At 43.0% G+C, this 144179-nt stretch overlaps 1 protein-coding gene across 2 annotated transcripts; it reads left to right on the top strand.

Annotated features, from left to right (window-relative positions):
- Window positions 1-85364: 85364 nt before the first annotated feature.
- csnk2a1 (casein kinase 2 alpha 1) lies at window positions 85365-141602 on the top strand. Of its 2 annotated transcripts, none has more exons than XM_033041790.1 (12): window positions 85365-85597; window positions 102995-103106; window positions 104208-104309; window positions 113502-113552; window positions 117467-117523; window positions 122750-122833; window positions 127850-127960; window positions 133475-133576; window positions 136280-136380; window positions 136525-136673; window positions 137268-137357; window positions 137494-141602. In XM_033041790.1, exons 1-12 carry the CDS (start codon window positions 85497-85499, stop codon window positions 137607-137609), a joined length of 1176 nt encoding a protein of 391 aa, XP_032897681.1. In that variant the 5' UTR covers window positions 85365-85496; the 3' UTR covers window positions 137610-141602. The 2 variants fall into 2 exon arrangements, with proteins under 2 accessions (XP_032897681.1, XP_032897680.1); XM_033041789.1 differs by having other exon boundaries at window positions 117464-117523.
- The last annotated feature ends 2577 nt before the right edge of the window (window positions 141603-144179 follow it).

The raw sequence follows: 144179 nt of genomic DNA, 5'->3' as shown, positions 1-144179 counted from the left end.
TTAGACATGGTAAGAAGCATGAAACACATCCTGAACTGGGAGATTGTGCAGCTGTGCAGGGGCTGAGGGTGTAAATCTACAACCACAGTTCAGTGGGGGCAGACAGCCGACCCGCCCTCAGAAAAGGAATATTCACTGGAGAGGTCCCGTCAGACACGATTCATTCATATGAGGCTGCTCACTGCTTCAAGATCGAGTTAGATTCACACTCTGAGTCAACACAACAACTTCTACAATGCTGCATGTTTTGCCCAAGTTTTTTTCTTAAACCTCTAAGTTGTTTAAAAGCCAGCTGTTCCCTTAAGTAGTTAAATATGGTTTGGTTTGAGACTTTATTTCCCTCCACCCTCAACTTAATGATGTTCTATCACCCAATTCTCAGCAGTCAGCTGTAACAATATGACATTGCCATTTCCTACGGTGGGGTTCCATCAGCGCTTAAACCAAGTACCATTTGTTCCTGCAGTGCCCTTGGGATTATCAGAGTTTCGTTTAGAGATACAGGATAGAAACAGACCCTTCGGCCCACAGAATCCATACTGACCATCGAACATTCATTCACAATAGTTCTACGTTCACAATAGTTCACCTGTTCACAATAGTTCTCTGTTTATTTTAGAAATGCAGCACGGAAATAAGCCCTTCGGCCCACCGAGTCCACGCCGACCATTGATCACACAGTCACGATAGTCTGTTTAGTTTAGAAATGCAGCATGGAAACAGGCCCTTTGGCCCACCAAGTTTATGTCGACCATCGATCACCCATTCACATTAGTTCAATGCTATCCCACTTTCTCATCCACTCCCTACACACTGGGGGAATTTACAGAGGAGCCAATTAACCTGCAAACCTGCACATCATTGGAATGTGGGAGGAAACCAGAGCACCTGGAGGAAACCTACGTGGTTCAGTTCATGTTTAGTTCAGTTTCAGTTCAGTTTATTGTTACGTGTACTGAGGTACAGTGAAAAGCTTTTGTGGCATGCTAACCAAATAGCAGAAAGACAATACATGATTACAATAAATCCATTTACAGTGTATAGATACATGATAAGGGAATAATGTTTAGTGCAAGGTAAAGCCAGCAAAGTTCAATCAAGGATAGTTAGAGCATCAACAAAGAGGTAGATAGTAGTTCTGGACTGCTTTCTGGTTGTGGTTGTGGTAGGATTATTCGGTTGCCTGTCACAGGGAGAACATGCAAACTCCACACAGACAACACCTGAGATCTGGATCGAACCCGGGTCTCTGGCGCTGTGAGGAAGCAGCTCTACCAGCTGTGTTGGTGTGCCGCCCTAATGTGCCGATGGAGTAATTTGCCCTTTTATCTGTAATATTTTCCTCCCCTCCACCATAAACCATTCTTAAATAGGATCGTGCCCATGGCAACCGGACGCAGAGAACGCCTGGTAGTTTCAGCATCGTGTAAACATATGATGACCGTTCGATGGCACTGGGACTAGACTCGCTGGACTTTAGAAGGATGAAACTTATTGAATAGTGAAACACTGAATAGTGAAAGGCCTGGATAGAGTGGATGTGGAGAGGATGTTTCCACTAGTGGGAGAGTCGAGGACCAGAGGCCATAGCCTCAGAATAAAATGAAAGGAGACGGGGAGGAATTTCTTTAGTTACAGGGTGGTAAATTGTGAAATTCATTGCCACACACGGCTGTGGAGGCCAGGTCATTGGATATTTTTAAGGCTGACATTGATAGATTCTTGATTAGTAAGGGTGTCAGGGGTTATGAGGCAAAGGCAGGAGAATGGGGTTTTAGAGGGAAAGACAGATCAACCATGATTGAATGGCCGAATAGACTTGATGGGCCAAATGGCCTAATTCTGCTCCATGAAGTTATGAACATGAACCTCTCCTCATAGTTTAACCGGGTGAACACTGGTAATTGGATGTAGCATCCTGACGGTGGTGGAGGGTGAAGATGGAAATACAGCGGCAGTGAACGGTTCGCAAACTCACCTCCTGCTCTCTCGGGAAGTGCACAACGCCTGCTGCAGCTACACGGAACGGGCAATACATTTCAGCCCCGCCATTCTTTGGGAACCCCGTGTGGAGGAAGGTGGGTCGGTCAGGGATCTCTTGGTCAGTTTGCTGCTGGGTCTGGCCAAACTGGCTATTCGTGGGTCAGTGGCCAGCCGAGGGCTCCGCGCAGGCCGACTACCCGCTCCACTGCCAGGACTACGTCCATGCCTGGGGGTCCCTGGAGAGGGAGCACGCGGTGCCCACGGGTGCCTTGGCCACTTGCCGGGATCGCTGGGCACGGCATGGGCTTGAATGCTTCTTAGATGAAAGTAACATCCATTTTACAGGGATAGGGTTTAGAGGGATATGGGCCAAATGCAGGCTGGTGGGACTAGTGTAGATGGGACATGTAGGTTGGTGTGGGCAAGTTAGGCCAAAGGGCTTGCTTCCACACAGCATAACTTTATAACTCTATAACAACATATTGGATTGATATTTAAATGTGGCACAGTGCTGTCTTACAGCGCCAGAGACCCTTGTTCAAACCTGACTACGGGTGCTGTCAGTACGGAGTTTGTACGTTCTCCCTGTGACCGCATGGTCTTTCTCCGGGTGCTCTGTTTTTCTCCCACATTCCAAAGACGTGCAGGTTTGTAGGTTAATTGGCTTCTGTAAATTGTCCTGAGTGAGTAGGATAGAACTAGTGTGGGTGTGATCGCTGGTACCTGTACACCAGTTCTATGCTATCCCATCCTACACCCTGGGGTTAATTTACAGAAGCCAATTAACCTACAAACCTGCACGGTTTTGGAATGTGGGAGGAAACCAGAGCACCCATAGGAAATACACGCGGTCACAGGGAGAACGTGCAAACCCCACACACGGGCAGTACCCCAGGTACACAAAAATGCTGGAGAAACTCAGCGGGTGCAGCAGCATCTATGGAGCGAAGGAAATAGTGTATGAAATAGTCTATTTCCTTCGCTCCATAGATGCTGCTGCACCCGCTGAGTTTCTCCAGCATTTTTGTGTACCTTCGATTTTCCAGCATCTGCAGTTCCTTCTTAAACACGGCAGTACCCCAGATCTGGGTTGAATCCGGGTCTCTGATGATGTGAGGCAGCAGCTCTACCCTTATTGATTCCCTCCGCACCCGACCCTCCCCTTCCTATGACAATGGAGTCTATTCTCTCTCTCTATCCTCTCCAGACTTCAGTGGCTGTAAAGTATTCGAGGGTCCCCTCCGATTGTGTGAGCTCAGTAGAAAGGTTGCAATGCTTTTCATACGTTACATTCCCATTGACAAATGATACTGCTTATCACACATAATTTCCTCCTGTTTATTCCTTACTGTCCGGGCAGGAAGCAAAGCCTCTGTGAGCTCAGTGTCTTCCTGACACCACTGAAATGAGCAGTGACCCTATTGTCCTGTTGTTCCCCTCTACTCCAACAAATTTGTCACCTGCTGTGAGCTACCAGCACAAACAGCAGAGGCCCTCTAATCTCACTTCTCGCTGCCATGGCAAAGCCACCAGCATTATCTCTCCCCGATCACTCCCTCTTCTCCCCTCTCACAAGTTCACAAGTTATAGGAGTAGAATTAGGGCATTCGGACCATCGAGTCTACTCTGCCATTCAATCAATGCTGATATCTGCCTCCTAGTCCCATTTTCCTGCCTTCTCCCCATAACCCTTGACATAAATTCTAATCAAGAATTTGTCTATCTGCCATAAAAATATCCACTGACTTGGCCTGCACAGCCCTCTGTGGCAATGAGTTCCTTGGATTAACTACCCTCTCACTAAAGAAGTTGCTCCTCACCTCCTGTCTAAAAGACCACCCTTTAATGACCTCTGGTCCTAGACTCTCCCACCTGTGGAAACATCCTTTCCACATCCACTCTATGCCTTTCATTATTCTGTAAGTTTCAATAAGGTCCCCCCTTCAACCTTCTAAACTCCAGCGAATAGAGGCCCAGTGCTGTCAAACGCTCATCATACGCTATTTCCCATCAGTATGAAAACGCACACCTCCAGATTCAAGGACAGTTTCTTCCCAGTATACTGCAAGATAAAGTCCCTAGCTATTTACAAACCCGGGTTTGGCCGCTGTCTGTGTGGAGTTTGTACATTCTCCCTTTGACCGTGTGGGTTTGCTCCAGGTGCATCAGTTTCCTCACACATCCTAAAGATCTGCATGTTTGTAGGTTAATTGCCTTCCGTAAATTGATCCTTGTGTGCAGGATGCGAAAGTGGAATAACATAGAACTAGTGTACGTGGTCATTGATAGTCAGTGTGGACTTGGTGGGATGAAGGACCTGTTTCCATGCTGAGTCTTTGGAGAAAATGGTTGTGAAGTTTCGGGTCGGGGCCCTTCGTCAGAGTGATGGTAGTGGGGGGAGGGGGGGAACTGGAATCAAGAAAAGACCAGGACAAATCAGAGCCAGCAAGCGATGACTTCAGGCAAGGTTCCCTGATAGGTTCATTGTTTAGTTTTAGTTTAGTGTAGAGATGTAGCGCTGGTACAGGCCCTTCGGCCCACCCAGCCTGTGCCGACCAGCGATCACCGTTGCACTAGCACTATCCTACACACTAGGGACAATTTACAATGTTTAGCAAAGCCAAGTTAACCTATAAACCTGTACGCCTTTGAAGTGTGGGAGAAAGCTGGAGCACCTGGGGAAAACCCACCCGGTCATGGGGAGAATGTGCAAACTCTATACAGACAGCCCTCATAGTCAGGATCAAACCCGGGTCTCTGGCACTGTAAGGCAGCAACTCTACCGCTGAGCTATCATGTGCTGGCCATGTGTTGGCTGGGGATGGAGTGATCCCAAGACGAATACTTCGTTGTCAACACTAAACTCTAAATTATTTGCTTGGAGATAACAAGAAATAGTAAAATTAGGTCAATGGAGCCTTCCATATACTAATCCTTTACCCAGAGTCTACTTTCTTTAATCCAAATGACTCATTGACTCAAAGTACTCATCGACTACATATCCACCGTCTCCAGGCGGGAGGTTGAGGAGATGGCCTGCATTCTGCTGTAAATCCTATGGAATTCTGGCTTTGGCAGCTTGACTCACTTGGCAAAAGTTCCCATCACTGAGTCAATTAGCACAATAGGTCAGAGCCACACGTTAAGGTCTGAAGCCATTTCAAGCCACCACTTCAAGAGTCAAGAGTGTTTTATTGTCATATGTCCCAGACAGTACAATGAAATTCTTACTTGCAGCAGCACCACAGAATATGTAAACATAGTACTCTGTAAACAATATAATAAATGAAAAAAAGTTCAGTGAGTATATACACACATACACACACACACATATATATAGATATACATACTGTACATACACATAAAAACAAACATACACTAATAGTGCAAAAAATAGTTTAATAGCCTGATGGTTGTAGGGAAGAAGCTGCTCCTGAACCTGGATGTTACAGTTTTCATGCTCCAATATCTTCTTCCCAATGGCAGGAGTGAAATGAGAGCGTGGCCAGGATGATGTGGGTCTCTGACGATGCTGGTTGCATTTTTGAGGCAGCGTCTCTGTAATTTCCCTTCGAAGGTGGGGAGGTCAGTACCCGTGATGGCCTGGGCAGTGTTCACCATAAGGCGACACCTTAGGATAGCCTTCACGTGGGACCTCTTGTGTTGCCTTCAATGTCCACAGAAACAGCGTCGCTAGGTAGCTCCCTTGTTCGCTTGGGACAAAACAGTAGCATCACCTTAACGTGACGTGTTAAAGTCATAGATTCATACAGCGTGGAAACAGGCCCTTCGGCCCAATATTGCCCACGCCGACCAACATGCCCCATCTACACTAGTCCCACCAGTCTGCATTTGGCCCATATCCATTTAAACCTTTCCTATTGATGTACCTGTCAAAATGTTTTTGAAACGTTGTGATACTCCCTGCTTCAACTACCTCATCCAGCAGCTCGTTCCACACATCCACCACTCTGTGTAAAAAAAGTTCCCACAGGTTCCTATTAAATATCCCCCCACCCCCTCCTCAGCCTAAACCTCTGTCCTCTACTTCTTGATTCCCCTACTCTGCGTAAAAGATTGTGCATTCACCTATCTGTTCCTCTCATAATAATAATAATAATAATAATAAATTTTATTTTCGGGCGCCTTTCAAATCTCAAGGACACCTTACAAAGATTAACAGAAGAGAAAAAAACATATAGTCGGAGAAAAATAAATAATAAGGACATCATCAATATACAAATTAAAGATAGAAATCGCTCCAAAGACACAAAATCAAAAAACACAATGTGAAGAGAGAGCAGCGGCAGCTAAAGTGCGCCAGCGCCACTCTCCCTTCCGACAGCCATCTTGGACACAGACTAACATAGTAACTACATACAAAAAAATCATCCCCCCACAGTGGATACCACTGTGGGGGAAGGCACAGAGTCCAGTCCCCAACCCCAGTTCTCCCAGAAGTCAGGCCTATTGAGGCCACCGCTATTGCCTCTACGGAGGCCCGATGTTCCTGGCCGTTCTGGCCGGGTGGTGTTTCCCCGGCGTCGGGAGAGTCCTCACAGTGGCTGGGCCACCTGGAACGGCCGCTTCCTAGCAGGGGATTGTCGGCTTCCGAAGCCGACAGGGACGCACCGGGTTGGAGCTCCCAGGCTCCCGATGTTAAAGTCGGCGTCGCCCGCTCCGCTCCGCCGACCCGTAGCCCGGAGGTGTTGAACACGGCGGTCACAGCTCACCGGAGCTCCAGCGCGTCGATCCAGCGCGGCGACCCAGGCAAGGCATAGCCCGCTCCGCTCCACGACAGCGCTCCAGCGCTGTGCCGCCAACGAAGCCGAGGTTCTGGGCGGTCCCCGCCAGGAAACGGCGCTCCAAGCCCGCTGGTAGGCCACGAGGACGGGTCGACGGGCAGCCCGGAGAAAAAGCTGCCTCACCGACCAGGTAGGGACCTAGAAGTAAGATTACCTCCTTCCCCCCACATTAAGAAGTCCATTTCTCCTACAAACGAAAAACAAGACCACATCCTCCTGTGCCCCAAGGAATAAATTCCTATCCTGTTTAACCTCTCCCTATAGCTCAGGGTTTGTGGGAACATTGCTTGAAGATGTGTGAATCTGTTATATTATAATATTTTTCTGATTGGCAAACCTACGGGAAGGACCTTTGATTAGAAAGTTTAAAAAGTCACCTTTTTGAAGATTTTGTTTCCCGATGCTCCTCAGCCTTGCGCTATTATTAAAAACATTTTGTCATTGTCCGTGCAAATCAGACAATGAGTCACACAACCACAACCCTGCACATGTACTGTTGTCTCTCCTGCAGCCCAGTGTCTGTCTATGTTACTGTAACACAGCTGATCAAAGTTTGCCTGGAAAATGCGAGTTGTCTAGAATTTTCCATTCTGTGACTTCACAAATTCCTGTTCCGCTGAGTGCCCAACACGAACCGTATAAGCTACTGTCCTTTAAACCCTTTGCTTCCCTCTCTCCCTATCACAGTCACACAGCATGGAAACAGGCCCTTCTGCCCAACTTGTCCATTCCGACCAAGATGGTTCTTCTCACCCGCCTGGTTTTGGTCTATATCCTTCCAAACCACTCCTATCCATGTAACTGTCCAATTGTCATTTAAATTTTGATATAATACCAGTCTCAGCTACCTCCTCCAGCAGCTTGTTCCATATACCCACCACCCTTTGAGTGAAAAAAATGTCCCTTAGGTTTCTATTAAATCTTTCCCCTCTCACCTTAAACCTATGTCCTCTGGTTCCTGATTCCCCTACTCTGGGTAAAAGACTCTGCATTTACCCTGGCTACCTGTCTCATTTCCCTCATGATTGTATACACCTCTATAAGATCGCACCTCAGCCTCCTAAGCTCCAAGGAATAAAGACCTAGCCTGCCCAACCTCTCCCCATAGCTCAGCCCTTGAGTCCTGGCAACATCCCTGTATTCACGTCCCCACTGATTGTTCTTGTATCTGTACCTGTGTATTCAGAGGATAATGTGTAGGAAAGAACCGCAGATGCTGGTTTAAATTGAAGATAGACACAAAATGCTGGAGTAACTCCGTGGGCCAGGCAGCATCTCTGGAGAGAAGGAATGGGTGACGTTTCGGGTTGGGGCTCGACCCGAAACTTCACCCATTCCTTCTCTCCAGAGATGCTGCCTGGCCCGCTGAGTTACTCCAGCATTTTGTGTCTATGTTCAGAGAATAAATTAAGCCTAACTCCCTGAGCAAGAAGCCCCCTGGATCAGATTTCCACTTCACCCAATATTAGAATCACAGAGACAAACAGCACAGATGACCATTCAGCCCATCTACACAATGCCAGCCATCAAGTATCCGTCAATACAAATCCCATTGGCCAGCTCTTCCTCCATAGCCTTCAATGCCTTGGTGTCAAGTGCTCGGCTTGACACTTCTAAAGTGTTGAAAGACTATCTGCCCCCACTGCTCTCTCAGGCAATACATTCCTAATTGCAATCCCCTCTGGGTGAAAAAAAAATCTTCCTTTTAGAACATAGAACATAGAAAAGTACAGCACAGGAAAAGGCCCTTCAGTCCACAATGTCTGTGCCAAACATGACACCGAGCTAAACTAATCTCATCCGCCTGCACATGATCCATACTCTTCCATTCCCTGCATATCCTTGTGCCTTTCCAAAAGCCCCTATTGTATCTGCCTCCACCATCACCCCAGCAGCATGTTTCAGGCACCCATTGCTTTCTATGTAAAAAAACACACCCCTCACCATAAACGTTGCCGCATGAAAGCCTCTTAAATGCCACTAGCTTATCTACCTCACCACCACCCCAGGCAGCTTATTTCATGAATCCAGCATCCACTGCGTAAAAACAACTGCCCCATACATCACCTTTGAACTTTGCCTCTCTCACCTTAAAGCAATGCTCACTAGTCTTTAACATTTCCACCCAGGAAAAAAAGGTTCTGACTGTCTACTCTATCTCTGCCTCTCATCATTTAAAATCGTTTAGTTTAGTTACGAGATACAGTGCAGAAACAGGCCCTTCGGCCCACTGAGTCCGTGCCGACCAGCGATCCCTGCACACGAACACTATCCTACCACACTAGGGACAATTTACAATTTTACCAAAGCCATTTAACCTACAAACCTGTATGTCATTGGCTATATTTAAGAGGGAGTTAGATACGGCCCTTGTGGCTAAAGGGATCAGAGGGTATGGAGAGAAGGCAGGTACAGGATACTGAGTTGGATGATCAGCCATGATCATATTGAATGGCGGTGCAGACTCGAAGGGCCGAATGGCCTACTCCTGCACCTATTTTCTATGTTTCTATGTCAGCTGAGTTGCCCTCCCTGTGCCTCCAGGTTTATCTCCTTCAATCACCGGTTTCACTGCCTCTAACATTGCCTGTCGCTGTGCGCCTGCCTGTCTTTATCTCTGTAACATTAATCCCCATCGCTACAGGAGCAACTGCATAAAATGATTGTCCCAGTGGGGAGCTTTGTAAGCTGGGAACACATTTTCCAAATTCAAGCATGCACTCCCTGCAATGTTTGTCCTTTAAATGGAATATTATCATGGGAAGCAAGTGGTTGCATTCCTGATGTGTGGTCCCATTACCAAGGGCTTCCACTGGCTTGGGACACATTGCAACAAATGGTGACCCCATCTATAGTGCCAATTTGCCTTCATTTTTTCCATTTTTTAAATCTTGATTTCTCCCACTGTCTATCTCTCCATTTCTGCTTCATCTCTCTCTCTACCTCAGCCGCAAGTTAAGGGTCTGAGCCATAGGTTGAGGTTGGGCAGTCTGGGACTTTATTCCTTGGAGTGCAGGAGGGTGATGAGTGATCTTCTAGAGGTGATTAAGATCACGAGGGCAAATAGAGGTGAATGCACAGTCTTTTTCCCAGTGGGCAGGGTAGGTGGAATCAAGAACTCGAGGACATAGGTTTAAGGTGAGAGGGTAAAGATTCTATAGAAACCCAAGGGTTATAAGAGGCATAGAAAGGGGAGATAGTCAGATCCTGGGAATGTCAAAGACTAGAGGGCATAATTTTAAGGGGAGAGGGGCAAAGTTTCAAGGGGATATGCAGGGAAAGTTTTTTACACAGAGAGTGGTGGGCGCTTGGAATGCCAAGGGGAGGCAGATATGATAGTGGCATTTGAGGGACATTTTGAGTCCCGGCCAGTAAGCATCACCTATCCTTTTTCTCCAGAGATGCTTACTGACCCGCTGAGTTACTCCAGCACTTTGTGCCTATTTTTAGTGTAAACCAGCATTTGTAGTTGTTTGTTTCTACTGTGAAAATCATTTTTGTTGCGTGCTATTCAGTCAGCAGAAAGACTGTGCATGATTACAAACAAGCCATCCACAGTGTACAGATACAGGATAAAGGGGATAAATTCATGTTATTGGAGCGGAATAAGGCCCGTTGCCCCATCAAGTCAATTCATTCATGGCTGATCCACTGTAGCAGCTGGGAGGAAGTGTTCTCCCATGCAACTGGGGGAGGTGCCCACTCAACGACAAAGCGACACACCCCAACACAAAGCTTTCTGCTTTAGAATGGAAGGAGCATGTGAGAGAGCAAAGAAGGCTCGAAAATAAAAGGAAAGTGAAAGGGATTTGGTAAACTCCGAAACAAGAGGAAAGATTAATAACACTGCTGTTTCCTGAGGCTTAAGTTACAACGTGGCCTTAAAGATCTTCTCCTTCTCTGGTAGTTATCATTTTTCATGCAGTGAGATGTTTGATGGAGCAGGATCAGATTTCAAACGTGCAAACTTTGTTTTCATTCCCTATTTTTATGCAGCATCAAAGGTCTGAATTTAATATACAAGGGACTGTAAGGAAATGCAACTTAACACACCGTGACGACCCACATTTAAACCTGATCTCCCCGACGTAACAACTGCACCACAGCTATTTCCACTCAAGGTATGAAGCCATGTTGAATTAATACTCCACAGGTGTTGCCTGTCTTGTGCTCCATTTACCCAATTAACCATCCTTCATGAGTGATCACAAAACCAAGGTCCAAGTGTCTACTTGACCCAGGAAAGCAACACAAATGAGACCATCTGTCATCAACACTCATGTATTTTCTATCATGCGGCAATGGTCAGGGAGTGGACAGTGCACGATGTGAGAGATTTCTTTCACTCTGATACATAAGCGTGGCACAAGTACTATAATGATTCAATTCAATGATACTTTACTGTCACATGTACCTAGGTACAGAGACATTCTTTTATTTGCATAAAATATACCGGGTCCCCCTTAGTTCTCAGCAACCCCACCACGCCAGGCCCCTCTCAGTCTCCCCCCCCCCCCCCCACACTGGGCCTATGGACCTTGGCCCAACCGAGTTTACTCCCATATCCCAAAGATGTGCTCGTGTGGGTTTATAGGTTAACTGGCCTCTGTAAATTCTCCCTAGTGCATTGGGAGTAGATGAGAAAGTGGGGTAACAGAACAAATGTGAGCGGCTGAGCGATGGATGGCGTAGACTCGGTAGGCCGAAGACCTGTTTGCACGCTGTATCTTTTAATTAAACAATGATGGCAAATTTGATTTCCTGACAGATGTTAACACCTACAGCTGTCATCGATCTAAAGATTCCAAAAACGTTGATTCAATCTGACTATGGGTGCTGTCTGTATGAGTTTGTACACTATCCCTGGGACTACATGGGTTTCTTCTGGGTGTTCCTGTTTCCTCCCACACTCCAAAGAGGTGCAGGTTTGTACGTTAATTGGCTTCTGTAAAATTGTAAATTACCCCTAGTGTGTAGGATAATGCTAGTGATCACTGGTCGGCGCGGATTCAGTGGGCCGAAGAGCCTGTTTCCACATCCTATCTCTAGAGTCTAAAGGATGGTGTGGTTTTATTTAGTTTCTTTGCAGAAAATCAGATCCATGAAGTTACATCGGTCTGAAGAGATTGAGGAGCTGTGTTTCCTTTCTCCAGGAGTGAAGACTGAAGAGAGAGCTGATAAAGATCTTTAAGATTATAAAGTAGTGTGACAGGGGAGACCGATATTGCAGGAAGAAAAGTGGGCAAATGGGACAGAGGAGAGTCATAGAGTCACATAGAACAGAAACAGACCCTTTACTTTAGACTTTAACTTTAGAGATACAGCGTGGAAACAGGTCCTTCGGCCCACCTAGTCCCCACCCACCAGCTATCACCTCATAAACTATCCTACGCACCAGGGACAATTTTTTTTATCGAACAATTAACTTACAAACCTGTACGCCTTTGAAGTATGGGAATTCAACTGGAGCACCTGGAGATGAGTTATTGGCTAATATTCTTCAAAACCATTCCTACCCATGTCTCTGTCTAAATGTCCTTCACAGAGTCCCAGGGACCATAGTGACTGATATAATTCAGTGGAGAATTGAGGAGCAACCTTCTTACCTGAGAAAGTGGGATTAAAACCTGTCCCCCTGGTTAAGGTGAATAGCTGAAATATGCAGATGCCGGAGGTGGTAGTGGAGGCAAGTACTATTGCAACGTTAAAGAAACATTTAGACAGGTGCATGGATAGGAGAGGTTTAGAGCGATAAGGGGCCAAACGCAGGCAGGTGGGACTTGTGTAGATGGAGCATGTTGGTCGGTGTGGGTAAGGTGGGCCGAAGGGCCTGATTCCATGCCGTGTGACTATGATTCTGGAGCAAGAAACAAACTGCAGGAGGAACTCAGTGGACTAGGGAATCAGTTAAACATGCGTGATGGGAAGGAATAGATTATATTGGTAGGGCTGGATGAAGAGAGATGTGCGTTTGTGTGAAGGTTAAATAGGAATCGGCCCTTTGTGTTTGTGATATTTTGTCGGAAGATTAATTCAACTTCCCTGTACCATCTCCATCATCCTGTGTATATTTTTCTTCTTCTTAAATAGTTAATTCCATTTTAAAAGTTATTTTTTAATCTGCATCCACTTACAAGGGGAGTGCTCTCCAGATCACAGAAACTTATGAGTTAAAACTAACATACACTAAAGTGAGACACAAAGTGCTGGAGGGTCAGCCAGCATCTCTAGAGGAAAAGGATGGGTAACATTACTGCTCGGGACCCAAAGAAGGGTCCCAATCTGAAACATTACCCATCCTTTTTCTCCAGGGGTGTTGCCTGACCTGCTGAGTTACCCCAGCACTTCGTGCCTATCTTTGATATAAACCATAATCTGCAGTTCTTCATTTCTACACACTAAAGTGACATTTGTTACAGCTTAACATTGTTTGCAACAGCATATTCCCCAAAGTACCAGGTATGTTATTGCAACATGAATGTGCAATGTAGAAAGTCACTCATCCCCTCACTGCAGGCAAAAATTAAATCCCCAAATCCTATTATCACCTTTGATTAATGTTTAGAGACCTACATTCATATACACTGATACATGTAGCCGTTGGGATCCACAATACATCTTTTGCAAAGCTGGCGTGTATGAGAGAGAATGGGGTAATAACAAGGAACAGCAGATGCTGGTTTATACCGAAGATAGACACAAAATGGTCTTTATCAGACTCTATCTTGCACCAAATGATGTACCCTTTATCCTGTATCCGTAGAATGTGGGCAGCTTGATTGTAAGCATATATAGTCATTTCATTGTCTGGATAGTACGCAAATAAAAAGCTTTTCACTCCACCTTGGTGCACGTGACAATAATAAACTAAACTAAACTATAAATTGTTAGTAACTCAGCGGGTCATGCAGGATTTCTGGAGAAAATAGATAGGGAATGTTTTGGGTAGGGACCCTTCTTCAGCAGCTTGAGTATAGAGGTTGGGAGGCTATGTTGCAGTTATATAAGACGTTGGTGAGCTGCATTTAGAGTATTGTGTTTAGTTCCGGGCACCATGTTATAGGAAAGATGTTGTCAAGCTGGAAAGGGTGCAGAGAAGATTTATGAGAATGTTGCCAGCACTCGAGGGCCTGAGCTATAGGGAGGTTGAGTAGGCTAGGACTTTATTACTTGGAGTGTAGGTGGATTAGGGGTGATCTTTCAGAGGTGTACAAAATCATGGGAGGAATAGATCAGGCAGACGCACAGAGTCTCTTGCCCAGAGTAGGGTGATTGAGAACCAGAGGACAGAGGTTTAAGGTGAGGGTGAAATGATTTAATAGGAACTTGTGGGGTAACTTTTTCACACAAGGGGTGGTGAGTATGGAATGAGCTGTCGGAGGAGTTATATGAGGCAGGTACTATCGCAATGTTTAAAAAACATTTGGACAGGTACATGGATAGGACAGGATTAGAGAGATATGGGCCAAACGCAGGCAGGTAGGATTAGTGTAGTTGGAACATGTTGGTCAGTGTGGGCAAGTTGAGCCAAATGCCCCTGTCCCACTTAGGAAACCTGAACGGAAACCTCCGGAGACTTTGTGCCCCACCCAAGGTTTCCGTGTGGTTCCCGGAGGTTTTTGTCAGTCTCCCTACCTGCTTCCACTACCTGCAACCTCCGGCAACCACCTGCAACCTCCGGGAACCGCACTGAAACCTTGGATGGGGCGCAAAGTCTCCAGAGGCTTCCGTCCAGGTTTCCTAAGTGGGACAGGGGCTTAAGTGGGACAGGGGCAAAAGGGTCTATTTCCACACTATATATGACTCTATCCATGTTCTCCAGAGATGCTGCCTGACCTGCTGAGTTGCCCTAGCTTTTTGTGTCTACCACGTGTAATGGTGCATTCTGCTTTCACTCCTGTGCCGGGCGCTCTGAGGAAACAGACGATGCCAATCAATTGTCTGCTGACTGCCAGGTGGGAGAGAAGGAACCTAGCAGGGCAGGCGCATGGCTGATCTATCTTTCCCTCTCAACCCCATTCGAGGAAGAATGCCACATAATTTGCGAGGCTGTGAGGAAAGAGCTGGGAAATGGGACTGACTGCATTGCGGTGCTTAAATCCAACACTGACCTGATCAGCCAAATATCCTACTTTTTTACTCCGACAATCTATAATTCCATAATACCCATTCAAAGTATTTTGAGTCTAGGAAGAACAATATCAATAGAGGATTTTGTTTGTCTTATCTGTCACTACGACTGCGGGATAATAAATATATTTGCACGCAGAAGGACGATCACAATTTGTCTTTTTGTGAGCAACGTTGACCCATGCCAGGCTTTGATTGATGCCCTTTGTCTTTAGGGGACCATCAGTGTGCTGCTTTGGTCAGGTCACTGCCTATAAAGAATTTAGTTTAGTTTAGAGAAACAGTGTGGAAACAGGCCCTTCGGTCCACCATGTCCGCGCTGACCAGCGATCACGAAAACACTCGTTCTATGTTATACGTGTTTCGTATCCTACACACAAGGGGCAATTTACAGAAACCAACTAACCTACAAACCTGCACGTTTATCCATGTTCTGCAGAGATGCTGCCTGACCCGCTGTGTTACTCCAGTACTTTGTGTCTTTTCCTTCTAAATTAGCATCTGCGGTTTCTTGTGGCTCTAGCTATAAGGAGAGGTTGGACTGACTTGTGTAGGGAGTGAATGGGAATGTGGGATACCAAGGCACAGTGAAAAGCTTTTTTATGCAGTAAAAAAAAAAGGCTATGCATGAATACAATCAAGCCATCTACAATGCATAAAGATAAAAGGTAGAAATGAAGGATTTCTACTTGTATACTTTGTAGTCACTTTGTATCCTTTTGTGTAAACCAGCATCTGCAGTTCCTTGTTTCCAGATTAGTGAAAACATCTGCTTGATGGTCAACATGGACTTAATAGGCTGTAGGGCCTCCTTCTGCACTGCATAAGTAGATTCATAGAGTCATACACTGTGGAACTAGTGTGAATGGGTGATCGATGGTTAGTGTGTACTTGTTGGGCTGAAGGGCCTGTTTCCTTGCTTTATTTCTACACAAAACTAAACCACTGATTCAACTCTTGAAAGGAATTTGGAAATTTATTGGTCGAAATTGATACAAATCAATTTTAAGGTTGGTTGGGCATGAGATACTGTCGCACCCCAGGACATAAAATACCTCTAAACTAGCAGCATAAATACCGCTGGCACCTTGGACATAAAGGATCGTGGCACCAATGGATAGAGTATGGTTAGACCACAGACGTAACACACTACTCCATCATTCAGCATTATGTCCGCTGGTCTGCCTATTCTTTACAGGATTTGGGGCAGAGGATTTATGCCCAGTGGTATGGTAGCATTTTATGGCTACTATTATAACTGTAATTTATGCCTGTGGTGCAGACACATTGTTTCACCACTGAAATGAAGCAAAGCTACACCTACTCTACAGTCACGGAACGTTTGCTGGATAACTGCAAAGCAGCTGATTTATTTAAGTTTAGACGTACAGCATGGAAACAGGACATTTGGTCCACCAAGTCCACACTGATCAGCGATCACCTGTACACAAGTTCTACGTCATCCCACTTTCTCATTCACTCCATACACACCAGGAGCAATTTTACAGCGGCCACTTAACCTACAAACCCGAGCGTCTTTGGGATGCGGGAGGAACCCCGAGCGCCTGGAGGAAACCTACATAGTCACAGGGAGAAGGTGCAAACTCCACATAGACAGCACCCAAGGTCAGGATCAAAACTGCGTCTCTGGTGCGAGGCAGCAACTCTACCACTGCGTCACCGCGCCGTCCGTTGTTTCTCCACAGGAGGTCCCATCAGTCCATGCTTTCTCCAAGACTGAGCAAACATTCAGTCACCTTCCCCCAATTTCTTCTTACAGTCCTGCAAGTTATAGTGTCACCAGCGTTCGATCACCCGTTCACACTATTTCTATGTTATCCCACTTTCGCATTCACTCCCCACACATTTGGCGTAATTTACAGAGACAAAAACCCGCTGGAATGAACATACGCTGTTTCGGGTTCTTCAGAACGGTCTTCTTTGAAGGCGGCACAGTGGTGCAGCGCCAGAGACCCGGGTTCGATCCTGACTACGGGTGCTGTCTGCAAGGAGTTTGTATGTTCTCTCTGTGACCTTTGTGGGGTTTTTCCGGGTGCTCTGGTTTCCTCCCACACTCCAAAGATATACAGGGTTTGTAGGCTAATTGGCTTGGTATAATTATAATTGGCCCTAGTGTCTGTAGTATAGTGTTAGTGTATGTAGATCGCTGGTCGGCACAAACTCGGTGTGCCAAAGGGCCTGTTTCTATGCCTCTAAACTAAACTCTAATCCTATAAAGCGCTATGGACATCAAGAACTAACACGCCACTGTGTCATATATTGTTACCCCACTTGGCAGAAGATACCAGTGTTAAGTTTCACCCACCGGTTCAGAGCAGTGCAGAGGATGGAGTTGAGAAGTTGTTGATTGCTTCTTGTGATTCTCTGTCAAGTGCAATTAACTGTATTGCAGAATACCAAAAGGAAGAGAGCTATAACTGCTCCTAAACATGGAGACTGACGAAAGCGGTCTGGGCCTTGACCCCATATGCAACAACAATCTCCAGTGTTACAAAAACAGGTGACAGGATATATGTATGGAAGCTGTAGTCGGCTCTTAACTCATTCCCTGCTGGCGGCCATTGTGACTCACACTGCAGTGGCATCCACTTGGCACAGCTGTGATACAATAACCCATCTCCCAGAACCTGCGGAGAAGTTTGATCAAAACAGTACAGTGCAGGAACGGGCATTTCAGCCCACAATGTCTGTGCCGAACATGATACCAAGATAGACTAATCTTATCTGCCTGCTCATGATCCATCTCCCTCCATTACCTGCATATCCATGTGCCTATATAAATGCCTCTTAAACATTTTGGGTTGGGACCCTTCTTTAGACTGATTGCAGGGGTGGGGGTGGGGGGAGGTGGAGAACAAAGGCCAGAGATAAGAAAGGAAGGAATGAGACAGGTTTGAAGAGTTATGGATTATGAAGCCAGAGGGAGACATTAACAGGAGAGGGGGTGGAGGGAAGCAGTGGGTGGACGGGAGAAATAAGTGTGAGTTCTACTTCTTGACATAAACAATGCGGTGTATATGGACTTTAATAAGGCATTGCATGAATAAACCTGTCAATACATTTGAAGCCTCTGAACTGAAAGGTGCAGTGAAACGAAAGAGTGTTGGTGAATGGAAATACACAGAAATGCAGATGCTGGAATCTTGAGCAAAGTACAAAGTGCTGGAGGAACTCTACGGCTGAATGATTGCTGTTGAGATGGAGAAAGAAATATAGCAGTATTCTGAGAGGTCACTTGCATGCTCCCTGCATTTCTTGACATAAATTGATGATTTGGAAGGGTTCAGAGGTCAAGATTTAAAATTTTGTAAGTGACAAAACCTATAAATGAACTGTGAGAGGCTTCATGGTGAAGAAATATGCATGATATGGGGGGGGGGGAGTTTGCAGGTTAAACTTAACGCATAGATACCGTGGTGATATATTTTGGTCGGAAGAATAAAAAAAGGCAACTTGATGTGCACAAGTAAACATGCAAAGGGGTTTCAGAATCAGGGATATATGCAAACATTTTGAAGTTTTCACACAGGAGCTTTATAACTAGAAGAAGCAGAGAAAGTAAAAGTACGGAGGTTAGCACGGTGGCGCAGCGGTAGAGTTGCTGCCTTACAGTGCCTGAGACTCGGGTTCAATCCTGACTATGAGTGCTTTCTGTACGGAATTTGTATGTTCTCCCTGTGACTGTGTGGGTTTTCTCCGGGTTCTCCATATTCCTCCCACACTCCAAGGACTCGCAGGTTTTAGGTTAATTGGCTTCAGTAGAAATTGTCAAATTGTCCCCAGCGTGTAGAATAGTGCTAGTGTACAAGGTGATCGCTGGTCGGCGCGAACTTGGTGGGCCGTAGGGCCTGTTTTTGCACTGTATCTCTCTGTTTTCAAGAGAATAATCATATATTTTTCGGTCCATGAGTGTAGCTGAAGCCCTTCGTCCCTGGAATGGACTGCAATACACTCTTCTCATAATGGTTCAAGATAACTTTAGACTTTCGAGATACAGTGCTGTACCTCTAAATACAGTGCTGTAAACCACCCCCAAACACTAAAGGAGCAGTGCAAGGGGAATGAGGTACTGTGGAGTTGGAAGCCACAAGAGTGACTCACAAAAGGGAGTATGCAGTCGGACTTTGGGGTGATGCAAAACAAAATGGTTGTTATTGAGTTTTGCTGATGGAAATTTCATTTTTCAGTTGCATAACGCTAAAAAACAATGTTATGCAATCAGATTTCCAGGCAACAATGTATTGAGCTGCTGCCTGTGATTTTATCTCCTGTGTTGCTCCCAGCAGTATTCTTCAATTCCTGGAGACTCCCAAGTAGTCAGTGAAGGTTGGCAGACCGGGTCACGCGTGGTGCCGGAGATTGCTGATTAAATACAACCTGACCCCGAGTTCAGACTTCTCTTAATAGTTCCCTGTGGTTCCGTGGGACAGGAAGATGTCATCGAAGTAGGAAGGAAAGCACGCACAAGGCAGACCTGTAAAGGCAATCTTCAAGAGGTTTGCTCTGGGTCACAAGCAGGGTTGTTGGTGGCTGCCATTCAGGGTCCACTTCAGTTCCTAAAGCAGTGATTCCTGACTGTCAAACAAACAGCCTGCTTCCCACCTCCAACCCTTTAGAGACCAATATTATGATAACACACGGAAAGTAGGACATACCTTAGTTTAGTTTAGTTTATTATTCTCACATCTACCGAGGTACAGTGACGAGCTTTGTTGTTGCATGCTATCCAGTCAGCGAAGTGTATGCATGATAACAATGTGTAGGAAGGAACTGCAGATGCTGGTTTACACCAAAAATAGACATAATATGCTGGAGTAACTCAGCGGGTTGGGCAACATCTCTGCAGAAGAGGAATTACAATGAAGCCACCCACGGTGTACAGATACTGGATGAAGGGTACAATGTTTAGTGTAAGATAAAGTCCAGTAGAGTCCGATTAAAGATAGTCCAAGGGTTTCTAATGAGGTTGATGGGAGGTCAGGATCGCTCTCTAGTTGGTGATAGGATGGTTCAGTTGCCTGATAACAGCTGGGAAGAAACTGTCGCTGAAACTGGAGGTGTACGTTTTCACACTTCTGTACCTCTTGCCTGATGGGAGAGGGGATAAGAAGGAGTTACCGGGGTGAGACTCGTCCTTGGTTATGCTGGTGGAATGCAAAGGCAGCGTGAAGTATAGATGGAGTCAATAGAAGGGAGGTTGGTTTGCATGATGGTCTGGGCTGTGTCAACAATTTGGAACGCTAAGGTCATACAAGAATGGTGATAATGTGGTGCTGGATGAAGAGATTTCATACAATTAAATCCCCCGTCTATGGGTCACAAATCCCCAATTTATGGATATCTCGACATACTTTAGACTTTAAAGGTACAGCTTGGGAGCAGGCCCTTCAGCCCACCGAGTCTGTGCCAACAAGCAATCACCCCGTACACTAGCACTATCCTACATATTAGGGGCAATTTGCAATTTTATACAAAGCCAATTAACCTGCAAACCTGTATGTCTTTGGAATGTGGGAGCACCTGGAGAAAACCCATGCAGTCACAGGGAACAGGTCACCAGCACATAGACTTTACCAAACCTTTCAATGAAACCAGGCTCCAAAGGTTTGTTTGTTGCTGTCAAAGGTTATTATAAGCATGGATGCAGGTTTCAAATCTTTGGGGAGAACCACCACAGGGGGTAAATAGTGAGATAATATGATTTGCCGGTAAAGCAAAAAAATATTTAAAGTGCAATATGTCGCTCGCCGTGTACAAAGCAGAATATGGAGCATGATAGCTGTCACTATTAAAGTTTAGAGTTCAGCTGTCAGAGTTATACAGCACAGAAAGAGGCCCTTCAGCACAAATCTTCCTTGCTGACCAAGTCAAAGTTGTCCACATCAGCTAGTTCTGTTTCGCCCATCTCTCTAAAACTCACACCTTTCTAAGTGTCTTTCGCCACGTTTTGGCGCCAACAAAGTTATAAAAGTTCACCAAACATTCCTATCCACTGCCTGCTGCCGCACGTAGCAGCTGGTTCAACCCCTCCACCCCTGATTTCCCCCCCCCCACCCCCTGCCCCCCACCACCCCACTGGGTCACTGTGCCCAAAACTGAACACAATACTCTATATGTGGCTTCACCAGCGTCTTATATACAGTAACTGCAATATGACCTCCTATACTCAATACCCTGACTGATGAAGGCCAACATGCCAGAAAATCTTCTTGGCCACCCCATCTACCTGTGATGCCACCTTCAAGGAGCTATGTACCTGCACTCCTAGATCTGTGGCTGTAAATAGAGGTGGGGGGGGGGGGGGGGGAAGAAAGCCAGAAGAATGAAATGGTCGGACAAGGCATGGCAGATTATTGCCAGGGAGATTCTGAAGTCTAAAGGGTTAATGCTGCTGGGTTAATCTTAGTTCCTTCCTGATGACCGCTTTTCCCACCATCCCCGCTAGCTGCCCAGTGCAGCTGCAGAGTGGACATTTTTCTTCCCTTTCCCTGTGGCCCTGTGTCTGTAAATAGAATCATATGCTCGAAGGCCAAGCTAACCAGGGCATAGGGGCTTTGTAAACAAATCACGGGAGACAGCATGCCTTCTGTGCTGGGGACCCAGAAGGATCAGTGTGAACCGTGACTCAGTATGTAACACTCTCACCTCTGAGTCAGAAACAGTTATGAGTTCAAGACCCACTCCAGAGAGTTGAGCACAAGAATGCGAGTTTATGTTCCAAATGCAGTGCTGTCTTTTCAATGAGAAAGGCCTGGATAGAGTGAATGTGGAGAGGATGTTTCCGCTAGTGGGAGAGTCTAGGACCAGAGGGCACAGCCTCAGAATAAAATGACTTACCTTTAGAAAAGAGATGAGAAGAAATTTCTGTAGTCGGAGGGTGGTGAATCTATGGAATCCATTGCCACAGATGGCTGTGGAGGCCGTCAATGGATATTTTTACGATGGAGATTGACAGATTCTTGATTAGTAAGGGTGTCAGGAGTTATCGGGAGAAGGTAGGAGAATTGGGTTGAGAAGGAAAGATAGATTAGCCATATATGAATGGTGGAGTAAACTTGATGGGCTGAATGGCCTAATTATGAACATATTAAGCCGGGGCCCTGAGGCCATAAAACAGAGCAGTAGAATTAGGCCATTCGGTCAGGCAGCATTTGTGACGAAATGGACAGTTGATATTTGGGATCGAGTCTCTTCTTCAGACTTGAAGAAGGATCTCAACCTGTAGAACTTTGTTTTTTACATTCAGATTGTCTGATCTAGCAATTCCTCTCATATTGGAACTGAGTAGCAGAAAATATTATAAAATAATTAAAAAGTTGGGGGCTCGTTTTCCTAGAAAAGTTAAGACCTAGAAAAGTTAAGGTGACTCATGGAGGTCTTTAACGATACAAAAAGATCTGATGGGATGGATATAAAGATGTTTCCAACTGCAAGGGACCCTGAAACTGGGATGATAAATGTAAGGAAATCACCAATAAATCTAAAGGGAACTCTAGGGGCTCTCCTGTATTACTTATGCAATTGCAGGATATTGAACAAACCTATTTCACTCAATCCAGAAGTTTCACGCTGAGCGTTTCAAAATTCCAGGTCTAATTTAAATTGCCCAGCTGCCAAGGCAGGGTTTGAACTCACGGTTATAGATCACTTAGTTTAGTAACTTAACCAGCATGCTGGCACTCACTCTCCACATAAGGAGTGCTAAATATGCTGGACCTGCTGACAGTGGTACAAGGAATGATCTATTTAAGATGATAAACATTTGAAGGTGGAAGAAAAATAAAAAATATCCTGAGGGAGTAAGAGGGATGTCCAATGTGAAATGTCATGGATCCATTCCCTCCACAGATGTTGCCTGACACACTGAGTAACACCACCACTTTGTGTTTTGCTCAGAAATCCGAGCACTATGGTTCCAGTGGAATGTTATGAAGTTAAAAACATAAGATAAAAATAAATATGGCTGGGAGTAGACCACTCGGCCCTACAAGCCTGTTCTGCCATTTGATCAAATCTGCTTTGACCTTGGTCTGAGCTCCACTTCCTTGCTGGTTCCATGGTACAACAGTCTGTCTATTCCAGACATAGACGTACATAATACAATGGTGCAGTTTTGCTACAGGATCAGATTAACAATCCAAATTGCTTCTGAAGACCCCTCAGTGGGACATCACAGTGGAGCAGCTGGTAGAGCCGCTGCCTCACAGTGTCAGACCCCCTGTTTGGTCCTGACTTCAGGTGCTGTCTGTGTGGAGTTTGCATATTCTCCCTGTGACTGTGTGCGTTTCTTCCAGGTACTCCGGTTTCCTCCCACATCCCAAAGATGTGCGGGTTTGTAGGTCAATTGGCCTCTGTGAATTGCCTCTAGTGTGCAGGAATCGGCTGCGAAAGTGGAATAACATAGAACCTGTGCCAAGACCAGTTTTAGAGGTTTCATTGTCTTTTTATGTGGGGGAGGTGTGGAGGGTAAGGGGGAAACCGTTTCTCAGTCACTTCCTGGCGAGGATGCGACCATTCTCCGAGTCGCGTCTTCGCCCCCTCCCTCGCGGCCTACCATCTGGATTGGCGCAGCCTTTCCTGCCGGAGACCGACCAGAGCTTCAGCGGTGGTGCAGCACTGATTTGCCATCGCAGAGCGGGCGATGCCTTACCGGGGATCGCTTGTTGAAGCTCCAAAGTGTTGGGCCTGCTGCTTTATCATCGTGGAGCTGTGGTTGCGGAGCTTCCAGCCGCGGGCGGCGCTGACTTCAACATCGCGGATCCCTGGTGATCCCTTTGCCAAGTGCCGCAAGTGTTGAATCTCCACCCAGCTCGGCTTGTGGACTTCAGGAGCTGCGGTCTCCGGTGTGAAGTGGCCGATTCGGAACTCCAAACTCCAAGTTCCGACATCAGAGTTCCGATCATCCTGGCGAGAGGGCCAGAATATCGGGCCGCCGTAGCGGCAACAGTGGAGGGCTCGGGAGGCCCCGACCATGGGTGAACAACAAAGAGAAGGAAGGAAGGAAGATGACTGAACTTTGCTGCCTTCCCTCACAGTGGGAAACATTGATTCCACTGTGTGGGGATGTTTATGTTAAATTCTATCGTGTGTTGTGTTTTTTTATTCATATGGCTGTATGGTAACCCAAATTTCACTGTACCAATTGGAGCATGTAACAATAAATGTAAACTTGAACTTGAAAGTATCTGCTTGCATATAATCCAAACACCTCCATATCCATGTGCTCATCCAAAAGTCTCTTAAACCCACTATTGTATCTCGTCTCCACCACCACCCCGGCAGTGCGTCCAGGCACTCACCATCCTCTGCTTAAAAATGTGTCCTACATGTCTCCTTTAAATGTTATGCTTCTCACCTTAAAGCTATGGCCTGCTATCACACTTGTTGGCTTTTCATCTCTGATCTTTGTCCAACTATTTGCCAATCAAAATCCACCTCACCTGTATCCAGACTGTGTCCCGACCCCACCTCTCTGCTAGCTTCCCCCCCACCCCTCACCACAAATCATTCTGAAGAAGAGTCCTGACCCAAAACTTCACCTATCTGTGTTCTCCAGAGATAATGCCTGACACAATGAGTTATTCCAGCACTTTGTATCTTTTTTTGCACACCAATATCTGCATTTTTCTTGCATCTCTCTCTAGTATTTGATATTTCCATTTTGGGAAAAAGGACCTGACTATCTACCCTATCTGTGTCTCTCATAATTTTATATATTTCTATCAGGTCTCCCCTCAACCTCTAGAGTTCCAGAGAAAACAATCCAAGTCTGTCCAAGGGCGGCCCAGTGGCACAGCAGTAGCATTGGTACTTCACAGTGCCAGAGACCCGGGTTCGATCCTGACTATGGGTGTAGTCTGTGCAGAGATTGCATGTTCTCCCCGTGACTGTGTGGATTTTCTCCAGGTGCTCCGGTTTCCTCACACATCCCAAAAACATGCCGGTTTATAGGTTAATTGGGATCTGTAAATTGTCCCTAGTGTGTAGAATAGGACGAGTGTACAGGTGATCATTGGTCAGCATGAAACCGGTGGGCTGAAGGGCTTGTTTCAATGCTGTGTCTCTAAATTAAACTAAACTAAACCTATATATATGATGACTGTGGATTTGTACACAGGTCTACATGGCAATTGTGATGCATTTTACAATACAGGATCCCAGAAGCCTATAAAAGTCACCAGCCAGTATACATTCCCTCTCCCTTCTGTAAGCTAAAACAGTGGTTTTAACAGTAGTTAAAGGGTGTGTTTGGAGGGAAACGTCTGGGCTTTTTTTTTTCCAGAAACATATGTTAAACATTACTATTATAACTTATTATTATCAAAACATTTACTCAGGGAGGTTAAGGGACATAGGGCAGGTGGTTTCACATTGAAATGAGTACCTTTCACCGTTAGGGCATCAACGTCAAGTTCTCTCGAGACCAGGCTGGGGGGAAATGAATTGCTCATTTCCGAAGGTCTGCCCCGGGATGGTCTCCAAGGAGTAGGCACCTGCACTACACTCTCTTGGCTCGCTTCCAGTCACTGATAGCACTCATGGCTGGTGCCCAGTTTACAACACCAACTTATCTTGAGCCTAGGAAACTCTTAAATTAGCCAAAGTCTGCAGAAAACATGTGGGGAAATAAATAGAGACCAGGACCAAAAAAAAAGATCCTTAAAGAAGCTATGTGGAGGTCAGGTCAAAGGATTCAACTGCAATGATTTAAGCATGGGGCTGCTGGGTCCCTTTGCTTCAACACTGCAGGAACATTGGATATTTTTATTGGAGTGTGCAGTGTGGACTCAGATCCACATTCCCCTATCAAGTCTCCTTCCTGTTTAAGAGGCACCTTTCCATCTTAGCATCGAGACTTGGAGACATTGGAGCCAGAGTGGGCTATTTCTAGCTGAGTTGCCACGTGAAAAAGTAGGAACGTTTCATGGCAATGAGATTGCAGCTGGGGTACTGTGTGCATATGTGGTCTCTGCAGATAAGGAAGGATATACGGGCCTTGGAAACAGTGTAGTGTAGACACACTAGATTGGTTTCTGGAATAGTTCATAAGTTCATAACTTATAGGAGCAGAATTAGGTAATTCGGCCCAGCAAGTCTACACCACCATTCAATCATAGCTGATCTATCTTTCCCTCTCAACCCCATTCTCCTGCCTGTTCCCCATAACCTCTGATGCCTGTGCTAATCAAGAATCTGTCAATCTCCGCCGTAAAATATCCATTGGCCTCCACTGCCGTCTGTGGCAATTAATTCCACAGATTCACCGCCCTCTGATTAAATAAATTCCTCATCTCCATTCTAAAGGTACGTCCTTTTATTCTGAAGCTATGGCCTCTGTCCTAGACTCTCTCACTAGTGGAAACATCCTTCCCACATCCACTCGATCCAGGCCTTTCACTATTCGGTAAGTTTCAATGAGGTCCCCCTCATCCTTCTAAACTCCAGCGAGTACAGGCCCAGTGCTGTCCCAACGCTCATCATATGTTAACCCAATCATTCCTGGGATAATTTTTGTAAACCTCCTCTGGACCCTCTCCAAAGCCAGCATATCCTTCCTCAGAAATGGGGCCCAAATATTATCAGGAAGATATTATCAGGAGAGATTGAAGAAGATTAACCTCTACTCCACAGGAATTCTGAAGAACACGAAGAGACCCACGAGACTCTGAAAAGGATTAACTGGGTAGAAACCAAGGTTGTTTGCTTGAAAGGAGAGTCCAGATCCAGAATATAGAACTGCACAGCACAGGAACATTTAGATTTTTTTTGATCATTTTGAGTTTTGATACTGAGCCTATGTGATTGTCTAAGCATCATTACCATCCTGACTATGCTCTCATTTCACTCCCGCCATTGGGAAGAAGGTATAGGAACTTGAAAACTGTAAAGTCCAGGTTCAGGAACAACCTCTTCCCTACAACCATCAGGCTATTATACACCACAACCTCCAAATAAGCTCTGAACTACATAGACTTGGGAACATTATTTTTGACTTTGCACTACTATTGTCTATTTATTTATCTGTTTGTGTTTTTTATACATACTGAACTTTCTTTTGTTTATTACACATTTTACAGAGGGCAATGTTAACCTGTCTGTTGTGCTGCTGCAAGTAAGAAGAAGGGTTCAGACCTGTAACGTCACCTATTCCTTTTCACCTAAATGCTGCCTGACCCAATGAGTTATTCCAGCGTTTTGTATCTATCTTAAGTATGTCATTGTTCCGTTTCAGGACACATGAATTTTTTCCCTCAGCTTTGCCTTGTACACAGTCTGTATTTTAACCCCAGATAGGAACATAGGGTGTTGAAAGCCCACTCCAGGATGGAGTTCTGCAGCTGTTGTCAATAGCCAAAGCAAACACCCCGGAGCAGATTCGATGGGCTGAATGGCCTAATTATGCTCCTGTGTCTTATTAAGGTCTGCAAGAAGTATTTCTGAGTGTGTGCGAAAACAAGGGAGCGCCGACGCCGACCTAAAAGTCGAGTACATTCATTGGCTCCAGGAAGCGCCGACTGCCCCCTGACGGGAACCCGTCAGCCGCGCCAGTGCAGTTGGGGGCTATGGGTGAGTGGTGGAATATTGTGTTGGGGGAATGGGGCCCAATTGGTCCCACTTGCTCTAGTTAAAAACAAATCTTTTTCAGGTGGTGGGCTACATTGCAAAGCCACCAATTATTGCCCATTCCTAATTTATCTTGAGAAGAGATTAGCTTAACTTGACATCATGATCGGCACAGAAATTGAGGGCCGAATAGTCTGTTCCTGTGCTGTTCTACGTTGCTGTTAGCTGCCTGCTTGAACTGTTAAGTCATAGAGTCATACAGCATGGAAATAGGTCCTTCGTTCGCATTCAACCAAGCTGACTAAGATGCCCTTCTGAACTCATCCCAAATCAAGAAAGAAATGCAAGAAATTGCAGAGTTGCGGATGTGGCCCAGACCATCACTCAAACCTAGAGAGCGGTTCTGACCTCCCATCCACCCCATTGGAGACCTTCAAACTATATTTAATTGGGCTTTATCTTGCACTAAAAGTTATGCCCTTTATCATGTATCTGTACACTGTGGACGGCTTGATTGTAATCATGTGTGCTTTTCCGCTGACTGGCTAGAACGCAACTAAAAGCTTTTCACTGTACCTCGGTACATGCCATTGTCCATCTTGGTGGTGGAGGCTACTGGTTTGGTGCTTCAGTGTATTCAGGGTGAGTAATTGCAGTACATTGTACAAATAGTACAATCTGCAACCATTTTAGACTAGGAGTGGTGGGTGTGAATGTTTAAGGTGTTTGATAGGGTTGCTAATCCATCAGTCAGCATTATATTGGAAAGCAACTATCTTCTTAACAGTTAAAAAAAGACACAAACTACTGGAGTAACTCAGCAGGTCAGGCAGCATCTCTGGAGAAGATGGTGATGATTTGGACCCGGCTTAAATCCATTCTCCAGAGATGCTGCCTGACCCACTGAGTGGTTCCAGCACTTTGTGTCTTTTTTTTTGTAAACCAGCATCTGCAGTTCCTTGTGTCTCCATTTTCTTTTGAGTGTTTGGAGCTGTACTTATCTTGGTGAGTGGAGAGTGGTCCAGCACACTCTTGACTTGTGCCTTGTAGATGATACAAATGCCATGATCAGCAGTGTAATGGCAATAAATATATTTAGCTCCAGGTATAAATTTAGCACAGTAGTGAGAACTCAAACCCTTTTATAAATTTTCCAGACTTTTTGACAAAGTCCTAATATCTCGTTATGTGGCTCTGCATTAATTATTTTGGACGATGATGCCAGTGTTACCTTGAAGGTGCTATATGAAGAGCAAATGGCATTGGGCAGGCTGGGACTTAATTCCTTGGAGCATAAGAGGTGAGGGGTGATCTTATAAAATAACAAGGGGCTGAATGCACACAGTCATATTCTCAGGATTGGGAAATTAAGACCTAGAGGGCAAACGGTTATGGAAAGAGGAGAAACATTTATTAGAAACCTGAGGGGTAACCTTTATACAGAGGATGTATATGGAACTAACTGTTAAGGAAGTGGGTATAAAGTGCTGGAGAAACTCATCGGGCCAGGCAGCATCTCTGGAGAACATGGATAGGTGATGTTTTGGGTGTGGACTCTTCTTTAGACTGATTGTAGTGGGAGGGGGGAGAAGGAAGGTGGAAGAGGGGTGAGGCAGGACAAAGCGTGGCAGGCACTTTGGTGAGGGGGGATTTTTGATAGGCAGATGGTTGGAACAAAAGTAAGAGATAAAAGCAGAAGGTGTGAGATAGGATTGAAGAGGGAGTATAGGAGGGGGGAGAGGGTAGAAAAAGGTGGGAGTCCTGATGGGGCACAGGGGAGGAGATGTGGGGGAGAAAGGGGTGGTGGGGGGGGGGGGGGGGGGGGGGTGATTAGAGATTACCTAAAAATTCAATTATCATACATTCTGGGTTGTACATTCTTGTTCTCCAGAGATGCAGCCTAACATGCTGAGTTACTCCAGCGCTTTATGTTCTTTTGTGTATTAAGCAGCATCTGCAATTCCTTGTGTAGGAAGGAACTGCAGATGCTGGTTTACACTGAAGATGGACACAAATTGCTGGAGTAACTCAGCGGGGCGGGCAGCATCTAAGGAGAAAAGGAATAGGTGACGTTTTGGGTCGAAACCCTACTTCAGACAAGAGACTTAACCCCGAAAAGTCACCTTTTTCCTTTTCTTCAGAGATGCCGTCCGACCTGCTGAGTTACTCCAGCATTTTGTGTCTACTGCCTATTTGCAGTTCCTTGTTTCCCCCAGTCAATTTATTTTTGTATAGAATTACTGTAGCACCATCCAGTGGTAGAGTGTAGAACCTGCAAAGATCATTCTGTTTCTGTCACAAAGGCAGCCCCAGTGACCATGTGAAAGTACGAACTATTTCTATATCCCAACAAGACCACCCACCCATCGGTTTCTTTGGCTGCAGCCTCTGGATGAGTCCCAAGCACCCAAGCTTACAAGGAGTATGCTGCTGATCATGGGAAATATTCCTGGGTGGCACGAGAAATAGTTTTGGATAGATGTATTATCTTGGGAACTGGGACCAAATTCCAGTGTCGCGTAGAGTCGCCCCAAGTTTGGTGACCTTGACTGATGCACGAAATGGGACTAATTGCTGCCGAACAATTTTGTTTCCAATTGGATTTGTTGATCAAATGTGTACAAATGAACTGCAGATGCCGGTTTACACCCAAGATAGACACAAAATGCTGGAGTAACTCATTGGGTCAGGCATCATCTCTGGAGAAAAGGAATAGGTGACGTTTCAGGTCGAGACCATTCATCAGACAAGCGTCAGCCGAAACGTCACCTATTCCTTTTCTCCAGAGATACTGCCTGAGTCGCTGACTTACTCCAGCATTTTGTGTCCAGCTTGGGTTTGTTGATCGTTGTAAATTACCCCTTTGTGTCGTTGAGTGTCAAAAAGGAGACAAAGGGAGGAATGGATAGGCATGTAAGGGAGAATATGTTGCAGGACCCACAAGGGGGAGAATGGAACTGATGGAACTGCTCTGGTGGAAACAGGCATGGACTCATTTGTTATTTTTTGTGCCTTAAAATACAGGTTAGAGCAGTGCATGTAATGCAGTGCAGAGCAGAGCAAGTTAAATGCTAGAAGGACCACAGAGTCCAGAGAGGAAGCTCGAAACAAAGAACTGCGGACGCTGGTTTATACACAAAAGGACATAAAGTGCTGGATTAACTCAGCAGGCCAGGCAGCATCTCTGGAGAACAAGGATAAGTGATGTATCGGGTTGGGACCTTTCTTTAGACCTTGTTCAGAGAGCAAGCTAGTTTTGTTTAGAGATATAGGATGGAAAGTGGCCCCTTCAGCACACCAAATGCAAGCCGCCCACTGATCACCTGTTCACACTAGTTCTGTGTTATCCCACTTTATCATCCAATGCCTACACACTAGAGGCAATTTGCAGAGGGCCAATTAACCTACAAAGCCACCCTTCTTTGGGATGTGGGAGGAAACCGAAGCACCCGGAGTAAAGCCACAGGGCAACGCGACAGCCAGTACCCAATGCCAGGATTGAACCCGGATCTCTGACACTGTGCGGCAGTGGCTTTACCAGCTGTAGTTGAGTTGATGTCTTTATCCACCCTCCAGACATGCAGTAACATATGTGCTTCAATCTATTGGAGTGTCAAGGATGAAAAAGCACAATATTAATAAGTGGAAGGTGTAGAGAATCAAAGGGACCTTGAAGAGTCACAGATCCTGGAAGATATGGTAGACAAAAAATGCTGGAGTAACTCAACGGGAAAGGCAGCATCTCTGGAGAGAAGGAATGGGTGATGTTTCGAGGTCTCGACCTGAAGTGTCACCTTCTCTCCAGAGATGCTTCCTGTTCCGCTGAGCAACTCCAGCATTTTGTGTCTACCTTTGATTTAAACCAGCATCTGCAGTTCTACACATTTTGTCCGCTCCTGGAAGATATGTATGTGTAATAATAATAATAATAATAAATTTTATTTATGGGCGCCTTTCAAGAGTCTCAAGGACACCTTACAAAAATTTAGCAGGTAGAGGAAAAACATGTAAGGGGAATGAAATAAATAGTAGAGACATGACTAGTACACAAAGTAAAGACAGAATTCAATACAAAATGAGGCAATTAATGCACAGATGAAAAGGGAGGGGGACGTGGGGCTAAGGATAGGCAGAGGTGAAGAGATGGGTCTTGAGGCGGGACTGGAAGATGGTGAGGGACACAGAATTGCGGATCAGTTGGGGGAGGGAGTTCCAGAGCCTGGGAGCTGCCCTGGAGAAGGCTCTGTCCCCAAAACTGCGGAGGTTGGACTTGTGGATGGAGAGGAGACCGGCTGATGTGGATCTGAGGGACCGTGAGGGTTGGTAGGGGGAGAGGAGGTCAGTGAGATATGGGCTCGGAGCCAGTTTCAGAAATTATGCAGATGCGATCAAGACCTTTGTCAGTTTACAGGCGCACCACTTGCCCCTCGACTAAGAGGAGGTAGTTGAATCGTTTTGTCATACCACCCTTTTTGAATGTCGCGCTTTTGTTGCAGCCTGGACTGGACATCTGACGGTGGGACTACCTGTGGGACTAGTACCTGATTCGCCACAGGCAATGTGGCTCGGGTCTGCCTTGACAACAGACGCTGAGCAGGTGAACCCAAGATAGGGTCGCGGGAGATGTTGCGCAGGTTGAGCAGGTCCGGTACACATCTGATTTTGCTCGGTGGGATCGTTTCATTAATTGTTTGGCACTCCAGACGGCATGTTCAGCCAGCCCATTCGACTGAGGATATTCAGGGCTGCTGGTGATGTGGCGAAAGCCCCAGCGTGCAGCAAAGTCTTTGAAGTGATGGCTGGTAAATTGACTACCATTATCAGATAGTAGTTGACAAGGAGCTCCGTGGTCTGAGAAGTGGTGAGCCAGCTTAAGAACCCCATGAGAGGTGGGACTACTAAGAAGATCGATGTAAAACCAACCGGAATACGAGTCGACAAGAACCAGGTACTGCTTGCCATGCCACTCAAATATGTCAATTGCCACTGTGGACCACGGGAGGGTAGGAACTGGGTGTGAGAGCAGTGGTTGCTTTTGTTGACGAGGTGCCAAACTGTTGCACACTGCATAGGATGCCACATTCTCATGAATCCGTCATGCCAGGCCAGTAAAACATGTTATACGCTCGTAGGACAGTTGCTTCGGCGCCTGGGTGTCCCGCATGGACAGCATCAAAATACTTGCTGTGTAGAGAGGCAGGGACTGCAACCTTGTGGCCTTTTACGATAATGCCATCTTGTAGTACTAGTTCATCACGGACGGCAAAGAAGGGCCAAACTGGAAGTGGTAGATTGTATTGTTTGTCAGGCCAGCCGCGTTTAATGACTGAGGAGAGCGAACGTAAGGTATCGTCAGCAGCAGTGTGGGTAACCAGGTCCTCCAAACAGGACGAGGGAATCAAGGAAACAGTCCAAACCATCATCGCAGGTCTTTAGGGGAGCACGCGAGAGGGTGTCAGCCAGGTGCATGTCCTTGCCACGTTTGTAGGTCAAAACAATGCCATACTTTTGAAGCTGTAGTAACTTCCGTTGAAGGCGTCCTGGAGAGGCATGTACCGGTTTGTTCAAGATGCTGATCAGGGGTTGCTGGTCAGTTTCAATCGTGATCGTAGTTCCAAAGATAAAGTCATTAAACTTCTTGCAGGCAAAAACGACCGCTAGCAGCTCCTTTTCAATCTGGGCGTAGCATTGTTCCGTGTCAGTCATGGTGCGCGAAGCGTAGGCGACAGGCTTGTTGCCGTGACCATCATCTTGGAGACAGGCATCCCACTTCTGACACCATGTTGAATCCTGATCAAGCTCACACAAAGTGATTAGAATCCTTAGTATTTTATTAGCTACTCTGCAGAGGTAACTCAACGAGCTTTCATTTCAGCATGCACAACTAGTCTAAGAGAGAGTGGAAGCTCTGTAATAAGCCTGTGGGCGGAGCCACAGTATGAGTGACACTAATCTACAGTAGGTGAGAGGAACTCCCTGTCGGTTTGCTCCTGTGCTTGGCCAAGATGGCCATTCATGGGTCCAGGCAGCTGCCAGTCGAGGGTTCTGCCTGGGTTGACGGCCTGCTCTTCCTCTGGGCCTACGTCCGTGCCCGCTTGTCCCTGGAGAGGGAACACGCGGTGTCCACTGGACCTTGAAAGCCTTTCGTGAACACTGGTCACGGCGGAAACAAGAGTGACTCGTGGGTACGGCTGACAATGTTGTAATCTGATGGTCGATGTTTCCAAACTGCACGAGTAGCAGTTTCGATTAATCTAATACTTTGTAAACTGTGAATTTGTAATAAAAGCTCCTTGTTAAGGAAACCAAAAGATACTGGAGAGCAGACGCTACACAGCCAGGAAGAGATGCATCTCCAGTCCGGAATCCTAAGCAGATCCTGTTACACTCACACTGCACTCAGACAGGATAAAGTTCCCTTCAAACCGATCCCATTACGAGATCAAACAATGCAGCCGTGTTTATACCGGACATGTTTAGAAACATTATAAAATAATGAAAATTTGATATTTCTTATAACTTTTTTCACATCCTTAACAAAAATATTTTTATAGCCAATTATATACATGCAAGCAAATAAATTAAGAGCAGGTGTAGGACATATGACCCCTCAAACTTGTTCAATCTTCAATAAGATCATCGCTGATAGATTATAACTTCAATTCCGCATTCCTGTCCATCAATGGTAACCTTTCACTCCATTGCTTATCAACAATTGATCTATCTTTCCCTCAAGTGCAGCAAAACACACCAATAGTGGTAAATAATGCATGTGGTGTGCTTGCCTTCATTGGTCGGAGCATTGGGCGTAAGAGTCAGGAAGTCATGATGAAGCTTCATAGGTCTTTGGTTAGGCCACATTTGGAGTATTGCATGCAGTTCTGGTCACCCCAATTACAGGAAAGATGTGGAGGCTTCAGAGATGGTGCTGAAGAGGTTTGTGTGAAAAAGTTGCCCCTAGGGTTCCTATTACATTGCCCCTCTCACAATAAACATTTGGCATTTGGTTTTTGATTCAAACTGAAAGGCTTTAGTGAAACAAGATGAATGAGTTTAGTTAATAGATTCTCGAGGAAACAGGCCCTTTAGACCACCAAGTCCGCGCTGATCCCCGCACTCTAAAACTATCCTACGTACACAATGGACAATTTACAATTTTATCGAAGCCAATTAGCCTACAAACCTGTACGTCTTTGGAGTATGGGGGGAAAACCCACGCAGGTCATGGGGAGAACATACAAACTCTGCACAGACTACTGCTGCGCAACTGTGAATGCTTGTTCACAGAATCTGGCAATTTATCCTTGTTTTATTAGTTTGTAACGGGGCACGCTCAATGACATTCTAAAACTTTATGGACTCAATTTAATAAATATCTTCAAGGCATATACATAAGGAAACAATGTGCTGGAGTAATTCAACAGGTCAGCATCTTGTGTCCATGTTCTCCAGAGATGCCGCCTGACCTGCTGAGTTACTCCAGCACTTTGTGTCCTTTTGTGTATTAACCAACATCAGCAGTTCTTTGTTTCCTCAATGCATGCAGCCTATAGATCGTTTAGACCCTGTTCATGCGTAAGATAGTCAATATAGACCTCGACGCAATGAAAATAAAATGTGGGCGATAGAAAAGAAGGTTATAACTCACCACACTCTTGCAAAAACTCTGCATCTGTTTGCGATTTAAAATGTCGTGCTCGAAAAGACTCATTCCCTATCATTATTCTATGAAATAATGGTTAAAACCCACAAAACATGGAAATGTACCTGGATCTGGCAAATGTCTTAAGAGGAAGACTTGGGCAGGTTAAGCTTGTAATTTCTTACTACAGAGAAATGTTCCCTCACCATAATTGCTCTTCTTATTTTCTGTTGGGAGGTCTAGCCAGGGCTACTTACTCACATGAGATAGACACAAAGTTGCTGGAGTAACTCGGCGGGCCAGGCAGTATCTCTGGAGAACATGGGTAGGCGACGTTTCGGATCGGGAATTTTCTTCTATGTTCTCCAGAGATAGAAACATAGAAAATAGGTGCAGGAGTAGGCCATTCGGCCCTTTGAGCCTGCACCACCATTCAATATGATCATGGCTGATCATCCAACTCAGTATCCTGTACAGGTTCCTGCCTTCTCTCCATACCCCCTGATCCCTTTAGCCACAAGGGCCACATCTAACCCTCTTAAATATAGCCAATGAACTGGCCTCAACTACCTTCTGTGGCAGAGAATTCCACAGATTCACCACTCTCTGTGTAATGTTGCGAGACCCACTGTTACTCCAGCACTTTGAGTCTTTTTTTAAGCTTGTATCTGCAGGAGTTTAGAAGATTGAGAGGGGATTTGAACAAAACCTAAAATCTTGAGTAATATTGATAAGGCAGATGTGGAGAAGATGTTTCCTCTTGTGGGTAAACCCACTAAAGCTAATACCCCACTGTTTAAAAAAAACGAGCATCCTTCTAAAACATTTTCTTTCAGTCCTTGATGCTTGCTTTCTCAAAGGGCCTTGGATGTAGACGCTTTGATTGTTTCTGAAGGCAGACGTAGATCGGTTCTTGATAAGCATGGGAGTGAAAGGTTACTGTGAGCATTATGAGACTGAGCGTGTGTGTATAACGTAATAAGCCACAATTTTATTAAATGGTGAAGCGAGATGGAAGGACCAAGTGGACTTGCTCCTCATTCGCATCTTCACCTCTATAATATCTGACTGTTGCTTATTAATGTCGCCAGTTGGGTACTACAGAGACATGTCCATGTTCCCTCAAGAGAATTGCTCTTCTTAATTTCTGTCTGGAGGAATAGGTTTGAGGTAAAGGGAGAAAGATTTAATAGGAATCTGTGGGATAATGTTTTCACACATAGGATGGTAGGTGTATGGAACGATCTGCCAGAGGAGGAGGTTGAGGCAGGTATTATCGCAACATTTAAGAAACATTTAGACAGGTGCATGGATAGGATGGGTTGAGAGGGATATGGGCCAAACATCGGCAGATGAGACTCATGTAGGTGGGACATGTTGGTCGGTGCGGGCGTTGGGCCGAAGGGCCTGTTCCCACGTTGTATGACTATGACTATCAAAGGCTATTTACTCACTTAAGATAGACACAAAATGCAGGGGTCACTCAGCGGGTCAGGCAGCATCTCTGGAGAACATGGATAGGTGAAGTTTCAGGTCGGGACCCTTCTTCAGACTAGTTGTAATAAAGGACAGTGGGAAACAACTGGAAGCGAAAGAAACAGAACAAATCAGGGCCAGCAACTAATGACCTCAGGCAAGGAGGTTCCCTGGGAGGCCAATTGTTGACGAGATAGTTGTGAGCCCAAAAGGGATACATAGTTTTTCCACCCACTCTCTGCTACAAAATCAGTCTGAAGAAAGATCCCGTTCCAAAATGTCACCTGTCTATTTTCTTTAGAGATGCTGCTTGACCCCCTGAGTTACTCCAGTATTTTGTGTCTGTCATTGGTATAAACCAGCAACTGCTGTTTGTTTTTATTACTATTTACTCACTTCCTCTATGTTCGTGTCGTGGCACTCTTAATGCACATTCCGAATGTTCCTGGTTCATGTCCCCGTCCGAAAGCTCAGACGCAGAAGTACAACTGATCAAGTTGTTATGTTGTCACATATTCACAGCTGGACATTGGACTTTGCTGATAAGCTGAAAGCACAATATGTCAGACGACACCGGCAGCTTTAGAAAAACTGAACTTTAGTAAGGAACTAGACCAAGTGCAGACCCGTTGGGTCTGTTCCCCCAACGTGCGGTTGTGGGGGGGGGAGGCGGCATGCAGCGTCACACACACTAACTATCCCCCCCCACCCACCCCCCCCCCCCCCCCCCCCCGGCACTCACGCTAATTACCCCCCTTGATATTATATTAATATTATTAATTTGCTCCTTTTACCCCATAACCACCCTATCTACTGACGCATAGCCCCCAACTTGCAGTCACATCTAGAGAGGGGGGGGCGGGGGTAGAGAGTGAGGGCAGAGAGAGAAGGGGCAGAGACAGAGAGAGGGGAGGAAAGAGAGAGGGGGAGAGTGAGGGGGAGAGAGAGGGGGTGCTGAGAGGGGGGTGAGGGGGAGCAGGGAGGGGGGGGGAGGGTGGAGGAAAGGCGGTGTGGAGGGGAGGGAGGGTGGGGGAGGGGATGGAGGGGAGGAGGGGAGAGAGAGGGGGAGAGGAGAGGGGGAGAGGAGAGGGGGGGGAGAGGAGAGGGGGTAAGAGGAGGAAGAGGAGGGGGGGAAGAGGAGGGGGGGGAGAGGAGAGGGGGGGGAAGAGGAGGGGGGGAGAGGAGAGGGGGGGGAAGAGGAGAGGGGGGGAAGAAGAGAGGGGGGGAAGAAGAGAGGGGGGGAGAGGAGAGGGGGGAAGAGGAGAAGGGGGAAGAGGAGAAGGGGAAGAGGAGAAGGGGAAGGGAGAGGGGGAGAGGAGAGAGAGGGAGAAGAGGGGGGGAGGAGAGGGGGGGGGGGGAGAGTGGAGAGAGGAGAGGGGGGAGAGAAACATAGAAACATAGAAACATAGAAACATAGAAATTAGGTGCAGGAGTAGGCCATTCGGCCCTTCGAGCCTGCACCGCCATTCAATATGATCATGGCTGATCATCCAACTCAGTATCCCGTACCTGCCTTCTCTCCATACCCTCTGATCCCCTTAGCCACAAGGGCCACATCTAACTCCCTCTTAAATATAGCCAATGAACTGGCCTCGACTACCCTCTGTGGCAGAGAGTTCCAGAGATTCATCACTCTCTGTGTGAAAAAAGTTCTTCTCATCTCGGTTTTAAAGGATTTCCCCCTTATCCTTAAGCTGTGACCCCTTGTCCTGGACTTCCCCAACATCGGGAGCAATCTTCCTGCATCTAGCCTGTCCAACCCCTTAAGAATTTTGTAAGTTTTTATAAGATCCCCTCTCAATCTCCTAAATTCTAGAGAGTATAAACCAAGTCTATCCAGTCTTTCTTCATAAGACAGTCCTGACATCCCAGGAATCAGTCTGGTGAACCTTCTCTGCACTCCCTCTATGGCAATAATGTCCTTCCTCAGATTTGGAGACCAAAACTGTACGCAATACTCCAGGTGTGGTCTCACCAAGACCCTGTACAACTGCAGTAGAACCTCCCTGCTCCTATACTCAAATCCTTTTGCTATGAAAGCTAACATACCATTCGCTTTCTTCACTGCCTGCTGCACCTGCATGCCCACTTTCAATGACTGGTGTACCATGACACCCAGGTCTCGCTGCATCTCCCCTTATCCTAGTCGGCCACCATTTAGATAATAGACTGCTTTCCTGTTTTTGCCACCAAAATGGATAACCTCACATTTATCCACATTATACTGCATCTGCCAAACATTTGCCCACTCACCCAGCCTATCCAAGTCACCTTGCAGTCTCCTAGCATCCTCCTCACAGCTAACACTGCCCCCCAGCTTAGTGTCATCCGCAAACTTGGAGATATTGCCTTCAATTCCCTCATCCAGATCATTAATATATATTGTAAATAGCTGGGGTCCCAGCACTGAGCCTTGCGGTACCCCACTAGTCACTGCCTGCCATTGTGAAAAGGACCCGTTTACTCCTACTCTTTGCTTCCTGTTTGCCAGCCAGTTCTCTATCCACATCAATACTGAACCCCCAATGCCGTGTGCTTTAAGTTTGTAAACTAATCTCTTATGTGGGACCTTGTCGAAAGCCTTCTGGAAGTCCAGATACACCACATCCACTGGTTCTCCCCTATCCACGCTACTAGTTACATCCTCGAAAAATTCTATAAGATTCGTCAGACATGATTTACCTTTTGTAAATCCATGCTGACTTTGTCCAATGATTTCACCACTTTCCAAATGTGCAGCTATCCCATCTTTAATAACTGATTCTAGCAGTTTCCCCACTACCGATGTTAGACTAACTGGTCTGTAATTCCCCGTTTTCTCTCTCCCTCCCTTCTTAAAAAGTGGGGTTACGTTTGCTACCCGCCAATCCTCAGGAACTACTCCAGAATCTAAAGAGTTTTGAAAGATTATTACTAATGCATCCACTATTTCTGTAGCTACTTCCTTAAGTACTCTGGGATGCAGCCTATCTGGCCCTGGGGATTTATCGGCCTTTAATCCATTTAATTTACCCAACACCACTTCCCGGCTAACCTGGATTTCACTCAATTCCTCCAATTCCTTTGACCCGCGGTCCCCTGCTATTTACGGCAGATTATTTATGTCTTCCTTAGTGAAGACGGAACCAAAGTAGTTATTCAATTGGTCCGCCATATCCTTGTTCCCCATGATCAACTCACCCGTTTCTGACTGCAAGGGACCTACATTTGTTTTAACTAATCTCTTTCTTTTCACATATCTATAAAAACTTTTGCAGTCAGTTTTTATGTTCCCTGCCAGTTTTCTTTCATAATCTATTTTTCCTTTCCTAATTAAGCCCTTTGTCCTCCTCTGCTGGTCTCTGAATTTCTCCCAGTCCTCCGGTATGCTGCTTTTTCTGGCTAATATGTACGCATCATCCTTCGCTTTGATACTATCCCTGATTTCCCTTGTTATCCACGGATGCACTACCTTCCCTGATTTATTCTTTTGCCAAACTGGGATGAACAATTTTTGTAGTTCATCCATGCAGTCTTTAAATGTCTTCCATTGCATATCCACCGTCAACCCTTTTAGAATTAATTGCCAGTCAATCTTGGCCAATTCACGTCTCATACCCTCAAAGTTACCTTTCTTTAAGTTCAGAACCATTGTTTCTGAATTAACAATGTCACTCTCCATCCTAATGAAGAACTCAACCATATTATGGTCACTCTTGCCCAAGGGGGCACGTACAACAAGACTGCTAACTAACCCTTCCTCATTACTCAATACCCAGTCTAAAATAGCCTGCTCTCTCGTGGGTTCATCTACATGTTGATTTAGATAACTATCCCGCATACATTCCAAAAATGTATGAGAGAGGAGAGGGGGGGAGAGAGGAGAGGGGGGAGAGGAGAGATGGGGGAGAGAGGAGAGGGGGGAGAGGAGGAGAGGGGGGGAGAGAGGAGAGGGAAGAGATGGAGGGGGAGAGAGGAGAGGGGGAGAGGAGGAGAGGGGGGAGAGGAGAGAGGGGGGGGGGGAGAGAGAGAGAACCCAAACCCCCCAAACAACCATTTGCAGGCAGTGCTTTTTTCCTTCAAACTAACCATAACCATATTTTCATTTTCAAACCAAATTAAGGGTACTTACTCACAGCTGTGTAGACATTTGTTCAGTCATTCAGAGCTCAGACCTCCATGTTGCAGAGACTGATTGAGGCACACCACTTGCATAGACTGATTGAGGCACACCACTTCCTGGTTTTATAGCCCCTCCCCCATCCCACCAGCAGGGGCAGCAGAGAGAATGGGGAATTTTGTAAAATCATTAATATCTCTGTCATATTTCATCGACGGGAAAAATCCTCGGCACACATGCGGTGGAGGGGGGCTCTGAGTGAGGTGGCCAAAAATGACGGCCGTAGGTGGCGGCGTTCTCTCGGAAATCGCAGCACAGATGACCAAAACCGGTCAAGAACAGAGTTTTAGTAATATAGATAGATGACGGCAAGGTACATCAATGCACGTTACTTTAGTTTAGTTTAGAGGTCCTTCATCCTACCCAGTCCGCACCGACTAGGGATCACCCCTTACACCAAATTACAGAAGCCAATTAACCTACAAACCTGCACGTCTTTGGAATGTGGGAGGAAGCCAGAGCACCTGGAGAAAACCCACGAGGTCACAGGAAGAACAAATAAACTCTGTACAGACAACCTGGGTCTCTGGCGCTGTAAAGCAGCAGCTCTACTAGCTGGGCCTCCGTGATGACCTTAAGTCATATATATATATATATATATATATATATATATATATATATATATATATATATATATATATATATATATGTCATGCTTTATTATATTATATTATATTATACATATATTATATATATATAATATATAACATATATGACTTATGAGTTATATATATATATACGATTGGGCGGGGGAGACGGAGAGGTGGTAGTCCCCCGTGACGGCCAGAGATCACCAGGTGGGATCAGGATCACAAGCGAGGAAAGGGCGTCACGATTCCCGAAGTCCCTGCAATCGACGAAGGAATCGCAGGTCTCCATAGACGGCCTCTCCCAGAGGAACTAATGGCTGCCACTTCCCACTGTGCTGCCCCGCACCCTCACCCGTGCGGCGATAACAGCCGCCGCTGCCATGTTCTAGATCTTCAAGGAGCCCAGCGGAGCATGCAGCACAACCTGAGCAGCAGTTTAAAAACGCTAAGTGACGAATTTAAAGAAGTAAAAGTTAAGAAGCCAAGAAGTACAGAAGGCAGAACAGGGGTGACATCACTCGCAGCGCGAGCAGCAGCAGGCAGTCAGATCCATTGTGACGTCATCAGCGAGACCATCTCATTTATTTTCTAAGTTATTTGAGATTTGTGAACATTTTCATAAATAACGCGAGAAATATTGCATGAAATTTTCAGGTAAGGCAATTTTTGACATCATGGCATAAATCTCTATCGGAATATGTAAAAATGTCACAGTTAGCGTGTCGTGTTTTTGAGGAGATGTGAAACGCACCCGAACATCACACACACACACACACACAAATACACACATCCAAGATCAGAGTTTTATAAGTATAGAGATATATATGCACTATCGTTAAAACTTCTTCTATGTTCTTCTCCTTCTTTTCTTCGGCTCTGAAGGTGGCTTATTTCCACTCTGGTTATAAGAGCTCTGTGGTGGTTAATGAAGATCATGTGGGTGCTACAGGCTCTTCCACAGAAGGGGCAAGAGGTGGCTAATCAGATGGTCAAGTGAGTAGTTGGTGATGGATCCCTTCTGCCACTTACAGTTTCCATGCCATATGACTCCATGACTTCCTCAATGGGTGGTGGAAGCAGACTTTGACTATTTTTTAGACACAAAATGCTGGAGTACCTTAAAGTACAGGCAGCACCTCTAGAGAGAAGGAATTTGTGATGTTTTGGGTTGAGACCCTTCTTTAGACTGATGTCAGGGAAGTGGGAGGTACATAGATAAGGAAGTGTATAGTTAAGGATGTGTAAGGTGTGAAAACAGGACAAAAAGGATAGAGATCAAGGAAAATATAGAATAGATCATTATTAGTTGGGAGAAGGTAACAACGAAGCAAACAAAGATAAAATGTAGTCGGAGACAGTAAGACTCGTTGGAGAACTGGGAAGGAGGAGGGGATGGAGAGAGACGGAAAGCAAGGGTTACTTGAATTTAGAGAAGTCAATGTTCATACCGCTGGAGTGTAAGCTGCCCACGCGAAAAATGAGGTTCTGTTCCTCCAAATTGTGTTGGGCCTCACTCTGACAGTGGAGGAGGCCCAGGACAGAAAGACAGTGTGGGAATGGGAGGGGGAGTTAAAGTGTATAACAACCGAGAGATCAGGTAGGTTTAAGCAGACTGAACGGAGGTGTTCAGTGAAACGATCGCCGAGCCTGTGCATGGTCTTGCCGATATACAGGAGCAGCGGATACAGTAGATGAGGTTGGAGGAGGTGCAAGTGAACCTCTGCCTTACTTGAAAGGACTGTTGGGGTCCTTGGACGGAGTTGAGGGGGGGTATAGGGACAGGTGTTGCATGTCCTGCGGGTGCAGAGGAAAGTACCTGGGGAGGGGGTGGTTTGGGTGGGAAGGGACGAGTTGACCGGGGAGTTGCGGAGGGAAAGCAGAAAGGGGTGGAGATGGGAAGGTGTGGCTAGTAGTGGCAAAAATGTTGGAGGATTTGTGCTGTGTACGACGGCTGATGGGGTGGAAGGTGAGGACAAGGGGGACTGTGTCCCTGTTATGAATGGGGGGAGGTGGAGCAAGAGCGGAGCTGCGGGATATCGAGGAGACCCTAGAGAGGGCTTCATCTATAATGGAAGAGGGGAACCCCCGTTCCCTAAAGAATGATGACATCTCTGATGACCTGGTATGGAACACCCCATCTTGGGCGCAGATACGGCATAGAAGGAGGAATTGGCAGTAGGGGATAGAGTCTTTACAGGAAGCACAGTGGGAATAAGTGTAGTCTAGATAGTTGTGGGAGTCAGAGGGTTTATAATAGATGTCATTTGATAGTTTGTCTCCTGTGATGAAGACGGTGAGATCAAGAAATGGTAGGGAGATGTCTGAGATGGTCGAAGTGAATAGAAATAATAGAAATAATTTAATTGCCACACAACCAAGGTCGGTGGTATTTGGGTTGTCAGCAGCGGATTTGAGTGCAGGATGGAAATTAGTAGTAAGGTTAATGAAGTCCGTGAGTTCTGCATGGGTGCAGGAGGTAACACCGATGCAGTCCTCAATGTAGTGGAGGTAGAGTTCGGGGATAGGGCCAGTGTACGCCTGGGACAGTGATTGTTTGACGAACCGTACAAGAGGCAGGCATAGCTGGGGTCCTTGAATATTTTTAGGGAGAGTTAACTATATACTTGCTAATCAAGATGGTGAAATGTTACTGCAGATAAATGTGAATGTGGAGTCAAGATTACAAACTGATCAATCATGATCTCACCGAATATTGACTAAGTAGCCTAAGTACAGTTGTGTTTGAATGTAACTTTTGATTGCCATGTTCATCCATACATGTACAAGCAACTAAATGTTTTTTAGCTTCATGGAGTAATGGCAGTAAAGGTAGGTGGTTTCTGTCATTGCTATTCCTAGCAACATGGATTTAGAAGATTGAAAAGCCCATTTCGATGTTGTGATTGTGTACAATCCAAGGTCCTTCCCAAAACAAATGTGCACGAACGATAAATGAAACTTAACCCAGCATTGCCAACATAACTAGAAAAAAATGAACAGCAAGTATGGCATTCCAAAGCTATTCCATACAAATACGTTGTGTTTGTGAGTTGCTGGCAAGAGGATCATAGAAACTTGAAGAGTATTAAAGACGTATACAAATAAGAGATTTAACAATTTTGCGGTAAGGTAAATTTGAGAGTTTATTTTATTATAAGAAAAAGAAATGATGAGGATGTTCCCACAAATGGGAGACTAAGACCAGAGGCCATAGACTCAGAATAAAAGAATGTACCTTTTGAAAAGAGATGAGGAAGAATTTCTTTAGTCAGAGGACAGTAAATCTGTGGAATTCATTGCCACAGACGGCTGAGGCGGCCATGTCAATAGATATTTTTAAGCCGGAGAATGACAGATTCTTGATTAGTACTGGTGCCAGGGGTTATGGGGAGAAGGCAGGAGAATGAGGTTGGGAGGGAAAGATAGATCAGCCATGATTGAATGGTTGAGTAGACTTGATGGGCCAAATTCTGCTCCTAGAACTTATGAGATTGTTAACAACTATTGTGGTCTAATTATTAAGAATGCATTTTATTACATCAAAAGTTTTAAGGGTTAACAATTTGGTGATCTTGCAAGGTATGTCGGTAATGTAAAAAGAGGTTTTATAAATGGGACATTTAAGTTATTTTATATAGAGAGGCTAAATCATAATGGGGCATTTAAGAGTGCAATTTATAAAGGATGTTTACCAGTTTCAAGAATATATTAACAATCTGAGGGATTTATATAATAAAATCATTAAAAAGCTTTAACGACTTAAGGTAATTAAGAACGCATTTATTGTATAAAAAGAGATTAAACATTTGGGGGGAATTGAGAAGGTATTTTGTAAGGGAAGGTTTAACAATTAGGATTTAAGGGTGAATTTTATTATATAAATACAAACACCATGGTGTATAGTTTAGATAATGTGCTTTAATAAGAAAGTATTTTATTATTGATTTAATAATTTGTAGATTTAAAGATGCATTTTGAAGAGGATTAGCAATATGAACGAGTATTTAACAGAGCGTGTTATAGCATGTTTTGACAATTTTGGAGGGGATTTTAATGTGCACTGCCACATAATTTGTGGAGGGTGTTGATGAGGACTTTAATTGCTTAAAAGAGATTTGGCAATGTGCATTGGAAGAGTACAATTACACCTTTAAATACCCCATTAAGATTTAGCCTTTCTATCTCAAACAATGATATAAATACCGGTTTATGGGATATAAGTGGCTAATGGAGTTTAATGTAGATCAGTGTGAGGTGTTGCATTTTGGGAAGTTAAACCAGGGCAGGACCCTCTCAGTGAATGGTAGGGGTTTTGTAGAGCAGACAGATCTAGAAGTAAAAGTACATAGTTCACTAAAAGTGGCATCATATGTAGATAGATCAAGAAGGCTTTTGGTCCATTGGCATTCATCAGTCAGGTTAATGAGTGCAGAAGTTGGGATGTTATGTTACAGTTGTATAAGAAGTTGGTGAGGTCACACCTGGAGTACTGTGTTCAGTTATGGTCATCCTGCTGTGAGAAGGATGCATTTAAGCTGAAAAGAGTCCACAGAATATTTACAAGGATGTTGTTAGGAGTTGAGCCATAGGTAGAGGCTGAGCAGGCTAGGACTTTATTTCTTGGAGTGCAGGAGGCTGAGGGGTGATCTTATAGAGAGAGGTGTATAAAATCATTGGGGAATGGATAAGGTGAATGGACAAAGTATTTTACTCAGGGTGGGGGAATCAAAGATAAGAGGACATGTGCTTAAGGTGAGAAGATCAAGATTTAATAAGAAACCTGAGGGGCAACTTTTTCAGAAGGTGGTGGATATATGGAACTGACAAAGTGTAGCAGGTGCTACAACAGCATTTAAAAGACATTTGGAGGATACATGGATCATAAAGGTTTAGAGGGACATTGGGTAAATGGGATTAGCACAGATGGAACATCTTGGTTGGTGTGGACGAGTTAGGCCAAAGAGCCTGTTTCATTTCAATGCTGCATGACACCATGATTTAGCCTCTATATAAAGCAATGGTTTAAATACCCCATTATGATTTTGCCTTTATATGTGAAACAATGTGCATTTGGTTTAGTTTTATTGTCAATTGTTCCATTTTGTAGAATCGGCCCATCTCTTCCAAGCTGACCATGATGCCCCATCTAGGCTAATCCCACTTGCTTGCTTTTGGCCCAACGTTGCACCCTTTAAACTCCACACTGTGGAAGGCTTGATTGTCTTTTTCTTGACTGGATAGGACGCAAGCAAAATCTTTTCACTGTAACTCAGTACACGTGACTTGAGAAGGGTCTTGACCCAATACATCAGTCTGAAGAAGGGTCTCAACCTGAAACGTCGCCTAACCATGTTCTCCATAGATGCTGCCTGACCTGCTGAGTTACTTCAGTACTTTGTGTCCCTTTGTAAACTAAACTACACCTTTCCTATCCATGTACATGTCCAACATTTTGTGGAAGAAGGAAGTACAAATGCTGGTTTACACCGAAGTTAGACACAAAATGCTGGAGTAACTCAGCAGCATCCAACAACATAACCACACTTTGTGTCCTTTTGTACACTAAACTACACCTTTCCTATCCATGTAACTGCCCAAATGTTGTTGAAATTTAATTTTAATATTTAGAATGTAATAATTAAAAAAAGAATGAATTAATATTTAAAAATAATGATAATCAATTTTAATATTTAAAATAATATGAATAATTAATTTAAATATATATATTTAAATAATTAATTTTAATATTTAAAATAATAACATCTAAGTTAAAGGTACCTGCCTCAACTACCTCCTCTGGCAGCTCTTTCCATCAGCCTCAGAATTTGGGTACCTATGGCAGAAGAAGACTCTTTAGAGGCAGTGCAACAGGTTTAGTGTTCCCCTTGCGCAGCCTGTGAGGCGCGGCGGACAGTGTTGTGCGGCGCACAGGCCGGCGCAGCCTCGTTGTGGCGCGGGGCTGGCGGGGGAAGCGCGGCGCCGCCATATTGTCGGCAGTCGGTGTTTTCCGCGCCGAATCGGGCGGTTCGGAGTTAAAGGGGGGGAAAAAGGCAGCAAGCCAGCCGCGCTCGAAGAAAGAAAGAGAGGGAGGGGAGTTTTAAAAAAAAGAACGAGAGGGCTCGAACTCCATAGGCACACGCACACGAAAAACAAAAAAAACTCTTCCCCCCTCCTCCCCTCCCTCAAGCAATTCCTCCCAAAAAGAGAAAGAAAGAAGGAAAAAATAAATCGGCGCTGGCAGGTGAGCGGATAAGGGGGGTGGTCGGGGGTGTGTGAGGGAGGCCGCAGGCGGCGAAGTTGTCGGGGCCGCGCATCAAGTCAGGGCGGGGTAAGGGAGGAGGGGATGGAGGTGGTATTCATGTCCCTCTCGTGGGGTTGGTGGGGAGGGGGAGAAGGGAGTTTGTGGGGGCTTCTGACGGCTTGTAACATGTGGGGTATGGGCTGTAATATGTGGGGAATGTGCTGTAATATGTGGGGTAAGGGGGGGGTGCTAATATTGGGGAGGGGGTTGTAATATGGGGTAAGGGGTGCTGTAATGTGTGGGGTTAAGGGGAGGGGCTGTAATATGTGGGATAGGGGATTATAATGTGTGCAGCCTTTTATGGAAGGGAAGCCTATAAAATCGTAGGGGGAAGGAAAGGGGGGGGGGCTCTATTGTGTGTATGTGGAGGGAAAGGGGGGGGCTATAAATGTCTGGGGAGGGGGGGGGGGGCTAATAAATATGAGGGGGGTTTGTAGGGACCTGTAATATGGATAGTGGGGAAGGGCTCTCTTTAGGGGATCATAAGGTAATGAGTATTTGGAGCAGAGTTAGGCCTTTCGGCCCAACAAGTCTCTGTCATTCAATCATGGCTGATCTGCTAACCCCATTCTCCTGCCTTCTCCCCATAACCCCTGACACCCGTACATATCAAGAATCTTATCTATCACTGCCGTAAAAATATCAATTTGTTTTGGGTAATTGGAGGGAACACACACACCTAAATACGTGTTGGGCGGAGGGGAAAACCTAAATATGTGTGGGATGGAGGGGAAGGGCGGCCTATAAATATGGGTTTGGTAGGGGGTGCTGTAATATTAAAGGATGGGAGGAGACCTCTAATATGTGTGTGTGCGCGACATCCTGTAATATGCACCAGATAGACACAGAAATGTGGAGTAACTCAGCGGGACAGGCAGCATTTCTGGAGAGAAGGAATGGGTGATGTTTCGGGTCGAGACCCTACTTCAGACTGGTTAGGGATAAGGGAAACGACATATATAGACGGTGATGTGGAGAGATAAGAACAATGAATGAAAGATATGCATAAAAGTGACAATGATAAGGAAACAAGCCATTGTAAGCTGTTTGTAGGATGACAATGAGAAGTTAGTGCGACCTGGGTGGGGGAGGGATAGAGAGAGAGGGAATGACAGTGCTACCTGAAGTTAGAGAAATCAATATTCATACCACTGGGCCGTAAGCTGCCCAAGCGAAATATGAGATGCTGTTCCACAGGGGTCTGGAATGCGTTGGGGTTGGGAAGTGGGTTTGTAATATATGTAGGGGGAGGGGACCTGTGGTGGATTAGTTGGTGAAGGAGCCTATAGTGTGTGGGGTTGCGGGGGAGGCCTGTAATAAATGATGGGGAAGAGGTATGGGTGGTTTTAATATGCTAGGTGGGGTGGTAGAAGGTGGTCTGTGATGTGTCCGGAATGGTGTGTTTCAGAATGGGACCTGTGATATTCCTGCGGAGGTTTTAAGTTATGGGAGTTTGCAATGTTCACTCTGGGAGGACAGGCTTTGGGGGGATTTTGAAGTGTTGGAGGCATAGACGGAGGGAGGGGTTTGTAATGTTCCCCTGGGGATGGTCAAATTGAGGGTGGGACTTACAGTTTTCCCTTGGAGGTTGTGTTTTTGTAGTGTTGGGGGGGTTGCTTGGAATTGTGTACCTTATGCTTTAGTTGGACAGTCATCTTTATACCTTGAACCTGCATCCAGTGGAATTTGAGAGTGACAGCCATGTGTTTCAAGAAACTGGCCCCATGTGTTCTCATTTACTCTAATAGTTGTTCCATCTTGACGATGAAGACACGAGATATTTGTAGTACTCTTTTATACGTATGTTTAGAGTAATATAGTTCTCTTCCCAACAATGAGTGAAAATTAAAATAACCACATTTACTGAAAATCTGCAACAATATTAGCAAATGCTTGAAATGCTCAGGAAATCAGTCAGCATCTGTGTAAAGAGAAACAGATAATGTTTCAAGTCAAAGTCCCTTCATCCAAACTGATGGTCTTTGACTTCAAACATGAACTCTTCTTTCTGCAGATGCTTTTCCAACACTTTTTGTCTTTTATTTTCTCTCCCATCCTGATGGTATTCCCTCGAAGAATAAAACCGGGCAAAGAGACTTTAATTTGCACTAAAGCCTAAACCTATGAAATCTGAAATCAGAAAAGATCAGACCTTTGCCCAGACTTTTTCACCTATTTTGAATTAATACCTCATTATATGGTGGATAGCATAATCATTGTTATTGAATTTATATACAGTGGCCTGGATTATAAGTTCAGAGGTGTGTCAGATGCTACGATGATAGATGGAGAATTTACATTTAAACAATTAAATTAAAAATAGAAGCTGGTATCAATAATGATGACTATCAAACGGTTGTTTGAAAACCTATCTGGTTCACAAGTGTCTTCTAAAGAAAGAGACTTATGGATGTCTGCTTCCTAAATTCATGAACAATTGGGGACAATCAAGATATACATACAGTGGCAGTGATGTCAGTAATCTCATAAGTAAATGAATAAAAACATTATTGATGTAATTTTTGTCATATTTAGATGGAAGGTGGAAAGTAAGCTTTACTAAAGTACACAGATGTTGAGTTATGTGATCTAATGTTGAAGGATTATTGCAGGAATATTCCGAATACAATATACTGTTGAAATATTATTCTAGGTCTTCTAATCTATAAACTATGAATTGGGTATCTCGTGACTATTAACCTTTCAGAAGCCTGAAGGCTTTTTGAGACAATTTGGTGTGAAATATGTTGAAATAGGACAGCAATGTATGAATTGAAAGACTGGGTCTGTAGTATTGAACGCTTGCAGAAACCAGGTCTCTGAATTTCTGTGTCAGTTTTCAGTTTAGAACTATATATTTTTAATTTCCATTCACCGTTTCAGGGTGTTCTATTTAAAGTGACTTAGAAATAGATGCCTTTAGAGATTAAAAAATATATAGATTTCACAAAAGATATTCCAAAGCAGCATTTCTTTGCCCAGACCTGTTCTTTCTTAGTTACCGTATATCCCGGCAATGAAGATGCTATTTTTACCCAAAAATAAGGCACGAAAATTTACCTGCGTCTTGGAGGCCGAAGTTTAGGTTGTTAGCCAAGAAAGATAGACTTGACTATCCCTCAGTATAGCAATATCAAGAACGATGTTGCTGTACTGAGGGATAGCCAAGTCTATCCCTCATTGCTGGTAGCTGATGGGAAGCAGCTGTAATAAGACAGCGCTGCTGGGGGGGGGGGGTAAGAATTCCTTTCACAGCGTGTGGGGAGTCTGGCCAGGGGTAAAGTTGCGGGAGGGCAGGAACGTTGAAAAGGAGGGGGTCGGGGATCATGCCAGCAACTCACTCACCGCTGCCGCTGCGCACCGGGCGTGGGAACTACCGCATTGTGGCCGCGGAGGGAAGTAGCTCGGGTGGCTGTGAGCAGCCGCCGGGACCGGACAGCGGAACCGGCCACCACCTCAGCGCCTTCTGCCGGCCCGTTCACCTCTGGCAATGCTCTCCGTCTGTACATCTCTCTCCTGCTGCTCGCCGGCCTCGCTCATGTCAGCCGCTTCCCGCAAATCCTTAAATTCCGGCTGCCGCCAGGAAGCAGGACATGGCCTCACTTGCTACGCTGGGTGACACTGCACGGCATTCACTGCCGGTCCGTGTCTTTCAATGTAAATTGCATGGGGACATGCTTTGGAGGTGTGTGGCGGTTGTCGGTCAAGTGAGAATAACAGAGAATAAGAATGCTGCTGCCTTGTCAACAGACGCTCACAAAAGCAGTTGGTATTAGTTTTGAATTCTCGTTATCACTATTTTTGACCTGGCTCGGAGACAGTGAGGGGACCAGCTCAAGAGCAAAGATCATAGAGCGGAGCGGGTCAGCATCAATGAATAACAGGACAGCGGGCGGTTAGAGCTTACTCCTGTGTCAGCGCGAGTAACCTCAATTGGTCCCTTGAACTAGTATTGTCATTCAATAAGATCACAACTGATTCAACTTGTCCCGGTGTGCTCCCGTTTTTCCCCACCTTCTCTCCACCTGCCTCACCCTCCACCCCCCACCCATTCAGTCATTCAGAATGGAGGAGATCTGGAAGCCTTGGGCAAATTGAATTGTTACTCTCTTTATTTTTATTTTTTGTTTTTTGAGCGTGAGAAATTCTATGTCCCGCCAGCCTTTTTTCAAAATTTAGCAGCTCAAAATGGGGGTGCGTCTTTGACGCAGGTGCGTCTTCATTGCCGGAAATACGGTACTTGGATTAGGGAAGATGCCGAGGAAGATCATACTCTATTGTGTCTATTTAATCCATGTTACTTAATTCAAATTATTAGATAGTTCAAATTATTTCAAATGATTCAACTTATTTCTATTTTACTAACTGAGGTGCAGAATTTATGGCTTTTAACAACTTTAGCAAGCTGTGTTTCTTTGCAGGAAAGAAACAAATGGGATGTGGTATAATTGTGCAGGTAGCTGAGACGAGAAACTATTTACTTGGAAATGGGGAGCAACCAGTTTATTCACCGTGGAAAGTGTTTGTTTTAATTTTATCTTAAAGTAGCTAATTGGATGTTCAATGGTTACTGTTGAAAATTACTAAAAGACTGTGAGGTATTTGCAAAATATAAAAGAAATGAGTTAAAATAATATTTTCTATTTGATGTTAAGCAGAGCCATTGAATAGAAATAAAAAACGAGTACAAGAAGAAATTATACAGCATATATGTCAGTGCATAAGAGAAGATAGAAGATCATTAGAGATGGGAGCAGAATTAGGCCATTCGGCCCATAAAGTCTACTCCGCCATTCAATCATGGCTGATCTATCTCTCCCTCCAAACGCCATTCTTCTGCCTTCTCCCATAACCTCTGACCTAAAGAGTTTATATGAAACGTATCTATATTTCTGATGTGATGGATATGTTTGATTCTCTTGAAAGTTTGGACTTCACTTCCTTGAGGTGTATTCTGGTTTGTCAGTTCTCCCAAATTGTGAAGAAATGAGTCACAAGAAATGAGAGATGGAAAGTGAAGTGATAATGTGAATATCGATTTCACAGAAGCACTGAAAGGTTGCAGGACATAAAGTTAGACCATTGGCACATTGAACCTGTGCCATTCATTCATCAGAGCATTCTAGCTATCCCAATTGCCTTCCCTTTCCTCAACAGAAGAGTTTTAAAGGCAGTTTGATAAAGACATGTAGCATAGAGATGAGCAAAATTGTGACATATAAAGACATACTAGACCAAGTGTGGACCCGTTGGGCCCCGTCCCCCAATCAATATTCCACCACTGACCCATAGTCCCCAACTGCGGAGGCACGGCTGACGGGTTCCTGTTGTGACACCAGAGATCCCTGTTGTGACGCGAGTCATGGCAACCCTCCCCAACTGAGCAGGCGCAGCCGCCAAGTGGGAGTGTACCTGCGACATTTTTGAAATTCAAAATGGCAATAAACTGTAAAATATAAGATCAATGTGCACGCATCTCACTCTCCAGTCCCCTATTCCCCATCTCCATTACTCCCTCTTCCCACCCTCCACCAACTCTGCTTCCTCCTCTCATCCCCTCCTCCCCCTTCCCCATCTCCATTACCCTCGCCATCCCTCTTCTTACCCCTATCCTCCTCCGTTACCCCTCATCCCCCAGCACTCCATCCCCCCACTTCTTCACCCTCCCTCTTCTTTCCCCTCTCATCCCCTCCCCCACTCACATCCCTCACCTCTCCCTCCCCTCCTATTCCCTACCCTCTGTCCCACCCTCCATAACCTCTCTCCCCTCCCTTCCCCCTCTATCCCCCCCAGCTCCCCCACTCCTCACCTCCCCAACCCACTCACCCTCCTCACCTCTCCCACTGCCCTCCTCTCCCTCTATCCCCCACTCCCTACCTCCCCCCTTCTCTCTCGCCCATTCTCCTTCCTCACCTCCCCCACTTTTCTCTCCCTACCCCCCTCTATCTCCCTGCTCCCCCCCTCCTCACCCCCCTATCGCACCCCACACACAATGAAAATCACGATTTAAAAAAAAATGAATTTCTCAATGAAATTGTTTTTTTTTTATTTTTTTAATAACCTAAACACAATTTAAACTGTTAATTTAACTGAGTGTTTTTTAGAATAAAATCAATGTCAATGAAAATCGTGATTTTCTTTTTACGTAAATGAAATTCAGGATCCCATTGAGATGTAGATCGCGGCTGACGGGCAGGGCGTGGAAAAGTGTTTTTTGTAAAGTTTAAAATGTCAATAACTTGTAAAATAACATAAATCTAAACGAAACGTGGCTAATGCACACCCCAGGACAATGGTAATGTGGGCCAAACATTGTAGTGCTATTGTGTACCGTTTTGGCGGAGTTTCCAGAATGAGAGTTTTAGTAATATATACTAGACCAAGTGGGACCTGTTGGTCCCATCTTTTGAATAACCCGAGGGAGGGGGAGGGGGGAGGGATCGGTTGGGGTTGACGTCACTCGGAGAGCGTGGAAGATTCTGTGTGTGAGACGGCTTGGAACAGACCCATTGTGTAGCAATGTCACAAAATTTTGAGATTTTAAAATCAAGTCTTTAATTTATCCCATCAGATAAAGCATAAAAGGAAGTTTAATTTGACACCTAATTCACTTTCATATCTTCAGTATTAAAAAGGTTATGGCCATTTTCATACTCGGAAATTGGCATCTTGTGCCCTATTGCTTTTTCATTGACTTAACACAAAAGCTGTGATCGAGAACATTTAAAAGCCGATAACTTTCTTAAAATTTAAGAGAACTGAAAGAAATGTTCAGTTATTTTAGATTGAAGCATTCTGAAACAAATATGAAACAATCTTACTTAGATGACTTGAAATTAAAGCATATAATTAGTTAGTTACCTAATTGTAGCTAATTACAAAATTCAATTACTAGATCTAAACATCTATCCATTTCTTAAGAATAGATGAACATTTTTAAATAGCCTAAGTGTCCAAATAACATTCACACAAGAATTCAGAATATAACATAATTTTAAAATCTCATTGTCATGGGTTTATAGGCCAAATGGAAGGAATTTAATGTTTAATACCTGTAAATTAATGGCCATTTAAATCAGCTTGCGAGTGGAATTTTCTGGAACGGGACCATTTGGAACGTTGAGGTTGCGGTGATTTAGTTCCTATATCGGCAGCAAATACACTGCCGGTTCTTCGGGGGAAAAAATGTGAATTAAATACATCTTAAGAAACACTTTTATACATAAAAATAAACTACTTTCTTTTACCTGGTCCTTCATAAAATCCGTCCCAGTTGTCGGCATTGACGGCTTCAGAAGCTGATTTTAAAATCATTCCAGTGATTAACTTATCGGGCAAATTTTTTTTTTAAAACACGCAGAACGGCCGTAGGAACGATTCTTTAGCAACATCTTGCACTCCAACAAATATAATTCAGGACCAGGTCGGGAAAAACCCCCCGTTTTAACCCCCCCCCCCCCCTCAAACGCGCCAAAATCGCTCACACGGCCAGTGGCAGAATTGCAGCGCCGCTGAAGGTAAGTTTTGTAACATACCTACATTGTGACGTCGTCAGCGAAAGAATTTAAAAACAAGTCTTTTGATATTTTTAAACATTTTCAGTAATGTTGAGAAATAAAGCATGAAATGTTCAGATAAGGTGATTTTACACTCGACGGGAAAAATGTAAACCACAATATGTAAATATTTTATCGTTATCGTGTAGTTTTTTCACGAAGATGTAAAAACACATATACACACGTACAAGATCAGACTTTTAATAAGTATATGATATATTTTATTTATTTATATATATGTTTGTGTGGTGTGTGGTTTGTGCGAGACCAAGTGGGACCGTTGGGTCCCTGTCACACGGGAGGCCTGGTCCCCCAACGCAATATTCCACCACTCACCCATGGCCTCCGGCCTGGTCCCCCAACGCAACCCGTTCCCCAAGGCAATATTCGACCACTCACCCGTTTCCCCAACGCAATCAGTTTCCCCCAATGCCATATTCCACCACTCACTCATAGCCCCCAACTGCGCAGCGGCTGCTCATTTCGTCTCCCTCATTTTAAACTTAAAAAAACTTCAGTGTACTGTGACTTCAAAATATTTTTTTTAAAGCCACTAGAATGGTAATGATTTCAAGGTCTCTGCTGAATCATTCAATGTACTTTCAAAAATTTGGAGCAATCACCATTTTGCCTTGAACTCGGAAGTTGTAAACAGATTTAGAGATTGGAAGTCTGGGAAATCAAGATTTAAGTGCACTGTTATCTTTGGACTTAATCTATGTATATTGTCTTTGCTAGCACGAAGATATATTGGCAGGTATTAAATTCAGGAATGTCCATTTTTGATTTAGCAGTATTAAGTGATTTATTTCTATTGCAACAAGCTGGAGAGGGCATGGTTTGACATCCTGAAATATGCAAAGGATAACACCTGAATTAATTACATTAATTATGGGAATGTTGTTTTTGAGTGAGAAAGCAAGGTTAATGTATTGGAATTTTAGTTGAGTAAAATTCTATGCTTATTGCACTGAGTCTTGAGAACATTGCTTAAAATTGAGAGAGGAAATTAAATTGAATGCAGTATTACTCCTTATTAGAATTTGTTGGAAAATCTAAGGAATAGGCTAGGTAGGCACCTCTTAAATATCATGATGAAAATGTGATAATCATTAATCATGAATGTTTCAATTTAAAATTCATAGCTGTTGCAGATGTTTAATATGTTCTCATTGTGGTGTGATTATTGTGATGATCTGGAGGTTACAAATATAGCCTGAATGGATTGTCCCAATATTTGTACCTGGATAACTGCAGATGAATTTTGGAAATCTGAACTTGAGTTTTTTTCTGTGCTATTTAATGGGCTGGATTAACCAATTTGATGTCTGCTCAAAGCAGCAAAACGTGTTCCTTGCAGTTTACCACTGAGTTTGCCGAATTCCTGACTGTTTGGCAGACAGGATCTGCTTCAACTGCAGATTGTCAGAGGCCATGTGTCAAGCCCCGATGTGCGCTGATTATATGATGCTTGATCCTCCTGGGTGATTGACAGGGAAACCTTTGTAGGTATTTTTCCGTTGTCTTTTGGATGGGAAGGGACCGCCCATCCAACTTAAAAGTGGAACAAAGCAGAGAGATATCACCAACGTGACGGCATTTAGATGGTAATCTGCCGTCCTGTTTTTGCTACCAAAGTGGATAACCTCACATTTATCCGCATTAAACTTCATCTGCCATGCATCTGCCCACTCCCCCAACCTGTCCAAGTCACCCTGCATTTTCATAGCATCCTCCTCACAGTTCACACTGCCACCCAGCTTTGTGTCATCTGCAAATTTGCTAATGTTACTTTGAATCCCTTCATCCAAATCATTGATGTATATTGTAGATAGCTGCGGTCCCAGCACCGAGCCTTGCGGTACCCCACTAATCACTGCCTGCCATTCTGAAAGGGACCTGTTAATCCCTACTCTTTGTTTCCTGTCTGCCAACCACTTCTCTATCCATGTTAGCACTCTACCCCCAATACCATGTGCCCTAATATTGCCCACCAATTTCCTATGTGGGACCTTATAAAATGCTTTCTGAAAGTCCAGGTACACTACATCCACTGGCTCTCCCATGTTCATTTTCCTAGTTACATCTTCAAAAATTCCAGAAGATTAGTCAAGCATGATTTCCCCTTCGTAAATCCATGCTGACTCGGACCGATCCTGTTACTGCTATCCAAATGTGCGGCTATCTCATCCTTTATAATTGACTTCAGCATCTTCCCCCCCACCGATGTCAGGCTACCTGGCCTATAATTCCCTGTTTTCTCTCTCCCCGCCTTTCTTAAAAAGTGGGATAACATTAGCTACCCTCCAATCCACAGGAACTGATCCTGATTCTATAGAACATTGAAAAATTCCAGTCAACTTTGTCCAGCTCCTCCCTCATGGCCCCATAGTCCCCTTCACTCAACTGCAACACTGACACCTCTGATCGACTCTTCTCCCTCTCCAATTGTACATTAAACCTGACCATGTTATGGTCACTGCCTCCTCATTAACCTCGAGGTCCTTTATCAAATCCGGTTCATTACATAACACTAAATCCAGAATTGCCTTCTCCCTGGTAGGCTCCAATACAAGCTGTTCAAAGAATCCATCACAAAGGCACTCTACAAAGTCCCTTTCTTGGGGTCCATTACCAACCTGATTTTCCCAGTCTACCTGCATGATGAAATCTCCATAACAACCACAACATTACTTTTACTACATGCCAATTTTAACTCCTGATTCAACTTGAGCCCTACGTCCAGGCCTGTAGATTAGTTCCATTAGGGTCTTTTTACCCTTACCCTTACAATTCCTTAGTTCTATAGTGGATGAGAAAGTGGGATAACATAGAATTAGTGTGAATGGGTGACGAATGATTGGTGTGGACTCGATGGGCCAAAGGGCCTTTTTCTGTAATGTATCACTAAATTGAACTAAAGGCTGCTGTAGTCTGGTTTAACCCTGGTCTCTGGATTGTTAGTCCAGGTATCTGGATTACTGGATTACTAGTTTAGTCTTTTAATTGCTGTACCATTGATATTGCGGCAACATGTATGACATATTCTACATGTGTACGTCATCAAAAGATCAAGACTACAAGAATAATGCGCAAATGTACTTGTACTTGCACCTTGATTTTACAATGATAATTGATCTTGCTGTTGAAATTGAGTTCCATGGAAGATGGTAAAATCTATTTTCAATTAGAAATTTTTGGTTTGATAGAATTGCAGATAAGTTACTTGCTGATTTCTAGCACAGAAGAATGAAATGGTTGCTATTATAGATTCATAAGATGGTGAAACTAAGCATACTAATACCATTGAAATTGTATTAATAACACAAAGTAAGTGTACTATGTAGACTGGATCTAAGCCACAAATCATGTCACCAATTTCTTTGTTGGTGACTGAATGCAATCATGGCAGCACTTTGGGACTGTCATTCAGTATTGGAAAAGTACAAATCTAATACTCTATTTACCAAGGAGGGAGACAAAACAAGAAACTAAGCTGGATAGCATAATATCTATCATTAGGAAATATTTGAATCCTTTATTAAATGAACAGCAGAATCTTTCCAATGTCAATATATAGTAAAGCAGTGCTAACACAGATATGGGGTTGAGTAGGTCTGTAAATGAGAGTGGATAAGGGATCCAGTAGATTTAATCTATGTCGATTTCCAAAGCATCTTTGATAAGGATCCACCAAAATGGTTGCTGTACATGAAGAGATCTCATGGAAATGGAGAAAGATTGGCTATCTCAGTGGTTTTCAGTGAGGGGAAGGATTGTGGGATGTTTGAAATGTGAGTCGTTATCTTCACCTATTTGAATATGGTGGAGAAATTATTATTAGGTTGCGTATGTGAACCATTTGGTTAAAGTTGGTCACCTGAAAAAATTGTTTGAAAATTTAACAAGCAAAAATCTATCAGTGAATGGGTGAATTTCAATTTGGCAATTTGTACATAGTTGGGTTGTGTAGATTATCTGAGGAGGCAAGAATTTGGCAGATGGAGTATAATGTGAGGTAGTCATTTTGATAGGAAGAATGAAGAAACAGGATATTGTTTAAATGGAGAGAGATTACAAAATGCTGTTGTGGGAAGGATCTTTGTGTTCTCGTTCATGAAACAATAGTTGCAGCAAGTCATTAGAACGTCAAGTGGAGTTTTAGTGTTTACGGCAAAAAGATTGAAATTTAAAGGTGGGAAAATCTTTCTACAACAGTATAAAGGATTGGTTCAGTTATGCTGAGAACACTCCTTATTTAAGGTGAAATATACATAAATTGTTCAGAGTTTAGAAGAGATTGACTAGTTTGATAACAAGAATGAAGTTTAGTTGATTAGTATATCTGATGGGGGTTGGGCCAATAATCATTGGAATTTAAAAGGTTGAAATGTTATTGAAATGTACAAGTTTCTGAGGGGGAGAAAAGGCGCTTGAGAGACTCGGCAAGCCAGACAGCATATGTGGAGGAAATTGCGAAATTATTTTTTCGGCCTTCAGACGAATCTGATAAGGTGCAGGGCCTTCCCATTATTAAATAGCAAGTCCACAGTATTAAAAAAATAACAACGTATGAACACATCTTGAAATTGTAAGCAGTTAAATACATCTTAAATTAGCATTGCCTCTAAAGGTTTGACAATCTGACATGCACAAGACCTCTGGTGGTGTGCTGGACAATTGGATTTTCTTCACAATTGGATGTTGTTACTATTAATATCCCAATATAGTTTGAATTAATCATTTTAGATGCTACACATTATAATAAATGTTCTGGTGAATTTGAAGTGTACTGGAACTGGGGACACAGTGAGTTCAAAGGATGTGCTAAAACCAGGGTTCTGCTGAGTTTCAAGAGAAGTCTTAAATTGGGGCCCAATGTGTAAGAAAGAACTGCAGATTCTGGTTTAAATCGAAGGAAGACACAAAGTGCACGTTTCGGGTCGAGACCTTTCTTCAGACTGATGTCAAGAGAGGTGGCGGGACAAAGATAGAATGTAGTCTGAGACAGTAAGACTAGTGGGAGAACTGGGAAGGGGATGGAGAAAGAAAGCAAGGGCTATCTGAAGTTAGAGAAGTCAATGTTCATACAGCTGGGGTGTAAACTACCCAAGCAAAATATGAGATGCTGTTCCTCCAATTTGCGCTGGGCCTCACTCTGACAATGGAGGAGACCCAGGACAGAAAGGACAGATTGGGAGGGGGAGTTGTAGTGCTGAGCCACCGGGAGATCAGGTCGGTTAAGACGGACTAAGCGGAGGTGTTCAGCAAAATGATCGCTGAGCCTGCGTTATATCTCGCCGATGTAGTAGAGATGTTGACACCTGGAACAGCGGATACAGTAGATGAGGTTGGAGGAGGTGCAAATGAACCTCTGCCTCAGGAAAGACTGGAAAGACTGTTTGGGCACTTGGATGGAGTCGAGGGGGGAGGTAAGGGCACAGGTGTTGCATCTCCTGGCTCTGAGACCTCACTCTTTCCAAGAGGAATTCCTGGTCAGGAGACAAGGAAGAAAACCTTAACTTTTTTTAACTAGTTGTGTTTAATGTTTTTAACTTAAGATTTTTAATGTCATTTTGTTATTTAAGAGTGTTTCAAATTGGTTTGAATATATGGTGGTAGACATTTTAAAGGCTCCAAAATTTCCTTGAGTTTAGACAGGAGGAAAAGCTCTAACTCTCACAACTTGTGCTTCCTGATAAATACTGTCATGATGTTCTAAATGTGGGGGCTTGGCAGTGCAATGCAGGAGAGTGAATACTTGCCGAGGTTGATCAGCCTTTGGCATCCAACCCAGTTAATTGCAGATAAGCGGAACCTGCAGGTTGTGTGTTCAGGCCATTTTGCTCATTGTCACAATTGTGTTAGCTTGCAGATCTTCGTAATGGTTCATAATAGAGTAAGAACCAGCCACTGTGCTTTAAATATATAATGGAAATGGCAGTTGTAGAAGGGAACATTTGGTTTCATCTTTCTTAAAATGAAATTGGCTGTGCGTTCCCAATCCTTAACTTCAAAACAAAGTTTGGTGTAAATGTTGCTGTTTGCATGTGCTTTCCCCGTCTCTCCTTGCAGCACATTCCAAGCATCGACCATTCCATTCCAACAAAAAACCTGCTACAGAAATCTTCTATAAACACTCCCCTTCACACCATAAATTTGTGCCTTCCAGTATTAGACATTTTTACCTGGGGAAAAAAAAATCCTTGGATTATCTATCTCAGGACTCTCACTTAACTTTTTTTCTCTGTTGCTAGCCGGGCAACCTAGGCAGCTTTTTAGGTTGCCAAATGACAGTTTAGGTGGTCATCTAAGACAGCTTGCATGACGCGTGCAATAATGTGCTCGGACGAAGTGCGTAGTTACCAGTCGGAATTATGCTCGAAGCATTCACATATTATTTCTGCTTCAAATAAGGTCACAAACTAATCATATTCATCAATCAAGACATGATATATACCACAATGACATGCAGCAAAATTATAATACAGTATCTGTACTCTTTATACACATTGCAATGAATGCAATTTCTATTATTCCTTTCCACTTCCAAACAAAAATGTGTGTTGTAATTCCGTTCAAGACTATAGGGCAGTACATTGGCCATATAGTTGCTGCCTAAAAGTGCCAGAGACCCAGAATTGATCCTGAATATGGGTGCTGTCTGTATGGTGTTTGCTCCTTTTTCCTTTGATCGCATGAATTTTCTCCGGGTGCTCTTGTTTCCTTCCACATTCCAAAGGTGTGCAGGACCCTTTTTGAGACCCAACACAAATCGTAATATTTTCTTTTGTCCAGAGATTCAGTCTGACCTGTTGAGTTACTCCAGCTTTTTGTGTCTATCTTCAGTTTAAACCAGCATCTGCAGTTCCTTCCTACGCACATGATACTATACAATAGAACTTTATTAATCCCAGGAGGGAAATTATGTGTGTGTGTTTATATAATATACACACGCGCACACACACACACACACACACACACACACACACACACACACACACACACACACACGCACACGCACACACACACACACTGAGAGAAAATGAGAAAACAAAACTATATATATAGTTGCTTTATACATATAGTGTTATATATATATATTATACTCATATATATTCATATATAAATATACACTGTTTAGTTTTCTCATTTATAACATTGTTTACCGAGTACTATGTTTACATATTCTGTTGTGCTGCTGCAAGTAAGAATTTCATTGTTCTAACAGGGACGTGAGAGAATAAAACATTCTTGACTTACGTCGCTAATGCGTGGGATAAAACTAGTGTACGGATGATTGCTGGTCGGCATGCACTCGGTGGGCTGAAGGGCCTGTTTCCACGCTGTATCTTTAAATTAAACTAAAAACACAAAAACCAGAGGGAGTCTAAAGAAGGGCCTCTACCCAAAACGTCACCCAATTTCTTCTATCCAGAGATGCTGGCTGCTCCATGGAGTTCCCCCGCAAAATTAAAGCATGGAATAGTCTTCACCCTACCACAGTTACCCAATGCAATAAATCTAATGTAGCTCTTTTTTCCCCAAGAACCCTTTTTTGCTTAAGTCCAAGTCGAGAGTCAAGAGAATTTTATTGTCATGTGTCCCAGATAAGACAATTAAATTCTTGCTTGCTGCAGCACGACAGAATATGTAAACATAATACTGAACAGGAGATAAAAGTTCAGTGTTTCTATGTTCCAAAGACCATATATACACAATAAATAAACAGATAAAGTGCCATGGTGGACTTTGGTGGTGGACCCTTCACCACCTCCAGTTTAAATTCCATTTGGAATACATTTGGAGTAACTCTTGCTCCCTGAAGCAAGAGTTATTCCAGCTCCAGGGAGTGATTCTGCTTTGGTTGACGGTGACCGGACAGCAATGGCGGCCAGATCTCCCACAATGCAAAGGGAAGGAGAAAGTGCCCGGCGCCGACCAGTTGACGTGGCAGTGCGCGTGTGCAGGGCTGCCGATGGCATGCTGGCCGTGGTTGTGCGCATGTGCAAGGGGAGGATGTGCAGGCCATGGCAGTGCGCATGTGCAAGGCGGCCGGCCATGCCGGCGGATGAGGAGCGGGCGGAGAGCGGAGACCCGGCCAAAGATCTTAGAGCGGCGGCCCGGACACGGCTGGCAGACCGAGAGTGACAGAGAGAGATAGAGAGGGGCCCGCTCAGAGCTGAACGGCAGGTGTCCCGGGTGCTTGCCAAGCCGGGCAAAATGGCACGGCTTTTAGGTTGCCCAGCAGGACTTTAGATGGTCATTGGCACCCGGGCAACTGTTTATTTCGAGCCCTGTATCTTTTTCATGCCTCTCATAATTCCATGTATAATCTAAATTTGTCCAATTTCTCGTAGAGAATGAAATTCTGATGCAGGGTTTTGACTCTAAACATCAACAATTTCTCTCTCTCTTCCCCACCCCCGTATAAATGCTGCTCGATTTCTGATTTCGTCCTACATCCGAGCATCCTAATGAATCTTTTGCACCCTCTCTGAAGCCTCCACATCCTTCCTGTAATGCGGTGACCAGAACTGTACCCAATATTACAAATGTGGCCCAACCAAAGATTTATACAGCTGCAACATGTCTTCCTGATTTTTATATATGTCTTTCTAACAGTGCCCCACCCACTGAAGGCAAGAATGCCGTACACCACCTTTATCACCCTAGCTTATTTCCATTTTCAAGGAGCTGCACACATGCCCCCAAAATCCCTCTACATCCATGCTCTGAAGGAACAAACCATTTATTTGTATACTTTTCTCTTGTATTTGGCCCCCCAAAATAAACAAACAAATAAATAAATAAACACATAAATAATGAGTGAATAAGTTTATTTGGCCAAGTATTCACATACAAGGAATTTGCCTTGGTGCTCCGCCCTCAAGTGACAACAACATACAGTGACAGTTGGGAATGACACTTAAATTTTTTTTTAAATATTAATAATAAAACATTATTGATTATACATGTGAATTAAATAACATACCAGAGCAAAAGGAGGTTACAGATTTTTGGTTATTTTACTACTCGTGGAAAAAGCTGTTTTTATGTCTGGCTGTGGCAGCTTTGACAGTCTGGAGTCACCTTCCAGAGGGATGTGATTCAAAGAGTCTGTGGCCAGGGTGAGAGAGGTCAGAGATGATCTTACCCGCTTGCTTCCTGGCCCTTGCAGTGCACAGTTCATCAATGGAGGGAAGGTTGCAGCCATTAACCTTCTCAGCTGATCGGACGATTCGCTGCAGCTTCCGGATGTCGTGCTTGGTGGCTGAGCCAAACCAGACCATGATGGAGAAGGTGAGGACGGACTCTACGATGGCCATATAAAATTGGACCATCATTGCTTGTGGCAGATTGTGCTTCCTCAGCTGTTGCAGGAAGTACATTCTCTGTTGTGCCTTTTTGACTGTGGAGTCGATGCCATCCATTTAAGGACCTTGGAGATGATGGTTCCCAGGAACTTAAAAGACTCCACAGATGTGACTGTGGTGTTGTTGATATTGAGTGGGGTGAGGGGAGGGGGAGCTCTCCTAAAGCCTACTATCAATTCCACTGTCTTAAGAATATTGAGCTGGGATATGAAGGTTGTTGTGATGGCACCAGGCCACCAGCTGAGTCACTTCCTGTCTGTAGGCAGATTCTTCCCCATCCTGGATCAATCCAATCAGGGTTGTGTCGACCGCAAACTTGAGAAGCTTGTCAGAGGAGTCAGTGGAGGTGCAGTCATTGGTGGAGAGGGGAGAAAAAGTGTAATGCCTCGCATGTTCTTGGATTAAACTCATCAGCGTCTTTGTCCAAATATCACAAACAACAAAGAAGCGAGCATTGATCCCCGTGGGAAACCACTGGTTACAGCACACCAGTCTAAATAAGACCTTTCCGTAATTTTTTCGATTTATCATCGAAAAGATTAATGTTCTGAGCAATCAGTCTTAAGTATTAAAACTATTACAATCACTGTTTTATATACTACGTCACTTTGTGTCAATGGCTTGTCGTCAGGGGGTGTTTTTTGTTATTAGTTTCATACTGCAAACTCAAAATTGAAGACATCCTAAATCCCAAGTGAAAATGTAAATAAGATCTGCGGTGTTAGTATTGAACTGCCTTGAAATGCAGAAATGCAGAGTCATGTGGCTTCATCAGTGTGAAGAGCCATTTTCAGTTGGTGCTCTCCACAACTTTCTCTGCACAAAAGTTCAGAATTCTGTCGCAGAAGCCTTTTTGTCATTTTGCATGTCTTTTCAATAAACAGAAATGTGAGCAGGGAGAAATGGATAACCTAGCTTGCTTGTAGAGTTAGGCATCCTTTGCTGCCAATTTTTTCTCCATATCCTTTGGTTCAGTTTTAGTAGTGCCTAATTCCGCTGTTGTAAACATTACTCTTGGCCAAATCATAATTCTGATTTTATATAATGTCTTATTTTAACATTTTCCCTTAAATCCAATCAAGATTTTGGAAATTCATGGATGTTCTTGCAGCAAATTTGTAAAAATTAGAATGTTAAACATTTATATGTTTCAACGGTTGACCAATGTATTGTGCTTCCATAGTCTTCTTTCATTTTAAATGCTCAGCATTTGCTATATTTTCTTTGAAGAAATTGTTCACTTGTCTCTTATCTTGGCACTTGCTGCACAGTTTGAAATGCATCATCCAGGAATTGCTGAATCACATTTTCTTGATCATTATTTCCCTTTTTTAAACATTATTGGTGGCATCAAGACTATATGGAAAAGATCAGTGCTAGACTTTTTTTAAAATAGAGCTGATACAACTTAATGTTTATTGCCTTATGTGGCGCAGTGCTGTCAAGGCATACAGTGTGTTCAGAAAGTATTCAGACCCCTTCATTTTTTCCACATTTTGTTACGTTACAGCATTATTCTAAAATGGATTAAATTCATTTTTTTTATCATGAATCTACGCACAATACCCCATAATAAAAAAGCGAAAACAGGTGTTTAGAAATGTTTGCAGAGTAATTCAAAAGAAATAACTGAAAGATCACATTTACATAAGTATTCCTCAGTAGTTTGTTGAAGCACCTTTGGCAGTGATTACAGCCTCAAGTCTTCTTGGGTATGACGCTACAAGCTTGGCACGCCTGCATTTAGGTAATTTCTTCCATTCTTCTCTGCAGATCCTCTCAGGCTCTGTCAGGTTGGATGGGGAGCGTTGATGCTCAGCTGTGGTATTGGCCAGGTGATGAGCGGTGCCTGGTTTCCTCCAGACGTGACGCTTGGCATTCAGGCCAAAGAGTTCAATCTTGGTTTCATTACACCAGAGAATCTTGTTTCTCATGCCTTTTGGCAAAATTCAAGGGGGCTGACGACCCTTTTACTGTGGAGTGGCTTCCTTCTGGCCACTCTACCATAAAGGCCTGATTGGTTGAGTGCTGCAGATATAGTTGTCCTTCTCGACAGAGGAACTCTGGAGCTCTGTCAGAGTGACCATCGGGTTCTTGGTCACCTCCCTGACCAAGGCCCATCTCCCCCGCTTGCTATGTTTGGTCGGGTGGCCAGTTCTATGAAGAGTCCTGGTGGTTCCAAAGTTCATCCATTTAAGAATGACGGAGGCCACTGTGCTCTTCGGGACCTGCAATGCTGCTGAAATTGTTTTATACCCTTCCCCGGATCCATGTCTCGACACAATCCTGTATCGGAGGTCTACGGACAATTCCTTCGTGTTCATGACTTAGTTTTTGCTCTGACATGCACTGTCAACTGTATGACCTTGTATAGACAGGTGTGTGCCTTTCCAAATCATGTCCACTCAATTGAATTTACCACTGATGGACTCCGACCAAGTTGTAGAAACATCTCAAGAATAATCAATGGAAATAGGATGAACCTAAGCTCAATTTTGAGTGTCATAGCAAAGGTCTGAATACTTATGTAAATGTGATATTTCGGTTATTTCTTTTTAATTACTTTGCAAACATTTCTAAACACCTGTTTTTCACTTTTTTATTATGGGGTATTGTGTGTAGATTGATGATTTAAAAAAAAAAGAATTTAATCCATTTTAGAATAAGGCTGTAACGTAACAAAAAGTGAAGGTCTGAATACTTTCTGAATGCACTGTATTATGCTGAGGTTAACTCTTGAGTTCTGTGATTATGAATTTGATTTTAGAAATTAGACCTTGATTTCTGTTTAGTCATTTTTATATATTTTCCATTGATACGCTTTCTTGCATATGCAAACTGATTTCAAAATGATATGTTTTGAATGTAGCAATAATACATAATTTCTGTTTTAATTTTGTCTTGAATAACCTACTTGGGTTTAGAGACTTGTAACACAACAGTTGATTGAGAGGGAAATGGTGTAACTTTTAAGTTGAAATCAGTCAGTTGCTGTAAACTGTGGCTTTTAAGCTGATGTTCCCAGCAGTATTAAGCAACTGAATCGTCACATCTATGATAATAGGCAAGTATGTTTAACTTAAGAACATAAAATAAGAAATGGGAAAGCAATAAACTTGTTTGGTGCCATTTTCAAGTCACAGTTGTTGTAAGTGCAGGGTTCTTGACCTGACCACGAAGGCCCGTTGTCCTGGCGGCTTTGCAGAGTTGGCCAGGTGTAGCCGTGGTGTCCTCCGCCACTGCTCCACCGCTACAGGCCACGTGCGGTCCATGTGCTCAGACACTGGGAGCAGCGCCCGGACCAGCCAAGCCCCAGGTTGCTGCAGGGCCTCCAGCCGTCGAGGCTGTTCACTCACTCCCCTCAGCCAGTCTGCTTACCAGCCCTCCAGGTGGATTCCCGTAGGTCCCCTGTCCAAGGTGGGTGAGATGTGCCCTCTGGTGACATCTCCGGTCCGCGGGTCCTCTGTCCGCGGCGGGCGGGTCTTGAATCCGAGGCGGGCGAGGTAGTCCTTCTGGGCGGGTTCCGTTTTCCGACGTGGGTCGCGGTTCTACTATCCATGGTGCTTAAGTTGGGCCCACCGGGCGGGCAAGCCCTCAGTCTCCAGGGGGCGAGCTGAACCTTCTGGGCGGGTCCGCTGTCTACGGGCCGGGGCTCCCCAGGATACTCCTGATCTACGTGATCTTTGAATTTGCCCATTTCCTCGCCAGAACTGCCAAACCCTTGATCCCTCTAGTTCAAAAATCTATCTAGGCCCTGTAAATACTTAAGAATGCATCTCTGAAAGACAGTTCTGAAGTGTAGTTTGTCGTGCAGTGCAACACAAGTTGTCACCCATGAAGCAACCACCATTTGCTAACTCACCCACTTTTTGATTTGCGTCCTGTTTACACTTCAAAATGGTTTCCTTGAACAGCAGCAAAGCAGCACAATGATACCGATAGTACATTGGTTTAGAATTGCCACATGTACCGAGATACAATGAAATACTTTGTACAAATCTTTCCTTACATGAGTGCGCTAGGTAGCATAAAAGATAAAATAAACAGTGCAGAATTATAGCTACAGCAAAAGTGCAGATTTTTTAAAAGTGAAGGGCCACAACGAGGTAGATGGAAGATTGAAAATTCATCCTTAGCATATGAGAGGTTTGTTCAAGAATCTGATAGTGGGAAAGAAGCTGTTCTTGAATCTGGTGGTGTACTTTCAAGCTTGTGTATCTTTTGTCCAATGGGAGAAGGGAGAAGAGAAAATTATTGGGGTTTGAGTCTGTAAGTCGGTTGCTTTCCTCCGGCAGCGTGGTATTAATTGAATCGATGGGGGACGAGTTGGTTTGTGTGATGATCTGGGCTATGTTCACAACTCTATTCAATTTCTTGCGGTCTAGAGTAGAGCAGTTGCCCGTGTGGTGGTGGGGGTCGGGGGTTGAATCACCCCGATGTCGGGGTCCGGTGCGGTCAGTGACTCTGGGTGGACGGAGGGACTAGACTGTCCCCAACTCTGCTGCAGCTGACGGGGACGTTGGCGGGTTTAGTCCGTAGCCGGACATCGCTGACCCCTGGGGGAGAGTGGGGACTGTCCCGGGGGATCTGTTCCTTCGGCCGCTTGCACCTTGTTGCTCGAGTTCAGACTGGAGGGTGACTCCAGCCCCGGGGGGTCATGGGCTGGGACTTGCCCTCAATCCGCCGGCACGCTGCTCTTTCGCAAGTCAATGAGCAGCAGTGATTTTGTCGGTTTTCTCTCGCGGTTACTCCTATTTCACAGCGCAAAAATTGACCATTTTGGCAGTTTCTAACAGGTAACGTACGTGTTTCGTGTGTTACTAGTGTATGCCGGAAGCTGCCTTGCACTCCAGAAGGATTGAGCTACTCCGTGCGTCACGCCCTTTGACCTGATGACCTTGCGTGCAACCCCCCCTATTTCCATGTTTCCATATCCTGAATTGGATATAATGCGATTGATGAATTGGGGAATACTGTTTGTATTATGTTAGCTGAATTGGTTATAGCATGATTTTAATTGGGAACTAGAGAACCACTTATGTTATTTTGGAAATATGCATTCCAGTTTTTCCCCCCGTTTTGTCAAAAAAATTGGGGGGGGGGGGATAATTACCTCCCCACGGTAATCAAACGCCACAGTCTCTTAACACAGTATGTAAGTTTCACCACAGGGTGGTCATTGAAATTGACGAGCAATTATTTCTATTGACACTTGTGTAATGGTATTCTATTAAATAATGTAACAAAAATAAACATGGCGATAAAAAACCTTTTTTTTTGGAAAACCTACGGTGGGGATCTAGGGGTTATTGCAAATCTGATACCCTCCCCCGCCTGTGTTCTAGCAGAACTACCCGTATATAAACTTCTATTTCTTACTTCCAGTCTACAGTGCCTTGGTGAGACCACACTTGGAATGTTTTGTACAGAGATCCAGACTATTAAGAAAGGGTATGCTTTCCACTGAGTATGTGTAGCAAAAAAAATATTCCTGGGATGATGTGATTGTTGCACAGGAGCAATTGGTTTGACCAGGCCTATATTGATTAGAAATTATAAGAATGAGAGAGAGTCTAATTGAAGTATACAAATAATTAGATGCAATAGGAATGTTATTGTTCTAGGGATACTTCTGGCTGAAATATAAAGAACCAGGTACAGACTGAGATATTTATGACTGGGATAGGAATATGGTGTAATAGAGGTTCAGCTGTGGTTGGATCAAATGGGAGCGCAACACAATGAGCCATATGGCTCTTATTTTTCTGTTGTGTTGCAAAGTAAACTGCGGTGCATGAAATGGGCGTTCAGATACATGAAATCTCGCAATGCAGCTGTCATTTTGGTTATTATAGTCTGTCTATACCAATAGTATCTTAAATTGAGGTGTTTCATTGCGCAAACCATTGAAAACCTGGAGTATTGAAAATCAATAGTATAGACAGACTATAATAACCAAAATCAATGAGTGACATCAACTAATTGCACTGCTGTGATTAAATGCTGGAAGGCACTTTTGCTAAAGGAATGGTCAAGTTAGAAATTGTTACATTATTCTCCTCTAGCCATTATTTAGCTGCATGACACAAAGCAAAGGTTTACTTCATTTGCCTTTTGCTGCAAGTATAGAACGTATTATTGCCAACGTGCTCAACTGTTATTGAAACCACTAAATGCAATATCAGTTCCTATATTCCTGAGGTGTGATTCTGTTTACATGCTGCTTTGTAATGCTTTTTAGTTTGCCAAATTGCTCCTGCCTTCTCGAGCTTCCCATTGTTTATTTGAATAATAGATTTAGACAGAACACCCCCAGAGCATCTTCTGCTTCAAAAATTCTGTTCTTGACTATAATCAGGCAATATGCTGAACATCGTCTGTCCATTCCCTCCACAGATGCTGCCTGACCTGCTGAGTTCCTCCAGAACTTCATGGTTTGATCAAGTGATGGCTTGAATGAAATGTCTATCAGTTCTGCATCTGTTTTTTTTTTTTCTCATTTCACTGTTTCCAGGTGAAATGTCTGAGAGAGAGGAGTCTATTCCATGCCCTCCCCTCTCCTTATTTCCATTTAGTTACCTTTTAATAAGATCTTCATATCGAGTCCACATCACAAGATTAGAAATTGTTCAGCCAGAGCTAAACACACTTCTCGGCATCTACATACAATGGCGTTTTGCTCTTCTTGTGCGCAGTGGTAGAAAGATTGGTGGAAAACAGGGCTGCTGTGTGAATGCTCTTTCCTTGACCCCTTTTAATAGGATGATGTGATTTCAATCTAGTTTGTTCTATTGAAGTATAAAGTGGCAATGTGTATATCAATAGCTAATAGGGAATGTGTGCAAATGGTTGGATGAATGTAGCTATAATGTTTTGCTGTTCTGCTACAGGGGTTTCAGACTTAACATTTTTGTGGATTGTGTTGTTCTGCTATTATATCATGTTGGTATTTCAGGATCTTTCTGACAATGAATCAACAGAACTAAAAACATACATTCCCAAATTTTCATCTATCCACATTGATATGGACACAGCAGCTTAGTGATAATAGGACCAAAGTACAGCTTAACTGCCTGATTTTTATGTTGCAAATATTGGAGAATGTGTGATTTATGAGATACAAGACCAAGTGGGACCCGTTGAGTCCTTTTCACATGGGAGGCTTGGTCCCCCAACGTAACCCGTTCCCCAACGCAATATTACACCTCGCCCATAGCCCCCACGAGAGGCCTGGTCCCCCAATGCAATATTCCACCACTGACCCATAGCCGACAACTGCGCAGGGGCTGCTCATTTCGCCTCATTCACCCCCCCCCCCCCATTTTTAAACTTTAAAAAAATGCAATTGCACTTGCTTGGGCTAGCAGGACTCGGTGTACTTAGATAGCAACAATGTTGCGAGCAGGGCTACAATCTCATTGTGATGTCACAGCTGTAAGCACAGGGAAAAAGCAGTTATTTCCCCCCAAGTTTTTTGAGATTTTTGAACATTTTGATTAATAACTTGAGAAAAAATGCATGAAATTTTGAGATTAGGCGATTTTGGACTCCACCGTATAAATCTCTATCAGAATATGTAAAAATGTTACCGTTAGCGCGTAGTCTTTTCGAGAAGATGTGATTACACACAAATAAATACACATCCAAGATCAGAGTATTATAGTTATAAGGATATTTGGGCAACATACTAGTAATGGATGTCTTTTAACATTGCAGTTTTTCTTGAAAAATAAAGCACTTTATGGAGCTTAGAATCCTCAGCATTAAGTAGTTTGTCTTTTTGATTTTCAGCTCTTTGAGGGGCGTTACATTTCTATTTTCTCAATTTTTTTTAATAGAGTAGCCTTGATGTAAGTTGAGATTGAAAAGATTTGTTGAGGGCAAGATTTGTATTGAAACATAGAAAATAGGTGCAGGAGTAGGCCATTCGGCCCTTCGAGCCTGCACCGCCATTCAACATGATGATGGCTGATCATCCAAATCAGTATCCCGTACCTGCCTTCTCTCCATACCCCCTGATCCCCTTAGCCACAAGGGCCACATCTAACCCCCTCTTAAATATAGCCAATGAACTGGCCTCAACTACCTTCTGTGGCAGAGAATTCCAGAGACTCACCACTCTCTGTGTGAAAAATGTTTTTCTCATCTCGGTCCTAAAAGACTTCCCCCTTATCCTTAAACTGTGACCCCCTTGTTCTGGACTTCCCCAACATCGGGAACAATCTTCCTGCATCTAGCCTGTCCAACCCCTTAAGAATTTTGTAAGTTTCCATAAGATCCCCCCTCAATCTTCTAAATTCTAGCGAATACAAGCCGAGTCTATACAGTCTTTCTTCATATGAAAGTCCTGCCATCCCAGGAATTAGTCTGGTGAACCTTCTCTGTACTCCCTCTATGGCAAGAATGTCTTTCCTCAGATTAGGAGACCAAAACTGTACGCAATACTCCAGGTGTGGTCTCACCAAGACCCTGTACAACTGCAGTAGTACCTCCCTGCTCCTATACTCAAATCCTTTTGCTATGAATGCTAACATACCATTCGCTTTCTTCACTGCCTGCTGCACCTGTATGCCTATTTTCAATGACTGGTGTACCATGACACCCAGGTCTCGTTGCCTCTCCCCTTTTCCTAATCGGCCACCATTCAGATAATAGTCTACTTTCCTGTTTTTGCCACCAAAGTGGACAACCTCACATTTATCCACATTATACTGCAACTGCCATGCATTTGCCCTCTCACCCAACCTATCCAAGTCACCCTGCAGTCTGAGGTCTTTATATATTCAGGTCTTGAGGTCTTTATATATTCATGAAAAAAATTCAGTAGGCACAGGCGATGGTAGACTTTTGCTGTGACTGATGTAGCCTGTGTTCATTATGTCAATGCTCTGTTGATATTTTGATTTGAATGTCCCAGTTCATTCTGGGAGTTTGGTGCTTAACTGGCCACCTGTGATTTACAAATACTGCTCTCTTTCTTTATTGTACTTGTGTACCATCTGTTATTAGAATGAGGTGTGCATCCTGTGTACCCTCCTGTGCTTACCGTGGCCATCAGTGGAAAAATTGGGATTGTGTATTTCAAGGACACTAATTCTGTGGCCAGAAGCAGAAATTGCTGATTGGTTTTGTGTACTAGCTCGCTATAAATTAATATAACCCAGATTTGCAAAGGCCATTTGGTGGCCTGGAATTCTTTTTTTCTTGCAACTGCTTTAATAATAGGTGGTGTAGAATTGATGAATGCATTGTACTGCATAACTGAGCTGTAGTCACATTGAATAGCAAAATATGCTTGATGAATGAAGTAACGTACCTTTTCCTATGTTTAGCTCGGCATTATTATGAGTAATGCTTGCTTCTGAAAATTGTGTTCTTGATTCATAGATATTCTTATGTATATCTTATATTTCCTGTCAGATGGTCTAAGATGGTCTATATTTGGTTACTGAAAGAATCTACATATTTGTCAATGGTTAAAAAATTAATTAACTTTTGACTTCATTTCCTCATTCATCACTTAATTGTTTGCAGATGGGCAGTATACTTTTTATATATTTAGTGATGTGAGCCAAAATCCATCTTTTGCAGAATTAAGCAGATGGTTCAGTGTAGAATAGCCTAAATAATCACTGACTTTTTTTTCTGCTGTGTAATTTGCCTTTTATGCTGCTTAGCTGCTAATGTATCATGTTTTCATTTAAGTTTGTATTGTAGTTGATTATGAGGTGGATCTATCCTAGTAGAAGGTTCTGAATAGTGGAGTAAAGATCATTTAGTGTTGCTGCTGATTATGTTCAATAGCTTCCACCAATAAAATGGCAACGAGTATTGGTGCCAACAGGTGGCTTCTCCATCTGCCCCAAAGATACTAGAGGAGCAAGATAGACCACTCCTACGAAATCCAATGGACTGACGTGTAGTACGCAATGGAACGTCACTTCCGCCATTTTAGGAATAAGACCCCGACCTCCGTTATGCCTCTCGCAGTTTAATCCACGTCAGTCCGTTGGATTTTGCAGGAGTTTATCTTGGTCTATCTTTGCCTTCTATGTCAGACCATTATGATCTTTGCTTATCATAAATAAGGTGCTTCTTTTTTTTTTTTTAATTTAAAAAGGGAAACTATAAAATGAGCGACAATGCAATGAAAGGGCTCTGGACCGTATGCATTCTATGATCTTTGGTTTAATCAGTGTTGTGGGGGAACATATATGTGTATTTCTGTGTGTGAGAGGCAAGATAGATTTCAAAGTTCCTCATGGATCAGAAGCAACTTTGATTTAAAGCAACTCATGATGTACATGAGCCATTCTCATGATAAACAAAAGTCATAAAGGCAAACATATTTGCCTATATTTATATATTATAAACCCGTATATATAGTATATATATAACGTCAAGTCGTCAATTTTATTTCTATAGCACATTTAAAAACAACTCTCGTTGACCAAAGTGCTTTACATCAGTGCAGGTACTAACGTGCTACATACAGTGGTACATGGATCTAACAATACATACATAAATACATACATACAGTGCTCCCTCAGAGGACCTCAAGAAACGCTTGTGAATAGAAATAGGTTTTAAGTCTAGACTTAAAGGAGTCGATGGAGGGGGCAGTTCTGATGAGAAAAGGGATGCTGTATATGATATACACACATATATAAAATTGATATTGATGTATATAATTATATATCACATACATATTTCTCTAGTTTCTCATATATATATATGTTCATATGTTCATTTATATCTATCTATATAATATTAAAACTGTGGCTGCTGGCTGGCTGTGTTTCTGCCTGACTTGTGGTTGCCAGCCTTTGATTCGTTGCTACGCCAATGCCAGACCCAGAAACGCCGACATTTTTTCCATTTCGGTAGAGATTTCACTTTTCATTCCAAGTATCCGCTCATTAAATTTTGTCGTGTTTATGTGCACATTTTAAATAAAATCCATCTCTTTCCCCCCCCCCCCCCTCACACATTTTGTCGCCTCTTGCTGGCCAGCGACCATAACGGTAGGGAACGGCTGCGTTGGGGGAGCAGACCCAACGGGTCTGCACTTGGTCTAGTATATATATATATATATACAGTGGCTTGCAAAAGTATTCATACCCCTTGAACTTTTCCACATTTTGTCACGTTACAACCACAAACGCAAATGTTTTTATTGGGATTTTATGTGATAGACCAACACAAAGTGGTGCATAGTTGTGAAGTGGAAGGAAAATGATACATGGTTTTCAAATTTTTTTACAAATAAAAAACTGAAAAGTGTGGCGTGCAAAAGTATTCAGCCCCCTTTACTCTGATACCCCTAAATAAAATCCAGTGCAACCAATTGCCTTCAGAAGTCACCTAATTAGTAAATAGAGTCCACTTTTGTGTAATCTAATCTCAGTATAAATACAGCTGTTCTGTGAAGGCCTCAGAGGTTTGTTAGAGAACATTAGTGAACAAACAGCATCGTGAAGCCCAAGGAACACACCAGACAGGTCAGGGATAAAGTTGTGGAGAAGTTTAAAGCAGGGTTAGGTTATAAAAAAATATCCCAAGCTTTGAACTTCTCACGGAGCACTGTTCAATCCATCATCCGAAAATGGAAAGAGTATGGCACAACTGCAAACCTACCAAGACATGGCCGTCCACCTAAACTGACAGGCCGGGCAAGGAGAGCATTGATCAGAGAAGCAGCCAAGGTAACTCTGGAGGAGCTGCAGAGATCCACAGCTCAGGTGGGAGAATCTGTCCACAGGACAACTATTATTCGTGCACTCCACAAATCGGGCCTTTATGGAACAGTGACAAGAAGAAAGCCATTGTTGAAAAAAAAGCAATAAGAAGTCCCGTTTGCAGTTTGCCACAAGCCATGTGGGGGACACAGCAAACATGTGGAGGAAGGTGCTCTGGTCAGATGAGACCAAAATTGAAGTTTTTGGCCTAAATGCAAAACGCTATGTGTGGCGGAAAACTAACACTGCACATCACCCTGAACACACCATCCCCACTGTGAAACATGGTGGTGGCAGCATCATGCTGTGGGGATGCTTTTCTTCAGCAGGGACAGGGAAGCTGGTCAGAGTTGATGGGAAGATGGATGGAGCCAAATACAGGGCAATCTTGGAAGAAAACCTGTTAGAGTCTGCAAAAGACTTGAGACTGGGGCGGAGGTTCACCTTCCAGCAGGACAACGACCCTAAACATACAGCCAGAGCTACAATGGAATGGTTTTGATCAAAGCATATTCATGTGTTAGAATGGCCCAGTCAAAGTCCAGACCTAAATCCAATTGAGAATCTCTGGCAAGACTTGAAAATTGCTGTTCACAGACCTGTAAGTCTGTGTCCAAGATGGCTGCCGTGAAGAGAGAGTGGACGCTGGCACGAATTGGTTGCCGCTGCTCTCTCTTCACACTGTGTTTTTGATTTTCTGTTTTTGGAATGAATTCTGTTTTTAATTTGTGTCTCTGTGATGTCTTTATTACTTATTTTATTCTGATTATATGTTTTACTATGTAAGGTGTCCTTGAGATTTTGTATGAAAGGCGCCCATTAAATATAAAATTTATTATTATTATTAAAGAAGAATGGGCAAAAATTTCAGTCTCTAGATGTGCAAAGCTGGTAGAGACATACCCCAAAAGACTTGCAGCTGTAATTGCAGCGAAAGGTGGTTCTACAAAGTATTGACTCAGGGGGGCTGAATACTTTTGCACGCCACACTTTTCAGTTTTTTATTTGTAAAACAAATTGAAAACCATGTATCATTTTCCTTCCACTTCACAATTATGCACCACTTTGTGTTGGTCTATCACATAAAATCCCAATAAAATACATTTACGTTTGTGGTTGTAACGTGACAAAATGTGGAAAAGTTCAAGGGGTATGAAAACTTTTGCAAGCCACTGTATGTGTGTGTGTGTATGTATATATATATATATATATATATATATATATATATATATATATATATATATATGCGTACATATGTGTGATATATATGTATATAAATATACACATAGGTATATTTCTTTAGTTTCTTGTGATCTCTTCTAATTTTGTTGAATCTTTTTGTTCTTTCATTCAACCTCTCTCTCTCTCTCTCTCTGAAATCCTAATATTGTGAATAAAGTATCAATGAACACATGGCAAGATATTTTTTCATTCTCTATTAGTGAAATGAAATGTAGTGTATACATACCTACATTGATGTAGAAGCGCGAGCTTTAGACATGAATACTGTGCATTGCTACCATAGTTTAGTTTTTAATTTAACATATATTTGAGGAAAATATAATGTATATTTGAGTTATTTGCGTTTACGTACCAATTTATTATGATATTTGGGTTAACGTGCCAATGAAGACGCACCACCATTTGAGTTGCTAAATTTTGAGAAAATGCTGGCGGGACAGGATCGAGGGTTTGGTTTAGTCCAGGGGTCCGCAGCCTTTTTTGCACAGGGACCAGGACCTTTCGGGACTAGCTGCAGTTTCCAGGTCACCTGCGAGCCCCGGGTCTAGCTGCAGTTCCGCAATCCGGTCCCGGCAGCCGCTCGCAGCCACCCGAGCTACTGAGTTTTTAAATGTGAATATCTCATAACTACACATTTGTAGGTTAGCAGTATGTTGCACCAATCCACACAATTTTAAATAATTCTACATCAAAATTCATAAACAAGGATAACACTTTATATTTCTGTCATTTATGGTAAGATTTACATAATTTACATTGTTTTATGTGTGAGATGTACAGGGTGTTCAGACCAAAGACGGCAGTTCTTTGACAAGTACTCCGTAGTCCTGTGTAAGATCTTGTCAATGAGTATTCTGGACCAACTATCGACATCTGAAATAACAGTAAAATATCATATAGAATTAACCTATAAGAATAAATTTGATTATAACTGCATACCTGCAGAATGGATGATATGTCACTTAAATGCAATTGTTTTCAGGGGTGGGGAGAGACATGTATATTGAAGATGCATTTTTCCTCTAATAGGTCAATTTCAACGGGTGAGTGGTGGACTATTGCGTTGGGGGAACGGGGCCCAATGGGTCAGGGGTAGGGAGGGGAGAGGGGTAATGGAGGGAGGGTGGGAGTGACAGAGGATAGGGAGTGACAGAGTAGGGGGGAGGAGGAGCGGGGAGAGAAGAGGGAGGATGAAGGGGAGCGAGTGTTGGGGAATGGGGAAATGAGCTGCAGCTGCGCAATTGGGGGCTATGGGTGAGTGGTGGAATATTGCGTTGTGGGAACGGGTGAGTGGTGCAATATAGCGTTGGGGGAACGGGGCCCAACGGGTCCCATTTGGGCTTATGGAACAGCTTATTGCGCAGCTGCAGCTCATTTCCCCATTCCCCAATATACTCTCATCTTGTTTGGATGTCTGCCTGTGTGCGTGCGTGTAAGATCCTGAAATTACGCCGAAACAGTACACGATAGTGCTAAAATGTTTGCACCACCTTACTCACAATTGTCCTGTCGTGGGTTTTCGACAGGTTTCGTTCAGATTGATGTTATATTTTACAAGTTATCACATTTTTAATTTAGCAAAATCCAGTTTGAGAAAGAATCACTTCAACACTTCAGTGCCAGTTGCTGGCAGTTACAGCTATGACATCACAATGGGATCTCATTTGCAATCATAGAACACTTAATCCCGACAGAGTGAGGCTGAACAGGAGGGGGAGGGGGCAGAGTGAGGCTGAACTGGAAGGGGAGGAAGTTCTGGGGAAGGCAGGGGAAGTGGAATTGGTACCAAGTGCTTGCATTTTTTTCAAAGTTTAAATAGAGGGAGGATGAGGGGCTATGGGTGAGTGGTCGAATATTGCGTTGGGGAACGGGTGAGTGGTGGTATATTGCGTTGGGGGAACCAGTAATCCTATGTGGCAGGGACACAACGGGTTCCACTTGGTCTGGTATATATATTACTAAAACTTGTTTGTTTGTGCGTGTGCGTGAGATCCCAAATCTCCGTCAAAATGGTACACGATAGTGCTACAATTCTTGGTCCACCTTATTCACCATTGTCCTGTGATGTAAATCAAACAAGTTTCGTTCAGATTGATGGTATATTTTACGTTATTAACATTTTTAACTTTATAAAAATCACTTTTCCACTTACCCAGCCCGTCAGCCGCATTCGACGTCACGATGGGATCCCAAATCTAATTTACATTTTAAAAAAATGGAATTTAAAAAAAAATAATTTGATCCAATTCTTCCGTTTCTATTCATAATTACATCACAATGGGATCCCGAATCTCATTTACATAAAATATCGCAATTTTTTTTTTTTTTTAAACCTTGGTTTTAATCAGATTCTTCCGTTTTCCTTAACGGCTAACATTGTGTTTAGGTTATTTAAAGAAAAATCACGGTTTTTATTGTGGAGGGGGGGGGGGGGGGGATAGAGGGGAGGTTTCATTAAAAAAACATTGTTATTTTAATTTTGGGGGTGTGGGTTAGGGGGAAGGTGAGGAGTGGGGGAGCAGGGGGATAGAGGGAGAGGAGGGGGTAGGGAGAGAAAAGTGGGGGAGGTGAGGAGGGAGAGCGGGGAGTAGGGGAGATAGAGATGAGTGGGGGATAGAGGGAGAGGAGGGTAGTGGTGAGGTGAGGAGGGAGAGTGGGATCGGGGGAGGTGAGTGGGGGAGCAGGGAGATGGGGGGGGAGAAGTTATGGATGGAGGGAGGGACTGAGGGTAGGTAGGGGAAAGAAGAGGTGAGGGGAGGAAGAGAGGGGAAAGAAGAGGGAGGGGGAAGCTGGGGGATGAGGGGAAAGGAGGAGGATATTGGGTAGGAAGCGGGATGGCGAGGTACAGTTGGGGGAGGGTTGCCCTGACGCGGCACAACGGCGATCTCTGGCGTCACAACGGGAACCCCTCAGCCGTGCCTGCGCAGTTGGGGGCTATCGGTGAGTGGTGGCATATTGCGTTGGGGGAACGGGGCCCAACAGGTCCCACTTGGTCTAGTTCCTCCTAACTTTATAATAGTAGGCAAGATAATTTATGAATCATGAATATTGTGTGGATACAACCCTGTGGAACTTCTTTGATGTCCAGAGGCTGGGATTATTGACCTCCAATTTGTTTTGTGGAAAGAATGATTCTAATCTTTGTACAGTGGGCAGACTGGAAGAATAAGTGCCTCTTGAACAGCACTGATATTCTTTCAAAGTTAAAGCAAAAATGGTTAGTGTAAGAAAGTGGCTTTAAGGTAATTGAGTTGTTCACACAATATGGAACTCTTGGAGCTCCTTTTCCATGTTCACTGTTGTTAATAGCTTCCATCATTTTGATGATTGAGAGTATTTGAATTGGGAAGTAATAAGCTGGTAAACACAAAAATGCTTGAAGTTCAATCTGAAGAAGGATCTCGACCCGAAAATTTAGTCTGAAGAAGGGTCTCGACCCGATACTTCGCCCATTCCTTCTTCTCAGAGATGCTGCCTGTCCCGCTGAGTTACTCCAGCATTTTATGTCTACCTTTGATTTAAACCAGCATCTACAGTTCTTTCCTACAAGTAATTAGCTGAATTGACTTGGCCTGCTTGTGGATTGAAGATAACTAGGTCAGGTTGATACCAGTTGTGCACCTTTGTATCATTTTGGAACAGTTTGATTAAAGATGCAACTAGTTCTGGAGTGCAAGTCGCTCCTAGCACAAGGTCCAGTTGATTCCTGTGTTCTCAGCCATTTCTTGAGACCGAGTTGTCCAAATTGAATTGCCTGAAGGCTGGCTTTTATGATGACAGAGGTATACAGGAGAAAGCTAAGGTGGAGTTGACAGTGTTTACTTATCTTTTCATTTTGCCCCCTTTTGGGATTTTGTGAATCATTTTTGAGAATCAATTAAAAGTGTGCCGTGTATCCTGCAACTTTTCAAGCAGTTAATTTAACAGCCTGCCCTCTTCATAACCGAAAACAATAAATAAATACCTATGATTACAAGTTGTGTTTATTTCGCAAGTCAAGCAACGACTGTTAACTGTCTATAATATTTGTAAGACTATAATATTTATAGATGCTGCTAACTGATTAGCATTCCTATTTCTCAATTAGGTTCCCAATTACTGGTAAGAAAATGGAGGCAAAAGGTTATAGGATAGTTCATTTAAAATAAAATTGGTTGTAGAAATTGGCTCATATGTTCAATTTTCAGTCATGTAATAATATAACATAACTACGGCTGGTGTTTTAATAGCTGAATTTGTACTAAAATCATCTTTCCTAATTTCTACCATTCATAATTAGCTAATATGTGCATTTAAGTGGCTATGCTTTATTTTTGTTTGGAATTTCAAAGATTAAAAAAATAATTCTACAATTCTGCACTTCTATGCACATGCAGGAAAATAACCAGTGCAGGAGCTGATCATGATCAAAGTGTAGTAACCCTGGCTCAGCCTGTTTAGTAGCTCAGTGGTAAGGTTATTGTCCCAAGTGGTGGTTTGAATTACCCACAAAAGAGTTGGTTGTGTAGAGCCATCAAATTTACATTTGGCAATAAGATATAGGGGATTAATAGCATTGGGATTAAGGGCGAGTATATATCGATTCTTAGTTATGATTATATTAGTTTGAATGGGTATTATGTAGTCGAGGTTTGGGCTAAAGCAATTGAGGTTTGACTTGGCTCAAATATTGGTCACAAACTTTCAACTTTTAATCATCCTTTCAATGAAATGTATTTTCAATTACACCCAAACATACTCGCTTTTGGAAAAAATCCTGAGCGTTTGTACAGCTTTATTGTTGGGCACTTCCTTAAACTTTGTATTTAACATTTACATAAAGGGTGTATCTCAATAGCTGTTCTCTGCTACTTAAAGACCATTCTTAGGGCTGCCCTCTAATTAGCTTAATGAATAGTACTGCTTGTATTTTGTACAGGGACGTTTGGTATTTTTTGCATGTCGATGATATTTTGCCTTCTGAGAATTTTGGGTGCCTTTTTTGACAGTCCGCTTGGAGTTTGCCAAAAGGCACCTAAAGGACTCTCAGACCATGAGAGAAGCAAGATTCTCTGGTCTGATGAATCCACGATTGAACTCTTTTACCTGAATACCAAGCATCACGTCTGGAGGAAACTCATCACCTGGCCAATACCATACCTGCGGTGAAGCATGGTAATGGCAGCATCATGCTGTGGGGATGTTTTTCAGCGGTAAGAACTGGAAGACTAATCAGGATCGAGGGAAAGATGAATGGAGTAAAGTACAGAGAGATCCTTGATGAAAACCTGCTCCAGAGCGTTCTGGACCCCAGACTGGGGCGGAGGTTCACCTTCCAACAGGACAATGACCCTAAGCACACAACCAAGACCACGCAGGAGACAAGACTGTGAATGTTCTTGAGTGGCCCAGCCAGAGTCCGGACTAGAACCCAATCGACCATCTCTGGAGGGACCTGAAAAAAGCTGTGCATTGACGCTCCCCATCTAACCTGACAGCTTGTGAGGATCTGCAGAGAAGAATGGGAGAAATAACCTAAATACAGGTGTGCCAAGCTTGTAGCATCATATCCAAGAAGACTTGAAGCTGTAATCGCTGCAAAAGGTGCCTCAACAAAGTACTGAGTAAAGGGTCTGAATACTTATGTAAATGTGATATTTCACTTATTTCTTTTTAATTACTTTGCAAACATTTCTAAACACCTGTTTTCGCTTTTTTATTTTGGGGTATTGTGTGAAGATTGATGATAAAAAAAAGAATTTAATCCATTTTAGAATAAGGCTGTAATGTAACAAAATGTGGAAAAAATGAAGGGGTCTGAATACTTTCTGAATGTACTGTATGCATTTTTAATTTTTTTTAAAAATTAATTCTTTATTTCGAACAGAATAAAATAATAAAAATCAAGTGTGAACTTGCTTTTCAAACTCTGTACCTCTTGTTTGATGGGAGAGGGGGAAAGAGGGAGTGACCAGAATGAGACTGGTCCTTGATTATGTTGATGGCCTTGCCGAGGCAGCATGAAGTACAGATGGTCAATGGATGGAGGTTTGTTTGCATGGTGGTCTGGGCTAAGTCCACATCTCTCTTGCTGTCTTGGTTGGAGTTGTTCCCAAACCACACTGTGATGCATCTTGATTAAAATTCTCTCCGCGGTGCATCTGTAGAAGTTGGTGAGGTTTGTTAGGGACATGTCAAACTTCCTTTGCTTTCTAACGGTGTAAAGGCGTTGATCTGCTTTCTCAGCCATTGGTTCTATGGAGCAGGTCCAGGACAAATTGCTTGTGATATTTATTCCAAAGAACATTTAAGGGTTCAACCATCTCTACTTTGGCGCCATCAATGTATACCTGGGTATGTGTGTCACCACTTCCTGAAGTCGATCATTTCTACTTTGTCTTGCTGACATTGAGGGAGAGGTTGTTGCCTTGGCACCAGGTTACAAGGATCTTGGTCTCCTTCCTCTACTCCATCTTGTCATTATTTGATACCCGGCCCAGTATGGAGGTGTCGTCTACGAATTTGAGGTGAGAAACTATAGAAGATGGCATTGCATTTTGAGCAGAAAAAGTTAAGGAAGCAATATGTTAGTAGAAATTATGAAAGGTTTTGATGGAAGTGTTGTTCTGTTCAGTGAATTGCTAACTAAAATACATCATTTAAATCAGCAATTGAAGCAGAGGAGAAATGGGGCAATTTTCCTTGTAGCTACTGAAATGCGAGTTGGTTTGTAACATTCAAAATAAATAGATATACTGGATAAAGGTTATGGGGAAAGAGTGGGAGTGGAGCTAATTGGATGGTGCGTTCAAAGCACTAGTACAGGTGCAAGACTCGCGTGGCCTTCTGTGCCTTATAAAAGGCTATGCTTTGTGATCCCGTTGTCAATGTGTTTCTCTCAATGGGAGATTGAAATTAACATTCCCTTTCTCCAGTTTATTGCAAAAGATTCAAATAATAGAAGGGAAGATTGAATTGTATTCTAATGTTATGTAATTAAATTGATTTTTGGGGGTTTTATATTCTGTAGTATACACATGTGTTATAATTTCAAAGATTGAATCTGCTCTATGTGCAGCAGTCAGTGTTCTTGTTGTAGAAACTTCTATTCCCTGGCATTGGTGGTTTATTTCTAATCAATGATTTTTTTTAAAGACTGCCATATGTTGTGGGAACAATAATTCTATTTCAGTACTTGAATATGGTACAGTATTTTAATGACGTTGTGACTTAAAGTCAACATAGCAACTTTTTCAACACGGTGTTCTTTTGAGAAAAATAATTAAAAGTTAAAGGTGGAACAGTGGCGGATTTATTTGGTGTTACTTCATTAAAGTATATTTGAAATCCGTTTGAATACATTCAAGAATGGTATGCTCAGTCTGTAGCCAATGTATTCAGCACATTGCAGGTCCTCTCCAGTATATGAATTGTTGCCATTCGGACACCGTCCAGATACTGCCTTTAAGACTAATTTTATGTATTTTTAATACCTCCATCAGGTTTGAAAATACACATCAATAAAAAGGATAGTAGGAACATATGCAGTGTAATACCTACTGAATAACCAACAGCCTAAAGTACAAATGTACCACAACCAATGCTGTCTGCCTGTGGCCTGTAATTGATTGTTTCTTGGTCATTTTTCAGTCTATTTTACTGAGTGCTTTGAAACTTGTTGCATGTATTTTTCTGTTGATAATGGAATAGTTTTACAAACGTGTCTTGAGGAATGGATACAATAAGCAAAACTCGTAAAGATGCCCACTGTTAATCTATAACATTTGTGTTCTCTTAACAGTGGAAAAAGTGTGATCTAAGAGAGGCCCCTCCCACTCCATTGCTTGTCAACACCAAAAGTAATTGCTTGCCCCCAGCTGTTAAACCGCTCAACATCTGCTTCTGATCTGCCTCCGGTCTCCTCCAATAAGACATGGCAGGACCTGTGCCAAGCAGGGCCAGAGTTTATACTGAAGTGAATACACACAAACCAAGAGAATACTGGGATTATGAATCTCACGTGGTGGAATGGGGGTAAGTTTGCTTAAATCAGATTGCTTGAATGTTCAACAACAAATGTTGGTACTTCCAATTATGTATTATCTTTTGAAACCTAGGAACATGTTAAATGGTTCAGTGCTAATGAATTTAATTTAGTGTGTTTGTTACTTTAAGAAATATTCACTCAATTTGTGCACATTAAGGTCTTACGAATCTGCAAGTTGTGTAAGTTGTATGAATTTGTGTTGCCTTGGGCAGTGGATGAATTCCTTAGATGTGGGTTTAAATTTGACCCATCTGTACAGGTATTATAAGATTTAATCTGAAATGCAGTGATTTTGGAGATATGGAGCTACTTCGAATTGTCAAACTGGGCAAAGAGCCCTGGAGAATTGTTTGGCTACAAGTTTCTGATGTCTGATCACGAGAGATTTGCCCTTTCAGGAAAATAAATCCTCGAAAGAATTGTGACGAATTGGGTGGTTGAAATTACATTGGTTTCTTTCATTCTGTGAGGGCATTTACTTTTTGCAGGGTTAAACCCCTGTCTCATGGTGCGAGTCCACCCACGAGTGACCCCGAGTTTAAAACAAATCAAACTCGTGGTAATCACGTAGAATTAATGTAGCGGGGAACGTCGGAACTCGTGGACGTAACTTAGCGACTCGTAACACTAATGGCAGGTACTCGGGAAACTTGTTAACTCGTGAAAAACTCTCAACATGATGAAAGATTTCCACGAGTCAAATTTACTCTTGAAGTAAAAATTTTAAACTTTTAAACTCGTAAGACCGTAGTAGCCCGTGAGTTTACCGTAGTGACTCGTGAGTCTTCGGTGGGCACTCTTTAACTCAGCGGGACAGGCAGCATCTCTGGAGAGAAGGAATGGGTGACGGGATGACGTTTCCAGAATTCTGCTGCGTCTTTGTGTTTCTCCAGCACTGTATGTTCACTTTTTGTCAACCAGCATCTGCCCTTTCTTGTGTATGACATTATTTGTATCAATGGCAGTTGATTGTCGCTCCCTTCAGTTTCCCAGGGGGTCGGGACGGGACTGGAGTTGGGAGGGAAAGGTGGGGGAGGATGGGGGGGGGGGGGGGGCTGGGGTGACTTAGTACGGGAGACAAGTGTAGGAGAGTTGTACTGAGTGTGTGGGCAGACACTTTGGTAATGATTGCCCATGGGGTTCACAGATTGGCGAGAACATTGAAAGTAGAAACGGGTGTAAAATTTTAATCACTTGCCTGGGCTACCCTGAAACAAATGATTGCACCCATGACCAGGACCACAAAGATCAATGTGGGCAATGGTGCCTCACCACCATCTCTTTAATGGCACACACAAAATGCTGGAGTAACTCAGCGGGACAGGCAACATCCCTGGAGAGAAGGCATGGGTGACGTTTCGGGTCGAGACCCTTCTTCCCTTCTTCAAGGGCACTTATTGATGGGCTGGTTAGGTCTAATCTATTTCCAGGGGAATGCAAAGGCAAGGTTGTGTATCTGGACTGGTGGATATGGAATAGTGGATATTGGTGATAGTGGAATCCTCAAATCTACATCTATTGTACCTGGTTGTACCAACCCGTCGTTCATCTTGAGTTTACCCATGTGTATTAAAAGTGTTTGCAGAAGCCATGCTTTTGCATTCCTTTCCCCTGAGAGTCGATTTGTTTTTCCTTGAAACGAATTGGTACAAAATTGTGCTGTTGCTAAAACTTAGTCCTATGGGGGTGCTTGGTCTGTACGATGCTAGTTTGTTTCTTTGTATTTCTGTTGCTTTAGTAAATAATTGTAACCTTAAAGGTGACTAAGGTGAGGCCAGATGAAGGGTTCCAACTCAACTCACTGGCTGTTCATGTCCCTCCACAGATGCTACTTGGTCTACTTCAGTTATTCCAGCAGTTTTGTTTTTTGGCTCCTGATTCCAGCATCAACAGTGTCTTGTATCTCAGTTTATCTCCCCCCTTTTTTTCTTTTATATATTCCCACATAGCCTGTGTATCTCTAGTTTGTCCATCCACCTGACTATTAACGTTTATTACATAACAGGCCTCAGTTTTTTAACCAATTTTAAAATAACATAAAATTAATCTAGAAAATACAGGAAGAGTTCAAATTGGAACATCAGTCATCAAAGCAAATATATATTCAGTTGGGATGCAATTAGTTTGCATAAACATGCTCAAGTGCAGCACACTGGTGAAGCAGTAGACTTGCTGCCTGACAGCACTAGAGACCCGGGGTCGATTGTGACAACAGGTGCTGTCTGTACGGAGTTTGCATGTGCACGTCATCCCTGTGACCTCGTGCATTTCCTCCGTGTGCTTTGGCTTCCTTCCACATCCCAAAGATGTTCAGGTTTGTAGGTTAATTGACTGCTGTAAATTGTCCTTTGGTGTGTAGGGCTAGAACTAGTATTTGGGTGATCGCTGGTCGGCGTGGATGCGTTGGGCCGAAGGACCTGTTTCCATTCAGAATCACTGAACTAGATTCAATGTTATATTTCTATTTTGGAATCCACCAGCTTATGCTTTTAAAATGATTGTAGGTGTTTTTCTATAAATAATATTTTCAGTGTACCAACATGGTTGATTTGGATTTGATGGGGGAAGATAGGGTGAACAAAAAGTGAGAAAAATGCAAGGTCAAGTCTATGGTTATAGGTTCTGTAAAATTAATTAAATGTTAGATTGACACCTTTTGCAGCCACTCTCAAAATGGAATCAGATGGTTGGGATTCCCTGTCCCAATTTAGAATCCAGTGCCATACCGATGGAATGCTCACATCAGACTTTAAACTAATGTTCTGGTTATCTGCTCATCTAAAATTCAATCCAGAAAGGGTCGGACTACTCCTAATACCTTGACCAAAAATATACTCTTGCGATGATGGGGCCTTGGCGGTGTTGAAGCCTTGCCGTGGCAGTGAAGCCTCGACCGGCGGTCGATGAGAGCGTGGGGGTGGGGGGACCGCCGTGAGGGAGGGGAAAGAACAATAGAGGACCCGGCGTGGGGGAGGGGGGGAAACAATGGAGGACCCAGCATGGGGGAGGGGGGGGAAACAATGGACAATGGGGCGGGAGGGCCAGGAGTGGGTGAGGGAGGGAGAACAATGAACAATGGAGGATACGGCATGGGGAAGCCGCTGTGGGCGAGGGGGGGACGGGACAAAGGAGGAGCCGGCGTATTTTGTAACTTTGTCAGCGCCGTGGTTGGCCGCTATTTGTACACCTTGGGTATGCAAGCAAAATATTTCACTCTGCTTTGTCACATGTGACAATAAAGTATTCTATTCCATTCCCTCAAACATCGGGTTGTATATGTCATTGTTTACAGGCTCTTATTGTGGAACCCATTTAATGTCGAGACACTTTGGTCATTTGGAGGACTTGAAGTTAAATCAATTCAGGGTTGTTCTTGATGAAAATTAATGACTGTGGGGAGATATTGAGGTGTTTTTGTTTCCCTGAATGAAAACAATTGTAAAGTAGGGACCATGAAAGGTTAAAATGTTGATGCATCTTTTTGCTTGGGGAACTACTTGCTGATTTAACATTTTTTCTTGGTTTAAAACTGATCTGTAAAAATGTCTTTGGCCTATATAATCATCACAAACCCTAACTAGGAAATACTCAGGTGGCTTTCTGTTGTTCATTAAGACTTAATGGTAAACAAATGAAGCAGTGAGTTAGTGTAGAGTTTTCTTCAACCAAATTAAAATAAATGGGTTCTGAGCAAGTTATTTATTGCTCATGAATCAGAAATTATAATGGAATAGACATTCCAGAGTCAAAGGGGCATGGTTTTCTTTAAAACAAATATGTAATTGGGCTCCCTTTGCCAAATATTGCACTATTTTCCACCTAAATTGTTTACTGTGTTACATGAAGGTTTGTTACGGGTGACGTAAAAATATGCTGCCACATTTTCTCATTTGCTGATGGCAGAGGTCTTGCCAATAACATGGTATTTGTGTGATACTGTGTAGACTCGCCTTGTAATGCACAACATCACAATCCCAGGTGTGTGTGGGGTTCAGTTCCTTCACAGAATTTGAAACAGAAGTTGCAATTATACAAGAGATTCTTATTGCTTTTTTGTTAGAAAAGAACTGTGGTGGGTTCTTATTCACTGGGTAAGTTTACATTTAACATAGGTGCTTAACAAAGACAAGGGTAGCTAATGTAACCTCATTTTTTAACAGAGAGAATACAGGGAATTTTAGACCAGTTAGCCTGACACTGGTAGTGGGGAAGACGCTTGATTCGATTATGAAAGATGTAATAGCAGCGCATTTGGAAAGCAGTGATTTATGAAAGGGAAATCATGCTTGACTAATATTCTGGAATTTTTTGAGGATGCAACAAGTAGAATGGATAAGGGGGAGCCAGTGGATGTGGTGTATCTGGACTTTCAAAAAACCTTTGACATGGTCCCACACAAGAGATTAGTGTGCATAATGAAAGCACATGGTATTGGGGGTAGGGTATTGACATGGATAGAGAACTGGTTGGCAGACAGGAAGTAAAAAGTTGGAATTAACGGGTCCTTTTCAGAATGGCAGGCAGTGACTAGTGGTGTGCCACAAGGCTCAGTGCCGGGACCCCAGTTATTTACAATATATATTAACGATTTAGTTGAAGGAATTAAATGTAACATCTCCAAGTTTGCGGGTGGCACAAAGCTGGGTGGCAGTGTGAGCTGCGAGGAGGATGCTATGAGGCTGCAGGGTGATTTGGATAGGTTGGGCGAGTGGGTGGATGCATGGCAGATGCAGTTTAATGTGAATAAATGTGAGGTTATCCACTCTGGTGGCAAGAACAAGAAGGCAGATTATTATCTGAATTTGGTGTCAGATTAGGAAAAGGATAGGTGCAACGAGACCTGGGTATCCTTGTACATCAGTCACTCACTGAGAGTAAGCATGCAGGTACAGCAGGCAGTGAAGATGGGCCTTCATAGCAAGAGGATTTGACTATATGAGCAAGGAGGTCTACTGCAGTTGTACAGAGCCCTAGTGAGACCACACCTGGAGTATTGTGTGCAGTTTTGGTCTCATAATTTGAGGAAGGACATTCTTGCTATTGAGGGATTACAGCATAGGTTCACCAGGTTAATTCCCAGGATGGCGGGACTGACATATGATGAAAGAATGGATCGACTGGGCTTACATTCACTGGAATTTGGAAGGTTGAGAGGGGATCTTATAGAAACATATAAAATTCTTCAGAGATGAAACAGGCTACATGCAGGAAAAATATTCCCCAAGTTGGGGGAGTCCAGAACCAGTGGTCACAGTTTAAGAATAAGGGGTAGGCCATTTGGGACTGAGATGAAGAAAAACCTTTTCACCCAGAGAGTTGTGAATCTGTGGAATTCTCTGCCAATGAAGGCAGCGGAGGCCAATTCACTGGATGTTTTCAAGAACGAGTTAGATATAGCTCTGAGGGTTAACGGAATCAAGGGATATGGGGAGAAAGCAGGAATGGGGTACTAATTTTGGATGATCAGCCATGATCATATAGCCTATATAACCTTTGAGCCCTGGCTCGAAGGGCTGAATAGCCTACTCCTGCACCTATTTTCTTTGTTTATATGTTTATAAGACATTTGGTGAAAGCCATCTTGAGTTATCTATATATTCATATAATTTTCATAAGCATTGCGGTTCTGAAAAGCTTTTAATTCATGTAACAGAACCAATGTGAAGCATGTACAAATTAATACAACAGTGGAAGCCTGACTGCTTCAAGACAATCATATTTAGCACTGCTTCTACACAGAGTTGTTTGTCTATGTTATGACATTGGGGACTGAAATGATAGAACAGTACTAATCTGAATCGGTTGAAATGAGGCAGTAGTTTAAATTATTTTATTGTCCAGAATTGAAATGCAGATTAATAATGGCTCAAGAAACCTGAGGACTGAACCTTTTTTAGTTCTGATGAAAATGAACCGTGATCTATAGTGCTTACTATCAGCAGCAGGAGTCAGGTTAAGAGTAGAGAACAACTGCTGTTTAATTATCAGGCACTGAAGAACATAGAGCAAGGTATTTGTTCAGAATATGCCTGGCCAACTTGTTAGGAGGCGATATGGACTCAGATTTTTTTTTAACCTGAATTTCTTTCTGCTTTGCAATTAATTAAACCATGACAATACTCAGGTGATGCAGAGGCCTACAGAACAGCAAGGTCCAGTCTGAGGAAGGGCATCAGGGAAGCAAAGCACCGCTACACGAAGCGTATCGAGGAGCATTTTAACAGCTCAGACTCTCGACGCGTGTGGCAGGGCATCAGAACCATCACCGGCTACAACAGCTCCACACACGCACAAAGCTCATCCCTCCCTGACGACCTGAACTGTTTCTTTGCCAGGTTTGATTGCGCCGACAGCAGTGACAACACACGGGCACAGCAGGGACCCTCACCACCGGTACTGACTCTGAGCCCCCACGACGTGAGACGGACCCTGCAGCACATCAACCCCAACAAGGCCACCGGACCTGACGGAGTACCAGGGCGGGTTCTGAAGCACTGCGCAGGGGAGCTGACTGCGGTGCTCACGGACCTGTTTAACACATCCCTGCTGCAGGCCTCCGTCCCCACATGCCTCAAGACAGCCACAATCATCCCTGTGCCAAAACAATCAGCCATCAGGTCCCTCAATGACTATCGGCCAGTGGCGCTGACACCGGTGGTGATGAAGTGCTTCGAACGTCTGGTACTGGGACACTTGAAGTACAGCATCCCCCCCTCCTTAGACCACCACCAATTTGCCTATAGGGCAAACAGGTCGACGGAGGACGCAGTGTCACTGGCCCTCCACTCCACCCTGACACACCTGGACCAGCGGGACAGTTATGTGCGGATGCTATTCATAGATTATAGCTCCGCCTTTAACACCATCCACCCCCATAAACTAGTCACTAAGCTGGACCACCTGGGCCTCAACACACACCTGAGCAGCTGGGTCCTGGACTTTCTCACCGGCCGACCACAGACTGTGCGCATGGGGAGGCAGGTCTCCTCCAGCATCACCTTGAACATCGGTGCACCACAGGGCTGTGTGTTGAGCCCCTTCCTTTTCTCCCTCTACACTCTCGACTGCAAACCCACCCACGAGGCCAACACCGAGAACATTAACGGCGAGACAGTGGAGGCTGTGCAGAACATCAGGTACCTCGGGGTCAACATCAGCCACGACCTGACCTGGACCGTCAACATCACGGCGACGGCCAAGAAAGGACTTCAAAGGCTTCACTTCCTGAGGTGCTTGAAGAGGGCACGTCTCCCACAACAGCTGCTGGTGAGCTTCTACAGGTCAGCCATTGAGTCAGTTCTTACATACTGCATCACAGTATGGTACTCTGGCTGTACCGCAGAGAACAGGAAAGCTCTCCAACGCGTCATGAAGACTGCTGAGAGGATCACTGGCACCCAGCTCCCCAGTCTGGAGGACATCTACCGGACCCGCTGCATCCGGAGGGTCAAGGGCATCATTAGAGACAGCACACACCCTGGACACTGTCTCTTCACCCTCCTGCCCTCAGGAAGACGATACAGGACACTGAGCGCCCGCACGACAAGACTGAAAAACAGCTTCTACCATAGAGCTGTGACACTACTGAACTCTATCCCCCTCCCACACTGATCCCCCCCCCTCTCTCTCACACACCCGCCAATACTCCTGTATGTTTATGGTTATAGTTTAAAAATTTTAATAGTTCTTTTTTTTTAATTGTATTTTTATACTTATATTCCTGTGCAGCTGGAGGACTGCTCCAACAGAATTTCGTTGTCTTGTACAATGACAATAAAGATTATCTATCTAATAAGATAAGGTGGTTGCGAGTTGGTCCCACTAGAGAACTGCACAACATTCCATGCTGGCACTTGTGCAGTGCTAAAGTAGCTTTGCACTGTTGGAGGTGCCACTTTTCAGATGCGATGTTAAACTTGGGTCTCAGCATGACTATCTGCGTTCCATTGGATTACTTTAAAGAAATCTTGCTTTTGAAATGTAATTGCTGCTGAAATGTAATAAATGAGGAAACCATTTATTGCACAGAAATATGTGCTTAATTTATTATTGGTGTCACGTTTACCGAGGTACAGTGAAAAGCTTTTGCTTGCGTGCTATCCAGTCAACGAAAAGACTATACATGATTACAAAACAAGCCGGTGTAAATTGCACAGATAAAGGGTACACCATTTAGTGCAAGATAAAGTCTGAGTATAGTTAAAGGTATCCAATGAGATAGATGGGTGGTCAAGACTGCACTCCAGCTGATGAGAGAATCGTTCAGTTGCCAGATAACAGCGTGCATTCGTCTTGGATCGGAACTGGAAACCGAGAGCTCCTGTACTCACCTTGGATTTGAAGGTGACCTGAGGGACAGCTTTTTCATGGAGGGTGGTGCCTATATAGAATGAGCTGCTGGAAAAACTGGTAGCGGCAGGTACAGTTTGCCACATTTAAAATACACTTGGATGTGTAAGGTTTGGATGGATATGGACCAGGTGCATGCAAAGGAAACGCCTTGGTTAAGCAATATGGTCGGACGAGTTGGACAGTGGGGCCTTGTTCCGTGCTGCATAGCTTTGACTATTCTGCCTCTTTCTGTGCTGCTCTCTAGTTTGCATCAAACACCAGTTCAAAGCTTATATTGATTTTATGTAACAATTTTATATTGTTGATTTCCAGGAAGAATATAACTGCCGATATCTTGATTAATTTTGTTCATTGCTTGGGCTGCTTCCTGGAGTTAGATCTGATGAAATGCAAACATACAATTTGACCTTGAATGCATTTTTTGTTCACTTTGGATTTCTACTACTTTCAGCATTTTCACTTTTTTTTAAATCAGTCGAGGAATGCATCAGCTTCTGAACCATATACCACAATTAAATTGAAATTGGCAATACCTTGATTACTCAGAGCTGTATTGATAAAAATTTACCATTTATACTGGAAGACTTGTGTAATGCCACTGACACATCAAGTTAGGCAATAGATGCATCTTTAAGCCATGTGTAACCTTCTGAGAGCAAAGTAACCCAAAATATAAATTCTGTAAGATTTATATATTCTCTGCCAGTTCTCTGGATACTTTCAAGAGAGAGCTAGATGGGGCTCTTAAAAATAGCAGAGTCAGGGGATATGGGGAGAAGGCAGGAACGGGGTACTGATTAGGGATGATCAGCCATGATCACATTGAATGGGCGGTGCTGGCTCGAAGGGCTGAATGGCCTATTCCTGCACCTATTGTCTATATAGCCAGCATGAAGTTTTATCATTTTTTCTCAGTAGACCTTGAATTCTTATCTAAAAAGTAAATATTGAAGCTCCATGTACCTTACTAAAGCCACTTTTATACAATTCTGCTCTGCCGACCATTTCAACTGTTAATGCGTCTCATCCATGTGTACAACCTAAAGCTCTATTTCTATAACAGTCTTTGTGCACACCCTTGAACCATGTCTGTCACATTTCAACTACCACTAGCATTCTTTGTGTTATCGTAACCAATTCTATGTATTGGCTGTTGAATGCACTGCCACTTCTCTTCCAAGGATGCCGACCTTGAAGTTCTGCTTCACTTTCCATGGGACTTTTGCCTTTTTTTGGCTTTGTTCGCCCTCAGTGGTTTCCCATGTCTTTGATAAAATGTTGACTAAATTCCCTTCTACTGCCTTTCCCAATGGCAACCGTAACCTCGCCTTATGGCAGATATCCCATACGGCCCACTTTTCTCAACCCCACCCCCCTCTGCAGCTTAAAAGCAACTTGTTTTTCCTCCCTCGTTTCTGGCAAAATGTCTGGTCAGATAAGCTGATTTTATTTCTCTTTCCACGGTTGCTACCTGCCTTGCTGAGTCTCCATCATTTTCCATTTTTACCTGAAAACATAGCTGTCATTGCCAACCAATCTGCTTCCATGGCCCCACATCCTCATTCTAATCCCTGTGTTGAACTGTATTTCTCCATATTTTAGGGATATTCCCCTGTACATGTCACTCACTACATGTTTAGTTTAGAGATATATCGTGGAAACGGGTTCTTTGACTCACCAAGTACACGCCGAGCACTAGCACTGTCCTACACACTGAGGACAATTTACCATCTTTACCGAAGCCAATCAACCTACAAACTTGTATGTCTTTGGAATGTGGGAGGCAACCGGAGCACCCAGGGAAAACCCACATGGTCACGGGTAGAACTTACAAACTCCGTATAGATATACATATCTAGGGGGCGCTGACCTGTGCGCGGCTGCCCAGCCAGCAGCTGACCGTCTTTTCATCTTTTTTTTAATTTTTAGTTAGTTAAAGTGTTTTTGTTTCTGGAGTTCTAGACTGTTTTATGTGGGGTGGGGGGGGGGGGGGAAGGGGGAAACTACCTTTCAGGGTCCCTACCTGGTCGGAGAGGCAGCTTTTCTCCGGGCTGCAGTTTCGACCCGCTCTCGCGGCCTACCAGCGGGCCTGGAGCGGCGTTTCCTGTCGGGACCGCCCAGAACCACGGCTTCGGCAGCGGCACAGCGCTGGAGCGCTATCGTGGAGCGGGCGATGCCTTGTCCGGGTCGCCGCGCTGGAGCTCCGGTGAGCTGAAGACCGCCGGGAACAACATCGCGGAGCTGCGGGACTGTGGAGCGGCCAGCTGCGGGCGGCGGCGCCGAACTGTACACCGGGAGCCTGGGATCTCGCGACGAGATCGCCAGTGGTGGAGCTCCAACCGGCGCGGCCTTGTTGGTTTTGGAAGCCGCGGCCTCCAGTACGGAAGCGGCCGTTCCAGGTGTCCCAAGCCGCTGTGAGGATTCTCCCGACGCCGGAGCACCATCACCCGGCGAGAACGGCCAGGAACATCGGGCCTCCGTAGAGGCAACTGTGGAGGCCTCAATTGGCTCGACTATGGGTGAACTGGGGTTGGGGACTGGACTTTGTGCCTTCCCTCATGGTGGGAGCCATTGTGGGGGGATGTTCTTTATGTTTAAATCTCTTATTAATGTTATGTCTGTATTCTTTCTTTATGTGCTGCATTGGCAAGAAGCATTTCACTACACCTAGGTGTATGTGACCAATAAATAACCTTTGAACTTTAGAAGTGAACCCATATTCGGAAGTGAACCCCCGTCTCTGGCGCAGTAAGGCAACAACTCTACCGCTGCACCACTGTGCCTCCCATTGTGCCGTATATGTTGCCATGCAATTGCTGGGTTTTTTTTTTTGTATAAAAATTGCCTTTATTAAAATCTGACAATGTGCACTTTAACCACATGTGATTTTTTTCTATTACAAATTTCAAATTGTGGAGTACAGAGGCAAATAAATAAATGATGGGTCTTTCTTGGTTCTTGGTTTCTTGGTCCTCCAAAATATTCCAAATGGAATTTAAACTGGAGGTGGTGGAGGGAGGACTTAAGCCAGAAAGGGTTATTGGGAAGAAAGAGCTACTTTAAATTTAGTTGCATCTGGTTGGGTAACTATAGTAGGGTGGAGATTATTCCTTGCTTTAATTGTGCGGGGGAAGAACGAATTGCTGTACACATCTGTCTTTGTAGCTGGGATCACAAATTGGATCAAATGCCCTCGTCTGCTCCTAATTTGTTTGGGTTTGGTGTAGGTCTTGTAATCTATGTTGAGCTGACCATTTAACATTTTGTAAAAACAGGTCAAACGGTGAGCTTCACGTCTGTCTTGGAGAGGGTTCCACCCCAGAGAATTCAGAAGTTTGGTGACACTCGCTTTCTCTCTCATAGGTGTTAGTAACAAATCGAGCTGCCTGTCTTTGGACACGTTCGATGGAATAAATTTTTTTATTTGTGTATTGGTCCCATGCTGCAACTGCGTAGTCCAAATGAGGTCTAACGAGGATGAAGTATAGCTTCTCCTTGACAGAAGTTGAACAATGATGAAAGTTGCGCCTCAGAAAGTTTAGGACACCTGTTGCTTTCACCGTTGCATGATGAGTCTGACCATTCCAACGCAGATCATTCTGCAATTTGATGCCAAGATACTTGGTTTGTTTCGATTCTTCAAGGGTGGCACCAAGTATATTGTAAGATGTTTCGCCTGGATTCCTCTTTCTGGTGACACGCATGGTTTCACATTTGGAAGGGTTGAACTGCATGCCCCATTGTTGTGACCACTCAACCATAGTATCGAGATCCTTTTGGAGAGCATCTTCATCATCAGCTGACTTAATTGGACGGTACAGCAAACAATCATCAGCGAATAGTCTGGTCGTACTTGCGACTTTTTCATGGATGTCATTTATGTAAAGCAAAAATAGATGTGGGCCAAGTACTGTGCCCTGAGGTGTACCACTTAACACTGGATGCCAATTGGAGCTCTTTCCGTTCACACACACACGCGGAAGACGTTTTGTCAGGAAACTGGAAATCCAAGGAAATGTAGAATGGTTAATTGGTGGCTGAGTGGACTATATAAGGCTCGACCGGAAACGTCACCCACATCTCCTCTCTAGAGATGCTGCCTGTTCTGCAGAGTTAAGAAGCATTTTTGTGAAATGGCCCGCACAAACTAGGTGGATCACGTAGCCCGCCGTAGTGCTTTACGTTTATATGATCCTGGCTAATTAGTTTCACATAATAGCCCCTTTAGATTCCTTTCTTTCATTTTCCAAAGCCTTCTTTCCCTGCTCCATCACCTTGTCACCCCCCCCCCCCCCTCTTTATGCCATTTGCCTCCTCGTCATGAGATCCAAGCCCCGCCCACCCTTGTGCCCTGTTTGTGTGTGCCCTGTTTGTTATTAAGTTTAACTACCTGGCAGTTTCTGAATTCATAGTTATACAGCGTGGAAAGAGGCCCTTTGGCCCACCTTTTCCATGCCAACCAACATGCCTGTTCTACTTTAGTACTAGTTGCCTGCATCCTTCTAATCCAATCCTGTCCATTGTACCTATATAAATGTTTCTTAAACTTTGTGATAGTGCCTGCCTCAACTACCTCCTCCGCAGCTCGTTCCACGCACCCATCACCCTTTGTGTATTACTTCTAATATTGTACTGTGGCTCTTATTGAACGCTGTTTTTGCATAGCCTGGAATGATTGCCAGAAAATATCTGGTATGGCTGAGTTGAAGAAAGGAAAAACAAGATCAATTTTTCTTTAGAAACAAGGACTTGTAGCTGACCGTTCACCAAAAAAAAAGACAAAATGCTGGAGTAAATCAACCGGTCAGGCAGCATCTCAGGAGTACATGGATGGGTGACGTTTCTTCTTCAGATTGATCGTAGGAGGTGGGGAGAGAAAGCAGGGAGGAGGGGTGGGACAAACCCTGCCAGGTAATAGCTGGATACTGGTGAGTGGAGAGTTTCGATGGGCAGATGTCTGTACAAATGCCAAAGATGAAAAAGGATGTCAGAAGGATTGAAGAGTTGTCAATTGTGAAGCTAGCAGAAGGAATGTTGCCCTTTCCACCTATGTTTTAAAGCTGTTTTGTGTGTCTATAGCAAAGTATATATGCCCTAAAATGTTCATCACCGTTAGCTGACAACTTCATGACAATTTGATGGGCATAGTAAAGATTGACAGAGTCTTCAGACCCAGTCACGGTCTCTCTGAACAATGCTTTTACCATCTTTGGTATGATGTTCTTTGCAATGCGGTCTGATGCCTATGTCTAATAAAGTAGACTAGATCAATCTTGTGTACAGGACTGACATACTCCTTTAAGAAAGCTCGACGAAAACCAAAGTACCAGAAAAGGCTGAAGGGACTTCATTTTTTTTGGGGGATACGGCGTTGAAACAGGCCCTTCAGCCCACCAAGTGCACGCCAACCAACAATCACCCATACACACTAGTTCTATCCTACACACTAAGTACAATTTACAGAAGCCAATTAACCCATACATCTGCAAGTCATTGGAATGTGGGAGGAAACTGGAGCATCCGGAGAAAACCCACGTGGTCACAGGGAAAACATACAATCTCCGCACCGAGATCTGGATCGAACCCGGGTCTCTGGCACTGCGAAGAATCAACTCTACTTCTGCGCCACTGTGCCGCACCTCTTTGTTGAATTGTGCACTCAATGCAAGTTTAGAAGCTAATTTGTAGGAAAGCTTGGATAATTTTGCCCATGCCTGTGGCAAATATGGCCTTACAATTAGCACAGAAATTATGCGCCAATCTTCACCAAACACCTCATACACATAACCTAACATCCTTGTGAATGTCAGGGGCTTGGCAGCACTCTCCCAAGTTCATTCAACATTGATGACAAAGTCAACAACCATGTAACAAAGGCCAACTCTGTGTTTGATGGACTGAAGTACAGTGTGGGAATAAAGAGGAATTGGCCTAAAGACCAAACTGAAGGCATATTGTGCCGTTGTCATATTTACCTTGCTCTATGCTTGTGAGACATGGACAGTGTACAGCAGACATGCCACACAGCTTAACCCCTGTCATATGACCTGTCTGCGTAGAGTACTTCACATTCTGTTCCAAAATAAAACACCTCAGCATTTACACATCAGATCACAGATCAGGTGGGCAGGACATGTCAGAAGATTATTTGATATTAGAATACCAAAGCAGCTCTTGATGTAGAGATGACGGAGGGCAAACGATCACATGCTGAACAGAAAAAGAGATTCAAACATCCCATCACAGTTCCAACTTGACGTGCATCACTGGAAACAACTAGTATTGGATTGTCCTGTTTGACCTACCGGCATAAAAAGTGTTGCTCACTCATATGAGAAGGTTAGAATGGTGGAAGCAAAGAGGAAAAGAGAATCTCAACAATCAAGAACCACTGATGCTACAGCATTCCTACACCATTGTCACCTGTGTGAAAGGCCCAAATGTGTTTAATCAACCATCTCCGTACATATAAAATGAATGACATTGTATTGCTTGAGAATAACTGACGAACAACGTGCATTGACTGCCAAATTTCCAGAAAATCAATAGCAAGTTATTTAAAATTGCCAAGTACGGTTTCTTCAACAATGCAGTCATTTTAGTGAACCCACTTAAAGCTGTATTCCAAAAATACTGGGTATGAATGTTTCAAGCTAGTATACATATGTTGGATAGAGATTATCGCACACTACAACTCGCGTCTCCCCCTCCTCAGTTAGACTGCCGCCTTATCACTAAATGTAAGATGTTTATTGCCATCTAAATGAGGCATTTCATTTTCCTCGGCTTCTGCAAATGGCCCTATAAAGATGGTCTTTTTCTTTTGTGTCCATCTTCCATGTTTCAAATGTCATCATCGCTGTCATCATCTGTCCTGAAAAGGACGCAAGCTTCCGGCGACAATCAGTGGGACCCATCACGTTGCAATAGATGATGGTGGTAACAGAATTAGCTCAGGTACTTCCAGTTTCCAGCCCGACGTTGTGGATGGTTCTGCTATGGGGCCTGTGAAGATGGTAATATCTGATCATTTAAATTGACCTTTGCCTGGGGATCGATAATCCCTCATGGCTCCCAGGTTGCCACGGAGCGGGGAACCCACCCAGGAGATGTGGTGGCCCGATGAAGGAAGACCTGGCGGGTCACAGTCTGCAGCCTTCCGAGTTGGCTGCAGGAGACCTCCCCCCCCCCCCCCCGGGGACACAAAGGCGGTTGGCGAGTAGAGTGACCCTGGTTCGCAGGCCGATCTGGTTGAGGCCAATGGAGGAGTCCCTGCAGTAGTCTGGTGCTTAACTGGATTAGGAATCGCTCCAGTACATCGAGCACATGGAACTTTTTATAAATGGTGTCAAAATATGGCAACCCGTGCACGTGCGATCTATGCAAGAAGAATTTCACTGGGCAGTGTATACGTGGCAATAAAGCACAATTGAACTATTGACTGACCAATTGCCACCTTATATGTGCCATCAACTAGGGATTTGTTCAGATTGTGCACATGAATTAATTTTAGTTTATTATTATCACATATACCGAGGTACAGTGAAAAGCTTTTATTTGCGTGCTATCCTGTCAAGGAAAACACTATATGTGATTGCAATCAAGCTATCCCCAATTATTTTTGGCAAGAGAAAAAAGCAGCATTTACTAGTGATCTGAGTAAAACCGTTTTAATAAGTATACTTTTTTTTGTTTGAGTTGCACTGGAAGAACTTGAACAATTCACACTAAGGGAATGGAAGACAGAATGGAATGTGTACAACAGACTGTGATCAAGATATATTAAATTTCTTACTTTATTCTGAAGGTTGTTTACTTACAGCTGTTGTGCTACAAATATTGAGACCGTAACTTGGAATCATTTGTGGCCATTCTTTATTCTGTAACTGAATATTTTCACGGTATGAAATTTGCTGTACCATTATAGAAACATCCTAACACTCTTGAAGTGACCTTGATTCTAATGAAAATGTATCACCCTTGTGCTTTCAAATATTCTAATCCATTTGAGTGCAGTTTTTGTAATTAAGTTTTCTTGTGGATGAATAAGTTTAATACTGGATTTTTATAGCAAAGGACTCCATTTACATTGCCCATTATCAAAACAGCTGCAGAGCATTGTTCATTTTGTGAATAGCTTTGATCAATGTAAACGTTCCATGGACCTTGCTAAAACTTCAAACTTTTCTTGGTGTTGTGATCATCTGTCTTGCCCAATGGTATATTTTAATAAGAGCTCAAGGAAATGTGCTCTTATTAAACATTCAACATCTTAATAGTGTAATTATTGATCTCTGTCATTGGGATATATTTTGCATCCTCTTTAGGACCACTCCTTTGTTCCATGGGATTTTATTCATTGGAGAAAATTGGTCATGGGGTGAGATGTGTGGTGATACAATTGTGAATAAGACACAACTAGCAGGTTTCAATTCTAACTCCAAAAATGTTCACTAATCAAAAGCTTTCATTTGCAATACTTGGTGAACATCCATGAAATGCAGAATTACGTTTTAGTTTTAGAGATACAGCGTAGAAACAGATCCTTCAGCCCACCGAGTCCACGAGGACCAGTGATTGTTGTACACTAGTTCTAACCTATGGATTAGGGACTGTTTACAGAAGCCAATTAACTGACAAACCTGCCCATTTTGGAGTGTGGGAGGAAACTGGAGCATCCGAGGAAAACCCACACGGTCACAGGGAGAATGTACAAACTCTGCAGACAAGCACCCACCACTGTGCTGCCCAGGAAAAATAATCTTTAAAAACAGTGCTCATCTTTCATGCAATCAATTTTACCATTTTACTATTGAGGACAAAGATGCAATATTTTCAACAGTAACTGAAATACAAATTTCTACAGGTGCGAAAAGCATTTCAGGGATGTTTTATATTTAAATTACAATTAAGACTAATAAGTTGGAAACTATTTTGTGTTTTCATTTTTGTTGGCTAAAGTTGTCTTTAGGTAAAATGTGCTTTGTCTTTTGAACTTATTTTAAACCATGTATTATTTTTGTTTCGTGCAGAAATCAAGATGACTACCAGTTAGTTCGTAAATTAGGTCGAGGGAAATACAGTGAAGTGTTTGAAGCTATTAACATCACAAACAATGAAAAAGTAGTTGTTAAAATACTTAAGGTAAGCCATGCACACTGATTAACATTGTACACTAATATTTCATTTTTACAAGATCTATATTTTTGAAGCATATGTTGTCGAATCAAAGATAAATGAGACTAAGTACCCTACCAGCCCTGCCTCGACCCAAGCAGTTGTTCCAGGTGTGACAGAGGTTCTCCTGCATCTCCTCCAACCTCATCTATTGCATCCGCTGCTCACGACATCAGCTGATCTACATCTGTGAGACCAAGCGTAGGGTTGGCGATCGTTTCGCCGAACACCTCCGCTCGGTCCGCATTAACCAACCTGATCTCCCGGTGGCTCAGCACTTCAACTCCCCCTCCCATTCCGAATCCGACCTCTCTGTCCTGGGCCTCCTCCATGGTCAGAGTGAGCACCACCGGAAATTGGAGGAGCAGCTGCCTGGGATAAATGTGTCATTTGAGGGAAAATTACAAAGAAATGCCTAACACCTCGCATAAAGCTTTAGTAGGTGACTTCATTGAAATGCATAAGATTCTTATGGGGCGTGACAGGGATGTGAGGAAGCAAATTGAGAAAGCAAATATAATTTCCTGGAGGCACCAGAGACTACAGATGCTGGAATCTATCAAGGGGGGGGGGAGAGAGGAAAGCAGCTGGAAGACAAAGGCAGTTTAGGCAGCATCTTCGGAGGGACTATTTAATTTTCATTATAAATCTTTGTGAGAAAGCCTTTCTCCCTTCCTCGGTGGCAAAATAATTAGTGACGAACTGGAGACTTGATTCTGCTTCAAATGTCAGTGCATGCTAATATTCCCCTATTTCTAACACGTTTGAAATTCTACATAATCTTTTAAAGTTTATTTTTCTGAATTCAGCGAAGGGATTGTTTTTGCTATCGAGCTGCAATTGGTGCTGCCCTGTCTGGCCATGGAAGTTATTTGATTTGTATCTTGATTTGACTTCCTCAATTGTCTTGTCTATTCATCCCTGTGTACTATTAGGGGAAACTTTTTATCTCAGAAAGTACACCACAACTTTAGCATTTGTTGCATGCATGCTGACGTATGGTCACCGAAAGGATAAATGAAACAACACAATTTACTTTATAATATTTTGTACTTATATTTCCTGTAGCCTGTAAAGAAGAAGAAAATAAAGCGTGAAATTAAAATATTGGAGAATCTGCGTGGCGGTCCAAATATTATCACTCTCATAGATATCGTCAAAGATCCAGTGGTATGTGAAGATTTCTATTCTTTCATATCCTTCTATCATCCTTCTTTAACGGTATTGAACTTATGAAAGTTTAATTGTAAATAATTTACATTGGGGAAAAGTTCTTGTCATTTTGTACAGATTAAAAACATTGAGAAAAGTAATCCTTGAAATCATGAGAATACAAATAAAAATATTTAAGATTGAACATTTGTTATTGTCACATTTTGCAATGGATTAATTGATTATGCTTCTGGTGTACCTCTCATTTAAATTGGTAGATCTCTGAACAGCCAAATGATTTTTATTCCATGGATTAATTCTACTTGAGTTGCATTACACAAACGTCATTACTATTATCTGATTCACGATGACAGTGTTCACAGTAGTTAATTGAATGCAGATAAATTCTTAGCAAACTTGCTCAGTAATTATATTGTGATCATTAATAGGTCAGTGGTTTTATCAAGAATAATACCCCATACGGAGCTGCATTCATCAGATGATATCTTAAATCTCTATTTAGTTAACTAACTTTTTTTAGAGTTTGTTCCAAAATGTGATTTGTGTGATTGATAAATTATGCCAATTCCTTTTCTGCCTGTTGCCCAAATCCCAAGTTGTCCAACATTTGCATTTGTTGTCTCCTTCAACTGGATATAATTCTGAATGGTTTTGAGAATGATGGGTGACTACAGGTACACTTATAGTTTGTGAACAAAAATGTCACTCATTTAACATACATTTTTATGATGGATTTTGTAGAACATTCTTCCTTCTGACTTTTAAATGCAGAATTGCTTGTTTCATCACATTACAGACACAGTAAATTGATTGGCTAACTTGGTGGCTGTATCATTTAATAGTCTGGATGGATAAAGTTGATCAGGTTGAATATGTTGCTGTTCTAGTAGCCTCCATGGAGACCAGCTAACATCTGTAGTTAATGATTGAAATTTCGAGAGAACAAGATCATACATTGAGTAACCCATGGAGTGAATGCATGGTTGTTCACAGATTTTTTTTTTTTTACATTTATCATTTAGAAAAATCTAGTTACCTATATTTTTTGTGACAAAAGAGTAACATCTTCACATAATTTGACATTTATCAAGAGACATGGAATTTAGCTGACTGCCAAGTTATGGTTACAAAGCAACTTACTGAGAACAATTTGACTTTCAATAACATGAGAATTTAGCATTCATGGGAATCAGCAAGATGTTATAATAAATATGAAAATGCTTTGTACAGTTATATTTCGCCACCTTCAACGGGATCTCACTATTAAACACATCTTCCCATCTCCACTTCTTTCTGCTTTCTGCAGAGACTGTTCCCTCCGCAACTATATTTCGCCACCTTCAACGGGATCTCACTATTAAACACATCTTCCCATCTCCACTTCTTTCTGCTTTCTGCAGAGACTGTTCCCTCCGCAACTCCCTGGTCAACTTGTCCTTCCCACCTAAACTACCCCCTCCCAGGTACTTTCCCTGTAACTACAATACAATACAATACAATTTATTTGTCATTTGACCCCATTGAGGTTCAAACGAAATGTTGTTTCTGCAGTCATACACACAAGAAAGAACCAAGACACAACACAATTTACACAAACATCCATCACAGCGCCTCTCCTCCTCGCTGTGATGGAAGGCAAAGACTTATCTCTCCCCTGCACTTCCCATTCCCCTCCCGATGTCAGAGTCAAAGTCAAAGCCCCCGGCGGGCGATGGCAATTGTCCCGCGGCCATTAACGCCGCGCCGGGTGATGCAAGGCCGCGCTCCGGGTCTTGTTGTTGGAGCCCCCGGCGGGCGCTAGCAAAGTCCCACAGCCATTCCAAGCCACGCCGGGCGATGATGTAAGGCCTCGCTCCAGGTACTCTTCAACCCCGCAACTTGGGCGGGTGAAGTCGCCGTTGCGGAAGCCCCGAAAAGTGGTCTCCCAGCAGGGACCCGCGGGCTCCCGGTGTCACTGTCCACCAGACCTGCGGTATGCCTCCGAATCCCCGGGGTCGGGTCGCAGCAGCGCGCCACCACCACTCCTCCCGCTCCGAACTCGGCCAGCTCCGCGATGGTGAGTAGGTCCGCAGCTCCGCGACTGGAGCCCCAGGTTGTTCCTGCTGGAGGCCGCTCCACGGTGCTAGGCCCCAACGACAACAGAGACCCGACAGAGAAAAGGTCGGGTTCTCCGTGCAGGGGATAGATTATTAAAAGTTTTCCCCCACCCCCCGCCCCCCACACGCATACACAAAAAAAATAATAAAAACTACATTCAAACGAGACAAAAAACAACAAAAAGACAGACGGACTGCAGAGGCCGCTGCGACGCGAGTCGCGCCGCCCACCGGAAATCACATCTATAGAAGATGCAATACCTGTCCCTATACCTCCCCCGTCCAAGAATCCCAACAATCTTTTCAGGTGAGGCAGAGGTTCACTTGCACCTCCTCCAACCTCATCTACTGTATCCGCTGTTCCAGGTGTGGACTCAATAGACAATAGGTGCAGGAGTAGGTCATTCGGCCCTTCGAGCCTGCACCGCCATTCAATGTGATCATGGCTGATCATCCACAATCAGTACCCCGTTCCTGTCTTCTCCCCATATCCCCTGACTCTGCTATCTTTATGAGCTGTATCTAACTCTTTCTTGAAAGCATCCCGAGAACCGGACTCCACCGCCTTCTGAGGCAGAGAATTCCACAGACTCACTACTCTCTGTGTGAAAAAGTTTTTCCTCGTCTCCATTCTAAATAGCTAACCCCTTATTCTTAAACTGTGGCCCCTGGTTCTGGACGCCCTCAACATCGGGAACATGTATTTCGGCGAGACCAAGCGCAGGCTCGGTGATCGTTTCGCTGAACACCTCTGTTCGGTCCGCTTAAACCTACCTGATCTCCTGGTTGCTCAACACTTGAACTCCCCCTCCCAATACCACACTGATCTTTCTGTCCTGGGCCTCCTCCATTGTCAGAGTGAGGCCCAGCGCATATTGAAGGAACAGCACCTCAAAGGGTGGATGAGCTTCTGTGAGCCAACGGCCATCCACACTTCAGTAGAAGTTGCGATCACTGTCATACATAACATTGTAAGCACACACACCAAAATCCTATACTTCCAGTGGCAGTTGTCCGCAGGAAATGGAGGACGGAGATGTGTGGAGAAACCAGCACCACTGCGTCTAATGTTTTCAATGATGATGAATGAACTCATATTTCGCTTGGGTAGCTTGCACCTCAGCGATATGTACATTGACTTCTCTAACTTCAAGTAGCCCTTGCTTTCCCTCGCTCTCCATCCCCTCCCCCTTCCCAGTTCTCCTACCAATCTTACTGTCTGACTACATCTCCGCCCAATCCCCTGACATCAGTCTGAAGAACGGTCTCGAACAGAAACGTCACGCATTCCTTCTCTCCAGAGATGCTGTTACGCCAGCATTTTGTGTCTACCACTGATCTAAACCAGCATCTGCAGTTCTTTCCTACACATTGTACAGTTATAATATTGCCTGAATTGTAACTACAATTGCAAAAAAGGGAAAGCCCTGCAGATGCAGAAATGCTGGAATAAAAATGCTGGTTGCAATTAGCAAGTTGGAAGAAGCATGACTCAAAAACCCTGCACTTCAAGGGCATGAGCTAACTAGCAGAAATGCAATTCACTGCATATTTTAGAGTTTTCAAAGACCCGTTTGTAACTACGTCTCGTCTTTCCGCTGACTGGTTAGCACTCAACAAAGGTTTTTCACTGTGCCTTGGTACACATGACAATAAACCAAACTAAACTAAACCAATTAATTTACTTCTCCCACTTTCTCCTGCCCTTGGGTGTGGGGAAAACAATCCAGCTATTTAGAGTTTTAGAAAAAAAATAACATTCTGTTTTCCACCCCTTACATGGTAAGACATTCCATGTCCTAATAAATTGTGATATAAAAGCAATCTTCTGCAGTATTTGGTTGCTAAATTTATGCGTCCTGACCGACACACCTTATTTTTGCCAAAATTGTAGCTTTGGATCAGTGGGTCAATTTATTAAGATGAACCAATGAGTCTGGGAAAGTGGTGGATCACTTCCTAAAATGGTAATAGAAGTCCGAAAGAGGGATCATCCACAACTTTTCAAACATCCTTGGATCTGCTAGTTGCACCAGAAGACCATATGTTTGCCCGCTGAATAAATAACATAGTTTGAGTATCTTCTAGTTCGAAGAAAATTCTTCAAATTCATTGAAAAGTACACCATTTTTAAGGGGCTTGACAGGATTTAAATTGCGCTCATATTTCTCCTGTCTGGGTTGGCAAAGTGGCACAGCTTGTAGAGCTACTGCCTCACAGAGCCAGGGGTCCCGGTTCTATCCAGACCTCAGTGCAGTGTGGAGTTTGCACATTTGCCCTGTGACCATGTGGGTTTACCCTGGATGATCCGATTTCCTCCCATATCCCGAAAACCTGCCCGGTTAATTGGCCTCTGTAAAATGTCCCTTAGTGTGCAGGTTGTAGATGTGAAAGTGGGATAAAATCGAACCAGTGTAAATGGGTGATCAACAGTCAACGTGAACTGGCAGTCTGAAGAGGTTGTTTCCATGCTGGATATCTTGCAATCAATTCAATCAATCATGGTCTGAAAGTAAGGGACCAGATAATCAGGTCAACAATAAGAAAGAATTTCTTTGCTCAGATGATAGTGAATCTTTTGATTTCTGTACCCAAGAGGACTGTGGAGGCTCAGTGGCCGGGTATATTCAGGACAGAGATGGATTTAAGTATAAAGGGAGATGGGATTCGGAGATACAGGTGCACAACCTTTTATCCGAAAGCCTTGGGACCAGACACTTTTCGTAATTCAGAATTTGTCGGTCTTCGGAATGGAAATTTTTTAGCGTAGATTTTAATGGCTGGCTCAGTGGTAGAGTGCTCGGCTCATATCCGCAAGGTCGCGAGTTTGCGCCTTGATCCTGGCAGTTACTCGATCGCGAGTTTGAGTCTTCAATGTCGTTTTTTCTTGCAGAATAAATGTTTGTATGAAATACAGTGTAGGAGAAGTGTACTGACTGTGTGGGCAGAACTTTGGAAGTGATTGCCCACCAGTCTAAAAAGCCGCTGTGTCTCCCTGTCCCTGGGATAGCAGGGGGCGATCAAACAGCACAATACCCCCCTCCCCCTCCAACTCCAGAGGAATCCGGTCCCCGATGGGCCGTTACCAAAGATCATAGAGGAGCTCCTCTATGATCTTTGGCCGCTACAGCGACAAGTGGCAGTTCGCCCACAGCCCGAGCTGCGCCCCCTCATCCGCCACCCCAAGAACAAGACGTACCTTGCACACCATCAGCTTCTGCCCCTACGTGTTCCTCTGGAGTTGGAGCGGGGCTGGGCTGGAGTTGCTGTTGGCTGTGGGTCTCTGGGATCTCCATGCTTGCAGTGGGCCTGGGGGTCGGTGGGCGGCGGTGGGAGCTGTGGACCTACGGACCTACCTCCGTGGAGCTAGCCAGCTTCGGAGCGTGGAGAGTTGCGGGGGCGAGCTGCTGCGACCCGACTCCGGTGGATGGTGACACCGGGAGCTCGCGGGTCTCCGGTGGGAGACTGCTTTGCGGGGCACCGGCAGCGGCGACTTCTCCCGCCCGAATTACGGGGTTGAGAGCAAACATCATAGAGGTTGAGAGTGACCTGGAGGGGGGCCTTACAACGCCCGGCGCGGCTGTAAATTGCCGCGGACTTGCTAGCGCCCGCCGGGGGCTCCAACATCAAGACCCGGGGCAGGGCCCTACATCTCCCGGCGTGGCTTTGAGTGGCCGCTCCCCGATGGGCCCCTACGACGCCCCGAGCTGCGCCCCGGCATCCGCAACCCAGGTTCCTCTGTAGTTGGAGTGGGGCTGGGCTGGGCTGCTGTTGGCTGTGGGTCTCTGGGATCTCCGTGCTTGCGGTGGTTGGTGTCCAATTGGTCCTGACACGGTCCTGCGAAATCGCCGACGTGAAGACAGTGCAAAGCCCCCGCGCCGGTGCAATGGGCGGGGAGCTGGAGAGGGGAGGGAAGGGGTCACACACATGGCCGGGAAGCAGAGGGGTGTAGGTGGGGTGATACTGAAGCGAGCGACAATCTGCTGCTGCCTGCCCCGCTGAGTTAAAAAGTTCCCACGCAAGACTCACGAAACACTGTATATCGTGAGTCTACCGTGGGAACTTTTTAATTCAGCGGGCAGGCAGCAGCATATTGTCAATTATTAACCCTCCCGCGCAATATACCCTCATCTTCTCTTTTATGAATGGGGATTTAGTTCCCCTTTCTTCGAGGACCGACCGGAGGTTCCGCTGTCACCTCTGCGGGCCGCCCTCGGTGAACGTTTTCAAGGACCTTTCTTCAAGGACCGAAAAAATGGCCGCTATTCGGAGGTTTTCGTTATTTGGATCTTCGGATAAAAGGTTGTGCACCTGTAGTTTAGAAAAATTATGCTCAGTTGGAAGATCAGTCATGATTTTATTGAATGGTCAGCTTTATGTTCTTTTCTTATGTAAACTCAAGTTCTTTTGGGATTTGTATTGTTTGCATAGTTATTTCACAAAATAACTATTTTAGAAAATCTAAGATAAATCATAGTCACGTTAAATGGTGGTTAGATGTTATTTTCATCGAATGATTTAAGGGGATTGATGAAATGCAAAATAGTCCAATTAGAGAAGGATTAGGAGAATGATAGGAAGTTTTGTCTGATTATGAAGAATAAATTATTAATCTGAAAACTTTTTTGATTTGGCGTACTTAGAATGTTAAATTATTACAATTTTTGTTATTTGGTTTTTGTTGCTTTTCCATTTTGTTTTGCATCTCTTGTTTTCAGCACTAAACAAACTCATCAACTTGGTTGTAATGTTTCTTGTAACAGAATGTATCAATTTCTACACATATCCATCCATCTAATAACTGATGTAGATAATTTATTTATATGGGTAATTCTGCTGCAACATGTATTTCCACAACGCAAATTAGATATGTTACTATTGATGAATTGGGGCCCAATTGGTTACAATGCAATTTTGATCGGGAGCAAAAGAAACTTATGCAGGAAAAAAGCTGTCTTAATAAAACTGTTTCCATGTAACCTCCCTACAATAATCAAACACCATTGTCTCTTAAGAACACATCTGCTACTTTCACTATGGGAGGAAAATTGTGATTGATATGTGATCACTTCTATTAACACCTGAGCAATATTATACTATTGAACATTGTAACATGCAGTCTGATATTTTTTGCATGTAGTAACAAAAACAAATTTATAGTTATTAAAAAAGACCGTTTGAAAATCCTATGGGGGAAAATAAGTTTGTTATTACAAGTCTGAAATTCTAGTCTTTAATCCTTTCCCCTTTAACACAATTGTTTTTACAATGCGATTTGCTATACACTGACATTATAGCAGAACTGCCTGTATTGAATGCTACATTAAGCCTCATTCCACCAATTTAGATTGAATTAAAACTAGTCTTGGTGGTAGAACAACCAGTATTTTAAGGCACTAATCTCATCATCGGCAGTCACTCAAAACATGTATGACTCCTCTCACGGAGGACGCCTATGCGTGACTTTGTTTAACATGGGGAGACTGATGCACAGACAGCCACCTTGACGGATCTGGGTCGGGATCCAATGGCACGGAGTCCAAGAAGACCACTAATCTACCAGTAGACAAAATTGCTGAAGAAACTCAGCGGGTGCAGCAGCATCTATGGAGCGAAGGAAACAGGCGACGTTTTGGACCGAACCCCTTCTTCAGCCCAAAACGTTGCCTATTTCCTTCGCTCCATAGATGCTGCCGCACCCGCTGAGTTTCTCCAGCAATTTTGTCTACCTTCGATTCTCCAGCATCTGCAGTTCCTTCTTGAACACTAATCTACCAGTGTTTGATACCTAAAATAATCACCACCTTTAAGGAACCCAGAATTCGTGGATCATTTATTTCTCTTAACTGCACCAATCCCCACAAAGGAACTTGATCTTCACCTTGTCCCAATGATCTGACTGGTGGTAATGAGCCATGCAGGGAACTGCTTGTATGGTCATAATTTCTCCCTTTTTTGCACGGATGCATTTTCCAATGTGTGTGATTTTTCTGCACGTCCAATACAGGCAAGTTTGCTCACTTGCCCAGTACTGATATATTCTGAAGTTCAAACTGCTTCATTTGCATCTTGTATGGGTGTGGACAAATTGCATTGCATTTTATATAAACAATCTGTTGTATTAATAATGTTTGTAAAATAGGGGTGTCCTGAATGATTGCTTTGTTCCCACTGGGAATCTGTAGCTGCGAGTGTGTGAAGTGCTTTGTGGTTTACAAATGTTCATTTTACTGCAACCACTTATTTAAAGTGCAAAGTGCTGTTTTATTTACAAAAAACTCGTTATTGGCCATTGCTTCAATCAAGTACTCTTTTTACGGTGTTTGTGTACATTAAGGGGTTAATTAATTTCATTTGGAGGTGTTATTTTTCAGTGTCTGTTCAGCTTATATGAAGGGTGTATTTGAAGTGATTTGAAAATCACTGGCTAACTGCATATAGTTTATGTTCTAAACATAATGTTCAATGCAGAGAAAGCCAAGGTACGTTCTCAATATTTATTGGCATTGCCCATCTCATTATTCTAATGGTAAACATTGTCAATAATTTGGACCATCCTGCCAAAAGAAACCAGAATAGATGCAATCTCTTATCAATTGACTGATTATGTGATAACCAAAATCATTTTCTTTTCGAGCTTTTGTTCACCCATCTGCAGTCAAAATCCCCTCAGCTGTATCCACCTATCACTTGCCAGGCTTTGTCACACCCCTACCTCTTTTCCAGCTTTCTCCTCCCTGCCCCCCACCCCACAGCAGTCAGTCTGAAGAAGAATCCCAACCCAAAACGTCGCTTGTCCATATCCACCATAGATTATGCCTGACCTGCTAAGTTGCTCCAGCACTTTCAATGCATATACTCCAGCATCTGCTGTTCCTTGAGAGCGCAAAGCCTGTTCACCATCCACTTTACAAAAGTCATGAACCAAACAAAATATTGGTTAAGTGGCAACTGCACAACATTATCTAAGAGAAAGATGTTTATTTCTCCAGTACCAGTGTACATCAGCTTCAGTATGCACTGTAGCGGGATGAGTGTATAAAAATAAAAAAAGATAAACTATTGATATTTCTCATGCTTTGTTCTTCCTTAGTCACGGACACCTGCTTTGGTTTTTGAACATGTAAACAACACAGATTTCAAGGTAAGATTGGACCTTTTTTAAACCAGCTATCTGCATAGCAATGGTATTCATTTCCCCCTTGCCCCCCACACCCCCAATCTCTATTCTTGTTGCAGCAAAGTGCAAACCTTGCTTGATATTCATCCATCATTCATCCATCAGCATTATCTATTAGAGGCGGCACAGTGGCACAACGGTTATTGCTGCCTTTCAGCACGTGGGGCCCGGGTTCGATCCTGACTATGTGTGCTGTCTGTACATTCTCCCCATGACCTGCATGGGTTTTCTCCGGGTCCACCGGTTTCCTTCCACACTCCAAAGACTTGCCAGTTTCTAGGTTAATTGGCTTGGTAAAATTGTAAATTGTCGCTAGTGTGTGTAGGATAGTGTGTTGGTGTGCGGGGCACGCTGATCGGCATGGATTCAGTGGGCCTGTTTCTGCACTATCTCTAAACTAAAAAATCGCCCACATACAGTGGCTGTGGATTTGTTGCAGTATTTTCATTTCACTTGGTACATGGGCATCAGCTTTCTTTCAATGGTGGCATATATCCAAGATTGCAATAGGTAGTTCTCTGAAAATCTTATTTCTGTGCCCACTATTTAATCCATGCAACCTTCTCCAATGTCCACTGGTTCTCTATTTTATTTCTCCACGTGATTTGGCACATTAAACAGACAATACCTCCCGGCCTCTTATTTTAAAATTCATCTTAACACATCTTTTAATTCCATATTTCATCCCAAAAATCTGCTGACTGCTTGTTATCAAAGCTCATGATGTTCAAGCAGCACAATACATTTTCTGTTCATGTCTTTTAAAAAGGATATTTATAAAAGGGAACTTGTGTTTACAACCTACAAAGATCTTCCCTTTAACAACAAATATCCGTTTACTAATTATGAAGATTGTGCTTTAAAAAGCTATATTTTTAACAGGAAAAAAATTCCCTGGTCTTGAAGGCAGTTCTTCTTGAATCACCCCATAATGTGCACAAATTGTACTTTATGCTGAAAGGGAAAAGGAGCTCCATTTTGGAACTAAGTCTTGCCTCTAAATCTTTCACATAATGGTGTAACCTGCATTTTTAAATGTTCTCAATCTCATTTATGTGGCCAATATTTGCATCATCTGCATACTTTACCATGCCCTCCATGTTTAAACCCCAAGCCTTCAGAGTACACTGTGGAACCCTACTAACATACGCCCAGTCACAAAAGCACCTGTCAGCTGTTCCCCATTGCTTTCTGCTGCCGAGCCTATTTTGGATCCAACGTGTAACTTTCTTCTGCATCCCATAAGTATTTACAATTTTGACTCTGAGTCTCGTCAAAAGCATAACTAAGATCCATTAGATATCATAAAACATACTCCCCTTATTGATCCTCCTTGTCACCTCCTCAAAATAAAATTCAATTGTTAGTCAGGCATGATCTTCCCATAATAAATACTGACAGCCCATGATAAATGTGTGCCCTTTTATGGTTTAACCACCTCTCAAAATGGATTCTGATAATTTGCCTGCCACCAGAGTTAAATTTACCGTAATGACTCAGTTTATTCCTTATATTTTAAGTTATGGTGTAACTGTTGACATGATTTTGGTGAGTTGTGGAATTGGAAAAAGAGAAGCTGGGCTGGTGACTTAATCTAATGAAGATGTGGCAGGGCACCTCTATTTTGTGACTTGTGGAAATCTAGGATGATTCCCATGTCCCGGGCACTGATGTGCAGAAAGTATTGTCAGACGGGTTCTGGAATTTGAGCTTTAGTTGATGTCTCAGTTATCCATTTGGGAGGCTTTGTTTAGTGTAGTTAAGATATACAGCGTGGAAACAGGCCCTTTAGCTTGAACCTGTGTCTCCGATGCAGCGGCTTTGACGGCTGCACAACTGTGCTGCTCCTTTTGTGGAACACATGGTTCCTGAGGTCATTGCCCCATAGCACGAGAGTGCGGATGGAGGGCTGGATACGTGTCTGAGTGAGAGAGCAGGCAGGTACTTCAGGATATCCCTGTGGGCATTTAGGTCAGAATTCGATTCTGAATCTGATGGAGGAGGGAATGGAGAAAGAGGATTTATCTGGGAGTTAAGATGGTATGGCAGCTGTATAGAAAGGAGAGATGATAAGGACTGAGCCAGCAATAATTATATGGAGAATGGGGGCAGGGAAGGATAAATTTCTGGTTGGGGGAGCAAAGACCTGTTCTGTGGTTACAGATATAATTCCGCGATGGCATGTTGTTTCCCTGCTGCCAGCAGCAAGATATGATTGACAAGTTGCTGGCATTCTTGAAGAGCGGTTGAAGAGACAGGAACACAAGACTGTGGATGCTGTGATTTGGATCAAAGGACAAATGGCTGATAGAACTCGGTGGGTCAGGATGCACCAGTGGAGGCTGAGGGGTGGTCGATGTTTCAAGTTGAGACCCTGCATCGGGGTTTTGACCTGAAACGTTGATCATCTCTCTTCCTCCACAGCTGCTGCCTGTCTACTGAGCTCCTCCAATAGTTTAAGGTAGACAAAAATGCTGGAGAAACTCAGTGAGGCAGCATCTATGGAGCGAAGGAATAGGTGACGCTTCGGGTCGAGACCACTTCTTCAGACTGAAGTGGAGGTGGGGGGAACGGGAAGAAGAAAGGAAGAAGCGGAGACAGTAGGCTATGTGGGAGAGCTGGGAATGGGAGGGGAAGGGGGGAGAAAGCAAGGACTACCTGAAATTGGAGAAGTCAATGTTCTGGGGTGTAAACTGCTCAAGCGAAATATGAGGTGCTGCTCCTCCAATTTGCGGTGGGACTCACTCTGGCCATGGAGGAGGCCCAGGACGGAAAGGTCGGATTCGGAATGGGAGGGGGAGTTGAAGTGCTGGGCCACTGGGAGATCAGGTTGGTTAGTGCGACCCGAGCGGAGGTGTTGGGCGAAGCGATCGCCAAGCCTACGCTTGGTCTCACCGCTGTAGATCAGCTGACACCTAGAGCAGCGGATGCAACAGATGAGGTTGGAGGAGGTGCAGGTGAACCTCTGCCTCACCTCCTTCCTCCAATAGTTTGTTCGGTTTTGTTTTGCTGAAGAGCCAGAGGTTGGGGTCTAAGTTGAACTAACAACATTGGGAGGAAACATTTTCCTAATTAAAGGTATCTTTTTAAGGTTATAAGTGATAGGCGTGATAGGCAATTTGGCCCATCAAGTCTACTCCACCTCAATCATGACTGATCTATCTCTTCCTCCTAACCCCATTCTCCTGCCTTCTCCCCATAACCTCTGACCACAGGGGGCAAACTCGAGCCGCCAATTGGAGCAGATGCCCCAATGAGGTTGAGATCAGTCGCGTCATCCGGCCTCAGTGCCCCTGGGGGTGGGGGGGGGGGGGCTCAAGTGCGATCACGTAATTTGTCCGGATTAAAGGATGCGCCAGACCACCAGTTGCTCGAAAATCGGTGGTGGACCTGAACTTATAAACCCCCTTTCTGCTTAAAAATGCAGATCGTCTAATCTGTTTTATTGCTTATTGCTAATACTATTATTATGGTCTGGAAGAAATTAGAATGGATCACAAGTTTCATCATGCGATGACTGACCTGCTTTGTTCCTTCCTAATGTAATGATCATTGAGCTTCTATCTAATTAATTGTAGCATTCTGAGAAGTTTGCTAATGTATATTTAAATTCTTGGTTTCATTACTGAGATTGTTAACTCGAAGCCTCAATGCGATTGTCCATCCACCCTCTCATCGTACTATTAATACCTTTACAAAGGTTCAATTTCTAATGATGTGCTCTGCTCCATTTTGCAATTGCTATCCATGTGTATGGAGTGGTAATACGTTTTGTCATTGATCTGTGTTTAAGGTTTGTTGCATCTTGATCTTGCAGTAAAACATTGCTGACTCAATTGGAAAATATTAACCTTTTCTGAATGTATTCCCTACAGCAGCTGTACCAGACCTTAACAGATTATGATATAAGGTTCTACATGTATGAGATTTTGAAGGTATGTTGGAAAAATATTTAAAGTGTTTATTAAAAGGATAATAACTGATATGGAGCAAAAACTAGAATACTTGCACAGCATAATCCAGTGATTCCTAATGGTCAATCCTCCAGAATAACTAATTTCCTTGATGGTTTACACTGAGCTGACTACAATTTTAAGGAGGTCATTTGTGTCAGTTGTGGATTCAAACTCGAGAGGCTTTCTCAACAGAATTTTTGATTGTAATGTCATTACTGCTGTGGAATCTATAATTGACTGCCAGGCCAAATTGTAGTGCGTGGGCCTTAGATTTACTGCTGATTTTGATGAAGATGATGTAGTGAGATCACCTTTACAAGGTATAGGGACACATTGAGTAGGGATGATTACATTGATTCACAGATTAATTAGTCAGCTGAACAGCAGCCGTATTTTTAACTAGTGGGTTCTTCAAGAATATATTTTGCAGGTTCAGGTGGCAGGTATTAACCACTCATATTTCTTTGTGAGCAATCAATAGTCTAAAATCATGATTAAATTAGTGACATGATCCATCCTGCAAGTCATAGAGGACCCATGCTCTTTCTTGACACAAAATGCTGGAGTAACTCAACAGGTCAGGCAGCATCTCTGGAGAAAAGCAAAAGGTGACGTTTTGGGTCGGAACCCTTTCTCAGCCCTGAAGAATCGAGAAGAGTGAATGAAGACCAGAGTCTGAAGACGGGTTCCAACCCAAAACGTTGTAAATTCTTTTTCTCGAGAAATGCTGCCTGACCCTCTGAGTTACTCCAGAATTTTGCGCATATCTTCGGTATAAAACAGCATTTGTGGTTCTTTCCTACACCATGCTCTTCCCTTATTTGGGAGGTATGGTTAGAATATCCAAGTGAGTAATTGCAGTGGATTTTGTGTGTGGAGGGGGCAGGGGGGAAACAATCAAATGGCACTCTTCCACCATCATTTTGAAATGGGGTTAGTCCACCAACTTCATTACTGTATCAATTGCTGGAGAATTTAATAGTCATACAGCATAGAAATTGGTTCTTCATCCCAACTTTCCCATGTTGACAATGATGCCCCCTCAACACTGGCCCATATCTCTCTAAATCTTTCCTATCTTTGTACCTTTTCAAATGCCATCATAGTACCTGCATCAACTACCTCCTCTGGCAGCTAATTCCGTATTCCAACCATCCTTGTGCTCTACCGAACCAGGGTTCTCTATTCTGCATTCCTGCTTTTGCTCAATACCAGCATGTCAATATTCTAAGCACTTAAGATGATGTCACTGTACATCACAGTCAACAAGAATTGCACCAAGTGCATTTAGTTTGGTAAGCAGTGCTTGTTTTCCACAAAGGGTATTTTTGGTGAATGGGGAATCAGCCAGTTATCTATAAATGCCACTGGCACTCACACTTTAATGTGCTCTGATGGTGACCAAGGCTATTGATGAAACTGGACTGCTGTATTTCAGTCTCTTTTAATGATATGGAAATGGAGTACCAAGTAACTGGAATTGGGAGTAGCCCGCTCAGTTCCTCAAACGATTTAATTAAGATTGAACAGATTGTAGGTAATTTGTTCCATAATTCCATTTGTAGACACCAGAGACTGCAGATGCTGGAACCTTGAGTAGAAAACTAGTTGTTGGAGAAACTCAGCAGGTCGGACAGCATTTGTGGATGCAAATGGAACAGATGACGTTTCATGTACTGACCCGAAACATTGTCTGTCTATTCCCTCCACAGGACTGCCTGACCCACTGAGTTGCTCCAACAATTTGTTTTCTCCTCAATTCCATTTACTTGACATAGGTCCACAATCCCTTGATATCCCTCTACATCAAGAAACTTATTTCAGAGCTTAGATAATCCCAACGTTTAGAGCGTGGTGAAGAGAGTTTGATTTCATCTTCCCTTAATATGGAAAAGGTGCTTTTAATTTTTATTTCTGAGTGGCCAGCTGCTAATTTTAAGATTGTCACCTTTTTCTTAATAACCACCTGGAGGAAACAGTTTATCTCTCTTAGTGGGCCCCTGCAGCATTTTAGTCAGACCACCTTCTTCTTGGCAAGTATTTAACATGTCCGCATAAGTAAATTCCCTGAGTATTAGCTTGATATTTCAACCATTGCAACAAAACGCTCACGAATAGAGCATGAAGGTGAGACCAAGTTAATGCCAACCTCCTGAATGTTGATTAATTTGGACTCCAATATCGGCAGGTTGCCTCCCAAAAGGTGAGAAAGATCCTACACGATAGACCTTTTGAACGGGAGTGGCCGTTTTGACATCTTATTCCAATTCTGCCATTCAAAAAATGTATGGCGTTATTATATGTAGGAAGGAACTGCAGATGCTGGTTTATACTGAAGCTGGATGCAAAATGTTGTAACTCAGAGGGCCAGGCAGCATCTCTGGAGAAAAGGAATAGGTGACGTGTCGGGTCGGAGTCCTTCTTCAGAAGAAGAATAAGGGAACAATAAAGATGAAGGGTTCCAACCCGAAACATCACCTATTCTTTTTCTCTAGAGATGCTGCCTGACACGTTGAGTAACTCCATCATTTTGTGCCTATCGCTTTATTATAGTTTTGCTCCATACCCCTGATCTATAGATTACAAGAATCCAACAAGCATTTATTTTATTTTTTTGGCCCATATTCTCACTTGAAAGATTTTTTATATTTTTTGGTAAATGGTTGTCTGCAGTTCCCCTACCTTTTTTTCTTTCGTGGAGTGCATTAGTTACATAGTGCACTTTGATATAAATGATCCATCAATTCTACAAGTCAAGTGTACACTGTAATGCTTATGCAGAAAAGCACTGTTTTTGTGATTCTATTCTGCAGTGTGACCACAGGCCCCTGTAGTTTTGGTGCAGTCTTGCTTCCCTGAGACTAAATGTTTAATGCAGCTGTTGGTTAGATTTTTATATTTTGGGGCTGTGAAATGTAATTGAATGGAGGCTGCCTGTCTGCATTTCATCTTTACACAGTCCACAGGCCAGTTGTCCTGTTTAGTTTTATTTGTCATGTCTGCAGGACGCCTGCTGCTTTTTAGCTTCATAGTTTTTCATTTTTACATAATATTCTATAAAGCAGACCAAGCATGGAATTTGTTTCCTATTCTTTACAGTTGGTCTTCACAAGTCACGAGCCATTGTTATAATGTTGATTTAGAATAGGTTATGTAAGATTGGCCATTCTGTAAACACATTAAATTGACATTAGTATTCTAACTGCTGAAAGATGCTCTTATCTATCAATCCAAATCAATTTCATGTTCTCTCCCCCTTCGTGATCAACACTTGTCCTTGGAAAGTTATCACTCGCTGATGAATTACAAAGGGGGCCAAAGTGGTTGTTTATTTAAAAAAATTATGGACATGCACAATACTATTGATGCAAGTATTAACTTTAGAATTGTTAATTTGGTCCAGTATGGAGAAAAAAAAAGGTCCTTTAATACAAATTAATACAGACTAATTCATATTGTTCCATAGACATTGTGCATTTGGTATTCAGAACAACCTTTGCAGGGAAGCCCAGATTGACAATCTGAATAACTTCCGCAATGTAGTCAAGCATACGCCGAAGTCCATGCCATTGTAACTCCATAGAGTCATACAGAATGGAAACAGGCCCTATAGCCCAACATATCCGTGCCAACCAAGGTGCCCAATCCAAGCTAGTCTTTTGCCTGCAGCTGGCCCATATCCTTCTAAACCTTTCTTATCCATATTCTAACAGTTTCTAATGAAAGGTCTTCAACCTAAAGATATCTCATGGAGTCCAGCTACAGGCCACCACTTCAGTTGCACTGAGATTATAGAGTGGCAAATCTACACCCAGATCTGTTGCCTGATCATTGACTCCATCCCATGATCTGGTTTGGCTTGCACCACTAATAGAAATGGTGTATACATTATGCTGATGTAATTGAACGAAAAAAAGTCAATTTATAAAAGAGCTTCCATGACCTTGATGTGCCAAAGGCAAGGACGTTTTTTGATGTAGAATGTGGAGTGATGGAATTTTATGCTGTAAGATTCAACAAACTGGAAAACATGTCAGGCAGCTTCTGTAGAAAGAGGAACCAATGTTTTAGGTTGTAGACCTTTCATTAGATACTGTCAGTACATGGCTAGGAAAGGAATTGGGCCAGACGCAGGCAAATGGGACTAGCTTGGATGCAAAGGGCTTATTCCGTGTTGTAGGATGCTATGGAGTTTTTATATTTCCATACACACACAACTTTGCTGCCAGTTTTAATATGTTGGCCAAAATCCCAGATAAATCTCCCTCGCTATTCGAAAGATTGCATGCCAAAACTCACCAGCCGCCTGAGAATATGTTTATCATATTAAAAGATGCATGATCCACTATGCAGCATCACTCTCCTTATCATGTTACGCTACAAGAAGATACAGATCCAAAGCCTTGACACATTCATGTTTGCTGCTCATTACAGCTGTAAGTTAAATTATTAATTTGGTGTTAGAAAACTGAAAATAATATTTAAAGTGAATTACAGATGGGCATTAATTGTTCAAAGCAGGGACCCAGCTCTAATTGCACCTTTCTTTGCAATGTTCAAGAATAATTATCTGCGAAAATATTTTTTTCAATGTCCATTTGAAGTGCTCTTTGCTCACTGCTAGGAGCTTATTTGTTGGAATGTTACTCTGTTATAAATGGACAACTTACCTGGGATGATTTGCAATTATTTTTTTAACTTTACACACAGAAACTCAAACCTTCATTCAAGGTAATGCCTTTAATGAGATTATCATCATCTCAGTGCATTACGTTACTTTGCCGCCAAATCCCTATAACAATGCCGCCTCTTTTCTCCGTCTCAGTTGTCTTTTGATAAAGTGGATACTTTGCCAATTAGAACAGTGTGGGTGTAAACATGTCGTTTTTGCTAATAATTGTGCCTATAATATGATTAATTAGAAGATGTTTATCAAACCCTTTTGCACTGGTCTCAATTTTCTGGCCAAAATAAATTTGTGCGTGGTAAGGAAACCGTAAGACATTCACTTGGTGACTTTTCTGTCATCATTTTCCAAATGACACACAGGCTAAGACATTTTCTGGTGAAATTGTATGGGAGAATCCACCCAAATTGGGTGAAGATGGATAATGCTTCTAACATAACAAACAAAATCAGTTCCTGATGGTGTGAAATCCTAATAGGATTCTTGTATTTCATCTGAGAATACACCTATGTTTACAGGCCCTGGATTATTGCCATAGTATGGGAATCATGCACAGAGATGTTAAACCACACAACGTTATGATCGACCATGAGCACAGAAAGGTAAGGTGAAATAACCCACTACTTTAGTACAGGGAATGTGCGCCATTTTCCCTTTGAAATATTTAACAGCTACAATTAAACTCGTATAGGTAATGCGTTTTCTGATTTCTGCAAATCAAAGAGAATTAACCAAAGGCAGTGTTTTCATGTTTCATTTTTTAGTGTCGCAGCTGATATATAGCAGCTTTCAAAGCTTGTATTGATTGGAATTACCGTATTTCCCGGCAATGAAGACGCTATTTTTTACCCTAAAATAAGGCTCGAACATTTACCTGCGTCTTGGAGACCGAAGTTTAGGCCGAGCAATGCCATTCTCGTAGCGACTGCTCCGCGGAACCTGCCACGCCTTCGAACCTGGAACTGTGTGAAGTGGGAAGCAGCTGTAAAAGGATAGCGGGGGGGAGTTCCTTTCCACAGCATGTGGGGAGTCTGGCCTGGGTCAGCACGGCCTGGGTTGTACAAAGTAGTAAACTTGGCTGGGCTGCCAGGGGTAAAGTTGCTGGGAGGGCAGGAGCGTTGAGAAGGAGGGGGTCGGGGATCATGCCTGCAACTCATTCACCACTGATGCCGGGACAGGACAGTGCAACCGGCCGCCACCAGCGCCTTCTGTAGACCCGCTCGCCCGCCAGCCACGGTTTGCTTCGGCACAGACGCAACCGGTGGAGGTGGTGGTTGGTGGGTAGCTACTGGGCGAATGGCTGGCTTCTCCGTCCCGGGCTCTCTCTCTCTCTCTCCCCCCGTTATGTGATCTTCCTGTGCCAGGAAGTTCCCGTCCCTCAGACCTGAACCACACAGTGCATTGTGGGGACAGGCGAAGATGGAGGCTCCCCAGTCCCCATTGCCTCCTTGAAGGAGTTGCACATCTTCCTTTCTACTGACTAAACCAAACCCTTGATCCTGTCCCGCCAGCCGTTTTTCAAAATATAGCAACTCAAAATAGGGGTGCGTCTTCGACGCAGGTGCGTCTTCATTGCTGGGAAATACGGTAGTTATTTTAGAACAAGTATTGATTGTAATTGCCTCATGCATTGTTTTTTCTTCAACTGTGATTCTAGTTATGGTAGTCTGAAATGTTGTATTGCTGTGTTATTTATTTGACTGATTTGTAAGTAATGATGTTTCAGATCTGGGTTATATCATTCAGAGTAAAACTGGTAAAAAGTGCATCTTTCTGTCCAACTTGTGCATGAGGTTATATGTAATCAGTGAAGAAAACTATTATTTTTAGCAGTTTGCTTTTTGCTTCAGTTTCCAACAATGGTAGTCTTTGGTGTGTTTTCTTGGGCATAAAAGACTAGTAATGCTGGAAACCAGAGCAAAAAGCAAACTACTGGAGGAACTCAACAGGTCCAGAGGAAGGGTCTCAAACGGAAACACCGACCATCCATTTCTCTCTACAAGTGCTGCCTGGCATGCTGAGTTTCTACAGCAGTCTGGTTTTTGCTTGTGTTTTTAGTTAGTGAAAGGGTTGGGAATTGGGCTACATTTAAATTTATTCAAATAAACCAGCCAAGACAAAAAAAAATTAAGTTATACATACGGAAGGGTAAATGATTGCCTTTGATTTGTTATGTTTGGATGTTTTTCATTATTTTGGGATCAAAAATAATTCTGTGAAGACAGAGGGTTTCTTCACTGTCTTGTAATTCCTTTGTAAGGCTTAAGAGAGTCCATTGAATCAACTTAGACAAAATGTAAATTCAAATATTTGTAATTTAGAAGTAAAATGCTATTAAGTAAAATGCTATTACCTACATACAGTTAGATCATGAAATTTCTACCAGGGCTGTGTTTTAGTCATGCAAGGATGTTCCCGCTGCTGGCAGGAAATTTTATTGGCCATCTAGAGAAGATGATTATGATGGTGAACTGCACTTCAAACTGCTGCATTGCAGATAAACCTCAGTAATGTTGTTCCTTGTGAGGTTTTACGGTTTTGGCCTGGGAATGATCAGTAGAGCTATCAATTAGGAATGGTGTGTGACTTGAAGATGGCAGAGCGCCCTTGCCTTGTTGCTCTTTCTTTGGCAAGGGATGGAACTTATGGGTTTTTAAGGTATTGTTGGAAGCTTTAGTGAATTACTGCCAATCTGTTGTTCTGTGATTATGATTAAGGGAATGAATACTTAAGCTGGAGGATGGGCTATTGATCAAGCAAGCTGTTTAGACCTGGGTGGTGTCAAGCTTTTTGAGTGTTGATTGAAGTTGCATTCAGCCAAACATGAGGAAAGTGTTGACCAAAGATAGACAAAAAATGCCGGAGTAACTCAGCAGAACTCTTCAGAAGAACGGTCCAAACCCAAAACGTGACCTATGCATTTTCTGCAGAGATGCTGCCTGACCCGTTGAGTTACTCCAGCATTATGTGTCAAGGTATAAACCAGCATCTGCAGGTCCTTTAGTTTCATGAGGAAAGTATTGTTGATTTTGGAGCTCATGGATGGTGAAAAGCTCTTTGAAGTCAGATGGCAGTCACTCACTGCAGGATACCCACTCCCTAATCTACTTGTTTAGTCACAAGATTTATTTGGCCAATTTAGTTAAAATTATGGCTAGCGAATGTTGACAGAATGCACTTTTGTTCCATCCCTCATCAAAGGGAGTTGGTTATTTCTCTTTTTATTGAAGATTGTAGTTATCTGCCACGTGTGCTGCAGATGTTTCCCACCATTTGGTCCAGTATTAAATGTTATCTAAGTATTTGCAAATGGATTTAAACTTTGTGATGAAATGAAAGCAATTGAAGGTGAAGTTTAGCTTACCGTCTTGAGGAACTCTAGAGAGAATGTCCTGGGGCAAGATGATGGCTACCAACCAAAACAGCTGCTACCTTTATACCAGCCACATTCTGGGCCGTAGAGAGTTTTGTCCTGATTAACATAGTTTTCAATTTTTCTAGTGCTAGTTGATGCTGCAGTCAGTCAAATGCTGTCTTGACTGACTGTGTCCTTGTTTCACCCTTGGAATTGAATATATTGATTGAGGCCTCAATGAGGTCTGGACCCGTGTAGTTCAAGTTGGACTGGACTGATGCTGTTGAGCAAGTTATTGATAAATAAATGCACTTGCTAGCGCTTACTGATGGTTGAGAGTAGATTGATTAGGGCTGGATGTGTAGGAGGAACCACAGAGGGGGAGAGTCTGAAGAAGGGTATAGACCTGAAACGTCACCCATTACTTCTCTCCAGAGATGCTGCCTGTCCCGCTGAGTTACTCCAGCATTTTGTGTCTACCTTTGATTAGGGCTGGAGTTGGTTGGGTTAGGTTTCTCCTGCTTTCATTATAAGCGAGTTCGGTATTCCGAAAAAATGCAAGGAATCATGGGATTTGTCAAAGGTCAAACGTATAAATAAAAATCGAACGAAGCGCTGTAATTTCAGTGAGTATAGTTTGGGTCCGATTTCTTTGGTCTTTTTTCAAGTTTGTATTTGTCGGGGGCAGATAGAGGAGGCAGATACGAGTTGGGAGGCGGGCTGGGGCCGGCGGCTGCCCATCTTCATCACGATCTCGGTGTCGGACTGAGGTGGAGATGGAGAAGAGAAGTGAATCAGGATGTTGCCTCTCCCAAGCTGTGGCTGGGTGCCGTCTCCCATAGGGTGTCATCCTCCCCTCCGGGTTTGTGGGTGCTGTTGTACTCTAGTGTGAAAGATGAGGGGGCAAGGGGCGGTGGCATCTTTCCCATTGAGAGAATGTAAGTTCTCAACAGCCACTGGAAAAGCGAGAGGCGCAGCCGATGGTCGCTGGGGAACGGCTCCCCCGGGAGCCAGAGCAGAGCCAGCGCCTTCCCCCGCGCTGGCAGCTAGTCCGGGGCCGCCCCCAGACAGGGACAGGACTCCCGGGAGGGAACGGGGACGGTCCAGCAGCAACAACGCCCGCAGTGACGGGGGGCCTGGCTCGACCCCGCCAGTCCAGGGCAGCCGGCCAACCAGGCTGGAAAGGCAGAACCGAGCTGGAGCCAGCGGTGCCACCCGGACAGTGACAGAACACCGGGGAGAGGACGGGGACGGCCCAGCAGCAACTCAACAGCACCCGCAGCAAAGGAGAGCCAGGCCAGACCCCGACCACGGAGAAAACGCTAGCCTGCACACAAGCAGCACCACCGTTGCCTAGACTATTTATCGCTAGTGACCTATGACGTGGGCACGCGCAGTCGGAATACCGAACTCGCTTATTGTGGTAACATATCTCAACACTGCTCAGTGGACTCTGTTCTATGTGCTGTAACACCTTGAATTAAAGGTGAAGCTATTTCTGGAGTGCATGTCTTCAGAATATCCTGTATGATTTTGAGGTCTATAACCTCTTATGTATCTGATGCAGTCAACCATTTCTTTGTCGCTTCTTGTGGAGTGAATTGATTGAAGACACATCTGTGAAGGGAAAGCTATCAGTAGAGGAAGACAGATTAACTGCTTAAAACTTGTGGCTAAAAATTGTTGCAAATGGTTCAACGTTGTCTTCAGCACCAATATGTCTGCTTCATATTGCGTTGGCTGTTTGCAAGCATATTGAACTGTGTTGTACTTTTGCCTTGCTAAGGTCTGTGGAGACATATCTAGCACCTTACCCTCATCAACCCTTCTATTAAAGCGATAGGTATAACTAATTCAACCACCAACGAGTGGGTGTATAAATGCTACACCTCTGTTCTAGTGGGTGAATGGTTATAATTGATATCAAAATGCTGTAAATTTAATAAATGCAGTCAGGCCGGTTCCTGATAACGGTGGTGAACAAATACTTGATGCACATTGTCAGTATTTTTATATAGGTGTTAGCTTTGAGTTATTGCTGGTAAAGGATTCAGTGGGGATGTCATTAGTCTTGGCACTGGCGGAATGTCTCCGCAATGTGTGGAAATTATGAGGTTTAGATAAGGGTTTTGAGGTTTCAAAAGAGGCTGTTAGTTTGTTAATCTTCCATTCCTCAGTTCTAATTAGTTCAATCACTTGCTCTGACCTAATTAAATGAAAATTACATCTATGCCAATCTGTGGCCTGTTTTATCTTTGACTAGTTGCGGCTGATAGATTGGGGGCTGGCAGAATTCTACCATCCTGGCCAGGAATACAATGTTCGAGTGGCTTCCAGGTACTTCAAGGGACCCGAACTACTTGTAGATTATCAGGTGAGGACAAGAAACATTTTTTTTTTTAAACGTCTGCACTGAATTAATTTGCTCTGGCATTTTTTCCTGATTGTACCCACCTTATTTGGTTAGTTTTACCAGTTCAGTACACAGGTCAAGTACTTTGGTAGGTATGAAGTAAATCGAAATCCTCAAATCAGCTATGGAGACAGAAACCAGAACAAGGTTTCGGGTCAGTGTCTTGACATCAGAACACAACAACTGCTGACCTACAGGGTACTTCCAGCAATCCTGTCTCCTCTTTGCCAGATGTCCAACATCTGTTTTATTTGGTTTAAGGCTTTATTTAAATTGGCAACGATTTTAATATGCAGAAGTGTGCAGAAAGGAACTGTAGATGCTGGTACATATTGAAGATAGACACAATGTGTTGAAGTAACTCAGTGGGTCAGGCAGCATCTCTGGATAAAAAGGTTGGTTGATGTTTTGGGTTGGGATCCTTCCTCGGCCCCTCCTCTGGGCCACTGAGTTACTCCAGCATTTTGTGTCCATCTTCAATTTAATATGCAGATTGTAGATGTGGAATATAGTGCAAATATTTTTTGGGGTCAGCACGTTTTCTTTGCATTCAAAATCTAAGGCTCCTCTGTGGGTGAACTTGAATTCTATTCAGCCAATGTTATGTCAGCATAATTAACAAAGACCCAACCGAAAATTGGTACAGTACTCATTGCCCACTAGACACATCACATGCCACCATGAGGTTTCATATGCTGTGGTCTAGAAAACATCATGGGATATTGCCTTACATGATCAAACTTGTAAGATTATACAGTTGATTTATTCAGTTGCAACCTCTACTGTTTTCAAACACTTCTAATAGCTTGGAGTTTAGACGTTTTTAAATGTCTATAAATAATCAGGTTATTTATGATTATCTTGACACTGGAAGCTTCTAGCAGGTCAGCTTCTAGATGCTAGATTATAGTCCACCGTAAATAAATGGGATATAAAGACCCATAAAATATTATTGTAACCAGACGGATTATATTAGCTTTGGATACCAGGCAGGTTAAATAAACTTGTTCAGTTGAAAAATATTATTTCTGACTGCTTCAGACTTCTATGAAACCCTTCCAAGGTCTTGTCATTGAACTGTTGTTGAAATTAGAATCCAACGCAGACTTCTACTCTTACCTTCTTTCCTGGGACCTTCAAGTGAACCTCCACAGTCTCTCTATGAACAGATCCAAATTTTATAACCCAGTCATTTTTTTTCTTATTGTCCTTTATTTCACTTTTAAGTCATTCCTCTTCTCAGTTTTCAAATAACTAATTTCATTGGAGAGAGATTTCCAGAAAACTTAGTTTCCTTGCTAGCATTTTCAAAAATGGATCATAAGGTAATATGATAGGAGCAGAATTAGGGGCCATCCGGCCCATCAAGACTGCTCCGCCATTCAATCATGGCTGATCTATCCCTCCCTCTTATCCTGCCTTATTCCCATAGCCCCTGACACCTGTACTAATCAAGCATCTATCTATCTCTGCCTTAAAAATCTCCAACAGACAAAATCCTTTTGGTGAATTTTCAATCAGATTGCAAGTGATTTTATAAATGCAGATTTAATTTACCTGTTTCTACTCTTGAAGTTTATGGAGACAATGAACAATGTTTTTTCAGACAGTTCAGTTAAAAGGGGATCTGGGCATTATGTTCTTTAAAATGTAAATTCTATATGTTGTGGGCCAAAGGGCTTGTTTCTGTGCTGCCCTGTACTATATTCTGTGTTCTAACAAATTTTCCTTTTTCCATTTTATCTAAAAAAAAATGATAAAAGTGAAAAGGATATTAAGTTCCAAGTATTTTTTAAGCATTTGGCAAGAGAAAATTCAACCTGACATAGCTATGAAGAGTTTGGGTAATTGCAAACACTCAAAATGCTTTGTTTTGCTCATTTGAACCTGAGATACTGTTTATGTACGTTGAATCTGGCATATTAAATGGTCAATTTTAAAGGCAGTCGATTGTAATATCTTTTGCTGATGCAGGCTGAGCACTTTTGATAACTTTTAATAACTCCAGGGCATTTTCCCAAAATAATAAATTGTGTGATCCAGACTTGGCTCGAATGGGTAAAGTATTATCTACAAAAGTCAAAAATTGTACAATGGGGGGAAAAAAAGCTTTTTTTTCCAATAATTGGTTACAACATTTTTTTTTGCAATGTGGAAAATATATCTAACTTCACTCTACGCACCTTGAATTCTTCTCCTCTGAACATTATAGTCTCTCCTCTGCATACTTACAGGCATTGAAATCTTTCCTAAAAGGTGTTAACAATGGTTGGGCTATTACAAACCAATATTTTAATTACAAAATCAGCATATCTTCTTTGCCTTCCTTCTCTGCTGCTGTCCAAACAAAGGCTCTATGCATCTATCTAACTTCCTTATCATCTTGTCTTGCCATCATAATAATGGAAGGTAATCAACTGTTAACTTTCTCTTTTAACACATGTCACCTGGCCTGAGTATTTCAAGCATCTTCTGTTTTTAATTTAGATTTCGAGCATCCACAGATTTTTTTACTTTTGATCTCCCTCAGCTATGTTAGAAAGAAAATGTTTGACAGATATCAAGACATCTCCCCTTTATCTTATCTTGCCTTCTACCCCTCCACTTCCATCCTTTGCAATTTGTATTCAGTAAAAATTAAAGAGCAAGAAAATAAGCTTCTTTGGGCTCCATTGTAAAATGTGTCATTGCATAAAATATCCTTGAGCAAAGCATGAGGGAATGTCTTGGAGAAGAGTTTTATTGGCCCTTTATCCTTTTCAGAAGACAAATTTAGTTACTTCCATTCTTGTGATGGATGTAGAATATTTGAAATTGGACTCTTAAACTTTGTGGTATGTTTGGACGATTGATTACCTGCTCTTGCATCGATGATTACATGCCACTTTGGATCTTATTCACACTAGCATTAAGTACATGGAAATAGAATAAACAAGATGACACAGTGACGTAGCTGGTAGAATTGTTACCTCATAGCGCCAGAGACCCGGGTTCCATTCTGACCTTGGGTCCTGTCTGTATGAAGTTTGCACATTCTTCCTGTGACTGCGTGGGATTCCTCTAGGTGCTCCGGTTTCCTCCCACGTCCCAAAGATGTGTGGGTTTGTAGATTTTTATTGACCATTGTAATATTGCCCCTAGTCTAAGGAGTGGATGAGAAAGTGGGATAACATAGAACTAGTGTTTGAGTTTAGTTTGACTTGAGTTTATTGTCACCTCTACCGAGGTACAGTGAAAAGCTTCAGAAAAAAACTAGTGTGAACGGATGGATGGTCAGCATGGACTTGGAAGGACGAAGAGCCTGTTTCCATGCTGCATCTTTAAACTAAACTAAACCGGAGAATTAGCTTAAGAGGTTTCTGGATGAGATCTTTTCATAATCTCGATGTGTGTTGAACAGCCAAGAGAATTTTAAACACCACAAGTGCCCTGCGACATTGAGGCTGTCATTGATGTGGGAAGATGCTAGTCCAAATAACTAGTTTGAGGGATCTGGAGACAGTTTCACAGTAGCTAATTACATGCCCGGTGTTGTACTGAATGACTTGATAATTGTGGAGTATTGCATTGAAAAAAAAGCCTTTTAAACACTGATTTCAGACAAACATTTTGACATCCAAAGTAAATAACGAAACTCTAAGAAAGTGTGTTTATAAAAAGGTGTCAGCTTCTCAAAGGAGAGCTGGAATTGATATTCAGGACACTAACAAAAATAATGTACTTGGCAGTTGACAAACAAATTGCCGATAGGTAGACAAAAGGTGACCTTCAAAGACAATTGTTAGAAACCGAGGCTGCGATTACTTTGGTAAATTCTAGTTGTGCTTTTTCTGATCTCTTCTATTAGAGATGGCATTTAGAATGCTCCTTCAAAACACCAGTTTTCCTCTTCATGTTTAGGAGTATAAATACCTCTGTTGGTGTTGCACTTTTTTGAGTATAAAATCAAATGGTCTGCAGTTGATTTTATCTTTATAACCTTTCAGATTTATTTGATTAAATTCATATTTTGGTTTATTTAGGATGTCTTGTTTTTAGGATTTCGGAGCAAGGTTTGGTAAAGGACATTAAATCCAATGAAGGGTATCGACCCAAACGTCACCCATTCCTTCTCTCATAGATAAAACATAGAAAATATGTGCAGGAGGAGGCCATTCGGCCCTTCGAGCCAGCACAGAGATGCTGCCTGTCCCTCTTAGTTACTCCAGCTTTTTGTGTCTATCTTTACTTATTAAGAAAGTGTTATTTGAATTAGATTAGATCATTGTATATAAAAATGGCACCATCTTTGGCTCCTTTGCCTGATTTAGATATATGTGAGTTTTAGATGCCAGGTGTTGATCACATAATCTCTGCTGACACTCCAGATTAGAATTGAGAAAGTGTGGCACTGCTGAATGTACTGATTCTCAAGCCTGCCTCTCGGGTACTTTAAGGAGAACCACAGCGTATTCTTTAATTTTGGACATGGTTGTTCAGTGGCTTCTTCGCCATTGCATGCTGCTTCTTTAACAATTCTTTACTGTTAATGGAATTTTGCTATGTGAAATTTGTTTTCAAATTTTCCTATTTTACAATAATTACTAAACATCTAAGTACTTTATAACAAGTAGAGTACACTCAGATCTTCTGAGCTGAAAGATTAATACAAAAGTAGTCCCAAGTTTAATCATTGGTCCAGGCTGAGCTAACGTCTTAATTTAAGCACTGCCTTTTGAGGATGAAATGTGGAGCATCATTTAGGGTTGCTGTTCATAGTTGCTCTCTTATAGCCCCTTGAAAAATCTGTCCTGGGTTGGAGATTATTGGTGATAACCTTGTGTAGCAGAAAAGATTGGCTATTTATAAATTAACTCATGAAAATTCATACTGCGAGGTACAAGAGTAACACTAATGCTTCCAAATGATAAATCGAGTTTCACTGTACCTTCATTGGTACATGTGACAATAAAATACCCTTTGACAAAAGTACGGATTAGTAAGGGTGTCAGGGGTTATGGGGAGAAGGCAGGAGAATGGGGTTGAGAGGGAAAGATAGATCAGCCATGATTAAAGGGCGAGTAGACTTTATGGATCAAATGGCCTAATTCTGCTCCTTTAACTTATGAACAAAAGGCTGCAACCCCAGAAGGGGTGAATGTTAAGAAATGACTGTTGAAGAATTTTATGGATGGAAGATTTGTTAATTTAGAATTCTCATGTGTAATAGGGGAGTTGGTGGCAACCATTTTCTAAGGGATGCATTTCAGCAACTGAGATTGTTGCAATGTTTAATTCAAATCAATGTTTCAGGAGCTGATCATATGGCTGCTTTAGTGTTTCCACTTACCATGTCACTTATAACCTTGGAATATTTTACATGGTAATTGTGCACCCAAATTCTTTTGAAAGGGGTTAAAAAGATTTATTTTCATTATTTCAAGTGGTCCCCTGTAATTTCCACTTCCTGAAAACATTTTGTTTGGTTCATTGCAGATGTACGATTACAGTCTAGACATGTGGAGTTTAGGTTGCATGCTTGCCAGCATGATATTCAGAAAAGAGCCATTTTTCCACGGGCATGATAATTATGATCAGGTAAGAATCTTCACTTTTTCACTATGCAAGGGCTTGTTTTTAAGAATGCAACTTCTTGCACTGCCACGACTTCAAATGGGTCCAACCAGCTAATCAATGAAAGTATTTTGTATTCTGCTTTTTGGGACAATCAAGAGTTTCAAATGCTTTGTCAGTTGAAATAGTAGTGTTCAAGTCAAGTTCAAATAATTAGCCTGAAGTTCCTCGTTCGAAGAAACTGCACTTGCTAAATTCAGTTTAAGTTTAGAAATACACCGTGGAAACAGGCCCTTCAGCCCACTGAATCCACACTGACCCGCAATTCGTCCACTAGTTGTATCCTACACTTCAGGGATAATTTAGAGGAGCCAATTATCCTGCAAACTTCCACGTCTTTGGAACATTGGAGGAAACCGGAGCACCCAAAGAAAACTCACGCGGTCACAGGCAGACGTACAAACTCTGGGCAGACAGCCCCCGTAGTCATGATTGAACCTGGGTCTCTGGCGCTGTAAGGCAGCCACTCTACCGCTGCGCCCATAAGTTCCCTCTGGAAGATTTCTTCTCCTTTGCAGTAGATTATTTTGTTAGTCGCAGCCATCCCCAACCAAGAAACTAGAGTGTTTAAATTTGTCCTACTTGGTCAGATTTGGCATTTAGTAAAGTCATGGTTGATCAGTTTCTTTACTTCCATTTATCCCTCTGTGGTTCAATAGCCCTTCTTATCTGTCATTTTCCATTTTGTTTTGATAGAATTTCCTTGCTTCAACTCCAAGACAATTTGATTATTCCACTTGGCATTATATTCAGAAAGTAAAAACTAAAACTCATTGCAGAGGAATAGCTAGTATGACATTGTGGCTAATTTGAGGTGAAGAATCCTGAGAATACAACTTCTGACATAATAGTAGCTAGTTTTTAAGTTATGAAAATACATTTATATAAGTGGGATTTAATTATACATAATGTATCAAATTTACTTGAAATGTGTAATTAGCATCCTGGTTACAAGTGTAAATTAATTGCGACAGTGTGCTTTGCTACCTTTTATACCACTTCCAGTCTTCAGAATTGTTCGGTTGATTGGCACACGTCTATAACTTGAATTCACATTTCCCTTCACCGTGGCACTGTGGTGACACGGGTGGGTGGCATGACCTACCTAAAGCTCCACAAAAACAATGGGATGCATTGAAGATTTTAAGATCCATGCTGGGTGTATAAAATATATTTGTGATTTGGTGGGAGGGGAAAAAAGCTTTTGTATTGGCCTTTTATTTGAAAACTCCTTTCTTGTATCAGGCCAAGTTGCAAAATAAATATGGATTAACGAAACAATTTGCCAATATTAACTCTCCTTGTCTGGAAGGAAGGTGCATGTCTGTAATCCCCCAGAATAAACACCAGTATCTGGTTGTTTCTTAAGTTATGTATGAGTTAGCCTTGTCTGAATTATCACTGCAGGAAATCCATTCCACACATTTTTATTTTATAGGCTTTCTAGACATTTGGATTTGCCATTTCATGAATCATTAAAATTCAAATTATTTTCATGGGTTTCAATTCAACTACAATAAGGGGGGATGTCAATGAAACTTACCGGATAATGAAAGGCCTAGCGAGAGTGGATGTGAAAAGAATGTTTCCAGTAATGGGAACATCTAGAACTAGAGGGCACCGCCTCAGAATAAAAGGACGTACATCAGAATGGAGATCAGGAAGAATTTCTTTAGCCAGAGGGTGGTGAATCTGTGAAATTCGTTGGCACAGACCCTTTGGAGGCCAAGTCATGAGGTATTTTTAAAGCATCGATTGATAGATCCTTGATTAGTAAGGGTGTTAGTTATGGGGAGATGGCAGGAGAATGGGGTTGAGAGGGGAAAATAGATCGTCCATGATTGAAAAGTGCAGCAGACGCAATAGGCTGAATGGCCTAATTAGAAACAGAAAATAGGTGCAGGAGTAGGCCATTTGGCCCTTTGAGCCAGCACCACCATTCAATACGATTATCACTGATCATCCAGAATCAGTACTCCGTTCCTGCTTTCTCCCCATATCCCTCGATTCTTCTCTCTTGAAAACATCCAGTGAAGTGGCCTCCACTGGTTGCCATTCTGAAATGGACCCGTTATTTCCTACTCTTTGTTTCATGTCTGCCAATAACCAGTTCTCTATCCATGTCAGCACCCTACTCATTCTGCTCCTGCGTCTTAGGTCTTGTGGTAAAATCAATTAAACTAAATCAGAATGAAACCTTTCTGACAAACCCATGATTAACTGTTATGTAAATTAGAATGATAAAATCTGATTAACTCGGTTTATTTAAAATTTCAACCCAGGTTGAAACATTTGAATTGTTTCCCAAGACGAGGTGCATAGGGAATACAGGCACACCTGAGAAATTGTAACATCTTGAAACCCAGCAAGTGCATGGGTGTTACCTTACACTGAGTGTGAACCAGTGAGTTTTGTAACGTCACTAATTGCTGCACAAAGCGATTGGTGACGTTGCAAAACTCACTGGTTCTCTATTATGGATTAATCTCTACGTAGTTTTATTTCTCTGATTACATGGTCAGTACAAACAAATTGCTATCAAAATCAAATTTTCCCAGTGAGATTTGTTATTTTATAAGGAAATTCAAATTAATTTAAGGGTTAACACTCATGTATAATCTTTGTTTCTCTGAACAATTTCAATTTCTTTCCCCTCTGTCCCTGAAGTTGGTCAGAATAGCCAAAGTGCTAGGCACGGAAGACCTATATGACTACATTGACAAGTACAACATTGAGCTGGATCCTCGGTTTAATGATATCCTGGGAAGGTTAGTAAATATCTTGTGTTAAAATGGGATGATATATCATTTATGTAACAGCATATAAATGACAAATAAATCGTGCCTTTTAATGTTTTGTGCACAGAAACAATATCGGGCAAAGTTGGGTGACCCGCTCTTACTCTGTTTCAGACACTCCCGTAAAAGATGGGAACGCTTTGTCCACAGTGAAAATCAGCATCTTGTCAGTTCAGAAGCACTGGATTTCTTGGATAAGCTGCTACGATACGATCACCAAACGCGTCTAACAGCACGAGAAGCTATGGAGCATCCTTATTTTTGTAAGTCCTGTTCTCTCAGATTGCCAGGGCTGGGTCTTGTTTCCAATTCCCATCGGAAGGACACCATTCTACTATTCCACAACCGCAAGACGGTCTATTATTGCCAACTAAACACTAGGTACAAATGAGTTCCTTTGCCAAGGTCGGGAATGTCAGAGGGAGCTTGCAACATGTTTCCTTCAACCAATTTAAAAAGACAGGCTTTATTTCACTATTGGGAACAGAGGGAATGGATTAAAAAGAAAATTGATTTGGATATTTCAACAAACTGATCATATCCTTGTTGAAGGAAAAAGCAAGAGATATTGTGCATGCTTGTAGATGGACACAAAATGCTGGAGTAACTCAGTGAGTCGGGCAGCATCTCTGGAGAAAAGGAATAGGTGTGTCATTTCTGGTCGAGACCCTTCAGTTGAGAGTCAGGGGAGTGGGAATCTAGTGGTATGGAAAGATGAAATGAACAAATTAAATCCAGCAACAATGATCAAGGAAAGATGGAGGCCACAATGGTTCATTGTTGGTTGTGTAAAAGGTGATAACGAGTGGATACAAACACATGCTTGTACCAAGTTTTGATTCTGTTTTGCTCCACAGACCCAATAGTGAAAGACCAATCCCGAATGGGTTCCTGTGCTAACATGCCAACTGGTAGCACTCCAATCAGCTCAGCCAGTATGATGTCAGGTCAGTTCTGCTGCCTTTAGCATCTTGTACCAGACGGGTGGGCTTTCCTACTGGTTGACGTCCACTAACTTTAAATCTGTTCAAAAATGTTTTATTCCTTCATGTGGTTGATATTGTTTAATCTGTTTGTCCACAGGGATATCTGCAATGCCAACCTCCTCACCACTGGGACCCCTTGCTGGCTCGCCAGTCATCTCTGCTACCAACACCCTGGGGACGCCGGTTCCTGCCACTGCTGGAGCCCAGCCTTGATGTCACCCTCCTGACTACTTGTAACCCTGGCAACAGCCTGGTCACCCCTTTCCATCCCCTCCCTTCCACCTCACTCCTTGGAAGCACAGGGAACCAGCTGGGCTTGTCACGTCTGAGCAGTTGCTTATGGATTCTCTTCAGTTCAATCATTTTGAAAAGGAAAAAAATGGCAGATTTTTACTTGAGAATTTTTTTTTTTGTGTTTTGTATGTTACAAACTTAGAGACAGTATACCTCTTTTAGTCCTACTAGGGCATATGTAATGCCTCTGTCAGAAATTGTTGCCTACACAAAAGCACTTGTTCAGTGTTACCACATTTTCCCCCTTAAGGTTTTTGAGCGGACGACGTTACTTCTCTGAGCATTGTCTGCTGCCGTAAACGTAGCAACTTGGAAATAATTTATTTTGAAATAATCATCTTTTCATTCAAGTCTTTTTTTTTTTTACCAACAATGGGAATAAATGCGATTTGCAACTTTGCCATCTAAAATCCAAGTGGCCTGTATTGGCTATGCTAAGAGAGATTGTCTCTGACCTCCAACCTATTGGAATTGGAAATATTAAATACTGGAAGCACAACATTAAATGTGTACTGTGCTTTTCAAAGTACTCTGGCAAAACTGCTGTTATTTAAGTATCTTGAAAGCTAATTAGTTCCTTCACGTTTTAATGTTTTTTGCTTGAAAAAAGCAAGCAAGCTTTCCTCTTTTTTGTCCCAAGTACAGCATACCATAAAGTTACTTTGGTTAATGCAACGGTTTTCAGAGTTTGAACCATGGTGAATTTATTTTCAAACTCTTGGACTGAAAGTTTTTAACAGCTCTGAGTATATTTCCACACACACGGCAGCACCAGTACCATTAATGCCACGTAGACAACCACTTTATATGCTCATTTTCCATTGTTTCAACTGTTTTGTTCTGGTTGCCTTTTATTTAAAGCAGTTAAAGGGAAGTGGGTATGTTGAATCCTAAAACGAGAGATTCAGCTTTTTTCGGGAGGGTGGGGAAGGAAAATTTGTGGGTGTTTTTTTTTGTTTTAAAGAAAAAATGTTTAGAAGCAAGGCTGCTGCTGGTGATTAGTGAGATGGCAGTTGAGTAAATACTGTGTTTGACTACATTTTATTAAACAGGCCCTGGTTACATATTCATCATCCAGTTAGGTGCATTATTTGTTCTTTCCACTCTGCATTTTATCATGTGGTATGTGCATTTGCCTTCTTGGATGTATTGAGTCAGACTCTGAGTCATTGGGGTAACCTTACTGATGCCCTGTAGGCAGCAGCGATGAGGGTACTTTTGCAGCTCAGTTGGTGCTGGGGCTTAATGGCATTGTGCATGTTTATATGCAGAAATGTGGTGTTTATGCAGTGGCCATACATTGCTATTCATTGAACAGCAGTACCCATATACATTCACATATTAATAAATGCAGAGCAGTGCTGTTTGTATTTGTGAGTACGAGAAAGCCGTTTTAACACCAATGATCCCCAAACAGTTCCAGTCCAGGAAATCTTTTAGGAACTATATAAGCATTTTTTTTAGCCACCCATTAAATTTGTTATTCAGGAGCTGCTTTCCATGGAAATGCAAAATTAGAGTAATGCTGCAATCAAAATGCAGTCGTCACTAACACGTATTGATATGAACATAGACAAGATACTTTATCATTTGTTTTTAATCTGGTTCTGTGTATCCCTCGTTGGGGGGTCAATGCATGCACTGCACTTGTAGGTAAACAAATTTGGATTGGATAAGGGAGCAAGAAATGGCTGACTCTCAACGTACCAAACCTTGTGGAGATGCTTGTCTTCTAACACACACCTCATGTAAATAAGTGGCAAAGATCATCACCAAAACTTACAAGACTTTAAAAAAAAAAAAAAAAAAAAAAATGAAAGCTATAGGAAGCACTGCTGTATCTTGATTTATTTTTCTGAGGTGCGAATGGTCTCCTAATACAATCATTGGAACAGTATTTTGGCTTAATACGATCTATATTCTAAAATGATTACTAAAATTGTTACGCTATGTAAGTTAACAGCCATTTTGGATATTCAGCCCTAATTTTGATATTTTTCATTTAATTTTTCTACCGAAGAAATTCACAAATTGTAATTAAATTCCCAATTAATCAGCGGCACAACTGGATTTAAGATTTGACACACGTGCTTTCCTTTCTAAAATCACATTCCATTTTGTGCAGATGGTTCATTAACACAATGATAGAGCAATGTGTTGTACATGTTACTGTTTCACAGTAAATATTTGAAGCTCCTCTCCTTCCCCTTTATAATTTTTTGGAATGGAGTATCAAAACTCCACTAATGGGTCCAAGATCTGCATTTCAAATTACAATAACTTATCTGAATTTCGGACCTGTGCAAAACTGAGAATTTTTAATAAAAGAACTGGTAAAATGCCCCAATAATGTTTTATGATACACCGCATGTCGTATGACTTGTAATTTCATTGGATCTGTCTTGGTTTACATTTAGCAACCTTATTCTTGTCATGGTACTGTACAACTGTAAGGAAGATGTCAACATTTACTAACATGTTTGCAATGAAATGTCAAGGCTATCAACAAATTGATTGAAGATGGACTTAAGGAAACTTTCCTCAAAGCGTTAAACGTACATTTGTTGCTATCCAGTCTTAAGGATTTTTTTAATGGTTGAATTGGTTTACAGCCTCCTTATACCACTTGGATGTCATGTCCATTTTGTTGTACTGCATTCTGCTGTTTCTGTGCTTATTAGTGATGTCGGATCAGAGAATCAGTAGCACATGACAAAACTCAAGGGTCCTCTTTGATCTTTGTATATAATCAAATAACTTCAGCCCTGATGATTTAAAACAGTCGTCTTAAAACAGCATATAGATTGTATCTATTCTTTTTGAATTTCCTACCAAAACCAAAAGTATTTGAAGGTTCTAAATGTCAACACAAATCAGACATTGACTCTTTTTAAATAAAAACACCTATGGCCATGTGCACCTATTTACATCATTAAATGGAGCTACTTGTTATCCTGCAGTCTTAGGAATAACGAACTAATTTAGATGTGAAATGCATTTAGATTTGACAGGTGATCTGTTAAAAAATAAATTGCTGAAATTGCAAGTCTCTGTTTTGTTTTAAAATTAATGGGGGGGAAAGCACAAACTCAGTTTAACAAAATTTAATTGTGAAAACTTGGTTTAATTATGGACAAAATGGGGTCGAATCTTTTGGCGAATCTTTTAACTCATGAGAATGCAAATGGTACTCTTTTTGTGTTGGATATCTTCTGGCCTACATGTATTTATGGCCTCCAGTTTATTTGATATTTCTTTGATTTGATTTTAAAGTAAAATTGTTGCAGTCATTTGATCGGTTTATATTTGGGTGTTTTCCATCTAATTTTTCGAGCAGAGTGATAAACACCTAAGCAGATTGCAGAGACCAGCTTTTGTCCCAGTTGCCTCTCTAAATTATTGTTGTTCTATCCCTTCTCGATCTCCAACTGAAATTTTTGCTGCATTCCAAAGTTTCTCAATGCAGGTGGGATCGGTATGGAAGTTGTTGGGTGTGACACTACGATTTTATGATTGCCACCTGAGTAAAAAATATTTAAACCTCACCCTAAACAGTGTAACTCTTATGAAAAATTATCACAACTGCCTGATCCAAATCCTCAAATCCCTTTTCTCCCATTCTCACCCTACATGCTCAAACTTGGTCAAAGTTGGATCCGTTTCAAATATTCTTAAATTGTCGTATACTGGGGCTTTCACGATGGCCTGAACATACTGAAAATCTAGACAATGCAATAATGAATCACTTTATTGTGACAACAAATACCAATATAGTGCAGTGGCTCTTCCTATAACTCGATCATATCAACCCGGGGGTTGGGGTGGACAGCTGGTTGTTTAATTACAGTCAGAATTTGTAACCATTAATTCCAAGTAAAGTGAACTGGATAAAAATTGAAATTATTTTTTAAAGTCTGAATCTGTTGCATTTATATTAAGAGTGATTGTCTTTAATTTGTTTTAATCTCCCTGGGGTGTGTGCAGGCACTTTCAGTGGACCATGAACTTCAGACTTTTCATCACTGCACTGTTTGGCAAGTGCCTGGCTGTTAGACATCGACAGGTTGACTAAAGGACATGGATTGTAATCATGCTGGATAGGATGTTGGCCCATTTTGAGCAAAGCCTCGCAGAAGCTGTCCAAGAAGATCAACTCAATGGGACTTTGCTACACTATTCGGAGGAAAGAAGCATTTATAACAATATTGTTTCATCAGGCTGCTGAACATAAGGTTTAACTTTATTATGTAGATTTATTTGTATACAGTTTTATGCACTGTAGATAGCAAATGAAATACTGCTTGAAGATATACTTTCTGATTGACTTGCGCTTTCCCATATTAACCAGCAACTGAATAGATGGAAGACTGGTTTGCAGCAATAGCGCATCTTAGTTGGACTTCTGCCATTCATTTCAGAATTGCAATGTTACCTGCATCTGTAATTTGCCTTGTGTTGGAAAACTTTTGTCCTTCAACACCTCTTGCATCATAATTAGAATTTTAAAGTTAAAAGCCAATATTTTACAGTGCTGCTGAATTAACTTCTAATCTGTTCAGAAATACAAGAAAAATCACTGGTAGAAGTTACCTGTTTTTAATAGGCTGGGAATATAAAAGAAAACCGGTTGTAGTTCTATTCTTGTAAAGCTGAATATGTGCAAGAGGGAAAACATGAAATTTGTGCCATGCAGTGTGGACTTTTATTCTTGTACTTCCCCGCAGATGTTGAATGAATACAAATACAAGAAGCCTAACAGGTGGCCTGTCATGTCAATGTCTGGGACAGAAATTCCTCCTATTTTTCTTTCCAAACCGCATTTTTATGAACTTGAATAGCAGGCACAAAGGATTTAGATGGCATCTAGATTAATTTTGTGAAAAAGCATTTACAGCCACAACACTGTGGAAAAAGGTGCATTCAAAACCATAATGTCCTTTTTACTATGGCTTGGGAGATTTAGCACAGATGGTGCACCTCTTGGATACCGCATTCATGTCTCTTTTAAATAGACTGGATTATGTGTGTGTGTGTATATAAGATGATTATGGTTCACCCAGTGTTTGAGTGCTCATTTTTGCCTGACTTTGTGTCAGTCACCCATACTCTATTAGTTTTTGGGTCGAGATATGGTACAATGCCATTATAAATATACAGGTACTTGTTCACTGTGCAGTGGTGCTACTGTACCCAAACACCAATAAATATTCTAATACGTCACACTATGCTTTTGCAGCAGTGTCTAATTGATATCAGAAAGAAAGTGCTGGAATAACTCAGCAGGTCAGGCTCTATTTAGAGAACATGGATTGATTAGTACGGGTGTCGGGGGTTATGGGGAGAAGGCAGGAGAATGGGTACAGAAGGGAGAGATAGATCAACCATGATTAAATGGTGGAGTAGACTTGAATGGTCTAATTCTGCTCCTATCACATGGATAGGTGATATTTTGGGGTCAGGACCCTTCAAAGTAGGCGTACATTGAGATTTTGTAGTGGGGCAGTCAAAATGTAGATACAAGGAACTGCAGATGCTGGTTTACATAAAAGCACGCAAAGTGCTGGAGTAACTCAGTGGGTCAGGCAGCATCAAAAATAATCCTGACCTGCTAAGCTACCCTGGTACTTTGTGTCCTTTTGTCTAAACCAGCATCTGTGATTCCTTGTTTCTATATCAAGAAAAATTAGTTGCCTTTCCAAAATGTAAAATAATATTTTCTGTGTTCCATATAACGTTGGGACACTTGGCTTTGAATTCTGCCCTATCATTCTCTGGGCTCTTCCAATTCAAATAAAGCACTTGACAACTCTTCCTGTTTACTGGTTGGGTTTGATGTTTGAAGCAGATCCCTATATTTCTTTCTCAACTGTTGATAGCCACTGTGGGGCCATACTTGCTTTTGTTAAAACTGACCTTGGGACCACAGCTCCTTTCATGTAGATTTCCCTTCATAAATGCATTTAAGTTAGTCTGAATGCTTGGAGGTGGTGTCAGACGACGAGAGGGTTTTGTTTTGGTGTATGAAAGAAACTAGATGTATCATCCTTGGCACACATTGGGTTTTAGAGGTGATAATTTCAACAGCTTGTCACCTGCAAGAGTTCTGACGTCTATTAATTGGTTTAAAAACTTGATGTCCAACTTGCAAACATTAATGTCCTATGGTTAATCGCTAGAATAGAGTAAAGCCAGCCAAAAAATGCTAATTATACAATGCTTATCTTGTACCTAGAGAAAGTAACATTTGCGAAAATGTTAAATTAGGGACATGCTAGATATTACACTTACATGGGCAATAACCCCATGGGTATTGCTAAAGCTTGTCCCAAAGTAGTAGCTATTGCTATTATATTGCTCAATGGAACAAGTTTCTGAAATCTACCTGCAGTTATACTACGTGTAGTTATACAAAGGACTAATTAATTAACTAACATGGTCAATATTTTTAAATAGTTAATCGTCATACTATAGCTCTAGGAAAAGCATTAC

Source organism: Amblyraja radiata, chromosome 23, assembly GCF_010909765.2.
Source record: "Amblyraja radiata isolate CabotCenter1 chromosome 23, sAmbRad1.1.pri, whole genome shotgun sequence".
Lineage (NCBI taxonomy): Eukaryota > Metazoa > Chordata > Chondrichthyes > Rajiformes > Rajidae > Amblyraja > Amblyraja radiata.
This window is presented reverse-complemented; position numbering and strand designations above follow the sequence as displayed.

Bases quoted from the DNA above. Each gene is read 5' to 3' on its own strand.
- csnk2a1 (XM_033041789.1), top strand. From the start codon at position 85,497: ATGGCAGGACCTGTGCCAAGCAGGGCCAGAGTTTATACTGAAGTGAAT. The intron at 122,834-127,849 runs GTAAGGTGAAAT...ATCTTTGACTAG, and splicing joins TCGACCATGAGCACAGAAAG to TTGCGGCTGATAGATTGGGG. The intron at 127,961-133,474 runs GTGAGGACAAGA...GGTTCATTGCAG, and splicing joins AACTACTTGTAGATTATCAG to ATGTACGATTACAGTCTAGA.